The 144,179-nt window shown below is 34.7% G+C and overlaps 2 protein-coding genes across 2 annotated transcripts; both read left to right on the top strand.

Moving 5' to 3' along the window:
- Positions 1-45,718: 45,718 nt before the first annotated feature.
- On the top strand, positions 45,719-114,522 carry heca (hdc homolog, cell cycle regulator). The gene is made up of 5 exons (XM_073082599.1): positions 45,719-46,447; positions 75,579-75,675; positions 112,660-112,848; positions 113,921-114,109; positions 114,233-114,522. The coding sequence occupies exons 1-5, from the start codon at positions 45,858-45,860 to the stop codon at positions 114,401-114,403; spliced, it is 1,236 nt and encodes a 411-aa protein (XP_072938700.1). The 5' UTR covers positions 45,719-45,857; the 3' UTR covers positions 114,404-114,522.
- LOC140749520 (uncharacterized) lies at positions 114,382-114,832 on the top strand. The gene has a single exon (XM_073082600.1). The coding sequence runs from the start codon at positions 114,518-114,520 to the stop codon at positions 114,785-114,787; it is 270 nt and encodes an 89-aa protein (XP_072938701.1). The 5' UTR covers positions 114,382-114,517; the 3' UTR covers positions 114,788-114,832.
- Positions 114,833-144,179: the final 29,347 nt, after the last annotated feature.

Raw genomic sequence — 144,179 nt, 5'->3', positions numbered from 1 at the left:
AGGTAATTTGTGTCAATTAATTTAACGTGTTAACTGTTCACATCACTTATTTTATACTCGTATAAATATGGTCTTCCAATTATTTAAATTTAAATCACTATTTCAATATTATTGAATAAAGAGGATCATACAGTTACATTTTTGTCTGAACTTAAATTTAATTTCAATTTCACATCAATAAAATGAAAACATATACATAAACATACGTATTTTATTATGCTCTGAAATTATATATCGTTACCACTATTCCCTGTGGCTTTGTAATATCTACTTTTAATTACTCAGTTAAGAAATAACTAAATTTGTCACATAACACTCATGCATGGAACACTCTCTCTCATGGACCAAGCTCATGTGCTATGTAGACAGTATAGATATCCTTACACTGTTACTTCTCATTATTCAATATCATACATTTCATTAAAATAATTGCATGAATATATACGTATGTTAAATACACGTAAATATCATTATAATAATTATTTGTACTCATCTTATAAAAGTAAAATGTAATTATATGCTCCATTCAAATAAAACATTACTACCTCATCATTCATGTAACATTTAGTACAATATGTTATTTGAAATAATAAATAGATATAAATTATCTATTGTCTTTAAATGTTAATCATCACTTAAAAGAGTAAACAGGATCAGCAAAGGTTTAATTACACATACTATAATTCTGTATGTTCTACCATTTCGAGCAAGTGAAGTAATAAGTATGGGGTATTCTTTGTTATAAAGTACACTTTGAATTCAGTATCAACTCTAAACTTAGGTTATATTTTGATTTTCCTGATTTACTGTTGGGATCACGTTGACAAAATTCTAACTGAAAATGTTTTCACTACTTACATATTTTATATCATATGAATCTACATATTTCATATTTCATATATCTAATCTATTATATTTTACTTCGTTAGTCTAATTGTCCTTTAGTCTATTTTTGATAACGTGCTGCTGTGTTTATCTCTTCTCTATACTCTCTTATCCATATCTTCTTATTTTCACATTCATAAAACTCTTCAGAAACATTATTTTGTGCGGAATAGGAAACCATAATCTCTTAAGGACTTTTGCAAAATCTTCCAAAATTAATCAGTAGAAAAAGAGTAGGTACTTTGATTTATAAAGCACTGTACTTTTAGTATCACTTCTGTAAGGAACGAATACTTTTCGTTTAAGGTGATTATTGAAGTGCAGTAACGTAGACACGAGTTATTCATTTTGCTTTAACAGTTTTTCTTTAACAAAAGCAATCTTGATTAAGATTTTCATTATTATTCGACCTTAAATTATAATAATGAATAGTCTGTCAATTTCCCTCTTCTTTCATTATCACGTAGAAACGTTGGGACTTAACACATTTCCCGTAATGAATGGCTTGCGATCTTTTCTGAAGAAACTTCGGCCGCGATGCTGATCATAACAAGTTCTCAGACTATGTGTGGAAATACTTCGGCTGCAGTGCTGATCATAACAAGCTCTCGGACTATATCTGGCACTTCGGCTGCAGTGCTGATCATAACAAGCTCTCGGACTATATCTCAGCTGCGGTGTTGGTCATAACAAGCTCTCGGACTACATCTGGAAATACTTCGGCTTCGTTGCTCATCATCACTGGCTTTTTAACTTCTGCAGTTGGCTACGAAGACCATCTAAAGTGCATTTATGGATGGATAACTTCACTTTGTTTATCTTCCTTTATCTGAAACTTACACATGAATCCTATGTAATTGTTCGTTTAATTAATTTTACATTATCTATCGTTTATGGGGTTTATTTCAAAGAAGTTAAATATATAAGGCTGTAGATAGGGTCTTATCAGTATTTTCATAAAAACGATCATCCTGGTTCATACTGACACCATTTCGAATTGGTGGTAATAATTGGAATTGGTATTGGTAGTATGGAATTGGTAGTCAAGGATGATATTTTATTTTGCCATGACCACTAATTCTAAACCTCATTACATACGACGCACTTTTACAACATTGATATTATTGCGCTCAGACAAAGACAAAAAAAACATCCAAATAAGTTTAGTAGTAATAACCCTAAGAATAAGCCATGCCATAGGAATGTCAGGTTGTTAGAACATTTGGTCTGATTTTGTTATGGTGTTTTAAATACAATTTCAATTAATTTATGAAACTATTCAATAATGCACACCGCACCAGCTGGTTTGTATAACGATGTGAGTATCTTCAATTTATAAGTATTTTAAGTACAAGACGTACGAATTAAAAATTAAAATTTGTAAGATTAATCGCGAGAACTAAAAGTAAAGTCAAGTTCAAACATCTATTCACAATATTTAATTCAAAACAGACATAATGTGCCGAATAGAAGAAGCAATATTGATATAAAACAAATAAAATTTTACAATATTATTTCTAAATACATTGGACCGACGAAAAAAAGGCTTTTGTTATATTCCCCTGATCAGTTGCTAAGCAACGATTGTTGGTAAACATTCTTCCAATTTCGCTGGGGTATAGATAGTTCCATGTCTTTAAATGTTTATTTACATGTGAAATGTGAAATTTGCGAAATTATGACGCCTCGATTTTTATGAAAAATGCAAAAATACATCACGTAATTCAAAACAAAATAAAAATCAGTAGAAGCGAAAAAAAGATTAAACTTGTATCGAACATTTTAAAACAGAATATTTCTTCTCATAACATATTCACATATTTCAACATTCTTTCAGTATTAATTTACTTCATAAATTCATTCGACTATAATTTCAATTATCGTGTATTCTACATTACTTCTTTAAATCGTTTACAAAAATAGCAAAAATAACATGACCTTTGAGGATCCATCATCCGTGGGCGTTGCAAAAACAGTATATTTTTGCAGTAATCCCACTTCTGAGCTATTAAAACGCTCAGAAGGAATTCCAGAAATACAATATATTCTTCCATAATCATCAACATTTACATTAATACATCTTTATCCACTATTATTTTATCATATCTCCATTATAAAAGACATTGCAAACATCAGCTGACATTTCATAACTCTAAGCAAGACTCCACATTCTAAAATATATAATAGAAAAGTATTTAATAAGTGACGTAAAGTATTAACAACCAGCAATATAAATGGATCAATGCGATGTGCCTGTAACACTAGTCAAACTAATTGTCAGATATTTTCTGCTCCAGAGACAATTGACGGATTGATGTATAGTCATTGAGCATAGGTCTAGTTTCTAAGTGGCGTAGACCTTGTACATACCACCATTCCCCGAGCGGGTATATTATAGAGTAAGAGGAATGATTACAGTGCTGGCACATATACGAATGAAATATGCATATGTTTAGGAGCAAATAATAATATTTTTTCACCACTTTATAGAGGTACGTGAATGAAGAAAATATCTAATATTAATATTATAACAGCCATATTTTATAAATGAAGATAGTTATAAGTGCGCTAAATCTAAGTATCAAGATGACAGTTAATAACGTCAGACCTCATCACAAATTAAGATATGACCCAATTTTCTAGTTATTCGAAAAAAATAAATTTATTGAAATAAAATTATAATCTGTATAGGATTAACTTAAAATTGAAATGAACAAAAACTCGTGAATGATCCCGAAATAGAAAGAATAGAAGAAAATAATTTCATTTCTTGTTTTTTTGGTTTTTAATTAACCTTTCATAAATTAAAACTTCAAAAATAATTTTAGATACGAGTATCATTATCGCTCGCGAAGGTAAAATATAATATTATTTTCAAAACATCCAATATATATTTTGGTTTCTTAAAAATTCGTTCATTTAATATTAATTAACATTTCACGGAGCCGATTTCATTATATATGTTGCAATGTATAGTTATTTATCGTCTTCGTGGCCGCATACGTTATCCATTGAATATCGCACCGTGCACAGAACCGGGACATAGCCTTCGTTGCGATTTACACCAACAAAGAGCAATTAATTACTCGCAGTCAGATCACCTTAACGAACCTTGATATATTTAAGTTAACCATATACAAATAATAACAACAATGATTTACACGTATGAGAGATTTTTTGGTTTTCGATTTTTTTGCATTTAATCCTGTAGGTACTGCGGCCGTCATGGCGTCGCAGTCGCAGGATCTGTTTTTGTATTTAAATGCCCGCAGGTTTTTTTTTATTTTTATAACATGTTCTGTGATGTTTCCTATTTCATCATAAAGTTCTTTGCATGAATTTATTGCAAAAATAATTAGGGGCATGAACATTGTAATAACTATCTATTTCACCAATCAAAATAACTATTGTACACCAAAATCGCGTAGAAAAAACAATGTAGATCTATCATCAAACAATTTTGACAATTATGTCCTATAAAGTTGTAAGCACTTTTCACTGGACAATACAACCAATCACTTACAAATGTACGAACAATTCATTACGCATATACGTATATTAAATATATCCTTCACTCCGTAAAGCATACAAGTAACTTACATGTTCGTAGCTCCCACCTACGAGTACATGTCGGACTTTAAAATGAGTTATGCATTAACGATTTCGTGACTATATTTTGCATGTATTACTGTACTTGGTAAGTTATCTTGCATCCTGTGTAATATTTAAGCGACCATTCGTTGCATTAAACGTAATTTATGGATTTGGGCTCGCAGCTACGAAGGTCCACATAAGTTGCTGAGCCCTGTGAGCCAAATTTATTTACACCCCGCTAACCTAACCAAATCAGAGTGATTAATAGACGGAAATCTCTATAAAAGTATTACATTTTTACGATGTTCTTAGTTTATGAAGGTATTAACACAATTTAGTTTTAAAATATAAGGAAATTCATAAGATAACTAGACGTTCATTCTAAATTAATCGAATACTAATAATATAATAGCAAAATAGCAATAGCCTGGTGGTTGAAACTCGGCCTCTCAATTGAGAGGTCTGGAGTTCGAGTCCCAGGCACGCTTTAATAAATGATCACTTGTTTTAATGGCGAAGAAAAACATTGCAAGGGCATCTACATACCTAAAAGAGATCTTTAAAAAATGTTTTAGAAGGCAATCTAAAGTCTATGAAAAATAAAAATGTATATACTCAGATGAAAAATAAACAATATATTAGTATCTATTAACTAGCTCGAAAAGTATCTTGTAGACTATAAGACTGAATTTGTTCACGTTCCCGTAATACCCGTACTGTATGGCCGTTGGCAGGCAATTTTCTCAAATAGGCTTCTCGTTTAGGAGTCCCTTGCTTCACTTGCTTGATTTGGGTTTCGTTTTTTGAAATTTTTCTTTTTAGAATCGTGCATACAGATGTGACCTACCAGTTTATTGCCGAATACAACCAAAGTTAAAAAATAATTATTAAAAAACAACTAAATATAATTATGAGCGTACAAAGAAAATAGTAAACGAAATTACTAAAATTATATAACATTAAATTGTCATATGATGTCATCCCATTGCTAATTAAAATTCGCAGACATCTATTGTACTAGAAAACTGTCCTAGAAAATTTAATATATAGAATTCTCGTGTCTCAATATTAATTATCGTACTACTCCAAAATGGGTTTACCAATTTTCACCAAATTTTATATGCATATTCAGTAGGTCTGAGAATCGGCTATTATCTATTTTTCATACCCCTAAGTGATAAGGGTTGTTCACCCTTAACATTTTTATTTTAATGGCAACACAACGTTTGCCGGGTCAGCTAGTTGTGCTATAAAATATTCTTCAAATTCCTGTTGGACTTTTCATTTCATTTTGATCGGCACTGCACTTCAAAAATTCATTTAGCAATCCAATAAACTATCGGTTCGCCGACGACCTCAGATATACCACATACATATTGCGACTCGCATGCATTGGCTTGCAAATATTTGCACTTATCATTCGTTATGAAACTCATATTTGATGAGGACACGAAAATTACTGTGTTCAAATGTGTTACTTCAATTAGCGACCAGCTCTCACATATTATTAAAATACTGTATTTAGGTATACCGAAGAAAAAGAAAGTGTATCTTATCTAGATATCTAGAATTTGATTTTTTTAGAAGGAAGCATTAGTAAAATTATACATTTCTACTTCTCCTGTTAACCGCATCCATAACCAACAGCCAAAGCAATGTTATTTTTAACTGTAATACCTATTATTCTATGTTCTTTATAAAGTCGACCCGAAACAGACGTCCTAATCGATAAGCGATCGGATTGTAGACCGATAACTTAAAAAATAAGTTCTAATTTTATAATTTCAGAATATATTCATGTTTGTTGTTCTTACATAATCCAAACAAATGTCAACGACCTACGAGTCCTGTCCAATTTGTAGGTATTATATAAAAGAACGGTATACATCTGTACATATAAATCTAAGCACACACGAGAAACTCAGAAACTCTTCAGCACATTGTGAACACGTATCCAAGTTTGCAAGTAACTAGAGATTTGAGCGTCCACTCTTAAGTGACAAACGCTTGAGACTTCGGCAACTTGTTGGAAAAGTAAAAAGAACTCGTTGGGAACATGTTAAGAGTCCCCCGTCACAGCATCCAGCCACTCGATTTAATTTACATCTTCGCCCCGATTGTTCTAAAGTTTGAGTTCGACGAACTAGCGGACATCGTCTGATTTATTTAGTTCTAACGACCCTAAATGGATTTTGGTTCCTAGGGCATTGCCATTTCGGGGAATTTGTGTAAACGTCGCAGAGTTGTGATCTATTGTTACTGAAGTTGATACTAATTTTATAAGGTTACTTAGTCAGGTAGAAAACGATTGTTGTTTAAAGTAAAATAAGGACTGTGTGTTTAGGCGGGGTGTTTGAAAATCCAAAGTATATAAAGAGGAAAACTTTGTTTGTTTGTTTGGATGTAATGAATAGGCTCAAGGACTACTGGACCGATTTTAAAAATTCTTTCTCCATTCGAAAGCTACATACATATCCACGAGTAACATAGGCTATATTTTATATGAAATATATATTTGATAAATAGATTTTGAGGCGGTACAAAGTTTGCCGGGTCAGCTAGTTTTAAATAAATTGTTTGGAACTTTGTATTAGAAATGAACACTGATATATTTGCAACGATTGGAATTATTTCTGTTCAGTAAACAGCTTTTCAATTAGTATGGTCTCAAGAAGTTTTGATTTGTTATTCACATACTTAAAAAAATTACTCGTAAATAAATACACTATCTACTCAACATAATGTTTCACAAGGGGAGAACATTGTTTATAACAAAAGATCTCAACATTGTACAAATACAGCATCTAATGTAATACGAACAGAAGCCTCGTACTTCACTGAAAGCGTGACAAATCTCTATAACACAACTGGTCGTTGGTCTTGAAGTCTGATGCATATTGCATTACTTAGAAAATCAAAATCTGAACTATTGATATTTTAAATGAATGATACGTATTTATTTTCATCAAAACTAGTTAGTTCATAACTAAAATAAATTCATCTATCCATATTGTCGAACAATGTGCAATAGTATTATATTCTAAGTCTCGTTTTGTTGCGAAGTTATAACATTCTCCAAGAGCGAGCCAATAACATCTAAGCATTTTAAATTTTTAACACATTTTTTAATCTCTCAATCATATTTATTGCTCCAACTTTTTGTCACGTTTCATTTACAAGTGTCTGTGGACTTTGAAAACGTCGCATCTAAATTAAATCTGAAACAGTATCTCGCTACAATGTAATATTTAAATGTAGAATCATATCTCAGCGTATTCTAGGAGGTATCGCGGTATAATCTGACTTTTATCCCATTGTGAATTGAAATTCAAATTTAGTACACTGTAACATTATACTAGACACCTATATACGGTTGGTTTTTAATACGCGTGACACGATTTCGTTGAGTTACAATCTGATATGTTGGAATACGGCACAACGATAGATTTTCCTGCACGATCTCGCTGCGAGATTTAGGAGATAAAACTCAGTAGCTTAAACAAGCAACGACCAGTTGTGTTATAGAGATTTGTCACGCTTTCAGTGAAGTACGAGGCTTCTGTTCGTATTACATTAGATGCTGTGTTTGTACAATGTTGAGATCTTTTGTTATAAACAATGTTCTCCCCTTGTGAAACATTATGTTGAGTAGATAGTGTATTTATTTACGAGTAATTTTTTTTAAGTATGTGAATAACAAATCAAAACTTCTTGAGACCATACTAATTGAAAAGCTGTTTACTGAACAGAAATAATTCCAATCGTTGCAAATATATCAGTGTTCATTTCTAATACAAAGTTCCAAACAATTTATTTAAAACTAGCTGACCCGGCAAACTTTGTACCGCCTCAAAATCTATTTATCAAATATATATTTCATATAAAATATAGCCTATGTTACTCGTGGTATGTATGTACGTATGTAGCTTTCGAATGGTGAAAGAATTTTTAAAATCGGTCCAGTAGCCCTTGAGCCTATTAATTACATCCAAACAAACAAACAAAGTTTTCCTCTTTATAATATTAGTGTAGACAAAAATTTCACAACTTTTTACGGGCAAACCGCGACTCAGCGACTAGTGTCACATAATATTAAAAATACCCTGCAAAAGGCCCTGCAAAGGCCTCGTGCTTAAATCGAGAGTTCACGAATAACTGTTATTTTGAGCCATATACCTATACGTTCCATGGAATACAAAGAATTCGTTCTTGGTAATATACTCTTCGGTTTCGTCGTTCACAATAAACAACGGACCATAAACTTCGTTGACTGACGCGCATATTTCTTATTTTTCTTTGAAACTGATCCGAAAAAGATTACCCTAGCGAACCATAAAAGCTGGTCTATTAATTAGGAGCGTTGTAGTCGAGACTGTTGTTCCTGAACGCATGACATCATGTTCACGCGATTTTCGACAAGGCCCCTTTGTCTTCTAGGCTGACAGATACGGTGTAAATCTCATCTCCTGACAAGCGTAGCATATAAATCAAAACTGAGAAAATATTATTTTTCGTCAGATTCTTTGTGCCTCAGGAGCTCGTTGCGTCACTGCTCGGGTCGAATGTTGCCGACGACGATGTGTCGAATGATGAAATGGATTCACGGCTGCATTTGTTTGTACAGACTCAAGATAAATATCCATCGGAGAGTGCCCCTCGAGTGTCGGGTCGGTTAAAAGCAAAATGAATGCTGATCGTTCGCTATATCGATACAGTTATAAGAGAATAGTCGTCAATCAGGCCTCGGTACGGAACGCTAGCCTAATTCACTATTGTTGAGCTGTTTATTCTAGTTTTATTACACGAACTCATTATAGCTTGATCTTGGCACTTAAGGTCGTGAACCGAATTAATCATAAGTCATCGTAAGATAAATCATGGTCATTAGGTACTGTCTAATTTGTTGGTAAAGTTAAGAATAGTCCATTTGGAAGAATGATATTGATTGACTTCATATTATACCTGATTGCTAATATTGCTTGCCTGAGATAACATACATTTCTTAAACCATTAGTAATTACTTATTATGTAGTTTTACTGTGTAAGATCTGTTTTAGTTGTGTAAGATTTGTAGTATCTGCTTTATACGCAGATGCCCGTTTCTAAACCTAAGCCAAAAAATCCATTAATTTTATTAAATAAACACGTTGTGCTCCTATAGAACATATTTTTAGACCGCTTTGCAGTTGTCATACTTTATGTCATGTGGCGTTGTGATTTATAGCGTGGTACATGATTTAGCGTGTCCCGACTAGGACCCGTCTTAGTGTAACACGATACACTCTTTACGCTTGTAAGACAATAACAATCTGTTAAATTTCAGTCAAGCGTGTTTCGTTTCTGTTTCAAATTATCGCCCCAATTTCTGTGACAAGTTGTAACGTCAAATTAGGTATGAGATGGAAATAATTACAACGGGCTGTCCGGGACAAAGACGTTTCGTCCTGGCGCGATGGTGTCAGGAACAGGAATAGAACGCTCCCCCGAATGTAGCCGAGGTGTTTCCAATTTACCAGCGACGTGTACCGCGCCACGAGATTTACAATCGGCATTAATTTAAAAAGAACACTGATGACATAAGGCGCTATTTGTAAATCTCGCTTCACTGTTTATCTGTATGCGGTTATCTCAATTTTTGTTTACATTCCTCGATCTATATAAAATATATATGTGCGTTGATTAACCCTAAAATAAAATCTGACGTGATTATTTTAATTGATAGTGTTGTGCAACATTGTACATAGGCACTTAATGCATCATTAATGATAATTTATATTCATAATAAACTTTGGTGTTAATATAAACATTATTATTATCTGGTAAATAACAATTTATATTCTGATATTAGTATAAAAATATAACATACGTAAGCTCATTTCTTTCTGTGGATTGAGAAATGCCTATAACTTCAATAGATGTGCCAGTGAAAAACAGATGTTAGTAAATTTAATTAGTTCTTGACCTTCAAATGTTTCTTTCAACCTTTTAATGATATCGATATTAAAAATTAACGATAAAAAGTCACCAAAAAAATATTTTTTTTCTATAAAAACTCATGGGCTAGTACCAGGGCAACACGAACTATGCAGAGTAGACCCTACGACCTGGCGCTATAAAACGCGGTAAGAGATACATTATTCACCGCGCAGACGAATCACGTAACCATGAAGACGTTTAATTAGTATCAAACACGCGATCTTCGACTCTCAGAATACTGTTAGCCGAGTATAAAAGAAGAGTGCCGCCCATCAGAGCTGGTCGTAAAGCGGCTGCAATGAAAAAACCGTAAAACAAGGGAGAGAGCTCAGGCGAATATGATTTCTGCGGTGATCCTTCACAAAATAATGGCGGCTTTAAAAAATCAACCGCACATTTCGACTGAAACTTTCAAACAAGGTTTAAAACAGTAATAAAAAGTACAGAGTGAAAGGTCAAATAATAAATAACTCACGCCATCTTCCAGTTACTGATCCACATTTAATTTAGCGTTTATCCTTTTTAAGACTTTATGAAGACATTTAATAACCAACTGGACAATACTGAGGTTATAATTATGTTTATACAATTATGTTAATTGTGTTTTTAAATGACGAGATAATATCAATAAAAAGACGATAAAATCACAGTTAGGTAAAACTGAATACAATATGAATATGACTCGTGATTGCACAAACAGCAGCATTCTTTTGAAGAGTTACCAATCATTTATAATAAAATACAAATTGCTTAATGCAATTTCTAAATGCAATACTAATAACTTAATTTAGTTATTTATATTGTGTTTGATTCATAATTATGTAAATCGTATTCTCTCTACACTTTATTCGTTGTTTTTGGGACTTATCTCACTTGCAAAGAATGGTTTTAGGATTAACATCGTATTTGTTTATTTAGAATTGTTTAGGATTATTAAAGTTAGGATAAATAAATTAAGTCACACAGCATTAACAAATATAGTGGTATATTGAAATATAATTAACGGGAATTACTCTTGCACCTAATAGTTTAGTCCATAAATATGTTTATTTATAGGTTTTTGGAATTACCTAAGCTATATATTACCGCATAGTCTGAAATATGACCTATGGAAGAGCTGACACCTCTAATAACAGCTAGAATGCGGAACTAATTTCGAAAATAACACTTTCTACATACTAAGTTTCTTACTCAGATACCCTGCGATGTTGTAGACAAACAATTAGATTTTTCCTGGCCGGAGATTGAACCCGGAATCTTCTGCGCCACAATTCGCTATGGTGACCGCTGCGCCATGCGAGTAATTTATTTCTATTTATAACATTGTAACTAATGAACACGCGTGATCGCTTTATCTAATTTAAGACCTATACTTTGTTGAGAGGAAAGGATTATACTCTGATTGAGTGAGACAGGCAGCTTGTTTGTTAGAGTAAGACACATAGGTCTTTAGATTGAATCCAATTGATATAATACCGGAAAATGTATGTCTTGCTAATTCAATTAGTGAACGCGAAAGTAACCTTGTAATTGAGAGGTCATACTGTCTTACTAAGAGAGGTAACACATGAAGATGGTAGTACCTTTTGCGATTCGACTCCCCAGGCACCATGGCCACACCTATTTCTGTATAACAACAGCAGTGTTAAGGGCTGCTATGTATTGTTTTAAGGAGTGTGGCAGAGTGTGGTAGAGGGAGACATACTGTTCACTTAATCTTGAGGAATAACAGCATATACTTATGTGGCTGATTTCAGGTAAGAATGTAATCTAAACGTAGTAATGTAAGGTAGAGGTTGAGGTTGAGATATATGTATGACAGCATATATGTAAGTCTAAAAGTATTTAATACAATTTATCTAAAACAATTCGTGTTTATTTGCACAAAGCCTTAGCTCGCTTGAAAATAGCGTAAGCATCCAAAGTGTTAGAAATACCATCAAGTAAACATGATCTCTTAATTTGCACTCAGACTAACAAAATATCTTTTTGAAATTATAATCTCTACGTAAGCTTTGAATTAACTAAGACTTGGTCTTAGTTTAAGTATTCGAAAACATTTTCTTGCGAGCTAAATGCAGCTTTCAACGCGAGAAAACATTTTCTTGATACTAAACACCGCTGCATTCTTAAAAAGGTCAATTCAAATTCTCTATTTACTTACCAAATTGTTCCTAAACAAAATTAAGAATGTAAAGTTCATAATAGTTTAAATTTTAATATAAACAGTCATTATACAGTTATACTCTTTATGCTCTTTTATTCTAGGATTAAAAAATAATGAATGAAAACAAAAATCAATATTACGAGTTACCACTGAACAACTATATTTGAATATATTTGGATATTAGCATAAAAAATTTTAAAGTAGTAGAAAACTTTGTAGTTCTACTCCAGGGGCACCACCACTATTACCCATTTACTCCAATCCTTTGTGAAGATTACAGATATGTCTATATTTTTCTTTTCAACATCGGATTATTTCGTGCACAAATAAATACAGTCACTGTGATTAAAATATTTCTAATTTTGCTTATGTTCTTGCATATCACGAGACATACCAAAGTTTAAGCAAAATTCCGATATTCCTCGATCCACTTGAAAACAATCAAGAAAGCCTATGTTATCTCTTATAGGATAGCTATATGATTGGGAATGATCACATGCGTTAGATTGCATGCTCGTTTTCTACTTCATTTCATAAAAAAACACATCCAAGTATGTCTGTGGTTTCTTAGCAACAACTTATCCGTTTTGGAAAACTTTCCCCGACATCCAAAGTTCCGGGAAAGGTTTTAAAAGGCAACTCGTGTCTTAAAGTTTGCTGGAAAAATAAAACAGTTGGTTTTGAACGTCTGTGTTAATCTTAAAACAAAATACATTTGTTTCACTTTTCCTCTCTTTCAAAGTTTTTTTGGTTTTCGTAGGAACCTATTGTCGTCTTAAGCGGCAATAACTAGCTAGTTTCTTCAATTTGTTACATAACATTACTTCCCAGAATTTGATCCTTATAAGAGAAACTATAAGATAGTGGAATAATATAGAGGATGTATTTTTTTTTCAAAATGAACTCTTTCGATTCACGGCTAAGGAAAAAGATATTTAAAAAAACGAATGATGCAGTTTTAGCTTTATCAAAATCAGCCTCGTAACTCCTTTCAGCATTTTTCGCTAAACCTTATAGTTTCGGATTTCGCCCTGAAAGCCTATTTGAAAAACTCATATTTTATACTTATTTACAGGGTGTACTCGAGCTTTTTGTGTTACCGTTTAATCCTTTTTTAACAGACTGTGAAGGGAAATGATTTTAGAGCAAACGAGTATGTGTTTCCGATTTCCGTCCTGCAGCCTAAACGGCTTACCTGATTTTAACTTAGATGTCGCATAGACTACATTTTTACGCAGTGGGATGTCTTGATTTTATAATAATTCTTTAGATTATTTTTAAAACAAAATAATAACTGTCTTTAGGAAATTTTAGGGCTTTCCTAACCTTCATGCAAATTTACTATTTTTTACCTTCTTTTAAACACTTTTTTTATGAGTAGCTGAACTTAAAAGGTACTTAAATTAAACACATCTTATTATTTAATATAAATATTTATATTAATTTTATGATGATTAATAAAACAATAAGAAACACATAGAAGAAACGTATAAAGTTAACTAAGGAGTTTTCGCCTGAAACATTTTCCTGTTCGTCGGATCACGACCTAATTCTCTAATATTATTCAACCTTCGTGTCGGGATATACTCTTTGATGTGAAATCAAAAGGAAAACTGATCCTTTTTCAGTCGAATACCTGCCGTCATTGTCATCGACGAATAGTCTTCGACTTCTTATTGTGTCGCTCCCTAACTTTGTCAATAGATTTTTTATTACACGAATACTTTTCTATCTCAATCCGCTGATCCTCTTCATTTATTTATTCGTTTCAAAGTAATTCGCTGAAGAAAGGCAATGAAAAAATCGTATTTTTCTTATTAAAATAGTCCAAAGGCGTACTCGCGAGGGAGGGCCTTATTGTTACTCAACCTGTATTCTTTGGCGAAGTTCAACATAAGTAAATCTTATTATATTCGTCAATAGGCATCGAGTTACTGAGGGACGGAGCTCATTCTATATTAATAACTCTTGAGGAGAATTAAATTTTCACTCAGACATAAGTTATAACTACGGTGATATATGACTTGTGACAGCGTACCTACGGAGATTTTAATAACGTCGAAGGTTGAGTGGCTAAATTATTCTTAGTGCTTACTCGAGAACCTATTTCAGTAATCTTATAGGTTTTGTTAGCACCAGAGAGGATAGGTTATAGACCTCAGGGACGGCAACGTTCTTTCAAGTTGAATAGCTGTAAAGATTTCGATTAGTTTGAAGTTTGAATAAGTTAGTTTATTTGTAGTTGTTTAGCGGGATAATTTTCTTTTTACAGCCAAAGTCTTCGCTAAAACGTTATAAATGTTATGAATATATCCACAAACAAGGGATGATAGAGTCTAAATATAAATATAATGTATCTTGTAGAAATTCACCAGTAATCGAACTAGGATCCTCGTGCGTGAAACCGATAACCACGGTGTCATTACACTTAGGGATACCATATTATGTTTTTTTTATTCGCAATATAATTAATTTTATTGTTGTTTGCGTGCAAGTCCGTATAAAATTATTAACATATAACTTTTAATTGAAACTGAAATTTAATTTTAATTATAAATCTAATTAAGTGAAAAGCTTCGCTGTGGTATTTCGACATGTGAGGGATTTACGCCTTGTTAAGATATGAAATTTAATACGATTTCAGTGTGTAAATAGAAAACCTTAGAGCATTAGAAAATTTACTAAAAAGAAATTTAAGCTAAAAGAGATTTTAATAAAATGAGATTTGATTTTCATTACGACGCAACACTATGTTTAACAATTTTTACGCTTAAGATAAGTAGCTAATATTTATCATTTGTAACTCAGTTCAGATTGAAAATATACGCACGTAATTAATAATCAATCTATCTATGGTTTTTTCTACCTAAGATCGATGTTTGACTACTTCTTAACATTACACAATGTATAATTAGACTACGTAAAATTCATCTTTGATAGGTAAAAACTAAATAATTTGGAGTCATATTTTCATTAAACCACTATTTGACAAAGACGCAAAAAAGATATTGCCAATGAAAACAGTGTAAAATAAATGTAAACGCTAGTATTTAGTTACAGTTTTTTCTAAAAAAAAGCTAGAAGTGCGTACATATAACTTACCTATTTTATTAAAATAAAACCTACCCAATTCTGTCAATTTTGTGCATGTAATTTGGTGTATGAATGTGATATAATTACCTCATTTTGTTCAAATTATGTATTCTGCCGTGTAATTAATAATTCACTTAGGTAAGGAGCGTTCGTGCGTGGTTTTAATCAATGGAGCGTGAATTAAATCAGTGTTAATGTGTAACTTGAATATTAGCATAGCTTATTAGTTCAGTATGCAGATAGCTAATAATGAGTTTTCTTTCGCGCTTTCACAATTAACATGACATGATCAGGATAAGTGAAGAAGAAAATTGGTCAAGTGTAAGTCGGGCTTGAACACTAAGAGTACGGTACCGTAACATTATTATAAAATATGTACTTAGTACTTTGTGATAGTTGTTGACTAGAATTATGTTTTAGTTAGGAATCATCAGCGCAACTCACTCTTGCTCATTTTTTTGTATTTTTGTATTTTTGTGTGTTTTTCTTTTACGATAGAATCAACAAAACCACTAAAATGTTACTTTTTTCCTTTAATTTCCTTTTGTGTGGATGTTTTAGTATTTTTTCTTTTCGCTATTATTGTTTTAGAATTTTTATTGTGAACGGAAGAATGGATAAACGGTCGGACGGAGTAGGTTTAGTAATAGAGTTCGATACAAAACTTTAAAAACCTATAAGTATAAAGAAAAGCATCCATGTCATTCATTATAGTCCCACTGTTAGAGATGGGTGTGGTCTAGGATTTAGTTCGTCTTCGAAAACATGTTTTAAAGAACTCTCAGACATATAGTTTTCTTCTTGACGTTTTTCTTCACCGAAACAAGCATTAATTAATTTCTAGTACATATTTTTATTACATAACTTTGAAAAAATCAGAGGTGCTTGGGATTGGAAATTTGGAACCTCGGAAGAACCAAATGAGAAGCGGCGATTCAACCATTAAGTTATCACAATAGATACGAGAGTACCTATTATGGACAATATTTTAATAATATCATGTATTATAATATCATCTATGAATAATATAATCTGGAGGCATGGCAGTGCCTCCGCCAAGTCGAGCCAAAACACCAGAAAACCAAAAAAAGCGGCACGGCCGTACCATACTTTTCTCGAAGCAATTCGGGTCATTTTTGACCCTCCTGTAACTTCCTTTTATGTAATCTGCTAATTATATTTCCGCAGCGAATTACATTTGAAATGGTAGTAATAATAATTAGTTCCCAATGACAGTACAGTCGAAGTCTTACGTCATTATTTTAAGTAAATAATGTTTCCTTCCTTCAAAAGAATAAAATAACCATAACGGAAATGTAAAAGCGTCAAGTTCCAGTGCAACATTAGATATGCAGTAGATTTTCCACCTCGTCGCCCCCCTGACAAACACGCCAACTTTATCAGGCTTTGGCTTTCGGGATAAAGGTAAAGTCACCTAATGCCGAGGGGTTCTGAAATTGGCACCAAATTCCGTGGTATTTACAAAAACGGCTTTTATAAACTATTTACGAACTCATTTTTACTGAAAGGTATGTTATTTAATATATAATTTATCTCTCTATTGTCATATGGCTATCGTAATAGTATTATGTGTATGATTTTTTAAATAATCGCATAGTTTTGTATTCGTGCCTCCATCAATCGCATGCTTCATACATTTTGGGCCTCTTGCACGTGAATGTCACGATTTCTCAAATAGTGTTTTTTTCAATAAATATACATGTGTGGGATAGTGTTTCGAAGAAAACATTATATTGATTATATATGGAATCGATAACATTTAAATATTTTGCTTATTTCTTAACAGATAATAGTAAAAATAAGTTTAAAAATACAGCGGCATTAGGTGCCAAATATTTTGGGCTGTACCTTAAACCGAGGTATACCACGGAATAGCAATTTCACAGACTAGTTTTTAATTTCAATTTTTGTAGTTGTTTTTATGAATAAGCACGTCTTGCTTCGAATTTGATAAATTTAATACTCAATTAATATCAAAATCATTTTCCGAGGTACTACATTGTACTGCATTACCTAATTATATAATATCAAAGATGACCTATTTATGTACTTTCCTAATTTCTTCTATGGGACAACTAAGGAGAGATAATGAAGTTCATCCAGATATCAATGTAATATTGAACAAGTATTGTATATTATCATGTACATATTTCAATTAAGCATCTTTCTGCCTCTAAATTGTGTAAAAGTCTGTTATTATTTAATAATCGGAATTTGGAAACGTGATTTTTAGTTATGAAACGCTATTCCGATGTATATAAATCGGAATTAGGTTATATGGGCACATTAATCCGCGGCATAACCGCAAAATACTATACAGGGTGTTTAAAGTTTTCATCGGTTTTTAAGAACACATCTATCGTTTGTATCAGTAATTCACTTAATCCTAATTAATGAAGAATTAACATTGTCATAGGATTTTAATAGATATTTAAATAAGAACTAGAACATTTTACGACGTTTTCATTTGATTAAATTACTCAAAACGAAATAATTCTATAAACCTGATGACGATTCATATTATTATTATTTCTGGTGTACGATAATACACCCTAGTATAAAGTACTCGAAGATGAATGTCCAAAATTGTATTGCAGATACACGAATCGACTTCAGTTTAAAAAATACATGATATACATTAGTAAACTTAACCAGTCAAGAAACTATACTGTAACAAAAGTTGTATTTCGGCCGCTTCCCTTTAATCATAGTTAAGAACACTTTTGATAAAGCCACTCTTTAAATAACAAAAAAAAAATTAAATCAATATTGAAACTAAATTCAATAAATAACATTTATTTTTATACACCATGTAGCAGTCGTTCTATCTCTTTCACTCCCTTATTTTGTATATGTGGGAGAATGCTTCATTTCATATATATAAATATTCCGTTTTTAAAATCACATGATATTAATTTCGAACTACCGCTCCGTATTAACAATTGGCTACCTGTATCATGGTATAAAAAAGGGGCGCGCAACTGTCAACAGATCAGAAGTTGTCCAATAGTGGGCACGGCACGGTGGTGCTCTGAACTGTTTGGTGTTTTGCTTAGGTGTTATTGTTACTATGGTGGCATTAACGCTTATTCATTTAATTATTTTAACTATATTTTTATAAATATTGGTTAAATTAGTAGAATCGAAATACCATTGTAGATCTACCTACCGGCGCGCCCACATCAGAATCGGGATAGGATACGCCCTTTTATTACGTAATAGTTTTAAAGTAACGGTAACAGAAGATAATCAACCGCGTGTATAGGAAGTGTTCTACTGAAGAATTTATCGTGGCTGTACTCCTGACGACAGTTTGGGACGCGCAATGGAGGCGATATTGACAAGGCCTTCGACATTGGAGGAGCTGTGTGTGAAACACATGATGAAACCGGTTGCGTGAGTAACGTGTACGGTTTGTCTAAATATTGTAATAATTTTATGTGCATTATTTTAGCAAGCGTGTGAAAGCAACCGCAAGCTTGGGTACCGCAAGCTTGGGTATGAAAATTGAGGAGGTGGAAGGTGGTTAGCATTGTCCATGTTAACCGTCTTCGTAATTAAGACTCATTGGCGCCGAGACTCATTGGCGAACGATTGGCGCTCCGGTATGATCAAACCAATGGTTTTTATATTTTCAATTTTGCTATTTGAAAGTTGTTAAAGATTATAAGAATCACTAATATGAAAATATTTGGTTATGCGCGAAAAATTTAACAATCACACTCGTAGGTACCGACATTTTTTTAGAAATGTTTTGGGTTTTTAAAATCTTCGAGTAATTTCTACTATGCTTTTCACAGTTTCGTTGCTTATATCAACTCTTTAAGAGTCGATGCTTGCTTATGCTAAATAAGTAAATGAATAACGATCATATTGTTTTAAATGATTGCGCTGCAAAAAATATTTTACGATTGTGAATACAAGTTCTGATATCTACCCTTTTGTATGTACCTATTCGTTGTAATGCATTTAACATTCTTAATAAACTCCCAGTCTTAAAACTAGTCACAATGAAGATTATTATTGAAGTAAAAGGTTTGATAAATCAGGTAGCATACTTTTTGCTATCGCAATTCCATGGCCCGTGAATTTCGTAAGTTTTATTTCTAGTTTCACCTGGAACACCGTGATAGTGAGATATGTATTGTGCTCATTGAAAGGTGTACTCTCAACCAGCGCTTGTCATTTTTAGTAGGGTGCTATCTAATAATATTTACCTAGCGCTTGTTCCCAGAATCTGTAACTAAAATGAAAGCTGCTTATTGGGGGTTTTGTAACAACACTTGACTTGTGATGGCCGTAGACGTGGACCAAAATTGAATGAAAATGTAACAATTAGATTCTGGTGGTGAGTCAGTAAGTTGTTTATCGGTAAGCGACTTTGTGCTCTTACAAATTTGTGTATTTAAAGTTATTGATAAAGGTTACAATTTGCGAAGGATACATTAAGGTAAAGCTGAAGAAAAGGAGTTTGGTAACGTTCGCATCACCCCAAATGGTGTATTGGACTAAGCAAAAAAAAAAAAGGTGAATAAAGTTATAACTTATTAATAAACATTTAGTCTTCTGTGTTTTTTAACATTGTTTTGTGACATAATATGTAACTATTACTTGCTATTCACTTTAAAAATTGCAGAAGTAAAGAGAATCGAAGCTTAGCTGACTGTAGAAAAAAAAAAAACAGTTACTATAATGGTGCAAAGCTGTAAGCATTTTGATCGGTCAAATGTGTTTAAAGGTTTAATTTAATAAAGACAATTCATCAGCCTCGCTCGGAGTCGATCAAGTATTTTTAATAATAACTTAAAGTTGAACTTGTTTTACAGTAGTTTAAATTGTTATTGGATCTTCTTTCTTATTTTGTGTCATAGTAAATAATACCTTTCGAGATGACGTACATCACGATCCTAGACTTTACGTGTGATATTATATTATGTTGGTACCTTTAGTGAATACTTTAACAGTGGTAAGTCAACTATACCATCATGTAATCTAGCTAACAATCTAAACGTTTTAATTATTCATTGGCATAAGGAGTTTATTGTTATTTTATTTAGTTTTGTAACTGTGCAGATGACGACATTACGTCTAGATATACGACTGTGGATATAACAAATTCAAAATATTCACGCACGCAATGTTTATATTATACGAAACAATTCGGCATGTTTTTCTCCTTTTCATAACTTTATCGTCGTTACACTCAAGCAGGTAAAGTTTGTAAAGGTGGTAGAAACCTTTATGGTCCGGCAATACCAATACCATACAGCAGTGTTAGGCTCTGCTGTGTTGAAGGTGTTGATGGGCCTCAGTAGCCACTTACCATCAGGTGGACTGCATGCTTGTCTGCTACTTCTAAAATTTGGTTTAAAGTTTTTGTGTGTGAGCGAATATTATGTATAAATCAATCCGGGACGAAATAACGGTATTTGTAGGTATACTTATTATTCTTGCAAATGGTTAATTACAATAACTTTTGGAAGTTATTCACAATTTCTGGTGATAACAGATACTGTAACGTATGTGTTATATTAAATTGAAATAGGTAATTCTATTATTATCAGATATTGTATTGGACCTCGCGGTTCATACCAGAAAATATTCGTTATTATTTTGTGTTCATACTGTTTCGACCGTTGTTTGTTATTCTACGAATTAAAATGTATATTTTTGCAGATTTATAAGTCAAAGTCAGGTTCGGACGAGCAATTATATACCTACTGCAAGTTCTGATAAAATTCGAAAAAATCGAATACTGCAAAAAGAAAAAGAGACAAGAGTACATACACTACTGTCAAATTGGACTCTGCAATGTGTGATCATTATTGTGTGGTAAAGACTTTGTTTGCAGCAATGCCTATCGCACAAACGAAGGTAATTGTAATAATCAAGGTAAAAGTAAAATGATATAAGGTAAATAATATAATGAAGGTAGGATGACTCCAATAACTTCTTACGTTTAATGACCTGGTTTTCGTTGTAATGTAACTGTGGACTTCAGAGTGTTATTTCGTTGGCATTTGACGTCATCACATGAACGGTACGAACTATACCTCATGTTATGGTAAGGCAATAGTATTTTAATTATTTTATTAAGAATAACGACCACGGAGTACTTGCTGCTCTGATATTTTCTTTACTGTATGTAAAGTTGACATTAAAACTGTTTTGAACGTGACAATTCACTTTATTATTATTTTCACACATTTGTGTTGTAGACATCAGGTTTTTCGGTTTGAAATTAACTTTTACTTTTTTATTTTTATGCTTGTTACAGCTTATTTGTTTACAGTTCTAAATAAGAAAAGCACTCGTGCATGGTTTTGAGCAGGTCTCGAATAGTTTCTTATAAAATTCTGTCATAGTCAAATGAGCTAACTTAAAAGGCATTAATGATTTTCAAGAAATCCTGTCTGAGATAGTCAGACACATTATAACAAATTCGGTAAAGGAAGACATCGTGAAGAACTACACATCGGGAAATATATTCTCAAGGGTATCTGGAGTCTACCCAGTGTACGTTTGGCGATGCAGAAGACTATGCCATAGATTTAAGCGAGCCAAACGAAAAGATCTGTAGATTTTACTCTCAAACCATGAACGAAACGCGGAGCTCTCTCGTTATATCGTATATAATTATTGACTATACATATAATGTAATGTGTTTTCAGACTACGAGAACATGTGCTATGGAAAGTAAACTATTTGAACATGTCAGATGACTGTGAACCCTGTGAAGCAATGACAGTATCGACAGTCAAAAATCTGGTAAAAACTTTGTGTTTCTCTTGAGTACCTGCGAACTTTGGAACAGTATGTGGATTGTAAGTTCTGTGTTATCGGGATTGTCTTGCATATCGATGATTGTCTGGCCAACAGTCACGTTTATGTTTGATAATAACCCGAGTGCCATGTGATTTGGCAATTCTTTTCAGATAATAATCAATTACGTACGTAAGCTATGTGACTTAGCGAATTTATGATGTCATGGGACTTGACATCAGCCATGTGATTTGGCAATTCTTTTCAGATAATAATCAATTACGTACGTAAGCTATGTGACTTAGCGAATTTATGATGTCATGGGACTTGACATCAGCCATGTGATTTGGCAATTCTTTTCAGATAATAATCAATTACGTACGTAAGCTATGTGACTTAGCGAATTTATGATGTCATGGGACTTGACATCAGCCATGTGATTTGGCAATTCTTTTCAGATAATAATCAATTACGTACGTAAGCTATGTGACTTAGCGAATTTATGATGTCATGGGACTTGACATCAGCCATGTGATTTGGCAATTCTTTTCAGATAATAATCAATTACGTACGTAAGCTATGTGACTTAGCGAATTTATGATGTCATGGGACTTGACATCAGCCATGTGATTTGGCAATTCTTTTCAGATAATAATCAATTACGTACGTAAGCTATGTGACTTAGCGAATTTATGATGTCATGTGACTTGACATTAGCCATGTGATTTGGCAATTCTTTTCAGGAAATAATCAATTATGTACGTACGCTATGTGACTTAAGCGAATTTATGATGTCATGTGACTTGACATCAGCCATGTGATTTGGCAATTCTTTTCAGATAATAATCAATTATGTACGTAAGCTATGTGACTTAGCGAATTTATGATGTCATGTGACTTGACATCAGCCATGTGATTTGGCAGTTCTTTTCATGTGACACGACCATTTATTTACACTATTAGACACCGGTTATGGGGTTAACCAATTAAAGTTACGTGTTTTGTGTACCATGAGATTTGGCTTCTGTGGTTAAAATTGAGACTATATTATCCGCGAATCTAAAGTAGTTTATCCACTTCTTTAATATTATTGAATTTGATTTTTTTTAAACTTTTGTTCGCGAGCCGTAACGGCTGCTCGTCAGAATGGCCGTGTGGGAGAATGCTTCATTTCATATATATAAATATTCCGTTTTTAAAATCACATGATATTAATTTCGAACTACCGCTCCGTATTAACAATTGGCTACCTGTATCATGGTATAAAAAAGGGGCGCGCAACTGTCAACAGATCAGAAGTTGTCCAATAGTGGGCACGGCACGGTGGTGCTCTGAACTGTTTGGTGTTTTGCTTAGGTGTTATTGTTACTATGGTGGCATTAACGCTTATTCATTTAATTATTTTAACTATATTTTTATAAATATTGGTTAAATTAGTAGAATCGAAATACCATTGTAGATCTACCTACCGGCGCGCCCACATATACTCGGAATTAGGAACCAAATACATCGGAATAAGGATTTTTACATCGGAATTAGGGTTTTCTAACTTGGTTCATATTTATTTTAAATTCACATTTAAATCAATATTTAATCGTAAAATGTCGAGTATATTTCAAGAGTAAATATAATAAAGCTTCTGATAAAATTATCTAATTCCTTATTAAGCCGTAGTAAATGCTTAATATCTGACACTCTTTCTAGTTTTGGTGAAAATACCGCGGAAATAGGTGACTTTACCTTATTCTTTGTTAAAGATACGAAAAAGTTAGTTCTTATTCCAAATCATTTTGTGTTTAAAACTTTCCAGTGAACGTTAGAGTTAAGTAGGAATTTGGTTTAAATATGAACACATCGTACGCTTCATTGTCTATGAGGTAAGCGTTGATTTTATACCAAATAGAAATAGAGGTGGTAGAAACCTTTGTTGTTGTTGAAAGCACCACCGCCACACTTATCTCTACCTAATAACAGCAGTGTTAGGCGCTGCTGTGTTCCGGTTTGAAGGGTGTGGTAAGGAGCACTTTCCTTGTCTGTACTTTTCCGAGGCGTTCCAGCTCAGTCCTCAGGGGTAGCGGCGCATCTATGGCCGACCTCAGGTAGGAATATCTAATCCTATCTGGGGTTTACAAATGTCCATGGGCGGCAGTAGCCACTTACCATCAGATGGACTGCATGCTCGTCTGCTATAAAAAAAATAGAACATAATTATTTTTTTGGTAACATATTTTGTTCAATATATCTCAATACCAAAGCATAAAATAAAATACGTACCTATTATTTAAATAATTTAATAAGATTGAATTTGGTACTAAACATTTTGTATCGTTTTTATCACGATGCGAATAAACATGTTAAAAATTCTCATAAAGTGTTTTAAAAATAAAATGTATCACTGTACCTAAGATTTACGACGCTATCAATTCGTATAAATCTATTGCGATTCATATGGTGCGTCGCTGCAAACTGATTACAACTCCCCTCACATGATCACATAGATTTTTAAACAGAGAGGAAGTTAGGGGCCCTTTTATTTTCACTGTTAAGTACACGTTTACGACAAACTCGTAAAACACGGATCACTGAAAATTTTTGATATGTAACGTTTCTATTCAAATGCGGAGTTTACGATGCCGCCCATTATAATTTTACTGGAGTCATATTTCTCTCCGACGTACTGATTATGAAAGGTGCTTCAAAAGATTTTTGAATAAAAATCTTATTACTTTTTAATCACTTCCCTCTTTATTGCGTTCCCGCCTTCTTTTCAATCCGGTGCCATTAAAAGCTTGGGTATATATTTGTAAAAGTTTAAATTAGCAATAATATCGGTCCGCTATGTAGTGTACTATTTGCAGGAACATTTTATTATGTAACGGGTACTCACGATATGCGTTTTTTATTGCCGATATTTCGACCCAGTTGCATGGATCGTGGTCACGGCGAAACTGAGGTGGAGGGGAGAAACTGTTGACAAGTACTAGTGGTAGATTAATCTATCTACCCTACGTCTAGTTCGTTTTTCTTTTCTAGGTTTCATATCACGACACACAACACTGACAATATCCTTACGCACCGTACTTTGCACTATTTGTGACTTGCATAAACTAACCACTGGATTCCACGTTTGGGCTAACTTAAAACCATCTTCTCTATTGAAGTTCCTAGGATGTTTCTTGATCTCTATTGCTTCTCTTACTAAACGAGGAAAGTAATGACGCTCAGTGGAGATCACCTGAGGTTTATGTAATTCAATCCAGTGGTTACAACCTGAACTGAGGATGTGTTCGGCTACCGCAGATTTCTTAGGGTCATTATTTTTGACTGCGCTGATATGTTCCTTAATGCGTTGTGATATGGCTCGTTTTGTCTGCCCAATATACGAGCTACCACAACTACAGTCAACCTTATAGACCCCTGGGCACTGGTATGGAATAGTATCCTTGGGGGAACGAAGATAGGCCGCGAGCTTTTTAAAAGGCGTAAATATACTTTTTATGTTATATTTTCGATCTAAAATCCTCCCTATCTTATCCGTGACACCTTTCACATACGGGAAATATGCGGAATGCCTTTCTACTACGCTGGTGGTGTTATGATTCCGTTCAGTTCGTTTGGCTATAGTTGCGTGGCCATTGAGACGCAGGACCTTTTCCAGGTGTTCCAACTCCTGCGCCAAATGATCATTGTCACATAATTCATAGGCCCGGTTCGTGAGGGACTTTGCAACCGAAGCTAAGTGTCTGGGGTGGTGGTGTGAAGTGCCGTGTAAGTCGGTTAGCTTCGGTTGCAAAGTCCCTCACGAACCGGGCCTATGAATTATGTGACAATGATCATTTGGCGCAGGAGTTGGAACACCTGGAAAAGGTCCTGCGTCTCAATGGCCACGCAACTATAGCCAAACGAACTGAACGGAATCATAACACCACCAGCGTAGTAGAAAGGCATTCCGCATATTTCCCGTATGTGAAAGGTGTCACGGATAAGATAGGGAGGATTTTAGATCGAAAATATAACATAAAAAGTATATTTACGCCTTTTAAAAAGCTCGCGGCCTATCTTCGTTCCCCCAAGGATACTATTCCATACCAGTGCCCAGGGGTCTATAAGGTTGACTGTAGTTGTGGTAGCTCGTATATTGGGCAGACAAAACGAGCCATATCACAACGCATTAAGGAACATATCAGCGCAGTCAAAAATAATGACCCTAAGAAATCTGCGGTAGCCGAACACATCCTCAGTTCAGGTTGTAACCACTGGATTGAATTACATAAACCTCAGGTGATCTCCACTGAGCGTCATTACTTTCCTCGTTTAGTAAGAGAAGCAATAGAGATCAAGAAACATCCTAGGAACTTCAATAGAGAAGATGGTTTTAAGTTAGCCCAAACGTGGAATCCAGTGGTTAGTTTATGCAAGTCACAAATAGTGCAAAGTACGGTGCGTAAGGATATTGTCAGTGTTGTGTGTCGTGATATGAAACCTAGAAAAGAAAAACGAACTAGACGTAGGGTAGATAGATTAATCTACCACTAGTACTTGTCAACAGTTTCTCCCCTCCACCTCAGTTTCGCCGTGACCACGATCCATGCAACTGGGTCGAAATATCGGCAATAAAAAACGCATATCGTGAGTACCCGTTACATAATAAAATGTCTCAATGCCGCGATAATTTTAGTCTAAAATCATATATTTGCAGGAATGCAATTAAACTTAATATTTAAAATAATCTTACGTGCCACTGAGTAGTTACATAATGCTTTATTAATTATATGTAAAAATGATGGCATTAAAAAAGAGAATAATTATTATTAAAAAAAAAAGACAAACCCGCTGAGTTTCTTACCGGATCTTCTCAGTAGAGGTCGCGTTCCGATCCGGTAGTAGTTTAAGAAAAATGTTGTACCTGACAATTTGTTAGTGCCGTCTTGGCCTATACTAAAAATAAATATATTTCATTTAATTTCATGAAATATTATGTTAGTATGTATGTCCGCTTGGAGTTTTAAAGACTGGGACATTAATACTTCATGACAAATATTTTAGGGACCATGTTGTAATTTTGCTGGTATTTTTTTTTCAAAATATGAATATTAACATATAAATATCATCATAAGCAAAAGACCTTCATACAACATTTCAACCCCTATTAAACCCTCCTAGTGACTCTTGAAATAATTTCCTTCCTCTACTTTTTGAAAAAAGGTTGCAACCAAAATATATAACCATGGACCATGAACATGTTATGATCACATACTTCACAATACGCGTATACATTATAGATGTGTCATGTGCAAAAAATATATAACATAAGTATTATATTATTTTAACGTCTATTGTTTAGTTTGGAACCAGTCTCCTGTTATGTCTAGGTGCGGACCGTGTAGGAAATACAATGGATGGAGCTTTATCAAAATTCTTATCGCATTGTGCGCCTCCGGTTATAGCAGATGAACTAGTCGGAGGATTTCATACACGAGCCATCCATTTTTGTTTCGTAAGAAAAATATCAAAAAATATTTCGAAAACGAAGGAAAAGGTGCTGTCATTTAATACAAAGCTTTGGGTAGCCCTGGACTACCATATGTCCAAAGACGACAGTAATCTTCAAATGGTGTATTTACCTACTTCATCGCTATTTTCAAGGTGGTAAAACCCTTTGTGGTGCGACTCCGGTGGCACCACCGCCACACCTCTTTTTTGCCTAGTACCAGTAATGTTAAGTGCTGCTGTGTTTTGTTTTGAAGGGCGTGGTGAGTTTGACATAGTTTTCCGAGGCGTTCCAGCTTAGGCGGCGCACCTATGGCCATCCTCAGGTAGGAATATCTAATCCTATCTGAAGTTGATTACAGATGTCAATGGGTGGCAGTAGCCACTTACCATCAGGTGGACTGCATGCTCTTATGCTACCCCTATATTATAAAAACAAAAAAAATGTTCAAGTGTTAAAAGATACTTCCACGTAAAATGACTTTTAAATAATAACATAGTTCATAATTAACCTTCTTAGCATGGACATAGCTTATTACGTCTTAGTGGGGTCTTATCTGATATCTGTTGTAGATACAGAATAAAGGTGCTACTTTGCTGTTGGACTGTGTACCTACATGCTACCACCCTTTGATAATTTCATTATTTTTAATTAATTTGAAAAGTGTACGAAGCCCGAAATTCAGAGAGCACATAAAAATATACACATGGCTAGCAAAGACGTCAGCACTAGTCTGTAATAAATAATACGAAGCTGATATTGCTACAAAAAACAACACAAAAACAATGTTTAGATTACTTCCAAACTAATCAACCTTACCTACCTATTTTCATGTACTCGTACCTAACTGTAATACGATCGCAAAAACAGATCATAAAAACTATAAAACTATATCACTCAGAACTTCAAAGAACGAACGCAACTAAAAACCGTATGACACAAAAAGTAAAAGATCTATTAGTAATAATGAATAATAAAGTTAAATAAACAAATCCTGTTTTATTGCCAACACGAGTTGCTTCAAAACTGTTCTAATTTACGACCCGGGTTACGCTATACTGAGCTCGTGGGTTTGTTCAAACTTCTTTATAATTTTCACTTTTTTATTTCGATTTTATATTTTTCGCATATTTCTTCAGTTTTCGTAAATTATTACGTCATAAGCTTCTATCCACTATTCGACTCACGTAGAGGATGAAAATATCTTTTAGTTCTCAATCACTTCTCATCTACGACAAAAGTATACTTATAACGATTTGTCTGTATAATATCTGAATATCGAACCCCTGTAAAATATCGTGTACTCTTCACGCACCGGCTTAAACGTCATCTGAGTTTATCTTAGCCAAACTGTTATTGGGTAAATAAATTTGTAAGAGGTCAAAGAAGAAAATAAAAACAATATCATCTCTACAAAACAGACGCAAGAAGCTGTAAAAAATGTTAAGCTGAAATTTTATTTTTTAATTATATATATTATATATGCTGAGGTTAGTAATTCTGAAGTTCTTATAGATCTACTAAGAAATTTTAACCCTACTACTACTAAGTAGTCGTAGAAAATTAATAAATAATAAATTTAAAATCCAAAAACATAAGAACATACACACAAGATACGTATTCGTACGCAGATCGATGATGTCATTAGATCACAAAACTGGAACCCAATAAGAATAAAAGATGCGCAATGAAGACCATGTGGCTCGGCAGCGTGAGAACATAAAAACCAATCCTATAAAAAGAGAGAAACATCTATACAAATAAATTACATTGATGTGTTTGTCTATAATTTCATTATAACTACTATTTGAAAAGCATGAGAATCTTGCTTACTACCAAAGATAAGTGTATGGTTTTTTTTTTTTTTGTCGTGTACTGTAAACGTTTGTACTGGAGTTTTAACTTAAGGTAGAGAACAAGGAAAAGACATACTGTTTTTAATTTATGTAACTAAACCGTTTAACGTTAACCCTTACCCTATATAGGACAATTAGTTAAAGTAATAAAATCCATGAGTGACAAAGTACGCAGCCAAATCCCCGAACAAAACCTACCTTCATTGCTTATAAGCAGCGAAAAAAGTTGCAAGTATTCATAAACAGTAAATATTATGTTCGGCATAATAACATAATTGATATGCAACGCAAAATATAATCTGATACACGTAGATTGTGGGAATAAACAAGAATGTACAAGGTGGCTCGAATTCAGGAAATGATTAAATTTTTTATAGCCGCAGTCCATTGTTGTGTGGAATTCGTTTATTTTGTACTTGCAAATTTATGAATTACCACTTTTTCTCCATTACACTCGCTACCTACATCCGAGACGAACCACGCTGAAGGTTCCGGGTTCGATTCTCGGCCAGGTAGATTATCTAAAGGAAGAAATGAGATTTATTTCTGTTTTAGATGATTGTGCATTTTACTTTGGGTGTTAATTACAAGAAAATCTTAATATGCTGCAGTGAATGTTCATGACATTCAAGTTCATGTGTACCATAGCATTCGTTCGGATCTCATCGGATCGGCCCAAGGATATAAACTCCTGATATTTATTTAATTGAAATACAGGTGTGCTATATATATTTAAGATATTTAAATAATTATATGGTTTAATTTATTCGTTTCATTATTTAAATGGGTCTCTCTTATGGAATTAATTTTTTAAATAAAAAATATATTACCAATCCTGAGCTTATATGCTTTACTAACTTACTTAGAAATTTCTTTACTTTCCAAAAAATATAGTTTTTTATATAATATAGGAGTAGCAGACGAGCATGCCCATGAACTGCCGCCCATGGACATCTGTAATCAACCCCAGATAGGATTAGATATTCCTAACTGAGGTCGACCACAGATGCGCCGCTACCCTTGGGGACTAAGCTGGAACGCCTCGGAAAAGTATGTATCCCTTACCACACCCTTCAAAACGGAATACAGCGCCAGACACTGCTGTTATTAGGCAGAAATTGGAGCGGCGGTGGTGCCGCCGGAGTCGAACCAAAGGGTTCTACCACCTTCAAAGCCATTTAGACACATTTCCGTTGTAAGGTTCAATAATTTGAACAACAAAGAGAATTTGCAGTTCGACTACAAAGAACTTCGTATACGGAAGATTTTGAAGTCGTCTTAAATGACACTTATCGAATTATCGCCTTTATTTATTACTTTGTCGATCGACTATATGATTATTCGGCCATTTAAAAGGATTTATTAACTCAGTTACCCATAAATTCTAGGAATTAATAGCTCTGATCTATCATCTAAATTATGTTAACTTCAAAATTATATCGACCTAAAATTAAAGTAACATTATTTCGTAAAACCTTTGTAGATATGTATCAATTATTATTCAATGTATCTATGCGTACATCTATTCTAATAGGGTGAACTTGTTTCTTTGTTAAATACTAAATATTATTTTAAAAATCTGAAAATTCAATTATATAATAGCTTGTAACTTATGCGGATTAAATACGGCCGAAAGGACTATAATTTTCAGTGTTAAATAAATCAATGAACGACTAATCAACCAGCGGATAAAGAATAAAATTAGACTTATGATATTTAATAATTTCTGTAGTTAGTTTAATGAATGAAAGTTTGTAAATGTATGAATGATTCGTTTACAAGTAACAAATTTAATAAAAAAATCAAAACAATAAAAAGGAACATGAACAGAATACGTAAATTATTCAACTATAATTATCACACGCTATTTAGATATTAATATAACTCTCCCTGGACAATATTACTAAACAAAGAAGTAGTCAAATGAAGTAACTAAGCTGCGTAATACAAGCAAGTGTTAATTGTGGGGTACATTTTTGCAACATCTGCGTCGCCCATTCAAGTTTTTGTTTAAATAAAAAACAAACATTTGTTACGTTTGTTTTTACGTATCGCACGTGCTTATCAACTCTGTAATAGTTAGACAGGTTGCGCCATGTAAATCGATTAGACGCGGATTATACAATTCTACTTGTAAAGGTGTTTCTACATTGGACGGGAATGACGCCGTTACTGCGACTATTCTTCAAATTTCGCCAGTATCGCAGCCAGCGACGGTCGATGTAAAAAGCTCGTAAGCTTCGTATTCGGCGTTTTCAGACGCTACTGTTTTTAACTGCACTTATTTTTAAAAATCGTAACTTAGAATAACGTTATTGTTGATGGATTTACAATAACTTATTGCTTACTTATTTCAAGTGTGTGATAAAAAAAATAAAAAAAAACACCCAATAAAAAAAGCATTTTTCGCAATTCTCTATAATATACTAAACTACAGAGTAGGCACTTACAGTACCGTAATATTGTTACAATAAATCTCCAAATAATGTAGTTATTGTCTTAAACTCATAACAAATTAAACTCCAAAGTTTGAGAATCACCTTTGATATTTATTGCGTATTGCAAAACTTCTTTAAGATTTAGTGCAAAGAGTTTTCGTCGGTTTTATTCCGTCTTGTAGATGGCAGCATGGACAAAGTTGTAGGTATTACAGAAGCGGCAGGCAATCACTTTTTACTATGATGACACTAGTCTGGCTACATGCGGCGATGACGCGAGATTGAGGAGGAACTAATATCGTCTTCAGGTGCCAGAAACACTGAGTTATCCCACTGTTGGGCTATTTCATCTGCTTCATAGCTAGGAGGTGAAAGTGCTATGGGAGTAGGTGGTAGAATCCTTTGCGATTCAACTCCGGCGGCAGCACCGCCACATCTTTTTCTACTTAATAACAGCACTTGGTTGGCAACGAAGTCACTATGATATATCTACACGAATATTATAAAGAGGAAAACTTTGTTTGTTTGTTTGGTTGTAAAGAATAGGTTCAAAAAACTACTAGATCGATTTTAAAAATTCTTTCACCATTCTAAAGTTACATTATCCACGAGTAACATATGCTATATTTTATGTTAAATATATTTGATAGATAGGTTTTGAGGCGGTACAAAGTTTGCCGGGTCAGCTAGTACCACATATTTGTAAATTCAAGGTTCTTTGATATCTTTGGTTCAATTTCGCCATACTTATTTCGGCCTACAAAAACAGTAGTTACACTATTTTAAAAGCTGTAATAGTGTCTTCCAGTTAAATCTAAATCATCAAAATTTGTTAACAGTATGTTCTAATTAAAACTTAACTGCATGTTATGGTATAACAATAACATCAAAAAACTCTTACTATGATTGCACAAAAATATCATTTGTTTATTCCTTGCTACCTACTATTAATAGGCCCCTTGTGAGTTATTGTGAACCTTTTCTATTACGCACTTTAACACCTGTCAAATTTAAAAGGGTTACTATTTGCGCAGATAAAAACTACAACAGCGTTATTTGTATTGAATGTTTGCTGCGTTTAAATTTAAATAGTCCTGTCATTGTATTTTATTTGCTGTTTTTTATCTTTTCAAACACAACAATTAAATGTATTGTACACGAAACAACTGAGGTGCACTTGATATTAAATAAATAATCGTTCCATAGGTAGTTTTATAGTGCTTGCTTTTTGATGCCGCGCCTTGAATAAGATAGAAATTTAAATAAAGCTCATAGCATGCGTTCATGGATTTTTATTCAAAGTCGATTTTTCATTAATAAAGGCTGCTTTTGTTTCCATTGTTCATGTGTGGTGTAGATGACGGTTATTCATGTTTAACGAACTATGTGATAGGAACATATTTTCCAAACAGATCAGCTCTTTAATTTGGGCTCATAGAAAAAATTAAAAGCCAGATAAAATGTGGTGATAGATTTACTATTTTACTAGCTTACATAGTATCTGTATAACTAACTAGCTGACCCGGCAAACTTTGTACCGCCTCAAAACCTATTTATTAAATATGTTTCATATAAAATATAGCCTGTGTTGCTCGTGGATAATGTAGCTTTCCAATGGTGAAAGAATTTTTAAAATCGGTCCATTAGTTTCTGAGCCTATTCATTACAACCAAACCAACAAACAAAGTTTTCCTCTTTATAATATAAGTGTAGATAAAACATTTAAATTTTATAATAATTAAAAATATTTCAATCTTCGGAACCAACTGCCTCTTTAATTATTTTTTGTCGTTTTACTTATCATTGACTTTGGCCTTTCAATCTTTGCGAAACACCTTTTCGGGACAACTAAATCAAAACATGTGTTTTGCATGCACCTGCCACTTTCATTAAAGTATAGAACCTTTTTCCATCACGCTAACATAATTTTGCCAATTTTGGATCGTATGCTGCCTGAAATAGAGTCTTAACATCACGACTCGGTGTATACACTATAGATATACGCGAATAGGTACATATACATAAAACTTTCTTACTGTTATCGTATGATCGTGATTGCAGTGCTGTTGTAAGGTATCAAGCCTATAATTTTGACAACTTTATTGCCATATCTATTGCAGTAATCAATCTCTTGGACAAATTGCTTCTGCTACATAGTTAAACAAAATTGAGTTTAAACTTTGAATATCTTATAGATTGAATCAGATATGTAAAGCTTTGATCGGCCTTATTTTGTAATAAAATCGCCAATTAATTATACCAATTAGGTACTGCTTCAAAACTTAGTTATGGTTGTGTTATATAAGGTTCTGATAGCAGTGATAGCCTAGTGATTAAGAAACGCGGTCTCTCGATCAAGGAGTCCGAGGTTCAAATCCACGCACCTCTGTTTGTCAAATTTATGTGCGTATTAGAAATTAATTATCACGTGCATAAACGATGAAGAAAACCATAGCCCATTACTGCAGTTATAACTTTAACGAGCCACAAGTATCCAAAATTATTGTAAAAAGTCACAGGGAACGAATTATTAGTTTATTTTAAAAAATAATGATTACGTCGAATAAAATAACTTTCAGGAAGTCGATGTAAAATCATATAAAGAGAGGTAAAATGTTCTAAATAAATATAGACCACAAGTTACCTATATCTAAAATTTAATATAATATTAAGTTGAAAACTATAATCAAACGGAAAAGTAATGACAATCAAATAAATTTACTTTATTTAACCTAATTGGTATTTGATTGTAAAATTCAGAATTATTTTGCTTCCTATTTTTTGGGGGTCTCTATGCCTAGATGTATAAGAGAACTCCTGGTAATAACATGTAATTAAGCTGTCAAATTTACTTCGTGAAAGAAAATAAGGCCAGGCTACTTCCAGAACAATATATGTTTTGTTTAGTTTTACAGTTATGCAAGAGGGCGTTGAAATTTGAGTAACAAAACGAATGTTCCCAGAAACGTGCCTCTTAGAAAAACATTCCACGTTTTATCGATTCAAACTCGATATGGGAACATAGCTGGGATACAAAGCATAGCCACGGTTTGATGAAATGGGCCAGTATTAATTATAGTGGCAACAATTTGGCCGAACTTTTGTTTTCTTTGTTCTCGTCGTGTTTTGATGTGTGTGATAGGTTTTGTCTTTTTATAAAAGTTTACGTAATAAGCTTATTCCCATAATAGCCTTTAATAGGTATGCAGGAACACATACCATATACGGGATAAAAGTAAGGTATCTGTAGTACTCTACATTGATGTGTCATGTCTAAATTTGAAGGTGGTAGAACCCTTTGTGGTTCGACTCCAGCGGCACCACTGCCACACCTATTTCTACCTTATAACAGCAGTGTTAGGGGCTGCTGTGTTCCGTTTTGAAGGATGTGGTAAGGTAGACAGACTTTTCAGAGGCGTTCCAGCTTAGTCCTCAGGGGTAGCAGCGCATCTGTGCCGACCTCAGGTAGGAATATCTATCTGGGGTTGATTACAGATGTCCATGGGCGGCAATAACCACTTACCATCAGGTGGACTGCATGCTCTGCTCCTCCTATATTATAAAAAAAATATCAATTAGCATAAATTGTACCTTTCAAATACACAGATAGACAAACATTTACATAGTTACTGATACGCTGTATTCTGCAATAGTTGTAAAGTAAAATTTGATACAATTTATAAATAAAAGTCGCAAAACGACACTGCATCTCATGGGCACCTTTAACAGGTTTCCTTGGTAAAAATAAAGTTCTTTCCTTATTCTTCATTCCATAGATTTCTATTATCATACTAAGTAAAACACAACCTTTGCTATGATTCACATGTATTCGCGTACAAAATCAATAAATTATATACCTAAATTTAGAATGTAGTGAAGGTTTGGCGTCTCTCCAGGTAATTTAAATAGCAATTTCTACCAAGTTAAAATGCACTATCAACCAAAATTTACATGTTATCAATGAATCAAACAGGATAAATCGCCATACATATCATTTCTTTTTTACAAAAACCATGCGAGAAGATAGAGGAGACAATTGGAGATATAAGAAATAAGTAGCAGATATAACCTAGTTTCACTTTGTCTAATCCAAATGGGATTCGCATTCTATTGAAGTGAATATATTAAATATGATTAGATAACGTTAATGGTATAAGCTTTTTAGCAGGTTACAGTAAAAGGTAAATAAAGACTACGGTTGTTTAGTTTTCTTATTAATTTTTAATCTGATAGCTTATCGCAACCTCTAAACTGTGGAATGTATCGCCCCATTTGGATATAAATAAAACAAAAATATTCTCGTATCACCAGTTTTCGCACAAAATAGTAAACAAGCGACTACCTCTGGCCCAAACAAGTTAAACGGGTTTCAGGTATTTTCAAAGTGTCTTTTTATAAGGTTTCCAATTTCTTTCAATGCACAAACAACACAATAAAAGGGGGATGTATGCAAGCTACCGTGATAATAGCATCGAGTTAACGTGGTACAAGCGCACAAAGGAATAATGCGGTCGGGAAGAAAAGCTTGTTATGTTGTGAATCGAGCGGTGACGGACACGTGTGAAAATAGTTTGAAGAAAAAATATACAGAATCAAATCGAGAATTTGGAAAATTCGCAGCTGTCCCCAATACGACAGGCCTGAGCGGCCATTATTCCGCACCATAAATAATCCACTACTATACAAAAACGACTAACCCTTCATTGCCTCTTCCTTTTACGATTCGGCAAAAAGAAATAAAATATGTGCGAGCCAAAACAAAGGCCATAAAACCGAAATGACAGGGCCACACGCTTTTCACGGAGATGAGGAGCAAAAAAATGCAAACTATAATTTCGCATTATGTAACAGTCGGAAGGAGTCGCCTGACGGGATTCGAATGCAGCCAGCGTGGTTTAAAAATAACCCAAGGTTAGCCCGCCGGCAGATCGACGAGGGTCCCTTTGTGAGATCAAGGTCTACCGGTTTCACAGGATGCCTATAGCCACCATAATTATATATTCGTGTATTTCTATATTCGTGTTGTTACTCGAAGCTTAAACGGGTACCGGCCAGAGAAATTATATTGGAATGGAAAGTAGCCGCTTGTCGCCTGTGTAATTATATGAATTTTGTAACGATCGCGATACCTCGTTCATTTGTCGGCTATTAATTTTTGCATGCTAATGAATTAGGTAGTTTGCGTAGCGGCGTATAAATATCTATAAACAACTAACCGAAAGAGAATATACATTTTAATGGGACACAAATATCGCTGCGGAATAAATTGAGATTATTGTCGATTTTCCTGCTTAAAAACCGAAACCTACATACAGGTAGATACACAGATGTTTAACAATGTTAAAGACATGTGAAAGAATATGTTGTAAAAACCCTTTGGTTGTAATTTGGTACCTGTCTATTAAACTATATTAAACCTATAATCGAATAAATCGAATATGTTTACATTTCAATGTACATATTTTTAAGAAGGTATTAAAATAATCGGGCAGTAGGAACAGCAAAAGCAAAAAGATAAGTAAAACATTTGTCTCTTTGTCAATTAGCATAGGTACATATCAATTATTTATTTTAATACTCACACTGATTTTTTTTGTTTTTTGTTTCATTGTCTTGTATATCAAATGCGACCTTGTAATCAACTTAAACCTAAACTATGCGTTAAGCTCTTTGTTTAAATTTAAAACATCGCCTGAAGATTTGTTATATTTAGCCGTGGGCGAACTTTAGTAAATGTTGTATCTACCTATCATTAAAAATATAAATAAAATTGGATTATTAGTATGTTAAGTCTCCATATTAATTTCTAAGCAAAAATGTGACAATTACTTATACTACTTATCGTATTCTATCAAGGAAACAGGAAATACAAATAATAAAAAAAAGGATATCGAACACGAACAACATTCCCGCTTATTGCGCATTTAAAACTAGTCTACGGCGCTTGCGTGCAGTTCAAAAATAAGCGAAAAAACACAACCATGCAACCTTGAACAGCCCCAAGCAGGTGTACGGTTGGATGCACCTGCTAACATTATGCAGTGACCTATAAAAGTAATAATTAAACAATTTATTCCTCAATTATTCCTTAGATGTGGGTCAAGCGAGCTTTTAAGGGTCCGTAATGCAACTTCGTGGGAAGCTTTTGTTTTAAGTTTTCGCCCGCCTTTTATAAACGTAATGTAATTTTGTGTAAGTCGTATTAGTCAAGATGTAATAGTGTTTGTGACATCAAAAAAGTTAAAGTACATAAGACTTATAAGTATATATACTTTTTCTTTGTCCAAAAACTCTAATCTGATGATCGTAGGTACTTGATATAGGTATTTATATGCAATCATGTTCAGTTGTATTTATACCGATAGAAAGTAAATAAATATGCGTACCTATAAATAAATGGCGATATCGATGTTCTCAGACACAACATAGCGATATGAACAAAGAATATTTCAAAAGAAATGCTCAATTCCCTTTATTGAATATAGAGAGATTATATTACAAATGTGCCTGTTACAAATAATGTTATATGGACAGTGATGTGCATGTATTTTATCCCAACGAATAAACAATACGAATCTTCCCAAACAAGTACGTACATGTCACTGATATATTTACTAAAACACGGACTATATGAATACACAAGATATTTTTTGTATTTTGTGTTTGTGTGTTTTCACAGCGACGTATATTATCTATCAGATACCGCGTACCGTAGCAGGGAACGTGTTGTGGAAAACAAACCACCTCTTTGTTTTTTATGGAAATGCTCTATTACGAGAGCAATGAGATTAATCTTACAGATGAATAACGTTATTGTAAACATCATATTTACTACGTAAGGTATCAAGTATCGTATCGTTTGTATGTAATAGGTATATGTGTATTTTATACATTGCCTATATACCTACTACTTTTAAACAGATACTTGGTTAGTTAGATACACTGAAGAGACTTAAAACAAGTTGAAAGCCTTAGAAAGTATACTTTAATTTTACTTGTCAGATAGGTATGCGAATTTGATGTCTTTGAAAGTGTGATTTAGTATACATTTAGTAAACATAAAACTTGCTGTACTGTATTACATGTAATATAAAAGCACAGTGCATTGAAATACATATAATTCTAGTACGATGGCTGGCAATGCCTTCAACAACCACAATGTTGCGCCAAATTCCATCATTTTAAGGCATCTTATTGGCACAATAGCAACGAATGTTATATCCGACAAACTTTTCTGTGCATGTGGCGGTTTTCGGAAACAGCTATCTTCATTGTCTATGTTTTGTTGTCAATTCATGGGCGAGCTTTCAATTTCCCCAGGTTTTTAGTTTTTACGTTTGTTTAATAAAATTACGACTTTAATAACTAAAACTATAATAATTTGTATATACTTTATGTTAAATATTGATAAATATGATTGTTAAATATTTCCACTATTTATTTTGTTTTTGATAACATAGCAATATTATGGTCGCTAGTGGCGCCCCCGCCACACGCTTACAGTGTGGCGGACTACAAAAATATTCCTGGCACTTATAAAGCCTGTAGAAATATTATTGTAGTTAGAGTACAGAACCACTCATTATGTGCAAACGACGTTAAGTACTGACCACTAACTATGCAATATTTATTCGTCAGCCGCATCCGCTAAAGAGGCCTTATGTTACGAGTCGTGGCGTTTTTGCGTCCATAGCATAAAGGGTTTATGTCGTAATTACTGGTAAGATGTTGTATTAATGATACAGAATTTACTCACACTAATTATGTCAAAATTTTACGCGTGTGCTATGAGTTTTAATTATTGATATCAGTAGCATTATATAGGCGTAATTTTCTAAAGGTAAAATACGAATATTTTTTTGTTATTTTTTTAAGTAAATTACTAGAATTATTTTTCTGCATTGGCTGTTACATCTTATCACTGGAAAATACATTATTCTTCACGAATAGGTTCAATTCCTTGTTTCGTAACTATCCACTTACAGATAGAAGGATATGTAGGTAATTTTTATTTCATACAACACAATAAAATAAACAATAAAAAATTAATATATAGGTACTTCAAGCTAGTGATAGCTTAGTGGTAAAGACACTCGGCATCTCGATCGAGGGGTCCGAGGTTCAAAATTTCAAATCTCAGGTACGCGGTACCTCTAATTTTTCAAAATTATGTGCGTATTAGAAATTAATTACCACTTGCTTAAACGGTGAAGGAAAATATCGTGAGGAAACCTGCATACCTGAGAGATTTATAAAAAAAATCTTCAACGTATGTGAAGTCTACCAATACGCACTTGGCCAGCGCGGTGGACTGTGGCCTAATCCTTCTCATTCTGCGAGAAGACCCGTGCCCAGCAGTGTGACAATAATGGGTTGATAAAGATGATGATGATGGGGTACTTCAAGGAATCCTATTACTTATGTAAACAACCATCTAACCTAATAAATAATAAGCAAAAATGTTTAAGCAATGTATACAATTTCATTTTTAACATGCGAAATGTTCATATTACATAATTTAATAATAGCTGTTTAATGTGCCCGATGAAATATTCATACGGTGGGTTCAGATCATGTTCACATCAAATAATAGGAACCGGACAATTCAAGATGGAGTACGCGAACAAAGAGGAGTCTTTTTAAATTTTATCACAACTCCGTATTCTCGAAAACTACACGCTTTAATTTATTAGTATTCAATGGCTATTCAGAGGTCACACAGATGTGCGGACTACAAACAAAAGCCTCACAACAATACTGAGTCTTGAAAGAGTTGAGACGCAGTTCCTCCACAAACTTATCGATTCCGGTCGCGTCCCTCCGATTACGCCTTAGCGCTCGGTAATACAGTTTTGGGGGATCCAAATTGATGCTTTCGGGATGTAACGTCGGATTTGCCGGGATATAATTCCGCTGGTTTTCGATACACGTGTTGAGCTCCCCTCGTAATGAAATGCAACTATCACCTGGCAGTGAGGCACGCAAGGAACAAAATTGGGTCACACGTTGCGCTATTATAGTTTCTTTATGTCGTATTCACTAGTCTCACGGAGGGACGGCACTCGGGCCCTCCAGCCTTGAACCGGTTCTAGAGGTGTAGTCGTGTAGGCCATTTTGTCGTGGCCCTTTCATACACACCCTATAGAACACACGTGCGCGTTTTGAACAACGCATTCGATTCACGTGAATGGCGAGCGTGTGAGTACGTATTTGTTCTCTCAAAAAAGAGAACCACTCAAAAGATGCTTGCACTTTGTTTTTAATTTTTTACGAATATTTGAAGCCCCGCCGGATTATTTCATCGCGTTGTTAGGATTCCAGCGAGGCTGAATTGAAATGTTATGAATTTTTGTACAGAAATAATACCGGTCGCGAAACGACTCGTATCTTCCTACATATTTATACGTATGGTATGATGGAAATGTTTGGTATTTTAAAACTTTTGAACTGTAAAAATTCATTATCTTCCACTTAATTAAGTATGTTAAAACCACGGAAGAGGAAAGAATCAACTTTCTTCTTCGTGGCTTAAACTTAAATTATTAGGTATACGTCGCCTTTGCCTCGCCTCGTCCTTAATGTGCTATAAAATACACTATGTGGCCTATGATTGCAGTAAATAATTATGGTGTTCCATACCATCCCTCTCTAGAATAGGTGAGCAGCTCAGGAAACCTATATAAGTATTAATAGGTACCTATATGTTACCAAAACCACAAAATGATAGCCTAGTGGTTGAAATTCGGATAGGTATTCCACCAACGGGCCGAGGTTCAACTCCTAAGCACCTCTAATTTTTTTGAATTTTTACGCGTATTAGAAATTAATTAGGTAGGTATAACTTTCTTACACAGTGAAGGAAGGCATTGTAAGAATTTAACTTTATTAATTTAACACGCCTGGAGGTTTAAAAGGATAGTTCTCAAAGCTTCAAGCTCATATAAAATCTGGTAAAACTATAAACTCTAGAGTCAAAAGCAACTAGACACGCAATGAAGCAACAAACTGACAGGATTTTAAAACTTATCAGGTATGAAGCGCTAGGAGAGAAAAGATTTCCCTGTCAGGTATATAGAACCAAGATCTCACCTTTCCCTCACTTGAACTTAGAACTTAGCTTGTCATTCTGTTGAGAAGACGCGAAATTATAAACAAAAAGAAATTACGGTAGTAAGTACCATATTTACCAACCACTCACTTAAGACAGAGGTTCTGCATTCATATACAATTGTACACGTTATGTACAATTTCAGGTTCCTAGTTACACATGACGAATTAAATATATAATTTGTATAATATTGTCAACCATAAAAAGTATTTTCTGTTGGTAGGTACCTAGGTATTTTCAGTATTGTAGCTAAATAAACAATTATGAAGTATCTGTATATTTGCACAATAGGTACTATTTAATTTTATCGCAAAGTCAGAACATAGATTAATAATCTAGTTATCTTAGTAGTACTACTAATCTATGGAGTCAGCACACACAGTAATGGTCGAAGTTAGTAGTTTTTTCGTTTCGAAAATATGTTGTTTTCCACTTATTTTAATCACTGTTTACGTCTTGAATTCAAGGCCACGACAGTATCATCATATTAAAGTGTATTTATCAGTAAAAGTTCTAGGGTTATCGCACATTCATCATTATTATACTGTAAAATGACATTTCATAAGTTACCTACTTACAATGAAATGGTAAGCAGATAACGTGAATGTAAATAGAGATAACGCTTATCAAAAGGTTTAAACGTTCATATGATATAAATAGATAATTCAATTTCATTTAGTAAATAGGTTTCAAGGAGCTACCTCCTTACATAGATTAGTAAATATTACTCACTCCTAACAAGAAAATGTACCCAGTTTTGAGAATTGAAATAGGTGCGTAAAAAAGTTTTGCCACGTCTCCGTGCTAAAATGTCCCTAAAATATTTGAAATAATTCTTTATTTATTACATAAATTACGCAGTATTGGTTATTTATTCGGAAATGTTCTCTAAAAATGTTTTTATTTGTCAAGAATTCAAAAAAAGAACTTACTAAAATAAGCCGTTTGTGGCTTCATTTAATTTCAAGACGGCGAAGTATCTTTACTAATCTATGGTGGTAGACCACTTTGTGATTCGCACCACTGCCACATGTATCTGGTGGTAGTCACCACTTGATAGACCACCAGGTGGACTGCAGAATTATTTACTAATTCAGCCTCTCTTCCAAAAATAGATTAGTAGGTACCTACATTCTGAACATAGTAGGTAACTCCTCCTTTTTCGGCATCGGTTAAGAAAAGAGATGCCTCTCATCTTATTTAAGCGAATTGCATGTTATAGGTAGGTAAATCCGACTCCATGAGTGACTTCTTTCTCCAAGCAGTCACTCACGGAGTCGGATTGACCACCATTTTTAAGGCTTCGAATGCAGATCAAAGATACGATTTATCACAAAAGTTTGTATATCTATCCGCCCAAATATCTTAAACTCTGATGTGAACGTTGGTATAAGTGTGATTACGGTGACGATGCCGACCTTAAAATAACAGAAGTAAATAATTAGGTACCGTAGAGTACACTTATGTATCCACTATACATAGAGCAAATCATAATAATGATAACAATATTGAGTAAACAATTCGATTAAGTGTTTATAATTTCTTATTGTTTTCTTAAGATAGCCCCAATTTAAAATTAATACACATGTTCCTGGGATATGTATCAAATAGTTGAATTTAGTAGCAGGTGTGAATGGGCGGCAGTGGCCACGTATCTTCAGGTCGGCTGTATACCTACTATGTGGTTTGTTACTCTCATTACTTATAATGTTCTGTAAGAAGCAGTCTTTTAATGAACCATAGACAATTTGATACCATTTTATGGTACCAACATACAGCTACATTATTATAGAAATATTACCTACCTACCTACCTATAATTACAGAAAATAAATTGTGTGTGTGTAATCAAACATATTATTATCATCATCATCATCGACCCATTACTGTCCCACTGCTGGGCACGGGTCTCCTCTCGTAATGAGAAGGATTTGGCCATAGTCCACCGCGCTGGCCAAGTGCGTACCTATTGGTAGACTTCACATACCTTTGAGATTTTTTTAATAAATCTCTCAGGTTTGCAGGTTTCCTCACGATGTTTTCCTTCACCGTTTAGCAAGTGATAATTAATTTATAATACGCACATAACTTTGAAAAATCAGAGGTGCGTGCCTGGGATTTGAACCTCGGACCCCTCGATCGAGAGCCCGAGTTTCTTAACCACTGAGCTATCACTGCACATATTATTATACACCTAAAGTATAGAAAGGGGATATAAGCTAGCAAATTGACACTAAAAATATCTACTTATGTAATACTATGATCCTAATTACGTAAATAGGGAACTAAATTAGTGAACTACTGACTTGTAGATAAAACTACAATGTAAAATGTTTATCCTGTACTAAAAGTCACCTAAAAGGTTATTTCAAAATATACTATCTTTAGGGTAAACCAATTAATGAGCAGTTATAACTGTAAACAAAGAAAAACTCAAAGTTGAACTCGATACGGACAGGTTAACATTATTTACCTAATAGATTTGATAGATACTTGCTATCTAGTGTAATAAACATACAGGTGCTATACACCTTTATCTAGTAGTAATAGATTATCAAATAGCGATTGCAATGTGAGTAAAATAATAAACAGTGTGCTATCATCAAGTGTTACAACCCTACTCCACGCGGACGCCGGCTCGTCTGTCCGTCTGGATACTCAGACATCAACACACTACACCTGCCGGCGTTTCATTTTAATTCAAAATAAGTAGGTAGGTTGTTAAGTACTTACTTAGGTACTCGACGTAGCGGATATAATAAGCCGATTAAGGTACTTAAATACAAATGTTATTTTAGTGAGTAAATACTGTAAATAGTTCATAACATGATGGTCGCTAACAATGTTAAGTACCTACTTTAATTTTGAATTTAGTACAATAATTAACATAAGAATGCTAACTTACGAATAAATTTATATGTACTACATTTAAATTTACAACGACTAAAGCTTTAGTGAAAACCAATTTTATGGGAAGCCGCACGGATATACGCAATGGCAGAGGAACAAAATTCCTTGCGTAACAATTACTGAGGGGTAGTGCATAATCCTGAAACGGGTGTGGGTATGGGCGAGACGGCGACAGGCGCGGACACCACCCCGGGCGGATGCGGCCCGACCACCCTGGGTAGCAGCAACCACCGTCGCTGCCGCGTCCGCCACCATGCGAAAGTGAAAATTTCCTAGGCACTTTCTCCCCACCCGTCGCGGCGGCCGCATCGCCCCGCCCCTCACTGCACCCCCGCACCCCCGCGCCCCCGCGCCGCTCGCCGCAAGGTCAGCCCCGCGTGCAGGCGGGTGGCGCGGCGGCGGCGCGGCGACGCGCTGCGCTCTTGAAATTTCGCTTTCGTTCACTCGCGGTTATTAGTCGGCCGCGCGCGCTCCGGCAAGCATGTGTTTCGCGTGACGCGCTTCGGTACTTAGCGGCGGCACGTTCGATTTCGTTTGCGAGTCGATCGTGGTGCGGCATGGCTCCGCGAAGACAGGGCGCCACCGGTGAGCGCGAGGCGGAGGACGTCCACGGGTGCTGCGTGCCCGGCGAGTGCCTTCGCCCCCGGGAACCCGTGCGCGTCGAGGACGCGGTCCGCGTGCTATGCAACAATGACACGTGCGCCGCCGGCCGGTACATGCACCGAGAGTGCTTCGAGCAATGGGAGGCCGGGGTTCTCGCATATCTCAAATCCTGCGGCCGAGCGCGCTCGTGGTCCGAGCGGCAGCGACATCAGAATCTTTGGACGAAGAAAGGCTATGATTTGGCATTTAAGGCCTGCGGCTGCCGTTGCGGACGGGGGCACCTGAAGAAAGACTTAGACTGGGCACCGCCGGGAGCGGCGATCCGAGCCGATGAGGAGAAGAAGCGCCGCAGGCGAACACGATCAGGCAGAACCCCGGCGGCAGTCGATGTCCGCACCAGAGCTTTTAGTCTCTCCAGCTGCGGCTCCTGCTCGCCGCCTTCTGCACCTTCAGAGCCATCGACCAGCCCCACACATGCTCCACCCCAGACCATAACACCGGCGAAGAGAAACTCCAAACCAGAAATCGTTTCCGACAGGATCAGGTAAATATTAACAATTAAAAAACTGTTATTTCAGGGTGAAAATTTATATAAACGTACTTATGGCTTAATAGAATACTTTTCTATTTTGAATATTATTATTGCAAATGTAACTAAACCCTTCGGCACCAACAAGTACTAGTATTCCTATGTATTTGTCACCGATTTCATGAATAATTGAAAAGGTGTAAGCAGACAAGTTGGAATTACATTGGACACATATCGTTAAAAGTCGCGAAGTGTTTGCTGAATGTTAGCATAGCTTTTTGCTTTTAAATCATTTGTTGATGCTTACTTCGTCGAATTGATGCTTACTTCGTTTCCTGGGAGTAGCGGTGGCGCTGGTCGAATTGCTTAACGTTGAAAACACCTACGTTGACATTTAGCGAGATCAGCAAAAGGAGTACGGCTACAATGTACTTATGTATTGGATGCATTTCTCGCCGGTTGTTTATATCGTATCAAATAGCGAGTCCACATAATTGGCGCGAAACTGGTTGTGGGCTTGGAGCCGGCTAGTTTCGTTCGAGAACCGGCTCCCCCGCCACTCGCGTGCATTCAATTCAGAGATAGTTAGATACTTACGTTGCTAACTGCCTCAAGTAAGTAACACCTAATTTGATGCAAGTAGGTAGGTAGCCGTCGCCAATTGCAACACGAATAAAAAAGTTTATATCTGTATGTCACTAACTAGGTAAGTAATAAATATAAGGTTTAAATCTAAGCTCTTAAACCAAATATTGATCTAGATATTTTTTGCCAATTACAGTGTTTTGTAAGGTATAATGATAAGATGATAGATAACTAAAATCAAGCCAATCGAGCCAAGTAAGTTTCCGAAATCGAAACTAAAGTTGTAACTGTTCTACTTATAATATGTTTTGTGGTTTAATATTAAATCTACATTTTCATCGTCACAGTATAACAATTAAAAAGTTTATAACGATTTAATAATCTTATTAGAATGCAAGAACATAAGCATTAGAGGAGTAAAGTTTGTAAATAATATTCCATACCCATTCAAGACTTTTCCTGGCTAGAATCAAATAACAATTTATCCAAAATTCTAAAGAGAAGGCACTCTGCTATGCGGAATATTTTTATATCCACCTCCATTCACTTTGCCATACAGTGGAATAAAATAAAAAGGCAAAGCTGCGTTGTCTATGGTTGCATGCATGCGCTGGCGGAATAATAGGCTTGGTTATAACAATCTAATTCTAAAAACCAGCGAAATTACTTGGATATTTTGACATAAAGTTCATGTATTGTTAACAGAGAAATTATTATACTAATGTTCAATAGTATTATTTATTTTTCAGAAATAATAATAAGTTAAGAAATCGAAATATAACATTCGAAAATTAAAAATCTTACACACGGGCACTTATTGACTGGCGTCGCAAATATGTGGTTTTAGTTAGACTTTAGTCAGATATTTAAATGCTGCACAAACAACCGAAATACAATAACAGACACAATTTACAATTCTAACTTTTCACGTTGCGAATAACATTCACGAAATTAATGAATTTAACTAAATACCTGTTTACACTTATAAAGTTATAACATATAAAAATCAAGTGGTCAGTTTCAAATGTGCCTATATTAAGTTCTTCATAGAGGCCTGATGACCACGGCCAGGGCAGAAGCCGGGGACCGAAACTATATTTGTAACTAAGTTTGTTTAAGTTGTTAGAGTCTCTAAGATAACTTCAGATTTCGAAAAAAAAGACTAAAACCTTTATTATTGTATGATGAATGACTTAAATTTTAATATTCTCGTAGATTGCATACCTTTTCTTTGTTTTTTTACCTGATAATATGGCAGGCATTCCCGTAAATGATAATATGTATATCTTTTATTATTATAAAATATCCTTGGTCTACCGCTACGAATATTTTCTTTTGTATTTACTGTAACGTTTCGAACAGCAGACACTAACCCTTTTGTGTTTTTTGCACACGAAATGTAAGTGTTATAATTCCCGTACGGTTGGCGCGGCACAAATTGGCGGAGCCCTAAAAATGCAATTTCGCCGGCCCCATACATTAACTGCGCTTCGGTGCACAGCTGGTTTCCGTTTCCCGTTCGTAGCAAAAATGCGTTTTCCCGAAATTGACCTGCCCCCGGCCCTTCCCTTGTCCAAATTGTTGCGGTGTCTTCGCCAAGACTCATTACGTATCCGCGTATTTTTTGCCAATCGATAATTCGTTTCCGGCTTAAATTTTACTTACCTACCGTTGACAAAGAGAAAAAAATATGAACGGCGAAAAACATCTGGATAGCTGTTGTAATTTTGTCGGACATAGTTTTGGTAAAAGTTACGTTGGAATTGGTTTTTTTTTTAATTAGTAAAGTGTAAAATCCAATTTTTAGGTTTAAGTTCATCGCTATTTGGAAACATATATATACGGATGGTGGCATGTAATCCAAGATGATGCTTAAATAAATAAATATGGGCACGAATGACGCAACACAGTAATCAAAACTAATAGAGGAAATGTTATCTTTTGATTTGCATAATTACTTTATGTTTAAGCACTTAGCCTGATGAATGTGGAGACATAAATGAGATTGAGCTGTAATTGAGAGATATTGTACATTATTTTATGAATCATATTTGAAAAGCTATGTATTTATTGATGACTTGTATCCGACAGACTAAATAATGTGCATTTTTTTGTTGTGTATTATGATATAGGTATTTTCCGTAGCAAGTCTCCTTCATAACCATAAGTCAAAGGTGTTAGAACATTTCATGATTTAGCTATACAACCCATTCCTGGTTAGTAGGTGTATCGCTATTGTAGCTACGACCACATAGCTATCCAATCCATGGGGCTCGCTGTATTTTGGTTCAAATTGAGGTAAGGCATAGTTAACGTAGGCCTCAGAAGTAATTACGCATTCGTGGTTGACTAAGGCTCTATTTAGATATTTCACTATATTTAAAGACAGTGAGAGATGTCAATATAGTAAAAACAATAATAACACAAAAAAGGCTGGCAGCTAAAGCAAATCAAAGCAAGTTTAACAGTTTCTCACTTGTCACTGATAAGTTGACATTTTGTTTTGATACAAATAAAACTACCTTATCTGTTGGAAAAATTGCTGAAGTTTTTATAACTTAATGGAGCAAAAAGAAAAAAAGTTGAAGCAGCTGTATTTGAACCGGTTATAAATGGTATATAAATAAACGATTTAGTTGTTACATAATACATTGGATACAGGTTTAAATAAACCTCATTAAAACCATACCGTGCAAAAAATCTTATTAAATATCCTGTATCTCGTATTCTTTGGTGATAAAAACTTTGTGGAAACAGCAGTACGGATGTAATAAAATTGTATCTCGTACATTGGTACATAAACACCGCAATAATTGGCCAAGTGCGATTCAAACTTGCACACGGTGGGTTCTGTACTATAGAATTTTCATTATTTTTTGTATTTAAATATTTAAAGTAAATTTATTATGAACATTTTCACACTCTATTTTGATTCAATAGAAAAAGCAAAGAATAGCGGTATGGCGACCCCCATTCATTTACAAAATTATTTTAATATTTAGTATTTGTTGCTGTAGCGCCCACCGTTATACATATAATAAAAATTCAAGTGTCTATCTATTACGGTTCAAGAGACAGAGCCGTGTTACAGGTTACAGACGGACAAACAACAGAGGCTTAGTAATAGGGTTCCGTTTTTACTCTTTGGCTACGGATCCCTAAAAACCAGTTCAAATAACGCAACGACTGCGCAGCGAATACGAGTGCGTAACTGCGTACTAAAATATAGAGGATTGTCTTACAGCTGTCAATTTATATATCCTGTTACATGGTCTATTTATAAACCGTCCTAAAATTTCACGCTCGGCCTAACAAGAACTTGGAAAATACACTTGGACGCAAAAAAACATATCAATTGTGTAAATCTATTTGTAAAAAAAATGGTATTTTGTTTATTAAGCTCATAGTATAGTGCGTAGTAGTAAAATACTAAAACGTCACATTCATAAACTTCATTTTAAAGTTACTTTATAGGCATTTTGGTGAAAAAGCTAAATTTTAACATGTAGGTATAAATATGTGCAAACTAACACACGAAAATGGACAGATTCAATGACCGTATAATATTATACCGTAAATATTACAATATCATATTATTAATTTATAATGTATTGTTATTAATCCCTTACGGCATAAATTATGTGCATAAACATCAATATATATTTTTGTTAATAAACTAATTAAGTTCTTACTAACGAACAAAGCCACTTTAACTAAAGTAATGAATGAAAAGTTAAACAATGAATACAAACCGTACTAGGTAATAGAAAATTGTACTGAAACGTTAAAATTGATTCATTTAATGATCAGACAGAATAATAATATCCAAAGGTGGAATATTAATATAAATAAGCTGAACGAGAATATTTCAAAAGAATTAAGTTATATTGAAATCATAAAAAGATGCAGTTTCATTTATGTTTATCTTATTCGATTCATTAGGTAAGTAAGAAGGTTTAACAAAACTCCTTTTGCATATCTATGTATTATACTTTGTTTACAATTACATTGCTATTATCTCTGCTCACACTTAAATAAAACCAGATCCCAGTCTGTAAAATTGCAGAGCTATAAATTCCTCATTGAAGATTTACAATCTGTGACAGAATCTCACTTGAGGCGTATCAAACTAATAAGTGTAGGTGCGGTAGGTATGTACCGTGGGTGGTGCATGACGCCGATGTTATTCGTTAACTTGACCTATAAAGATGACATGAAAATAACCTCGAAAATTATACTCACTTAACTATTGATTATCACTTCGGATTACTGTATCATTTGCATGTGTTATAAAATCTATTTGTAATATTCATACGTACTTCGCATCATTTGCGTGTGTTATAAAAACTATTTTTAATATTCATACGTCCGTACGTAAAGAATAAAATAATTTCTTCTTCGTCAATTAGAAATACATATCTTAAATAAGATTTATTAATTAGAAATACATTACTTAAATAAGATTTTAAGATATGTATTTCTAATTGACTGCGTTCAAGTTGGTTAATCTTAGAAAATATTATTATGTGTAAATTACAGACAGCGGAGGTGGGAAAAGGGCGGGTCAAAAATCGACATCTCGGACACGACTCAATTAGGACTTCAATATTTTTATTGCTTACGTAAAAAAACTAAAAACAGGAATAACATGTATTATGACACCTAAATACATCGTGGTAACCTTTTTTGTATAGTTTGAATTTAATATTAAAATCAAGTTTATGATTTTTATAAAACACGGGATTTTTGAGCCAAAGGTTTTTATTTGCCTGCCTTGGCAGCTCCTAATAAACTTAACGAGATAATTTGTATGCGACTGACTTGTCTTTTTTTTAGCTTATCGCGGCTTTTTATTCTTACAAACATATGACTTGACAATTATTAAATCATATATCGTTTTGGAAATACATTCAAACATTTTAAACTTCATAAATAGGTTTAATTCAACCAGTTATTTATGTTTAGAACACTCTTTTAAATAATTAGCTTATTGTATACTTAATACTATAACTTTTTCAAAAATATAAATCTTGAATGACATTCAAGTAATTGCTCTTACCTCTTATTTAATAATTTTAGTTAATAGTAATTTATAATGTAGTCCCAACGATCCGAGGATCAGAACTAATGCCTTGGCGGATCCAAATAAAATTAATGAAGCAGTTTGTATGCGACATCGCATCTGCTTTTTATGTTTATTTGTAAATTACTACATTTGGAAATTTAAATATCTTGATAGATATTAATCCATTTTTAGTACGGACCAAGAAAGATAAAGTAATTTAAATTTAAGTGGAATGTAGTGTGCAGCCACTAAAATTCTTTCAAAAACAAGTTTGTAGGTAAATTCTCTGTACACGGAATTGGAAAAGAGTACTTATTTTTTATTGTTGTTCGTTAAAAATATTTTAAATAGAAAAAAGTAAATACAATATCTCAATATCTACATTTATTGATATACAAATATCACAAAAATATTACAAAAGGGTAGTGTTATTACATTTTAAATAATTTTATTCACTAGAGTCTTCACCCAAAGGTCACAAATACCTTGGCAGTACCCAATACACTTAATGAGACAGTTTCTATGCTATCCTGCATCTGTTTTCAGCTTATAGTATGTATTACAAGCCCATTGAACGGCTTCGCATGTTTAATTAATTTTATTGGTTCATTATCGAATAGTTTCCACCTATTCAATGATTACATGTTCGTTATTTTCTTAATTTACCGTTTCTGAAGATAATTGTAGGTGATTACGATAAAGAATCAAAGTTTAACACATTTATAAACTTATAATTATCTTAAATGTATAATTTATTAAAAAAAATGTATAATTGCTTACTTAAAGTTTGTATCAAAAATTGTTCATATATAATGCAAAGGAAAAAAATATATTGGTATAAAATTGTTTTTATGGTTATAAATAATATAATTATTGCTTTAATATGAGCTCTACGTTCTACTAATTAATTTGTTGATAAATATACAATACACGGTTTAATTAAAATGATAAACAACTTATAGGTATTCATAATACGAATATTAAACTTGTTTGTCGTTGAATGACCACAAGATGAAAATTATTAGGTAATAATTTCAAAAATAAAATCCAAACTTCGTAAGCTTCTACCCGTCGAATCAAAAATACCAGTGGATGTAATAAATAATTCCTAATCGCATTCTCCTTTTACTATCCCACATTAATTAGTAACAGGTTTTCGATTTAATTTTAAAATATTATATAGGTATAAGCTAAAATAACTAGTTCCTTTCGTAAAAACACATTTCACAGTTTTATCAAAATGTTACCTATGCATTTATTTTAAAATAAAATTTATGAAAAGCTCTTATTTTTTATGTCATACATTTTTTTATTGATTCTGTTGACTTACATATTTAAAATGTTAATGATCATTACAGCTGTCCAACATTTTACTTTACCGGTAATTGTATTTGACATTTCCCTATCGTAATTTTTAAATGTCCATAGCAAACACACGGAATGTTTAAATAATGAAGTTGTAATAAAATATCGCATGAATGTATCAAAAATACAAATTAATTTATGATTAACATGAAAAAAATCTACTACTATATTATTATAACCACGTGATGATTGAATCTGTTTAGTTAAAATCAATTGACACATACGAATATTTCAACATCTATGAAATCGCGTTACCTACGTGCCGCTTTAAAAAGAATTACTGCTCTTATAATTACCTATGTAAATGAACATTAAACATTATCTGCCGTTTCCGAGAAAGTAATTAAATTCAGTACTAATGAAATAAAATATTATTATTTCATTAAAATATGATCTGAATAAATAAGTCATTATTCAAGTTTTAATATTTATTTAGCTTATACACAAATACAAGAAACTATTCTTCGATAAGACTGAAATCAGCATATGTGTGTATGAGTCATATGAACTTGTGAAATAATGCGCATAATAAACAAACGATTACCAGCTAACTATAAGTAACTACACCATATTGCTCCATTTGGTACGAAATACAATAAAATTGCATCTCTTGTTACACTGATTGGAAAGATAAAAGAATACAATATGTGAACACATTGTTTGGTATAATATTGTTATTATTAAATTTATAGTAAGTACTTAATTATGAAAACGGTTGATTCTGTAGCTAAATATATGTCTATTCGTAATGGTTAAGTTTTATAATCAGATTTTTTAATATGTTGAGATTACAATTTTTAATGCCTACCATTGTCTACGTTCAAATACGTCCCCATGCAATTCTATGATATCATGGATGAATATATCATAAGGTAATTAATTACTTATGAGACATTACTCGTAGACTTTATCCCTCCAATTCTTGGAAGCATTGGAGGGACTTCATTCCCTACCGATGCTACAATTAAGTTGCTGCCCCTAATAACTATGTTAGACCGACATGTTATAGTATGCTTTCCGGGAATAAGTAGAAACCTATTTAGACTCACACGAAAGGCCCTGACCTATGTAAGAAACATAAAATATAATGTCAGAAATGTTTATAACCGACGGAATGTAACTTGTAGGTATACTTCATACTATTAATATAAGTTACGCTATTTATCTAGTTACTCCGGTATTAAAACGTCACTATTGTTATGATTTATTTTGCAGGAAGATGTTTATTTGGCCCGCGAAATTACGACACAAAAAATAGTCTGATCACGTTGGTCGAGACCTTGAGACGGGCCCGACGAGCCAACACTAGCTTATTATGTCGGCTTAAGGCACTGCACTCAGCACGTGTAAATAATATGCTGTTATAACTTTAAAATGGACGACATTTTTCACTTTATTTAAATGTTTGGAAATGGAATGGTGATACTGGTTCTTAGATTTTTAGTGCTTTTTTAGTGTTATATTATGTTCATCATTAGTATTCCCTGTATGTTGTTGTTCGATTATAGTGACAACATGTAAGGATACAAATGTTCACACTAAGAGACTACATTTAAATGTGTGAGTTTAGATTCAAACCTGAGTCGTTTCATGTATTAGGTCGAAAGTAAGTAGGTATATCAGTTTTTTTACAATAATTAATTATTACACGCGGATTGCTCATTAAAAAAAATTGTTGTTTATTTATTTGATAAGCTAAATTAGACATTGTGAGAAATTAGTTTTTCGTGATTTACGAAAATACTGTACGCTTATCGATTCGTAATATTGACACACGCTCCAAATTCTATGTAAATTTTACTTATTAAATATATTTCATATTGAAGAACAAAAACTGAATGAATAACTAACCTCAACACAATAGACTAAAGGTTAAGGTTAAAGAGTAGCACTAAGCATTCGTTATTTATTATTGTTTGAATCTAGTGAGAAATAAATAAGGAATTGACCAAACCCTTAACAGTGCGAGGCGCGGTCGCAGTGAGTCAGCCGTCACTGGCGCGTGGAGATATGAGGGGAGGCCGCAAAGGGTATCGGAGAAACTGAACTACCTTCTTACTTACTCTTATTGTTAACTGTAAAATTAACGAGGAGCTTAGTAGAGATACGTCTCGCAAACAATGTATTAATAATATCCTAACCGGTAGCGTAGGAAATGGACTCCGTATTAAAATTTGGTAGCCCCAACAAATTATTCCTCTTTAGATTTATTATGGGCCCTGTATCGACATTAGTTTGGGGCCCCAAATAAATGATTCCTCTTTTGACTTACTTTTGCAGTGAAAACTTATTATGATAATTTTACAGGACTGTTATAATATTTTTTTCCGCGAAATACTTACTGCCCGACTTTAAAATTGTAAATAACATTATACGCATTTTTGCTTACGTTCGGGCCCCTGTCATTCAAGGGCCTGGTATCACAGATGCAATTCATAATTGTTTACTAATAAGAAAGTAAAATACGTTCTCAAGTGTCCACCAGTAAACATAACGTCTTGAGAACATCAGGCGTTCCAACTTACTCATCAAATAGTTATAGATGTAATGTTTACCAAAACAATTATATAAAGGTATCCGGTACATTAAAAATCCAATTCAGATTAACTATTTTGTACAGGAAGTCGTGAGGAAAAAAATGACTGCATAATTCAATGTTAAATGGAGATACAAAAAACAATCACATCTGTGTACTTCTTTTTTGCAAAAGCTAATGAAAAAGCAGTCCATCTGCGTATATACTATATAAACTGTGCAGTTAATGTTTGTTTATGTTCTCTTAACGAGTCATTCTTGAAACGGCCAAGGCCGGCGCGGACCCTCACAAATACTACTTCGTGACAGTTTATTTATTAAATTTACATTGCTATTGCAGCTTTATAGACGTCAATCACCGTTTTATATTAATTGCGTGCTCGTTATTCGGCCTTATATCTCGGCATTCTCACGACTACCGTGCTATAAAGTGCAGAGGACATATTTGTACATTCCCGATTTCATGTTATGATTAACGATCTTGCTGCGTTTGGAGAACCCGCTCTAACCTTTGCCTCTACGTTCGTTCAACATGATACGCGATTATTGAAAACAATCGCTACTGTTTGCTATTCAAATATGGAATATCACAATAACGTAATAAATTATGCGACTTAAGTGGCCAGTGGTCTGTCTGGCAGCGGTCCCGTCAGACAAGACAGTGATTTCCGTTCCCATGTCGACGGCAGAGGGCGTTGGGGCTCGTTAACGCCGTTTTTAGGGCGTGATCGCCGCAACGGCGCATGCCTGCATAATTTGCAGCCCAATTCAATATTACCCCGATTCACTCCTTGCATCTATCTCGGAACGAAACGCGCCATTTATCCGTCTTGTCACGTCCCGTCGCGGTCGACCTTGTATTGAGTTTTCGGACGATAATAGCTAAGGATGCGTCCGTCGATCGGAACCTCGTTTCGTCCAAACAATGCTGTGTTTTTACATTTGCGAGGCTTAAAAAGTGCCGTGTCTCGTCATTTTACTTGCAAATTTGTGTGATTATGCATAGTGGAGCCCAGCAAAGATGTATTTACGCTTGCATTGTATGCATTGTGTGCCGAGTACGCGTGTGGGCACGCACCAATGTTCCCCGTATAATGCAACTCCAACAAAGCATACGCTTCCCCTTCGTTTCGTACAGGTTCACTCGACGATGACTGATTCAAATTTTACTGACGTACCTCTTAAGTGTATCACCGACTGCATTTCGATTTACTCACCCCAAAAGTAATCTCTACAATGGCAAAAGTTAACGCTAGATACTTGATTAAAATGTCGAGTATGAAACGCGAAAAAATGTTAAAACATATTTTTGCTTGTTTTCTCTTTAATATATCCACTTATGTTTAAAACGTACTTGTACGCTATCTAATGAACTGATGAGTATACCTACGTGCCTAATAATACTTATAAAATATTGTAGACCAAAACCCCACGCTGTGTTGTCGTTACAACTCCTACATGGCCTGCGCTGGTCTGCACCTAACTTCATCGTGCAGTCGGCCGGTGGAACGGTGACAATTTAGAGCGGACTATGCATAATTTAACCATTAATTCTCAGAATGACTCTTGGAACTTCTATGTTCGCTAGACGGCGCTGACCAACTCTGTATTATGTATGCGACGGGATTGGATAAAACTTACAAGACTACGAAATTGTACTTTGTAATGTTAAAGTATCCAGACTCAGCAAATAACTCCCGCTAAGTTTAACAATGCCGCATAGCAGAGAGCAATTTGAAATGAAATACTGAGTTGTGGAAATATTCCTATTCCATGCGTTCGTACTGGTCATGGTCAAGTTTTATACGATTGCGCTCGTTAAATAAAAACAAATGTTCATATCTCCATGGATGCAGCGTGCGGGAGAAAGTTCGGCTAGGTTCAGGGACGCGCCGGGCTATTTGCGTCGCGCGGCGGGCGATCGACGATGCAATTAAATTTGTAAACGAAGCTTTATGTTCCGAGCTAAATATAAGACGATCCCGCGATGTTGCCGTCCCGTTCGCTGTCAAAGGCCACGACTTTCGTTCGTTGCATTTCTCATGCTACGAGCACTCTCAAAGATGATTGCATGCAATTGTTCTTTGATGCACGTGCAACCACAATGCAGTTGTTTCGTGTTTCGAAATTCCTGTTTAACAGTCTGGCGAAATTGTATAAGACACTTTCACTCTTACACAAAACTGATCGGCCATTACGATTTTACATGAAATTTATTTGCGAGTGCATCACGACTTACGGCTTTAATTATTGAATCTTATATTTTATCCTCGACTGCCTGTGATTCCTAACTGGTTTTATTGCTTCGGTTTAACGAATACACACAAATTACGTTAAAGATTGAACCTCTTCAATTCATGTAATTTAGTACCTATTAGTGGGCCATTCGAAACCAATTCGATACAAATCAATTTTGATATACGAGGAGTTATAAAAATACATCGTCTGTATAAATAACGTTTATACTGACAATAGGATCGTAATAAATGTCTTGCGGGCATGATTAAAGTGCATCTCGGTTTTATCACTCGAGATTGGAGCGAAGGACACGAAAAGAGATTCAACAAATTGAAGCTTCGTTAAAAAGTGTTTGAACAAATGCTTAGTAATAATCATTTCAATTTGCTCTCGCTTTAAAAGTAATTCTCGTGAGCTTAGTTCAAGTTTCTACGCGCACATGATTTAAATTGGTGAACTTAACATTTTCTCGTTGCAAAGTTTAACGTGTTATTTATATTTAACGGTGTACGCTGCATTAAATCTTGGATTTCAAGTAAATTTACAACTTTAGTGACATAAACGCTGAAATTCAGAGCTTAATTTAGTGCAAGCAGTAAACCACTTCGACGATAAAATTAACGCGTTCGAATTAATATTGCATTTAAATAATGGAGTAAATTACCGGCGATTGTCAGAATAGTGAGCAGAAAACGCCATTACGAAGGGAATGTACGAGATGTTGCAATTGGAACCGTTATAGGTAAAGTTCAGTAGTTCGTTGCGCCCGAACACCTCTGCGTTCATTATTTAAAGGTCAGATACGACAATAGGCAGCCCTTCGCCGTTTTGACTTCATATAAATCCACCCATTCTTCACAAAGATTCAAAGTTTTTAAAGAATTATGTTTTTCGAGCTTAATAAAGGGTTCCTTCGCATCTGTTTTATCAACTAAATAAAGTTAAATACTTACTCAATTTCTAATAAAAGCTACCCATAAGTTTCAGCTTAGGGACGCTATAATGAATCATGTAGAACTTGAACTCTGTTCGATATCCCATTTGATATATTGTATGTTACATAATAATAATACAATCAATCAAGTTTAATTAATGTTATTGCTATGTATGCGAATGGTAACAGAGATGCAAGGGTCCCATTTCAAATGCATATTGCAGATGGTCCGGGGTATAAATCTTGTAATAACGCATCCACCGCAATAGCCTGGGAATGACGGCTAGATTAGATAGCAGATTTATGGAGGCGTTGACTCGTCAACTTGATACCGTTTGTCGACAACGAAATAACCACATAGCAACAGGAATTGTCGTTGTCATGTTGATGTTATTGGGAATGACCACATTCGGAAAAGTTGTAATATATCAATCGCTTGTTGTGACATATCAATAGCTTGTTGATATGTCACTAGGATAATAAATGTGTATTTTTTTTTTTTTTTTTAAAATACGTAACCCAGGGTGGGTTATGTATTTTTTTTTGTCGGGTTACTGTCTGTTAGTATCCCCTGAGGCGAGTGCGACTCGGTCGGACAGCACTAGTGGAGTCGCGGAAGTGTGTGCAAGTGTTCCCGCGGCTCCACCCCCGTAGTAATGCGGAGGGACACCGTCAGGTTTTTAGTCGGTTGGAGCCCGACATCACCTTCCGTCGGCCCATATGGCGGAAGGCACTCGTGCCGAGATTTTCTGACGTAAAAAAAAGTGTCTGTTAGTATGTACTTCACTTCGCAACAGGGTTGCTCTAATCCACCAGTCTACCGACCACAACTTCTAGTCATTCAATATCACAGGTGAATGATTTTTATGAGATGGCGAATAATCTAGGCTCTAAGGGGTTTCTTGTCGGGTATTGGAAATTCCACTGTCGCTCATAAGAAGCGCGCTATCATGGCAGTTAAAATTGTAGAGGTTTGTAGACTATTTATTCGAAGGCAGACAATGCAATACAACTGTAATATAATAAAAACATTAGAAAATTATTTCTTTCTAATAGGCTATTAATTTCATTATAATCTATCAAATTATTTAATAATATTTTAACCTACATCTATTACAAAGCAATTTCGATAAGATACCTCAGTAATCTGGGAATAGAAACACTTGACTGTAATTGTAAATAGTGGGTGCAGATAATGAACTAATCGAAGTAATCAACAAATCTTCATTAGCTAAAGAAAGGTATTATATATTATGACTAGCCTTCATGGACAAAGCTAGTTTTATAGTTTTTTCTCGATATGATATGGGATGCATGATCACGTCCTGTCACGTTAATTAAAACGTGAAGAACGTTGAATCATTTCATTTCATATTGCATTTATCATTTCTTCGTTATTTTATTCCAAGTGCTCATTGAATGCTTATCAACAGAAACTTCTGTTATTTTTTCAATTGTATTAATTTTGTAACGGAAATGCACATTGCTATATTTATAAATAATAGCGTAGGTACAAGTAGCGGTGACGCAACTGGCTATGCAGTTGTTATATAGCTGAAACATAGTTGGCTTGGCACTGACCATCCCTAACACGTGAGTAGTTGTATCGCGTAGTATTCTACGCAGTTACGCTCGCAATTGTTGTTTCCACACAATCATAAACAACACACCATAAAAGTATTCAACAAAGTCATAGTTTATTTTTATCACATGTACACGAACGAAGTACTTTTCAGGCAGTAAATATGTAATTAAAAATAATATATGTACCTGAGTTATGAGTAACTGTTTACAAAGTTCCAATGTTTGTACGTGATTCCAACCTTCCTCAATGCATACACTATATAACTAGTATTCGTACCTATAAATCGTGAGGCAGTGAGTAAAAAGACTGTAAATACTGCCGTTATCTTAATTGCATTCGTTATCTCGACTGCATTTTATTAGCCCGCGTATATAACTATTGGTATACCTTTTCTCTATGCAATCTGACGCGGCTATAATCGATCTATTATTGTGGTTGGTCAGAAGGTACGACGTAAGTGTATTATTAAATTAACGATCACTAACTTAACTTCCTATGTACATACAATACAATGACAACATGGGTTAGTATGCCTTATATAATGAGTGGTATTCTGGTGAATTGTGACTGAACGTGAATTAGCTCGTCTAAGGTATAATTTTAAGAAATGTTTCGAAGCGCCGCCTACAGTCATACTTTCATATAACTTTTTCAACATGTGTATTCAAGGCAAAGAGAATTCCTGTAAGAGTAAAGGTAGCGTTATATAACTTAAAGTACCTATAAGTACCTATGGTAATTATGCAGTTTGGCTACTTTTTCGAAAATCAATGCAATATTTTTTTTTTAGCATGGGTGGCTTCAATAAGTCACCCTTGATGATATTCCGTCGGGGGAGGAAAAGTAGTCAAACTGCATAATTACCGTACCTATATTTCCCGCTATTGGCCCTTGATAAAAATATATACGTATCTATACTAATTTTGAAATTAATTCACAAAAGTTGCACTGGCAACAATCTGCCCTACATTAAAATAATTTTCTCAACTATGCAACATTTGCGCCATAATTCTAGCCGGTGCATATTTCTAAAATAATGCTAGTAATTTAGCATATTTGCGAAGTTCGCGCAACAAAACGGTCATTTAACGATTTTGTATTTACCACGCTTGCGACAGAGCTACTGGCACTCAATTCTTGTCATGTATCCAATTAGATTTCATTCAACTTCCATTTGTTAAATGAATATATTTCCATCTATTACTCTGCTTGCCTAATTTTATGAAAGGAATATTTATTCAAGAATTTCCTTTCCCATTATACATTGTTATAAGTTGTATTACTCGAAAAAAATTAAACAGTAGATATATTTTCTTCATAAAAATATTAAACGATACCAAATTATCATAATTTGTATCTAAAGCTCTTATGTAAAGGTAAAAATGCAATTAAAAAATGACGTTTAGTAAATCAAAGATGGCTCTAGTCTTACACAGGTACAACTTCTATGCAAAAGTTTCGGACATGTCTTACTTTTTTGTCTGAGGGAGTTATTCATAGTGCGCGAGAATTAATATAGGTATGGCAGTTAATACCTATTTTAAGCATTTTATCACTAGCAGTTATAAGTGGTGCACAATTGCATGTACCATAAATAAATACATATAATTTTCCATTTGTTTACGTATTTATTACTATTAATAGATCGATGCAGTTTTCCTTGTTTATTTCTTCGCTGACCAACATTTGACATTTGCATTTAAATCCATTAAGCTATTTATGTACTTAACCGTAATGTATAGGCTGTGTTAGTAAAGAGCTAATTTAAAATGTGTATATACGATATGATATATATGTCGGAGAAGGACGGCTCTCATCGACATCATTGATAGAATCTATGGGTTTTGTGGGCGTTGTCATAGGGTAGATGCAGGCACAAATACAGTAATCACAGTATTTATTGTTCTCTTAACATGATAACTTCGGATTTACAAAATAACTATACTATACTACTACTATTACTTTACAAACAAAGGATTTGAGCAGCAGGTTCAAGGTAGTGACTACACGCTCCAAAGCACAACGAAATAATGATCCACCTTGATCACTCACATCAGTTCTTATCAAAGTTTCCCCACCGCGCCGCCACATACCTCGACTCCACTAGAGACTTCTTAAAGTCTCTGCTCTGATTCTAATACGAAAGCTATACAATGACTGTTAATTATAATTTAAATCAATTAACCCTTCGATTGATCAAGTACCAATAACATTACTAAAATACTAAAGTAACAGTATAGCTAAAGCTATATTAAATAACTCTGACTCTTCCTCCGACATATATTTATTTATTTACGAAACGTTGTAAAGTCAACAATGGGGGTTATTGTTAGGTTGTGTTATTACTGATTACTTCGTACTGTTCCTATCAAAACTAACATAACATAACATAAACTACGTAGTTATATTGTAATTTTGAGAAAAATGAAAGGCATAAAAAGTTATACAATTTCAACGATCTTGTTAGAAGCAGTTTTTGAATTCCAGTCCACTCTACATTGTCACGAGTAATGTTGATATTTTGACATTTCGGCACAGAATTAAGTTATCATTATCGTTCGTGAATTCGCAATCATTAAAAAAACGAGCCACGTGTATTTTTTTATTGATGTGACATTTTGTTGACTGATAACCTACATATGATTTTAATATTAAATTTTACATATGGTTTGTTATTCAATATTATGCGCAAATGTTCAAATACTGATCTGGTAACTTCATTTGTACTGAAATTATAAGAAGAAAATTTGCATAGGTACACCCTTAAATTCGCTTTTCGAACTAAAAATATTCGAACATAATGTTTTTTATAAAAATAGCTATGTAGGTATTTTTATAACTTAACAAAAATACCTACGTATCAATGTAACTGAAGAAAATAGGGCAAAAAAACACTAAACGTGGAATGGCCTCATTTTTCAAAGTCGGTTCACAAACATACTAAACATTACATAAATAACTAGCTTTTATCTAACGTCTCCACAAATATAGGAGACAGTAGCAAAAACATTAATTAGATTACATAATGCATTTAAAAATCTCATTTAAAATATGGTTTTATTTCAACGGAAATGTATATTCCTTATCTGACGCACGACTACACAATATTTGGCAAAGTATTCTTATTAGCAAAAAACTAATAGGACAATAAATCTTATAGCATAGAATTCGCAGCCATTAGCGAGCCAACGATAAGTTTTTTTCAACCATAAATCCTTTGGAACTCCATAGCGAACTACATAGTTATGAGGCTCAAATGGGTTCATATAGAACTTTACGACTTTACAAATACGATTATAATTTAAGTAAGTTCTAAATAACGGACATTTTCTGAATTTTCTTTGATACAAAATAAAACACCTTTTATGTTAAATCTCTGTACAATATAATCTTAAGAATAAGTAAACCAGTACCTTTAGCATGAGTTTTTACGTTTTTACAAAAATGACTGTTTTTTGTATTTGTTTGCGTATTTCCCATACATTTCCAATCAGTTCTGATACAGTCCGATAGGGGCGCTGATTGGAAATGTATGGGCAAATACGTAAACAATTACAAAAACAGTCATTTTTGTAAAAACGTAAAAATTCATACTAAGGGAACTGTTTGAATGGAGTTTTCACGCAAAAATAACTTTTTAAGGAAATGACATAAGACCATATTAATTCCAAAAATATTTTCTCTAAAAATAAACAATCCTCAGATATATTAAATATTCTCCTGTATACATTTACAAACTGAGTGGGCGTAACGCGTGTCGAGTGGAGAAGCTCGTAATAATATAAAAAATCTCATTTAATCTCGGCTAATAATATCGTAGTCAATTTACTTCTAACAATATAGCTATTTACAGCCGAGCCGGTTTAACGTTTGTATACCTATTAAGTAATAAACGTTGGTATTTGAATTAGTCAACATTGGCTTTTATATTTCCCACAACTGATTTAAGTTGCTGTGCGAAAAGAAGTTTTATTCAATAAATTCAGTCGCTTGAGACAAGTTTTATGATTGGAGCTTAATTGTATCTAGAATGATTTTATATCTTTTTCATGAATAGAAATTTACTAGCCTCCTAATACGACTTCGTTCCGTTAAATTTTATTGTACGAGTATGTTATTCTGACTTTTAGTTTATTTCTATAAAGGGAGTCTTAGGTGTAAAGTTATTTTAGTTATATGATGCAAAAGTTCTTTATGTTCAAGGGTTTTCTGGTCATCGAAAAATATTTTTGTAAATAGAAAAGAACTGTTAACTAAATGTTATCACCATTAATTTGTGTTGATTAATATATTGAATTTTTTGTTGTGATTGTAATTTTGTATAAAGATGTGTAAAAGATGAGACAGATAAATATGAATGCAATCTCTACTTTGTAGAAAGATTTAGATAATTATTATAATTTGCAGAAAGATAAAAGTGATAACAGCACCTGTATTTATTTATATCTGTGTGCTCATTTATTTCCGATGCCTCGGTTTAACTCCCTTTAACTCATCGTATAGTCATAAAAATAAAGTGATTGTTCCTTTCTTAAAATAACTGCTTTATTAATGTGTCAATATTATCATTTTTCCATATACATATCTGTACGTACGGGTTAACGTTAGACGAAACGAATTAGAAAGAGTCACTAGTATAGAAATAGGTGACAGGTGTTTACAAAATACCTAAAAAAATCAAAACTGTTTTGTTTGAAAACACCTAGGATTTGGTTATAATTTCGAAAAAAATGCGCAAAGATATTCGCGGGTGGAGCGGTGCGGGAAGTTTGTTCGAAAATAAATTATTGTTCATCGTTTGGATACGCATGACTGCCTGTTCTTTTTACATACAATGAAGATAGTCGTGGATCGATCGCCACGCCCCCGCTCAATTCATGTAATTGCCTAATTATTTTTATTACCCGTTAGTTCCGTGCTCGTCTCTCGACCCATTTTCCAATTAATACCATGTGAAAAATGCGTAGCTTTCCTACTGGACATGACACTCGTTAGTGACCTTAGTTAATCACACGCTTTTGAGCGCTTAATTATAGTAACACAATGAATGTCTCAATTCCATCCTTGTCAATAAAGTACATTCTTCATTTGAGTTACCTACCAATATCATACTTCAAAGAAATATTCGAAATGGACCGGACCGTTAATGAGGGACCTACCTTAGAACAATCCGATGTTGAGGCTCGGCAATCTCGGCATCTTTGTTCTCGATACTAAATACTTCCTGGAATTCTAATGAGGGTCACTCTGGCCCTTGTTTTGATGTGTAGACCTTGAACGAGGGCCCGACATTGTTTTCAAAATTTTACCCGCCGCCAATTCATTTACATTAACAAAATAACAACTCTATATCAATTGTTGTATAGCTTCCGGGCATTGTGCGCAGTAAGAATGTATTATGTAAATCTTGTAGATGTTGACTTGAAACTGTAGGTTTCCGTGAATTTTGCATTTGGGCTTGCCTAGTGCATGATTGTATAACGCAGAAAAAACATTGGGCTAGAGATCCAGATCATTTATAACGTTGTGAAAGCACGAGTTGTTTTATTCTTGGTAATTTATAAATTTATTTCATCATATCTCACAGAATGGTAGTTTATTAGAGTCGAGTACAATCATATAGGTATATACTTAATATTTATCGCGCATGCGTCATTTCTGCTAAAAATAAACAATGCAAGTAGGTTCATATTAACATAAAACAGGCACTTGGTGTGGTATTCGCGTTACTGCGTTCTAGGGAGCCTGTGGCGAGGCTTTTATGGTAAAAATCGTGAACAAAGCAACCGTGCCGGTGTTACGTAATCGAATTTAGTGGGGCCCATTGTGCGGCCGAGGCCAAGGTCTACAATGTTTACAACGCGCTTCTACGCTGCATTCTAAAGCTCTGCGCTTATTTCGTGCCTGATAAGATCACTCAAATTGTTCATAATACACTTTTCATAATCAAATTGCAAATTATATTAAACGATACACATGACGTTTAAGAATTAAAATTAAGTACTGTGTAACTAATGGTAGATGTCAAAAACAGAAGGTCTAACCAGAAATCAAGTCAGTTTCGAAACTGATTTAAAATCGAGCAAAATACTACCTAATCGTAATTCAAAACTGCATGCGCGATTGCCCAACAGCCTCCACTCGCGATATCTGTCTATCACTGCAAAAAGTGTGATATGGAAAAGCTGACAAAGATTAATGATTCGATTTAGGTATCGCTGTTGACCTTGCTTGCGAATTCATGCTATCAATTGTTTTCAAACAATGTAAACGCATTACGTTTCTGTGTATGGTGGTAAACTGCGATACTATCTCGCGTTAACATTTACATTTTAGTGCTATGTTTTTGATATTTAATATGGCTGCCGATACTATAAATTTTAATCAACGTGTTGTTGTTTAATTTTATCGCGGTGTTCGGATAATTATGCAACGTTTACGGCGGACAAATAACGCCTACACGCTTCGTTCTTAGATTAATGGATGCGTTATTTTAAGTAAGCAATCGATGTTTGTGCGGAGTACCCACTCGTTACTATGAGCTCGCAGACGGCACACGATTCAATGCGTGTATTGACACTTTAGATGACGAGGCCTCGCCAACATCCGTAGCTACTAATTATGTAGGCGGGGGTCATCGTAGGAAATTTCGAGGCACGTTCTCTTCGTATGTGTATGTATTTAAACGGCGCCGTAAAGGCACCTTGACGCCCGTTTTATACATTTTGTTTTATGCACGAGTCGCCTTTGTGTCACACTTTATACGTTAATTTGATCTCTATTATGTCAGTGCAAGGTCTTTGTTTTGGTAAAAAAAGAACACGTGGAACTTGTGGAATGTTTGCCTCGCGAAACGTGTAGGTACTTACATACAAAATTCGTACGCGTTATGAAGAAATATTCCGTAACAAATAATATGACGTGACATTTTGTAATTTAAATTATGAACCCAAGATTAAGTTTCTTAAAATTTTTGTGTAACTAGAATAATGAATAACTAAAGATGTGAGTATAGCTACTATAACAATTCAGGTGGAAGATTGTAGAGATAAAATTACTTATTACCTAATATAGCCTAAGTTGAGAGCATCATATAGTATCACGATTTAATCTCGTTGGTATTCGAGGCTAGCCCGTACGGGTCGGCCGACGTAGGTCGGTCTGAATGAGAAAGTCGGGAACCGGTTCCCATGCAACTCCCACTAACGTCTACTTTCAAATCACAATAGAGTCGGCTTATCTCCACTAAACTGAACGGACGGCTTCTGTTCGATTTTAAATCTAATAAATGTTTTGAGAAATACCTTAGAACATCGCATCATAAATTGCTTCCAGTGAAATGTACAGCGATATGTAAATTTACATCGATGTTGTGTTGCGTAATATGATAAATTGACCATTAAAGAACCATTTGAAACATTCATTGAGAGTTATTGTTGTTTTTCAATTTCAGTTTAGACATTTGAATTTATTGGATTCCCAAATTATTGCATAAACACTATTTTCCACCCACATCGCCTCAACCAATATTGCATTAAGACAATGCATATACTGGTAATTACTTCCTTAATATGTAGATAACCTTCAAAATATTTGAAGGTAACATCGGACGTCTTCCGGCGGTAAGCCAAATAACTTAGTCAAATTTAAATATGTAGGTTCATTAATCAAACATTTAAACAAACAGATGGACCGAAAGATTAAGAGACCGACTCTGATAGCCGAGTAAACAAAATAAAAGATAAATTGTCATCGTGCCCACAAGCAAGTACAGATTAGGAGATATCAATATTTGCCCGATTAGATACGAAATATCTACTGAAATAACAATTACGAAGGTATTATTCATTTTTGCATTACCAATTTTGTTTTCACAGCTTGGCAAGCGAAAATACCAAATGTCTTTATTGACTGGGTGACCTTGCAGACGGCATGTGTTTGTTAAACACAAACGTTAATACGTTGTTTTGAAGAGGAACAGTGTCGTCAACGGAGAGGTGCATCGGCTGCAATAGCTTTTAGTGGTTTGGTAATAGTCGGTGCAAACCAATCGAAATGTGTGCTATCGTTTACCGCGCCCTTTGTCGACCCGAGTCCTAAGCAAACAGCGGTTGCGTACGCGCAGAGCTCGGGATCATTCGGTCAAATTAGGGATGGCGATTCCTTTCTAAAAAATTTATTCTTAAATCAATTTGAATCGAACTGGATAACATCGATTCACAAAAAAATTGAGGCCCAAAGAATCGATTCTCCAAAAATTGATCTTCGATCTTTTCAGCTAAAAAGGCCAAAGATAGCGAAAAAAAGGTCATCAGGACCAAACAAGCACTGAAACTACGTATCCGCAAAAAATGTATACACTTAACACATTCAACCAATTTCGAAAAGATCTTCTTTCGATTTTCTAGGATGATAGATCGATTCGCTGAATCGATCCATTACTGGAGATTGATTAATATAATCGTTTTTATTACCCAAAAGAACGATTCTCCGATTAAACGATCTCAGATCCCCATCCCTAGGTCGAATGCGCACTAAGACGCGCCTGCTCATTTGATATAAATGGACTGTTGTTATTTTTATGCACCAGTCAAGGCCAAGAGCGCTGCTTGCATTCACTATATATCGATCGATATACGAAATGTCTGGTAAACAAGGCTGTTATTATGTTGTTGGTGAATATGCGTCACATCTTTTTAAGTCATGTGGCCAAGAGCTTAAATGTCGCGGTGCGTTGTAAAAGTTGAAACGTTCTGTTTTTACTATTATAATAAAGTTTATAAAGTTGTAAAGTTCTATAAAATTAATTAAGTAAATATTTTAGTATCAGAAAGGATACCAACGTTTTCTATATTTTTGGTAGAATAAACACATTCTTCTTTTCTTTGATATTACATAATACTCAACAAGTTCTATAAATTGATGTATCATGTATGTGTGACAGTGCCGGACGGCTTATAATAATATGCGCCTGTATGCGTGGTTATTTTTCGACTACAGATAACATAAATGGTGGGAAAAACTATATGAATTGCATAATTATATAGCCTCTGTATATACTTTTACACAGTTTTTTTAAGTATCCGCCTATATATAACCATAAAATCATCTTGTAAAAAAACAAAGTTTGCGCCAAATTACTCGAATCTAGTTCATAGGTACTTAATGTCCAGGAAGCCATGCTATAAGAACCGGATTAGACAAACAACATGACTCCATTTGACTCACCTTGCAATTTTAGATGGCTTATCGTGTTTTGGTTTAGTATGTCGCCATAACATTATGTTCCCGGTGTTACGTTACATGCAAACGGAAGTGGGGCAAGTTTGTTGTGTATTTTCGTTGATTACATTAAAGGCATTGTACGTCCAAGGTTACCCATATTAATTTAGTTTACTTCCGTTGCCGAAAAAGTATGAGAAACAACATCGTGCATGCCCAATTATTTAAAATTGGTCAGTGCACAAATAAAGATATGTTATAGTAATCAACAACAATCTTATTTATATTAATGGTAATCCTCAAATGCCAATGATAAGTTATGTATTATGTATTATATTACAAAATCTAAATATAATAAGTTTAAATACAAAAAAGTGTTATTGGTATACCTAAATAGGAAATTCATTTTATGTCGGTTGTAGTTTTTATATGAAATTTTCCAGGAACATTTCTCGGTCTCAGGACCTCACAACTGGGAGAGGCCTGGACCTTACTCCACTACTTTGTTCTAAAGGGGTTTGTGGAGAATAATTTACAGAGTTAAATAATAAATACTACCCAATAGTACCTTCTGGGAGCTACGACATAACGTGCCCTCCAAAATATTGAAGTGGGTTAAAAATGAAAATTGAGATGGGCTTGGATTGGTTCATCAAATTCCTGATCGCCCGACTTTGCTTAACTTTGTATATCGATTACTTAAGCAGCGAAGTTACACGCGCTTCACATCTACCCAAAACCCACGTATAATTTGCGTAACACATATAATGTGGATATAATAAAAACTATATAATTGTATAGAAATAAAAATTCGCGTTGAAGATCATAAAATGTTCGCGTCAACAATATAATCGGCGGTTTTTTATCTCCACGTGAATGTAAACACAATGCTATGTTGACACACCCGGCGATACGAGACCCGGTATCTAATTTGGTTGGCCTTGGCAATGAAAAAACAAGTTTTTGCGCGCAACCTTGGGACTTTATTTTGCTTTTTGCGCGGCGCCAACTGCACCGCTCGAGATGCTATTTGATGTAAGTGGCGTAACTTTTCCAAGAATTGAGCTTTTGAATGTGAATAACTGTTACATTTCGGTGGATTAATGTTTTGTAGCGATCATTAATCGATTTTTATGCTAATATGCGTAACGGAAAGGTGTATAAAACTCTATGTAGGTATATTGATTACCTAAGAGTTGTTTGCACCTATTTTTCACTAATCAATACTAAAAACATAGAACGAAATTCGTGAGCAATAATGATTCTATAATCGCTTACGAAGTTATTTTAAAATCATGATAAATGGATAGCAAATATTATGTGTATTAGTGGGTGGGTATCGCAAATATGTCGATACGTAACAGAATTGAGTCATTTTCATTTACGCTACATATAAAATAACACGTTCATGTAATATTTTGCTTTAAAACAATTATGTAAATACACCAAATACAAGGTTAAATATGTTTGTAAAGATGTTTTGTACGAAATTTTTGTCGCAATTTTTTCGCATGAAGCGTTATTACTTTTATATTTCATTCAATTATAATAAACGAAATCTTCCTATTTATGACTTAACCAAACTAATGTTCCAAACATGTATTCCTTTTTGAAATGCATTATTAAGGTTTTGAAAATTAAACCAACTGTTAAAAGTACAGTAAAGTAAAGAATATTATGAAACCAACATCTCAGAGTTCTGCGAGAGGCGTAGTCTATTTATTTTTTGTATGAGCCGTTTATTTCACCGACAAGTCAACATGCTTTAATTTAAATAAGTTTAAATGAAATATTGTTTTGTCCACGTTATCATCTATTACCAATTCAAATGTGGTTAATATGAAAACCTGTTTTGTGTGCGCCGTTAAGCGTTACAAAAAAATAATAGTTTCAGTACTCGCAGTTAGAATGTAAATTAAAAAATTCTTGATATTAAATTGTGTACGCAAATATGAGCTATTTAGTTACGGTTGTTAAATGGTACAAATTAAATTTACATTTATTGTAATGCTGGAATTTGTTAAGTATCTAAATATTTATTTTTAAAAGCTGAAACAATGACTTTTCATTCGTAACTACAGATTAATCTACTGCGGACTTACAGACGGCGTAGGCTTAGTAGGTAGGTATTACTAGTACTAGGTTTTCTTTATATATTTTATAAGTATAAAATACTTACCTTATAAGTATATATACCTAATTCCAAAATATTTTATTTCAGAAAATTATGTTTCAATTCGACTTACGACATACTTTTTAGGTATGATTTTATTGATATTGTTACATAATTGAATAATTAATTAAGACCGAACAATTAAGATATGTATTACTAGCCGTTACCCGCCCGCTTCGCGTGGCATAAAATACATGCCAAGTAAAAGAAATATTAAATTGTGTTATCTAGCTGCCTAATTATTTATCATGAACGGATTTTACGAAATCAACACACCGTTAACTACTTAGGGTCTTATCGATTTATATGAATTAAAATAATAAATAATACAGCTTTCCACATCACCATGGAGGTACTGTGTCGTACGTAATTAAAATTTACATTTTTATTTAAAAAAAAAAGTATAAATTTCGAAGTATTTATTCTTGGTTGTTTAACAGGACGAAACAAAAAATCGTTTCAAAATTTGATCTATTCCAGCTGTTAATTAAATATTTTTACTTTTTTTTTATTTTTATTTTACACCGTGCATTTTTTCTAAGGGCATTATTCCCGAACTCTATTCCAGCCTAGTTTCAAAGTTCTAAAATAATTATTATTTACTCTATTCCATAGGAACCGTCCATGTTATATGCGGCCTTACATACAGTGGTTCTTTCCAGGGTAGCTGGCTGGGCGGTTAGAGCTCCCATTCTTGCTGCCCGCAACTCCCGAAGTCCCCCTTTAGTCTCGTACGACAGGCAGGGGATACTGTAGCCCTGTTCTAGCCCAAAAATTTTAATCCAAGGTCTATGTGTCTATCACATAACCATCACTAATCCACGCATAACCACAACCATACCCCACGGCAGGACAAAATGTTGGCACGCAGTGTGTCCAAAGTAGTTGCGATGGACCTAATCAGTATACCAAAATTACGCATTATCATATATGAAATTTGCACCCGTCCACGTTGTCGTGTATTTGTCTGAATAGACGTTATCTGAAATTTTACGTTTCTAACTTCGAACTTAAAAGATTCCCGTATATATACATATAACACTTCTTTTACCTCCTTAGTAGAATTTCAAAAACATTCCTATGTACATATGTATCAATAAATACTTTATCATCAAATTTCTGAAAGCTAATTCAACACCTGCGGTCGGCAAGCCGACACCCACGGGTGGTGTATGGCCCGCGACTTTTCCTTGTGGCCCGCGGGTCTGCGCGTTACTAATAATTTACCAAGTGCAAGTCCAACCCGCACCTTGAGCATTCCGTACAACTAAAATCTTTATTTACACATTTTGTGAAAGTTTCAACTGTCTACTTCTACCGGTTTAAAAGTTAGTTGGAAAAATATCGAATAGCAGTTTGTTGTATGGGGACCCCTTTTTGTTTTCAACTTTTTTATTTTTAGTATTTGTTGTTATAGCGGCCACCGTTATGCATCCTCTGTAAGAATTTCAAATGTCTATCTATTACGGTTCCAGAGATAGAGCCCTGTGACACACGGACAGACGGACAGACAGTGAAGTCTTAGTAATAGAGTTCCGTTTTTATCCTTTATGTACGGAACCCTAAAAAACCGTCGATGTGCACTTCAACACGCGTAATACATTCCCATGTTAAAAATATATGTTACGATGGCCCGTGGAATTTCACCCTACACTAAACCTCTCTCCACTCTGTTCTTTTTCCAGACACGCCATAGGAAGTAACTTCAACAACGGTTTTTAAAGAATCTTCCTTTACTTATAGGTTTCTAAAGGTGGTAGAACCCTTTGTGGTTCGACTCCGGCGGCACCACCGCCACACCTATTTCTACCTAATAACAGCAGTGTTAGGCGCTGCTGTGTTCCGTTTTTAAGGGTGTGGTAAGGGAGACAGACTTTTCCGAGGCGTTCCAACTTAGTCCTCAGGGGTAGCGGCGCATCTGTGGCTGACCTCAGGTAGGAATATCTAATCCTATCTGGGGTTGATTACAGATGTCCATGGGCGGCAGTAGCCACTTACCATCAGGTGGACTGCATGCTCGTCTTCTACTTCTATAGTATAAAAAAAATAGTACCCTAATGGTGGTTGATTGTTGAGTTGCTAAAATGCTGAAACAGATGTGTAAACAGAAAGGCATAATGCATACACCCTTCTATAGCAGTCTTAAGGGTTGATCTAAAAATCTAAAAAAAACCGTGACTCAGATGCTTCATTGATTGTAATGATAATTTTTCATAGTGGTCGCTCCCGAATTAACGGAGTTTGAAATAAAATTCCAACCCCCATTTAACGACCTTAAGGGATGATTTTCCAAAAATAATGGTATAGGTGTTTAATTATTTTCTATCGAAAACCCAAATACCGATTTTTATACAGTTTACATTAAAACTGGAGGACTTTCATACAAACTTACAACCCCTATTTTACCGTCTTGAGGGTAGATTTTCCATAAATGGTGTTAAAAAGTTCTATTATTTCTAACAGGAAAGCCAAATGCAAGTTTTTATAGTCCTTGCTTCCGAATTAACGGAGTTTGAAATAAAATTCCAACCCCATTTAACGAACTTAAGGGATGATTTTCCAAAAACAATGAGATAGATGATTAATTATTTTCTATCGAAACCCAGATACCGATTTTTATACAGTTTACATCAAAACTGGGGGACTCTCATACAAACTTACAACCCTTATTTAACCCAAATAAGGGTTCATTTTCTAAACGGTAGAATTATAGTTCCACTGTAGCTAACCAGTGAGCCAATGGCTAACTTACATAGTGCTGGCTTTCAAATTGGCAAATTTTAAAATAAGCTGTTAACCCTTATTTTACCAACTTAAGGGTTGATTTTCCAAAAATGGTGAAATAGGTATTTAATTATTTTTAATCGAAAACCTAAATACCGATTTTGATAGCGTTTACATCAAAACTGGGGGAATTCTATACAAACTTACAACCCTTATTTAACCCACATAGGGGTTGATTTTCCAAAAACGGTAGAACGAAAGTTATTTTATATCTAACCAGCAAAGCAATGGCTAACTTTCATAGTGCTGGCTTCCAAAATGGCAAAATTTAAAATAACCTGTCAACCCCTATTTAATCACCTTTAGGGTTGATTTTGGAAAAACCCTTAGATTAGATTTTTATTACTTTAAATCAGAAAGCTAAATACCAATTTTCATCTAGTTTGCTTTAAAACTGACGGACTTTCATATTAACTTCCAACCCCCATTTAACCCCCTTAACGGTGGAATTTCGTAAAATCCGTTCTTAGCTGACCTCTACTCGGTGAAAAGAATATTCCTACCAAATTTCAAGTCTTTAGCTCTAATGGTTCCAGAGATATCGTGATGAGTGACTATATACGTGGAAATCTCTTTTATATATATAGATTTAAATAAACATTAGTTTTTTAAATATTTCCATTATTTTTCAAGAAAAATAATGGAATTTTTTTCTTACAGAGCTGGGGCCGGCGCCAACGGCATATTTTCGAGAAGACTGGACTTTTCCACCTTCAATCTACTGCCCAAACATAAAGTCAACTCATATCAGATTAAGGTAAGTGATGCCATTTTGGTAAGACGCAGTTAGTTAGTGGTCGTTTGGCCATATAGAGACGCCTAGAAGGCAGCTAAATATTTAGATCCGATCAAGTTTCAATTAAACGTGAACCATGTTATGTGCACGCTGTTTATCAGATGTTTACTTAAAGTGCCTAATATGTCTTTAAATATCAAAGGAGCAATCATTGTATGTCTATATTTAGTAAGTCTATGTACAAAAGTTCGAATTTTATCGATTTTTATTTAGTACACAATTAGCCTTACGGTAGAAATAGGTCCAAGTTATATAGAAAATGCCTAACAGTTGACTTAACATTATAGGTATATACGTATTTGTAACCAACCAACCAAGTTTGCTAATGGAAGTCTGCCTCACCACACCTTGTAACCCAAGTACACTTAATAGCATTTTTATTCCAAAATAAGAATTTCTCTCTGAAAAATGTGAGGAACATGATTAATAGTCTTGAATGCATACATTTTAAGTATCCATTGTCAAGTTGCATACCGCGTTGACTTTTGTTCATTTATTTACACCCATCTTCCTTCTTTGTTCAGAAATAACATCTGTATGTAGATAAATACCTTTGTTTAAGCAACAAAGTAAGTAAAGTAACCAGGTGCAATTTTGTATTTTTTCTGAAAAATTATGAAAATTAAAAATTTTAATGCTGACTTGATAGAGTACGAAATATTGAACTCTATTTAGAATTATTTTGGACGGCTTTTGAAGGGAGATGTGCAAAAAGGTTTATTTTGTGGTAAAAATATGGCACCATCGCCCCTATGGTTATTTCAGTTTTATAATCATGGTATACAGTTTATAAAAGGATTATTTTAAAAGAGAAGTCCCAAACGATCAATCCTCTTGATGGTAAGAGGTCACTGCATATGAATAAAAGTTGTACCAGGAGCCGATCACAGATGATTTACCGCTCCTGAGGACTAATGTGGTCATATGTAAGTTAGACATCCACACACGACCACCCCTGCTACAGTATGAGAGGCACTGGCCACTTACCATAGATGGCATACTACTAGCCTCTATTAAGTATAAAAATATATTTTTAGCAATGTCGCCCATCGGTCTCATGATCAAGCACTTACGTTACTCGTAAAAATAGTCTTTAACGAATAAAGCAAACATGACGAACTTAGTGGAAATGTGTGAAAATAATTATTCATCTCATGTGACTTAACGTTTAGAAATAAATAAAGATTACATTTTTGGTATAATACATGTTTGTATTGTGACAAAAAAGTGTTAAGTAATTCAATAAAATAAATGTTGTGTGCCCGTTTGATTTATATATTTTAGCGAGCTTACCTTTTCGTTAAATTTTCGTTTCTGTAAATCGAATTATGTTACAAAAAAAGAACATCGATTTCTTATCTTTCATCGTTCCACTGTTTCAGTGGCTCTAGTCACTATCTACCACGTTAGTTGAGTGCTTCTTGGCAAACTTCACACAGCTCCGATTGATATTTTATATATATGATATAAATTATTACATTCTCTATATCTTTTGGACTTTGATGATTGAGGACAATATTGCTTTTCCATTTAAACGATTGATACATTTATAACAGTTACAATTACGTCGTAGTCAGTTTTGGATTTACTCTAAATTCGTCTGCCAGTTAAAGAGTTAGTTTTCGGCCTCGCATTCAACAATTCAAAGACTTGTTTTTATGAATACTTTATCAGTCTATTCGGCCCGTAGTAAATGGCGCGGCTAAAACCCGCATGATTCTAACCGCCTCTGGGCACTTCACTCAACGCCTTTTTCGCTCGTTAACGAGGGACACTTACGGAGTCTCAACTTCAGAGACTCTCAAATCTAAGCTCTGTCGTGTGAAGTGATTGCAAGTGTATGTTAGCAAAACCTGTAAGTGTTGTTTCATTTGATTATGCGCATACAAAATTTTGCAGCGATTTCGACGGATAATTCCCAACGGGAACGTCACGATTTTTTTTTCATAAAGTTTCTGCTTCAAGCGTTTATGAATACGACTAGGGAGGTACCACTGTCACACCTATTTCTGTGTTGTAAATAATAAGATAAGTATTAATCAAACGCCGTTATGTTCGAAGGATGTGATCAATTCACGACAGACTTATAGACAAGTTGTTCTTATTTAGTTCTTACAGAAAGGAATGGATCTGCAGCTACCTCTTATAGGATTTTAATCCCATATATAACACATGTCCATGAATGCAGTGACCAATATCATCCATGTTAATTGGACACTAGTTTGCGACTTCTGCATTATAAAAATACGTTTTCATTTTCCAAACCGAAACACTATTTTTACAATGCATTTAAAGGCCAGTAGGTGCAATGTTTATACAATTGCTTTCAAAAGCCGTCCTATTTGCATGAACTGAAGTGGTCAGTTAGTATGATAAAATATTTTATACTGAAAAGCGTTGACGGTGAAAGTTTACCTTTGTTGGCGTAAAAACACAGGACGGACACTTGCGATAACTGTCGGCTCTACCAAGTCGTAACTCGGGTAAGGACACGGAAAAAGTACGTAGTAGTATCCAATACTTTTCCTTTCAATGCTTTTGTACTCGATACTTTCACAAAATGAGTACTTTTTGACGGATATCGTATCAAATAATTCTTAGGAGTTACCTACTTTAAGCCTGACTAAGCTTTTAAGTTAAGGTAAAAATACAAGTAGCACCCTATCCTGATCAGTATTTCTTGACGTGTAGGCATGCGAACATGACTATTACAAGAATTTACTTTAGGCTTTAGGACTTTTTATCGTAGAATTTCCTGACGTTGGTGTCATGTCGACGAGTAGGTAGGTACACAAACACCAATGCTTAGGGCAGAAATATACATTTATTATTCATATGCCTGTTCGGACAGTTATCGGTAACGAATTCCTATACGTTGGTGCCCATTATTAATAAAGAATGTATCCAATTTTAGTTTGACAATATCTAGTAGGCAGACACGGTCCAATTTCAATCTACGATAGTCCAAACGTGGGAGATTTATTATATATAAGATCGTTGATTAACTACCTTGGGTTTCGTTAGCCACGTCTAAAAGTTTAAACAAAATAAATATGAATAAACTTAGGAATTCAAATTCTAGATGATAAAAGCATCCGTTCACATTTATTTTTATTACAGCAAATAAAATAAACCTACAATATAACTTACGTCATCATGCGTAATTGATTAAGCAATGACAAACTTGAACTATTTTTAAACCTATATTATTTATTGACGAATAAAGTTTTATGTAACTCAGGAAATATCGTGTTAGTGTCAAGCTTAAAATTTTAGCAATATTCAAGGTTACGATCTTCGCAAACCTGTTTTGTCGTTAATGCGACAGATGGCGTAATATGTAGGTGTAATTTTACTTGATTGCGCGGGACATGAGGTATACGTATATATTTATTTTCAGTCATAATGGGACATCGATTTTTTTATGTAATTAGTTATTCCGTAATCGAAAGCCACTTTTTATTAAATATGATAATATTTATCACATGTTTTTCGTAAACACATAATTTTGCATAAATTTTACGAACATCAATAAAACTCCTTTCCCTTTTAAAATATGGTTAAATACGTTGTAGGTACATTAAAAATAAGCATACATTGAATACTTACTCATTGATTGAAAATATGCGTAACGAAAACGAAAATTGGAAACGGTAGGATATTTATAAGAAACATCAATTTATTTCACATCATTAAACCACTACCTACTACTTAAATCTAATTCAATTGATGTCCTTAAAAATATTCTGTTCAAACATAATAGTGTAAAAAATATTTACACAACTATATTTGAACGTCAACTAGCTACCTGTTTAATCCAAAACTACTTTTAAAACCGATCTGTGCGTTAGATAGGCTCGTCTAGTGCTTTGCGTAACCGTATCTCTAGTTATCTGCCAGTAAATTCTGGTTTCACCTTTCTAAAACGCTTCCTTGCCAACTGCGAACCATTTTGGGGTTCGCGATCTATCATTCGATTTTATGGCTGCCTCGGTTCCGTACGCACTTGGTCGCTGCACGGTGGAATTATTTTGCAATTGTCAGTACTTATATGTTTGTTATGCACCGTCGACAGTCGGTATCTAATCGCAACAGGCCTTGAGCTCGTTGTATGTCAACCGACGGTCATTCCCCCAAGCCGGCTTCTATTTTTACCCGACGTTTGTTTGATATTTATTACTGCCCAGCGCCTGTTGCACTAAGCACTTATTTTTACTGTCACGACGATTGAATAATTGTTTTCAGACTGCGTTTGCGCGTTGCAGTTTGGGAGCTTTGCTGTTCAGATCTCGAAAACGTTAAAATTGTATTTTGTCCTTGAATTACATTGTGTGATATTTATGAAACACTTGTGTAACAATGTATTTTGAGTTGGATGGAAGTGGATAAGTACCAATAAAATTGAAATGTCCGTCTGTGATAAGTCTTCAACTTATATTAAGATTTATCCACAAAATCAAAATATCAAATGTCTGTCCTATGATCTAATTGGGTTATTCTTGGGTGCGGTTATTTTAACAGCACTTCTACTCTGTGAAAGTGGACTCCACATGGTGAGACATAAATTTTCCACTTTTTACCCTGAATTTATCCATGGTAACCACCTGTGTACAGATAGAAAAACCGTGAACTTGGTGGTCGGATTCTCGGATTAAAAAGTATAATTGTATGAAAATTATTATTAGGAGCCTGTAGTAGTGCTTCTTCTACGTACACGAAACATAATTTAAACCATTTCTTACTTATCTATCGCGTAAACAACAAGCAGCATTGTTTCGTGGCGGCTCGTTTCGCTCGGCGTCGCGTGACAGCACCCCGTTTGCAAATCCCGCAAAGGAAACTTAATAATTTTGCTCTCTCATATATCACCTCCATATTTTCTATAGAAATGTCTGCAAAACCTGTAACATGTTCCTTAGCCCCATGTTTTACTGTCAAGTTGCAATCTGCACTTCGTATGCTTTTAACATTCTCTTTAAATGAACCTGAACTAGTTTTAAAACAGATACGGGTAGGCACTAAAATCATTTAATATTTAATTTATCTCACGAGAAGAAACCCGCCGTTTTACTCGTAGCTGCTTGCTATTCCATTAATACGTCGCTCGCATTTTACTCAACTTTACAACTGGTTTCAAGCTAAAAGCATCTTTAAATGTATCGGGTGGTACTAGAGTCGTTTAATAAATAAAAGCTTTATAAGTAAGTACCTGTGCTGATACTTCAATCTAATAACCGAGGTGAAACGATACTAAGTTGTGAGCATGATTGATAACAGCGACAACCGAGGCACGTTTCGCGAGCCAGCATCATTAAATCGGCGATCACTTCTTCTATTTATGGTGGTCGATGTCTGCCAGCATATTGATCGGACCGGTTGCTTTACCTTTACGCTCGTACCTAATAGAACTTATGAATTTATCATGTGAGCAATTTTCACATCGGCCGTCATGTAGCTACTAAACCAACGTAGATAGTATCTCCTCACGATCAAACATCAGACTAACGAGCTCAACGACTTCATAAAATGTCTCGAAGGATTTATTTGCGGCACGCCGAGGATGCATGCTAAACGTTGTTGTACTATTTTTGCGTTCGTTTCAGCGACTTCTGAATCTAGTGCTCACATCTAAATTGTCTAAATGTACACCCGCTGAGCACAATGCAGTGTTTTCGATTCGGTAGGTAAGTGTTTTATATTCTTAACTATTTGAGTCAGAATGAATAATAGTTGGCAACGCTATTACAAAAAGTTAATAGGTATGTAGAGGAATTAAAACATTTGCCATTCGACGATGCAGAACCATTAAAGTAACAACGTCTGCAAACATTTCTATAAAGCCAGACAACTTATTTCCGACGTCAACAATTTGTCTAGTGACTCATCTGCTTGGCAATTTTACTTTAAACTACATTATGTGACTGATTCCAATCAGCATTCTACAAATGTCAATTTAATGCAAGATAGGTATGGCTTGAACGTACTGCGGCGAATATAAACACATCAATTGACAAAATGGCCTCTTGCATAAATAATATGACCGATGCCATGTATTATGTCATGTATATGTTAATAAGTTTTATAAGATAAATGTAAACAAGACTTAAAATCGATTAACTAAAGCCATACCTATTTAAAGTCTTACGTATTTTAACTACGTTAATTCAAATAACCGATTGTGTACCTAAAAAATGTAAAAAATAACATTCAGAAATAACGTAAGCCAATCTTTGATTTATAACATCGTATTATGTTTTCATTCGCAAGGAAATAAATATGTACATCGAATCGGGTCGTAGGAAGATGCGGCCGGCGCGGCGGTCACCGCGTAACTAAATCCGCGGAGCCGAAGCCGCCACCCGACACCGCGCTCAAGGCTTCCCATGTGGATTAGCTCGTGTTTTTCTTTGAAATCGCCTCGTCCGACCAGCGACCAGCCTACAATGAGATAATGGCTTTATCATTTCGACTGCAAACGCTTGTTAGCGCAGCTATTGAAGATTTTGTTGGCTCACGAATGAAACTAAATTTTATGTGGCCGTTTATTCTTCCATTTTATCGAACATTGCAATGCTTCGCATTTTATGGGTTTGTTTTTTGTCTTCCAAATTGAAAGGATAGAGTGATCTTTAAGCACGGGACCGAATTAATCCTTTTAGATTGTGCTGTCACTTCGGCTCCATATCGCTACAAATATCCACAAATGAATCTTGATTTTCTCAACGGACCGTAAATGGCAAGAAATGAGAAAGTAGCCGGCTAATAGATACAATAGGGCTGGATGTCTGATATGTCTCGCGGTGCAACTTTCTTACACCAGAAAAAGCTGTATAGCAATAATAGTACGGACACGCTACGTCTGATACCAGTTCAGATATCGACCGTTTCGTAAGAAACCGTTCGACGTAATTACTATGTTACATACGATAGATGTGAATAAAATTCTTACTAGGCTACCGTAGCCCTTTAAATGAGAAATTACGAACATACGGCGTGCAATGAGGCAACATTAACTACTGTATCTTGCATATTTTCTTGCGCCGTCCAGTTTTCGACACCGCTGGTAGCTATTAGGGCTATAAATGGTAAAACGTCGTGCGAACTTTGCCCAACGGCTACTTGTTCCACCATTTTGTGTGTTTGCGATCAACTTTTTATAAAGTTATCGTAAGTATCCACTTGCAGAGCAGTAATACTAAAGAAGGGAACGGCTTCGAAGCAGGTTTTTGTAGCCATCATACTGTATTGAATTCAATCTTGATAAACATGAGCCTCGTTTGCGTAAAGATCTCAGAGTCGTTTCGCTAAATATTTTGCAGAAGCAATCAAATATTTTTTCTTGTCGTCGTCTGGTTGGTTAACCAGTTAATTTATCTCTTAAAGTGGAGTGGATCATTAATCGGAGCATCGTGATTTATTGATCTTGCGTTTTGTTTCGTAGTCCAGTGTATAGTGGGTATATGGGTGTTATATTGCACTCGTGTACTGTTTTGTGAAATTTAGTAACGTAACACTATTAGTAATTTATAACATCACGGTTTGAAATCAATGAAGCTAATTATACAATTAGTAAAGATTGATTATAAATTATACAATATCGGATACCATGTCTACATAAGTAAAAGCGTACATAACACCGCGATTTGTACATTTTCACTAATCATTACTAAGCGGCGTCGGGCGAAGTAAAGAATTGACTACTAGACCATTAACCTCTTCCGAGCTTCGGCGAGCCCGATAAGCCGTTGGTCCTGGTTGTTAACACTGGACAGCCGTGGTTAAACCTTGTCAGAGGCCTTAGAAGTAGTTTGAAAACATTCGACACGGATTGGTCATTAATCATACCTTCCTACACCAATCCTCTTATTCTCATAACTAGCACGATAAAATATGCTCCCGTTCTCTAGTTGTGGAGCCCAGTAGTGAGACTGTAAAAGGATTATTATATTAAATAGTAGGAGATACATTATGACTTACATTTCCATCTGTTTATCAGCCAAACTCCCGGAAATCAAGTCAAATTTGATTAACGTCGTGAGCAATACATTGGAATGTTTTTGTACTTTTTATTAGTTGCAAACAAATGTTTAGATAAGTGTGACATTACAGACAAAAGTCGGCCTACAACATCGCCCACGCCTGCGCAGACGCAAACGAGATATGATACATGAATGAATCTCTGTGCGCCTTCCTTATCCAGTGTTTTTCAACCTATTTCAACTTAATATATAATGTTACGTCGAAAATATCGTGACGGATTTCAATGTGAATTTACTATTGAAATGTATACTACTAGATTTATAATTAGGTTTAAGTTTTTTTTTATTTTATAATTTTAAATTACAGATTCTTATAATTTTATTGGCTAACGCGATTCCAATGAACAATGTTTGTAAATCTTGTACTTAGAGTATTTATTTTACAATCTTTATGTTACCCGATTTCATTATTCTTCGATACAACTCGTGCCTGAACAATAAACTCTCGTAAGCAGCATCTCGGGTTGTTGCTACGTACTATCTCTGTTCACGTTTCAATTGGCTTAGGAAATTATTATTCTAAAAACCATCCTTTTGTTCGTGTAATTCATTTTTCTAAAAGGAAGTGACAAGATCTAGAGCAGTTTATGCAAACTGCAATGCTATGCCGTTTCAAAATTTGAACATATTCCGTTCCAACAATAATAATCGGTTTTCCACGAAACAACGAAGTTGTACTACTACTTGTCGTGGCGACTGGTTACTAGAATAGAACTAGAGCGGTCGTTGATCTCCGCAGCCACTATTATTATCTCGATAACACCGCTAATAATGTTTGGAAAACATGTGCTTGATTTCCAGCCAAAACGGCTCGTTTATTAGTCGGCTATCGTAAATAATAATTGACGACGTAGACGTAAATGGCAGTGAATAGATAAGTTACGTAATGGTGGATAGGTCGGCGACAAGTCGCGAGATCGCGTCGTGTCGTGTCGTGGGCACCGCGTTAACCCTGAAGTCGGGCGTGGGGTCGACGCACGCGCACGTCCCACTTAAAGTGCACGTCGCTGCAGCTCGACGCAACGCTTGCAAATCTCTAGCGCATAGAATCGTAAATACGACTAATGCCGCCATGTTCGCTGATTTGTTACGTATCGCATTGTATCGATTGTACCCTGTTCTTATAATAAATTTAAAAATGAATATTTTCTTGCTAATATAATAAAGATAATTATGTAATTTTAATAAATTATTTATGTACAACACGAGAATCAACTAGTAGGTACTAAAAGGTTTTAAACTGATACATTTGCCACTATTTCTACTTTTAACGGCAGAATGAATGTTTCTGTGTTGTGGTTTAAAGGGTGTGGTTAGGCAGAGACATTTACACAAGATATTTCAACTTAGTACTCAGTAATTGGTTTGCCATGTTTGTCAATCATGTATATCCAAAAGTAGTTATTCATCATTTTTTACCTGATATCCCCAGAAGGTAATGGTTTTTAAGTGTGTAATAAATAAGTATGTATTTATTGGCATGATGTGTAGTCTAAACGAGTTAGATTTGTCTTTATTTCAGAAATTCTATATGCTATATAAGAATATGTAATAGGCTAGAAATACAACAAATAACCCAAATGCAGTATGTGACAGTCGTTATTATCTTTTCAGTTCTTTTATACATTGGCGTTTTCTATTGAATTCGATAAAGGGCTCGTTCGTACCTTGCAGTACCTCCGTACGTTATTTGGCTGTGTATAGGGCCTGTTTCTTAAAATTACATACTAAAATTACATTTTACATACAATTTCTGGTATGGACCGCTTTATGCAAAAATATCGAAGGACGACAATGTATGTTTATCTCAGTTCCCTTTTACGGCGCGACTCGAGTGTTCTAATAGCACTCACTAGTAATTCAGATAATCATGTTCTAATTGCTAGGTGTGGTCTGTATACATTATTGCTTTAACAAATTATTAGAACCAGTCGAGATAGTTGCGTGATTACTCCGTGTAAGCATTCACGCACGTTTCGCTTATAAGTACACTTGCGTTCATGTTGGAATAATGCATTATTACTCATTATAGGTAATTTTCGAGGCGCCCAGCCGCTACTCTGCTCTGTAACGATTTAATACAATAATTAATAGATGAATGAGCATTTATTCATTGCACCATTTTGCGGTTACGTTTTTATCCTATAATTTTCACAGCGGTTTTCCTAAAGGAATATTGGATATTATTGTTATAACAGTATCTATATGTTTTACCTACTTTAGTCTACTGTCTTAAGAATGTACTGGCGTACTTAAATCCGGTGACTAATAGATAGCTAATGTAATGACGATGACCTAAAAAAGGATATTGTTTACTAGAGGAAAATAAAACTAAATTATCAGCGCCTACGTGACCTACCTACACGTCGCCCGAGTTATGATAGTACGCGGTTAAGTGACACTGCAACCGCGGAATATATTAAACAAACTACACTCTAGTCACCGATGAGACAATGACAATTGAACACGATTATTAACATACTTTAGAATCTGTTTAAATACCCAACTAACTGGTTATTGTGTTACTCAACGACTAATTAACTGTAGTCGATTATAACTGTGACGTAAATTCAAATTTGCATTCATTAGACGAGAGATTAAAGAGAAATATCAGTAAAATTGCACGCTTTGATTTTAGATGGCGCGGATTTGTTGCGGATTTTTAGGTAGACGCGGGAATTGAGACGATTGCGGGCGGGCCATTAGCTGTATTGTTATTGCCAGTATTCCAGTAATGAACCGCTCGTTTCGTCCTTTAATATCACCGCTTTCCTCCCTTTACTCACTCTAATAGCGCGCCGGCTTCATTTCACAACATCCCATCGCTCTTCGGTTTCCACTCTTAATTAATCCCCTCGTTCCGCAAATGTATAATACTATTCCTAAAAGGCTAGACTTCCAAATTGGGAATTCAATCTCGAATATTTCTAGTCCCCGGGCGTTAAGTATGCATACTGATAAGCAATAAGGCGCTATTGGCATTTCCAACGTCTTTAGTTTGCATGGAGAATGCACCACAATTGTTTTTCCAACGCGAACTTCTTCCCTGATATTTCTAGCTATTGCTAAGCTACGACGCCAACGTACCCTAAGAAGGGCGATTTACATGGAAACTTAGTGAAATATTCACATCAGCTGCCAATTGTCACGTTTTATTGGGATATTCAAACTTTCTCTGGCGGGATTGTGCATCATATTTGAATAATGAGTCGCCCGACTGTAGCTTCATCAGAGCTCACAATCCTTAAATAATGGTTATTCATTTCGTAAGTCAAGTGGGGCGTGACATTTGTTGTCTGCTGCAAGTTTTAAATAAACACGCACGCGATCGTGACGCAAACGAAAATATTTTCACACTTTCGCCCACGAATTGTGAAGCGCGGGTAAGGTGAAGTTCAAGACTATTAATAAAGCGAGGCGAGTCCTTACGTGACGCCTATTGATCGTCTAGCACGCACCCGGGGCGTATTACGGTAGGTTAGTATGCCCGTGGATACTGCCGTTCGTAGCTCCCGGAACGCGACGAAAGCAGCCGAAATTTTACATCCCCGGCCAGTATTGATCGGACTTGACATTGAAATCGTAATAGACGCAAACAGCTGGGACGAGGGTGCGTGCCCGGCCCTACGCACGCAATCCCTCTTCGCGCCGAGCGATCGGCCCTAAGATTTCATCCGACAAGGAACAATTCGTTCAGCCGGATCGACTTCATCGTATTTGATGAAAAGATCTCTTAAAATCGCTTCTCGAATCTAATTGATCCTCTACTTGATTTTAACCACCTATTAAACTTATTCATCGACGTTTAAATGTGGCTGAGCGCTTGTAATGTCTTGTAATTATTCGCTGGAGTCCTAAGACGGGCAGAGCGACGTCTAAAATCTCATTTATATTCAGTGTGGTCGGAGTTTGAATGTTATCTAAAATCCGTGTTTAGGTGTCGGGCGGGATTGCTCTAATCTTCAAACTAAACACATTGTTAAGTTAGCCAAAGCTTTGTTCTCTTAGCGTTCCCATATTCGTATATTCCTTTGGAACATAAATTGTTAAAATTAGATTTCGGTTCATCTATTGTTTTACGTAAAATAGTTAATTCTGGACGGGTAAATTTCTCTGAAGTTTGAACGTTTGAATTCCTCCGTTTGTAGCAGATAACTGACATTACGTTACACGAGCTGTTAATTAGGTACTGATTTCAAGAACATGAGGGAATGGGCGTTCGTTCGCTATGAAAATAGTTTTTCTTATCATTCCAGTACTTCGGTACATTTCCTGCTTCTGTGACAAGTTCCACTACTCGTACATTTCCTGTACCTACATGTTTCTTGCCTTTTACTGCAATTATACGACTGCTTTCTTTATATTGCGTTCACGATAACTTTTTGTGGTTGATAAGACGCAATAAGCTTAGATAATATTTTTATATTTCTCGAAACTGCATTTTCCGCGTATCTTATTATTTCGGACATTTTATCAGAGTAGAACGTTTATAAACGTTATCACCCAAGTATGCACTTGATGTTATCAATTTTTTGTTGATTTGGTCAACTTGCTTATATAACATGTGTTTTTATAACTCTTCATAATATTACATGACATTTCAAGGATGTAATTCTTGCAGCCACTGTAGTGCAATTATGAAATATGTTTTTATATGTCTTTAATGACTATTACACTATGCATTTAAAATACGAGTTGTATCAATGTTGCATCCAACTCATCCGACTAATTGATGATAATCAATGTTTCAATTGGACACAAATATTAACAAGCTACAAAACTACCACAGACTATTTAACGAGCTGATAATGTAATGGAAAACTAATCTCTATAAATCACCGGAACCTCATTAAACCGTCAACAACAGGAACAGACAAGCAGGTTAGCAACCTGCAAATAGAATCAGTATCACAACTAATAAGATAAACGGTGATTGAAGTGGAGGAACTTATATAGCCGTTATTTTTATAAAAGAAAATTGAAAATGCAATCCAGCTCCGATCTAAGGTGAGACCGAAGCCGATAAATGGACGGAAGGCTGCCGGCAGACCGATATATTTTTGCTGAATACTGATCGAAATTATTCCATTACCCCGTCGGAAAAATTCATAAATAAAAAATGCGAGGTACATTCTTCGATGCATTTCTATAGAATCACGATTCCAAGTTAAATAAGTGATCACCGGTCGTCGCCGACGTGAGGCGAACTCGAAATCGCTCGCCACCTGGGGCCTTGCAATCAGTACTCTGAATCTTGTACAGATAAGTCTCCTTAGCATCGACTGATATCCTATGATGGTAAAAATCAAAATTTAGGAAATCAGTAAACTAAAGTAAACCACTAAATTCACTGAGCGATTTCATTCGTTTAAAAACCTATTAGATGAAATATACGAACAATAAACAACAGTAATACAAAGACGGTAAAACTGACATTTTACGAGTTGTTCTGACAAAAGAAACATTAGCAAGACTGAATTAATAAATACATGCTCGCGGATGAGTAATGGTAATGGCCGTTGAATTATGATTGGAACAATTGGGCAGTTATTTTAAAATGCGAATCCAAAGGTCGATAGATTGGCTGAGGCGCAGCGGGCGGCGGGCAAGCTCGCTAATCGATCGCTGTCTGTGTGCACACCGTTTGCTAGCTGCTGCACTCCTGCCCTCGCCCTATCATCCGTCTCGTTTACAACCATACGATCCCCGATAAACCCATCCCTCTCCCTTCGTTATTCATCGTCCCTAACCACCCGGTAGTCTCGCCTCCCGGTGTCCTCCCGTATTTAGACACTGCACTATCTAATTTATGTTTTAAATTGTGCGCTTTTAAAGTCCTCCAGTACGGGACGGTAACGACTATATCTAGGGTTATCGTTATGAGCTTGTGGAGTACCTAAGTACCTAATGGGCTATATCATTATAAATTTGTCTGGCTTCCACCGCTAGTTTGTTATGAGTTTGGACGGCACCTGTTATGAATAAACGTTTTACCTTTAAAATTATTTTACGAGTAGTAGCTAATCATGAAATAGTGACCATTTCTGTACACGAGGTTTTCTCTTTTTGCAATTAGGTGCCTTAAATCTGCTGATGGAGATATTTGTCATATTCTCACACTGACCCGAAATTTCGGTTAAAGTATTAAACACAACAGCAACCGAGTACTTGAAGTAGTCCTTAACGTAAGAGCTCCGTTAAAACTTACCACTAGTTACCTATGAAAGAGAAACCCTCGCTTTAACTGGACATGTAATTTGCCTACGGAACGCTGGCGCCACAGATATGATAACAACCAGCAACAAAGTGAAGTCTTTATCATCTGGTCCAGGACCAATTAAAGTTTTACATGTTATACAAAATACATTTCTGTACTAATAAAATTCGTAGCACAGTATACTCGTACATTTAATATTTCTATTTCAGAACTTATGAACGTTCGTGATTGGAGTAATTATACCTCGTAGATATCACTTATTATCTCTAATTACCAAAAAAGTATTAATTACAAATCAATGAGCTCTTAAATAAATTTTGAAAGGTGTGCTAATAGACATCTACTTTCAATTGTTGCAAGGCCTTGGCACAGCGTAACCAGCTTAGGAATAGCACGGTGGCATTTGGTGTCGGTACGTGCGCCGGCGCAGCGCAAGGCTTACATAACACACCTGCCATATCGGGCCTGCACCGCACCTCGCTCACTCGCCCATTCTATGAATTACTTATAGGTCATAGACCTTATCCATTATTTAATTCAACCAGACACTCGATACGGTATCATTCGAAAGGATTTTTCTACAAACGACCACATTAAAGCGGCAATAAAAATTAAGGAACATGTTCGCATTTGTTGCGCTGTTCAAAGTTGAGAAAATATTACTTGAATGTTGACGTTCGAAATGAGCAATAATGAAAGATAATTTGTCTACTTGTTTGTGCATCGACGTCGCCTTGAACTAACATGGAATCAGAAAGGATATTTTGCCTAAAGATAGGCACATACTATGAGAGCATCTTGTAGAATTTTTATTACAAACATGCCTTATCTCGTGGCTCACGCCATAAAATAAGATACGGCTTTTAAAGACCGCGCGAGGTATGTTATGTTAGCTATGTGTAAAATTTAGAGCCCACGTGTGACATCTTTGACTTTCCTCGTCTTTTTGCGAGAAAACACCCTAAAGGAACTTGTTAAGCTTCTTACGTTTCCGCGTTTTTGTCTCCTTTAAATCCTTTAACGTCCCTGAGGAGTGTAGCCGGGAATAAAAGGAACGCTGCCTACTTAAACACCGTAAGCACTCTCTTCAGCGCCTGTGCTAACAACGCCTGATGAAATTTTAAACACGCTTTATCTTGTTATCGTGTAAATTACTTTATAGCGGAGTTTAGCACATTAAGATCCTGTTAATATTTGATTGCATAGTTTTGATTGATGGATTTTTAAAAGTTCTTACTAAATTTGGCATTTATTATCGTTGTTCGTCTGTAAAGTAACTAAACTTTGTGTATTAAAATATTCGGATTCTGTACTTTGCCAACTTGGCAACCACCACAACAATGAGTTAAGGCTGATGTTTTCTGATTTTAAGAATATTCCTACCATATCATAGTCCTCTGATAGTCTCCATCCTACCATAGTCGTCTGAAGCTACTCCTGTAATTTCTATTCTGTTTGAAGTCGATTATAAATAGCAAGAGCATGATTGTTTGTTCCTTCCATACGAATAGCCTAGTTTTAATTTAGTACATGTACACATCTCAGCTGTGGAAGGAAAAGAAGTCCGAAAACTCTGCTTATGCACGAGCAGACGTTTTCGTAATGGAACGGTTTGAGAATATCAGATTACGGGTAACAATGTAAGTTGTTTGGCTCCTAGTGCCTCGGGACGATTAATCGCGGGTCGGTTCCAGTTAAGGGATGGCGATTCTTTCCGAAAAAGATCGATTCTTGAATCGATTCGAATCGAAGTGTAATATAATAAATCGATTCATAAAAATTGAGGCCCAAAGACTAGATTCTTCAAAAATTGATCTTTGATCTTTTCAGCTACATAAGGGCGAAGACAGCGAAAAAATTCAGGTGATCAGGACCAAACAAGCACTGAAATACGTCAGAAAAAACTTTCTATAACACATTCAACCAATTTTGAAAAGATCGATCGAATTTCTAGGATGAAAGATCGAATCACTGAATCGATCCATGACTAGAGGTCGATTAAAATAAACGATTTTTTGGTCTAAAAGATCGATTCGATCTCAGATCGCCATCCCTAGGCCAGTTAATACTCGGGATTAGGAGCGTCGAGCAGTAAACGGAGGTATACATCATCCGACACATGGCCCGATCCGGCGATATTGCGCACTTAAAGTAATCCCTTTTTGTTAACTGCTTCGCTATTTTATCAGACACTAAACTGGCTTGATACGGCGAAAGATTTTATTGATGCTGTAAGATTGCTTGTGATATGTTGACGCGTGATTCCGCCTTCCGACCACCTTTTTAATGCAGTGATAAAGATCATATAAAGTAAGAAAAATAATATTATTGTGGTTAATGTTAAATCTTATTTTCATATCTATTGTATTGCAAAATATCTGGACTATTCCTGAAACGTTAGACATACATATCTCCAGAATTTGAGAACGTTTACGCAAATATCCTTTTAGAGTCTCAAGAAAGCTCATTTGCGAGTATTGTGGGTGACTATTGAAATAGACGCCTAATAAATAATAATTACCATGTATAGTATCAAGGAAGCATAAAAAAAACAGTGACAGCCTAGTAGTTAAGAAACTCGGCCTCTCGATCGAGGGGTCCGAGGTTCAAATCCCAGGCACGCACCTCTGATTTTTCAAAGTTATATGCGGATTAGAAATTAATTATCACTTGCTAAACGGTGAAGGAAAACGTTGTGAGGAAAATTGCATACCTGAGAGATTTATAAAAAAAAACTCAAAGGTATGTGAAGTCTACCAATACGCACTTGGCCAGCGCGGTGGACCATGGCCTAATCCTTCTCATTCTGAGAGGAGACCCGTGCCCAGCAGTGGGACAGTAATGGGTTGTTGATGATATAATGAAGGATAAATTATAATAACGGTAGCGACATCATTGTTGCACCCAGCTAATCTCACGGCTTTCATGACACACTATGAATCCTTAATCCAGCAAACGTGTCTACTTTACATGCAACATTTGTAATGGATTGTTAAATCCATTTGCAATCATTGTTATTGAATTTACTATAAACGGCCTGCTTAGCAATAATGTTGCAATAAAATTATAGAAGCTGAAATAACTTGTGATTTTCTAAACAAAAAACTCAATAAATCGGCTTTTTATATTTTTATTATTTATTATAAACCTATACCTATGCGTAATAGTAGAGCACCTTTAAAGGTAATAGTATCGGTAACTATTGATTATGAATATATGAGTAATCTACTTATATTTTAATGGCTTCATTAAATAAAATAAAAAATAAGTTATTCTTAATTTGGGGCAAAGGGATTTTACTTCTTTACATTTTTTGCCGTTTTAAACATTAAGACGTTGTAGATAATATAAGTAAATGAGCATTTTAATTGCAAATTTAGATATACTACATTTTAAATTAAATTAAAAGCAATGGTTAAAGGGGAAGAATATTTTCTTCCCATAACGGAGTATCCAAAAAAGGGTTCGAGGCGACAAAATGTCTAAAAATTTCGTCTCCGTTCGGCAAAGAACCTCTCCACAAGTGGTTGTGGAGTCAAAAGCCCATCGTCACCTATTGTTTGTTCGCGGCAACTTAAATGAATAGCCATTGAAGCTTATCTACATACATTGCAGTCCAGCGATAGCGATATGTTACATAACATTCTATTTTATTAAAGTACAACGACCGATAGAAATCGTATGACGTCTGGCGTTTCCCTAGATAGTTGTGTTGCCCGGTAATATAATTATGAGACACAGTAATTCGAACGAACCTAAAAGGAGTTACAAGATAAGATAAGTGCAGGGTTTCGTACTACCAAATTTTTATTTCAATTTTTGTTTAGGATTTATTATCACAGCAGCCATAGAAGTAATTGTGAAAATTTTCACCTATATTTTTTTACAGTTTCAAGACAGATACTGTAGAAACAGTAAACCATTTTTAGTATCTATATATTACGGTTCAAGACATAGAGCCCTATAACAGATCGACTGACAGCGGAAGCTTAGTAATAGGATTCCGTTTTTCCTAAAAAAAACAAACATGAACGTACAGAGAAGCGCATTTAGCTTTCTATGATGACTTCATTGAACGAAACAATATACTGTAGGTACACCTAACGCTATGATACCATATGTACACGTCACTCTACTATCGTGAATGCCTCATGCATGCTTCACCATATTGCGCCACTGCGATTGACGACAAACCGACCACAAATCTTATCCCTTACTTCAATCTTTACATCAAAGTCTAGGGAGATTAAAGTAGGATAGTCAATAATTCTTCAGTTCTGTCAACAATTCTTCAGTTCTGGATTTGTATCACACTTAGTGCATCGTTATCTTGAATTCGTTTTAGTCCTACTATTGAGCATAGTCTCCTGTCATAAACCTTATACCATAGTATATCACTCTAACCAATAGCGAATTGGTAGAGTTTAGACCTCTTTAAAATATTTTTAGTTTTTATACATGAAATTTCCATTAAGAATATAACTGCCAAATGATGCGGGATCTCTAATTCAAATTCTGGACTCCCAGCATCGGAGATTGGATGCCCAATTTCAAATCACTAATCGATCGTCGTTTATAGTAGGTACATATTCATTTGCAATGATTTTATTAGCCATAAACACATTGTGACCGTTTTTGTATTAAGGCCGCCGGATATGTCGGAGATAAGTGGAACACATTTGAATTATAAGATTAACGAGGTTTCAGTTTCTCGCGGCGGTGCGTATAAATTAATTCTGAATAACATAATGTTAATTAAATAGTAAAGTTGGTAGTTGTGTTAACTTTATCTCTAATTCTCAGAACTTCGCACAATAACAGTATCGATATATTTTTAATTAACGGACATCCGCGCACTAAAGTGCACGGTATTTTAATTTTTACGCTAGACTAATCTACCATAAAAACTTAAGGCTTTAGATTTTGAGATTGGACCTGTCCGCAAATTTTATATACCTATTGTGATAACAGTGAGCATAGCTTCAATCGTTCCCAGGATTAGTCAGTAAAACATAGAGACGGCAACATCACAAATAAATTTATATTATTATACTGTTTAAATAAATGTAAGCGTGGTTATTTTGAAATCACAGAATGACACTAAAATGATTTAATTGTAAACTTGCAAAAACTTATCAAGTTTCTTAAGTTCAGTTGTGTCTTTCTACTAATTTCTATATATTACAAAAATTGCATATAAAGGTCAATTTAAAACAACCCTAAAATACGCTATTCATACGTTTTCATCAATCGTAACGTCAATAAAACAGTAATCACAGCAATTGTTTACTATTCGATTGTGTAGCTAATCAGAAGTCAGAATACGTGTAATGTTAAGTAAGGGCCGCTGTTTATAGTGGTGCGGTCGCCTTGACGCGGCCGTTATCCTCTGACCGCGATACGAGACTTATCGCAGTACCTTTGCTGGTACAGATACACACAAAAGTATTAAATACCTTGTGTGTTTATTGTTTTGTACCTCACGTCTTAAAAACTGACTGAGAATAAAGGAGTAATGGAGTCAGCTTGTATTTATGAACTTAATAAAATATTAAAAATGAAATAAATAAGATGCTAGTTATCACAGTTCCTTGTATATATTTAGAAAAAGAAAATAAAGGACATTTTTAACTAATGTTTTAAAATAATTTACTTAGCTTACTATAATAATATAATTTTCCTATACACCTTTAAAAATCTTAAAAAAAATGTCAACTTATAGAAATTATATAGTAGAAATTACAGTGATATAACTGTAGAGGCACCGCCATGCATTTATCTTAGCATAATTGTTCCAGCTGTGTCCTGATTTGATGGGTGTGGCAAAGACCTGTCATACGAAGCGTTTTCCTAGTCCCTTAGCATCTAGTGATCACTTAATAACGGTTCGCAAAACCGTTTGCCTAGATACAGAAAAATACAAGTCACGAATGCAATTGCAATAATAATATATTTTAATTAAAACAAGTAATAGGACATGCGTCGTGCTGAAGTATCTAAATCTGTTTATAGTTGAACTACGCTCGCCTTGACGAGGCCATTATCCTCTGACCGCGATACGACGCTTATCGCTAGTACCTTTACCTATGGTACAGATACGCATATATTAAAATTTTATAACATTTATAAATTATAGTTTTAGCGGTTTAAGTTTGATTAAATTTCAAAATGTGTCCTGAGACTGCGTACTAGTGTTTCGGCAGAAAATGCTTTTATTTATGATTAGAGTGGCAAACAAGCTTGTAGTCCACTTGATAGAGTAGTAAATGCTTTCCATGGACGTCTATTACCAGCTCTATATAGAACAGGTACTACTGAAGCCGATCACAGATACCTTGGCACCCCTAAGGGCTAAAATAGTCACTTCATAGGCAGGTCTGCCGGCTTCTAATCCGAATTACAGAACCGTCTTACTTTAAAATCGGTTGTGGTGGTACTCCCCCAGTCAGTCCATTCCGACATAACCACTCTTCAAGACATATCAAAAACCTAAAAATAAACGGAGGTCTATTTAAATTTCAATACCGATTTATTTCTAATGATACAGATCCTCTTAATGTCCACTTTATATATCTCTTTATATAAATAAATTACAAACATGAACATGAAAAGTATCTGTTGCTTTTAAAAACATTGAAGTTAAAACAATCCGAAAACGATAGAAGATACAATTTGTATCAAAAACCTTTTTAGGTGTCAGTCTCATAATTTTATCGTTATAAATTGAGTTTTCATTTTTACATGTTACAAGTTTGTTTACGCTGTCTCCACCGCAATAAATCAATCAAGGTGATATGAGCTCGCTTGATGACCGCAATGTTGTTTTACTTTATAACTCGGCACTGGTAGTTTTATTTTATACAAGACTATACACACTTTTTATATAAACGGTTTTAAAAACATAATTATGAAAAAAAAACAAAAAAGTACTATTCAATAATATAGCTATATCACTCCCACAATGTAGACGAATCTAACGACTTCATAAGCATTTTTTTTTATATTTAACCTAACGATAAGGCAGACGGGCTACCTGATGGAAAGCAGTCACCGTCGCCTATGGACATATGCGTCACCAGAGGAGTCGCCAATGCATCGCCGGCTTTAAAGGAGAGCTTTTTTACACCCCTGTTGAAGAACCCCATGTCATAGACCTAAGGGAATACCTTAGGAGGAAGTTCATTCCACATTTTGCTCGTATGCGGCAAAAATGACCGTGCAAACCGACCCGTCGAGGACCGCCACGGATCAAGTTGATGTGGATGGAACTTCATCCTTCATAATAAAGTCCGTCAAGCCGTTTGGACTGAAGGGTGTGCCAAACAATGACACATATATAAATACATACGCACAAACAACATTACCCTCCGCAGTCAGGCAGAAATCGTATAATATTATTTGTATATCAAGCCAGTCACTTAATAAATACAATTGAATCGACATATTTTATGTATTATTATAATCGAAAATGACTAGAAATAAAATAAAAAACTTATCCGTTTTGTATTTGACTGTACCTATACATGTTTACTTATGTTTATGTGCATTCAATAGTCAAGAATTCAAGATAAAACTCAGTTTAAACGTTCAACACATTCCGCTTAATTTTAAAATCACTTATTTTTATTCACTTACAATCTAGTACGTTTTGTTATAAACTCGAATGTAATTACGTGTGAATTGTTATGTAAGTATGTGTTAATTGTGGTATTAAAATACCTTGACTACCAAGGTTCCATCTGTGTTCGTTTTGTCATTAGATTCATTAAATTTAATAAGCCTATCAGTACAACCACGCTTACAGTGTTAGCCGCTACTAATGATAGCCTCGTGGTTGAAACTTTGTTTCTTAATCGGGGGGGTACTTAAGCCCCCAGACATGTCCCACATTAGAAATTGTCCCGTATTGGAAATTATTATAAACATCGTTAGGAAACCTACACACTGAGAGTTATTTATAAAAAAGTTCTCAGTTGAGTGTGAAGTATACTAAATCGCACTTGCCCAGCGCGATGGCCCGATCTTAATCTGAGATGAGACCTGCGCCCAGTAATGGTACAATAATGTGTTAACAGTACCACCGTATCTTATGTAAATGTTACTTTATAACAATGCATTTTTATGCTTCATATGATTTTTGTGACAATATCTAGATAAATATCTGGAAAGTAAAATGTTGATTCCTCGTATAAAGATATAAGATTACTATAGTACATACACGTCATACACCCACTTCCACATACCTGCTTATCGGTATCAATAAGAAACGAATAAGGAAAGGCTTGCATAATTCATTGTATTGTTTATTATTAACTGTAATATTTACAATCATAAACTGCGATAGTATTTCCTACTAATCGCTTATCTTTGATTGTAACGTGACTTTATTTACTTTTTATATTTATATACTTATTAAGTAACTATTGTTACGTTATTGTTGTAGTATAAATATAACAGTAAAAGTAGTAATAAGAATTCTGGCTCGACGGACCATAAAATAACTACAAATGCACATTAATAACAAAATTATTATCTTTCAAAGGTCATAAATGTACTCATTGGATACAATTTTATTTTATCTATATAATATAGGTTTGTACATTGTACAAAAATATATGGCAATGCTTAATATCATAATCGTATAGAATGTAAATAGGTAACGTTAAATAAATATAGAAATAGGGCCATCTTATGCCCGTTACATTAGATAATAACCATTACTATAAATACATTGACTCTAATAAATAAAGCCTCAATTATGTTGTAGGCGGACGTGGGAGCCCTGCAGATTTATATGGCTCTACAAAATTATTGATTGAACCCAACTCATCTCAACATATTTATTACGTTCATTCCCGTTAATGTGGGTTAATAATAGTCACTATCGGTTTCTTAACGCCAACATATTTTGTTTGAAACAAATATTTATATGACGTTGCTCGACTATTGTTCTAAGGATAAATTCATGCGTAAGCGCCTGGCGCCTTCGATATTCAAATGCATTGTTATAAATCATAACATGTGTGTCATTACAATATTATGTATCCTCTTATCCGCGTGGGCATCTATAATAAAATAGGTGTTTGAACAAAACACGTAGGGTGTTTAAAATTCAAGGATAATTGAAAGAGATTCCAGCTATGACGTTGAAAAAACTAGCTTGTGAATTCAAAACGCGAATTTTGTACGTGCTTGCAGTATAAAGCTTGAGCCATTCACGGCACCGGTTACAACAGCGGATGAAATGCAAATATGGCGCCTTAGCGAAAAACGACGTAAGCCAGAAAGGCGAAATTTTACTCATTTGAATTTAATTTAATGCTTAAACTAAACAGTCGTGGCACACAACGTGCATTATTCATTTAATTTGCTTTCAAATCACCCGTTACTCAATTCTTTGAAGGTTTTAGTCCTTACATATAATTTAACTGTTATCTTTTAGTACTACACATGTACTCGTAATTTAACTCGTAACCATTTATCAATTGAAATTACATGTGTTATCAAAAGTAATTACATAAAAAATGTGTGTCTAACTATCGAAATACATGAATTTTATTTGTCTACAATACAACATATCAGTAACAACGACAAAATTTAAGTTAGCAGAAAACAGTAGCTGTTAGATGACCGTTTTCTGGTGTTATTTCAAATTGTATACTTACACTACTTTTTGTTTTCGTATGGTAAATAAAGCTAGGTGTCGTCACTTCAACCTCTTCATTTATGCACTCCTGTGCTGCTCCTACTTGCCGAGCGACGTCTTTTCACACTTAACCGATAATTAGGACTCTAATTAATGAGCTTTGTACCTCTAGTCGTGGTAAATAAGCTCTGCGCTTTGAATGAAGATGAAAAAAGAACAGATTCATACTTTCCCGTTATTATTTTGAACCAAGAGACTCAGATATTTAATAAATTAGCCCGGGCTTACGGATAAAAATTGATAATATCAATTCTAATTTTATATGAGGTGACTACATTCATAAGAATATGTAATGTTCTGCAAATAATACAACGTTAATAATACGTTCTACAAATAGGTGCCTCAATAACCAGACTTAAAACCAGTTCATTTATGAATACAAGAGGTTGGTATTCAAAGCTAGTATTTAAATTGACTGGTATTTTTTTATCTTTATATTACTGGGTCCATAACAATAGAATTAAACCATTTTAACAGCAACAATAGAATAACAGTAATACCGCTGATAATAGGCAAAAATCTGCGGTGATTGCATTTCGAGATAAACGGTACCGCTACAGTTATCAGTGTCATAATTAAACCGAGTTATTTATTAATTTTCACTTTATCTCAGTTATTGTCACTCTTGTTCTCGTTGCAATGATAACAGCTTACAAGGCTGTTTGTTAGCAACTTTGCAAAACATTGCTGATAACAGTGGAGGTGACACTAAGTGCAGGGTTATCGGCGTATGGCAAATGGTCGGTTCGTACTCGTATCGTTCCCGATAGTGTAATCGAAGTTTTATTTTTCATCGAGAAATTGCGAGTTATCGAATATAGGATGCTCGATCATACGCAGGCTGATGTTTACGCGACTCGTTTTATGGCCGGCCGTAACGTTATCGCGAAAATATCTTGGCACAGAATGTTTGTCTTTTATAAACTGTTGCAGTATAATTTTAAACGTATTTTATTTACTCCACGCTCACCTTGGTATCTTCAAAATAAATATTAGAGCTTCAAGCTAATCAAAATATAAGACTATTGCTTACAGTTTGCCCTGATAATAACTTTATTTATTACTTGTGCTTAACTGCAAATGTATTAACGTTTTTATAGATTGGGATATTAGCATAAATAGACAAGCGATTTGAATAGATTAGTCTATTTTATAACCAGTAAAACGTGTGGGTTTTAGTGTGTTTATATTGCAATGTAATTTGGATCTTGGTATTTATTTTACGATACCATTCCTTCGTAGACTACTTAATATGCAACTGGATTTTCTATTTTAATGTTATAATCACGGTAAATCTATAAAATGGATACAAATGTATGCTAAATGACAATTGCATGTTTCTTAATGTCTTTAAATTATGATTGCAGTTAATGTTACAACATAAATGGGAGATTTATTATATTTGATTTGATGAATTTGAAATAAGATAATTTTATGTACTTATATAATTATGTCTGGGATACTGTGTACTTATTGAAACGTTGTGGCCAGCGTATAAGTGGTAGGGTCTGATTAAAATACTTCAAGTGCGGTGGCCCTTGGATCGATGACTGGTTGTGATAAATTGTTGGAGCTTCCGTGTCTCGGCGGGCATATTAAGCAGTCAGTTATATCTTTAGGTAATATCCTTTAAATCTTGTTAGCCTTCGGACTGGTTTAATATCCTGATTGGTCATAATACTATCTGCACTAATCCTCCCAATAAGTGTAGTCAATATGCCGTAGAATATTTGCGCGAGCGAGCGGCGAGGAGTTGGATAGGTGACTGAAAATAGCTAATTCTAATGAAAGCTGCCGAGGTTTGTAAGGCTCGATAAGTCGTCAGTGCCAGTTTTATCATTACTTATTTATTTGTTTTATCATAGAGTAGAGCTTAAACTTTGACGAGGGCTTCATGGGAGATTTGAATATCAGACACGGGTGGCCACTAACTCCCCTCCAATTCGCATTGCAACAGCATGGTGGACTATATTCCATGTTTTTCCCACTGGTTTTGGGACAAGACCAGAGTCCCGCAGTTAAATATAAACAGTTGCAGTCAGGTACTACCTTATAGGTACCTATTCCAATGACTAGTGTCCAATAAGGGAACAGTATTGATTGCTATCGTGTAAAACTTTTAGTGGCACTTATTTATCGATTAAGGAGGGCGTTGCGGCTTCGTGTAACAAAGTCGAATACATTTGTGAGGTTCTCATGGGTTACAAAGCGCAACGCCTGACAATAATTGTACCGGTTATTTATAGCCTATAAGCGCTTTGGTGTAGGTATTCGAAATTGGGTTTTTGATAGATCAATATTAATTTGTGGAACCCGATAGAAGGCGACATATACAGGGAGATTTGAAACGTGGTGGAACAAATATGGTTTAACCGGGGAATTATAACCCGCACACATATTTCGAGCATAACGAAGTTCAGGGTTTCAGTCGAAGGATGTGGAGGCCGGTTGTCTTCCATATGAAGGTGGTAGAACCCTTTGTGGTTCGACTCCGGCGACACCACCGCCACACCTATTTCTACCTAATAACAGCAGCGTTAGGCGCTGCTGTGTTCCGTTTTGAAGGATGTGGTAAGGGAGACAGACTTTTCCGAGGCGTTCCAGCTTAGGCGTTCTTCAGGGGTAGCGGTGCATCTGTGGCCGACCTAAGGTAAGTATATCTAATCCTATCTGGGGTTGATTACAGATGTCCATGTGCGGCAGTAGTCATTTACCATCAGGTGGACTGCATGCTCATCTGCTAGTCCTATATTATAAAAAAATATATATGAGATGACCATCTTAGTCCTTAGGAATGGCAACACAGCTATAGTCGAATCCAAGGTGTACCTACCTGCTGTACTATAAGAAATTGTTTACCTACTGATTAGTGGAAGGCATTTACTACATAATATCAAGTGGACTATTTATTACATTTTCTTTGAATCGTTTTCTTATATTTCTTCTCAATTACAATCTCGAATGAATGAGCAATAAAAAAATTGAATTTGAATTATCGCGGTAGCAGCATGATAGATCCCCACCATCACCAGATATTACAACAATTAATTCGTAGACAATCTAATTTGTAACGTAGACCGAGATAATATTCATCGTTTCAAATTGAAGATACCAATTTATATAAAGCTCCTATCATTTTCAATTTCAAGTTTAAGTTAGTCCGATTATTGCGTGAGAGATCGGGCTGATATTGAGTCAATTAATTCAGAACGGCGCGACTTAACCATTGTTTATCTTGCCGCTCGGGAATACTAGATTAGTTATCAGTTTGTGGAAAAATCTGACTGCCTTAATACCGTTTAAATTCCACATTTTAATATGTTTATTTTTTACAGTAATTTGGCAGTTTTACTTATTACTCGTATAATACTTAAATTACTTGTTTAGTATTATAATACTTAAAACACTTTAACAAAATAATGAAAACGATCTATTGTTTTTTGGTAACGTTTCTTTATTTTTTATCAGACTTAAAAAATGAGGAGGTTCTCAATTAGACGGTTTTTTTCTATACAGAAAATATTTGCGAAAACTTACAAAAATCATGATGCATTGTTTATACTCTTAATTACCTAGTGGTAATAATTGTCCACAGATTTAGGATACCACTCATCTAAATATTTATATAAAAGTCCAAAATTGCAGAGATGTATTATCATGGAAATATGAGCAATTTTTTATCTTTTTTATCTTGTTTAAAAAATCAAATGTGACAGTGATAACTTTTGTAAAGAAGTCAAATTAATTGGTCCAATCATTGTATTTTGTCTGACACCAATGGCGAATAAATAATCTCTATGAGATCAATGAATGTAAATCACTTTATGGACCTTGTAACATAATATCTCAGCCACAACCGGAGCAGATGATTTGAATATTTTTATAAACACACACATGTAACACATAATTGTAAATGTCTGTACAAATCAATAACGGTTTTCTCTGTAACCGACTGTAGTCAAAATCTCTTCGCGGATCTTGATGTATGACGTTAGATATTTCTCGTCCCACAAGTATCATATTCTGAACGCCAAGAGCCCACTACAAGATATTATGTTATAGCAAATTGCATCTTTCCAAACAGTTAACATTCTCAATTATTTATTAATCAGGGTTTCTGCATTTTTAATTAATTCTCAATATTAAAACGATAACCTACTGTTAAATTGCCATGATTAACTATTTAATAGGTAGCAATATAATAATTAATAAACAGGTAGTAACAAATATTTAATAGATATGTTGCAACTATCAACATATAGTTGATGGTTGCAACATATCTGTAACTAAGGGTCCATTAATTTACTAAGAAATAGGCGAGGCGTCGGTACTGCGATTAAATCCAATGTTAAGATTTTATTAAGTACGTGCTATAGATGTTATCGTATTGACTCAGCTGTACCCGCACGTGGTGGCTCATGTTTGACTTACCCGCGACATACTTTCGAACAAATGTCACCACATCGAAAATTATCACTGATGTAACCCGGTGTACAAATCTTCATATATAGGTTTTGGGTATTTATAATTTTAAATGCAGTTTTCCTTAATAATTCGCTCTTTAAGCCCAACTGTTGCGTGATTTCTGGAGTAAACACATTATGTGTTGGATATGACGGTATGTGATTTTGAAGAAATCTAAGTAAATTTCAAACTTAAGGAAATGCGCTGCATATACCGATTCTAGTGTATAACTTTTTATTTAATAATTTGTAAATTTTGAATATCTCAAATTAATCTTTGTGTGGGCTTTTTCGTTTAACTACAGTTCACTACATTCCCTTAAATTTTCTATCTTAGGTCGAAAATCTGCTTACATTGTATTAAGGTATCTATTTATAAAACAGGGAGCTGACCCGTCTCGCAAATGACTTTGTATGATAGACATTCTGGGAATATGCGAATTAAACAGACGCATATATAAAACATGGAAAATGTAGTCACAGAAACATTAAACCAAATAATAAGCATCCATCAAGCCATCGTGTTAGACGGGGTTACTGACAAAGCCAGGGCGGGCGGATCGGCGTATAAATTATCATCTATATGTAAATGACGTTAGTTTAGTTTATTAAGATTGATATTGTACGCTGGATGTGAGTTAAAACTACTCAAAGCTTGAAACTCAATAAATATTCAATTTTGCATAAAATTAGCGAACAATTGGAATTCATACATTGGAATATGGTAGAAGCCGCACCTATTTCTGCCTTAGAGTAGCAGTGGCCAACACTGCTATGATTGGATTTGAAGAATATAGTTGGCAAGATATACTTGTGCTTACTTATTTCTTACAGAGTTTCGAGGACTACTTCATGAAAAATAAGTAACCACACCTATATGGCCGACCTCTGCTAGGACCCTATTGTACCTACAATTTGGAGATGATTCCAAATTTCCATGGGCGGCGCTCCGCATTTCCGCGGGATTTTTGCTCCTTCCATTTTGCTAAAAACAAAACGTTACGAATAGGTACATTGTAAAAAACGGAATTTTTGCCCAATTTTCAAATTGGCGTCCATTTAAAAAGAATTGAAACTAATATTTACTTATGCGAGTGGATTTTCATAGTTTGCCATGAATGCTATGAATAGTATGTGGACGTGCGCAAATCAAATAATTTTGACCGTTGGGGCAAACGAGAAAAGTACATAAATGTTCGCGAATGATGTTTGTTTACCTGAATGGATATTTGCTAGTCGGAATTATGTTTGTAGCTATGTAACTCCGCTTTTAGCTAAATAACTTATTTACAAATTTGTGTAATTGTTTGGCTTAGGTTACATTCATATAGGAATTTTATATCTGTGAAATCTGCTAAGCGCAGATTTTTCTGTAATTATTAGTTATTCCCGTCTTCGGCATCTTATTTATTTTCTATTTTAATATATTAATTTCATTATAAAAGACAAGTACAACACTTGTCTTTTTTTTCCCTAATTACCACATTATTATTGAGCAGTCCGATTAACTGGTTTTATAACAATTTATGTAATTAAATATGGTGTCCGGACCAAGCAGACATTACTAAAATTCTATTTTTATTTAATTTGATTAATAGGCGTGACTTATTGTTCGATATATAAGACTGAAATAAAAAAAACAACTGAAAAACTTACTTATATTACTTCGTCCAGAAGGAAATAACAAACATATTCATCTAAGGCACGTACCAATGTATGTACAACAAATATTTTTTTTTTTTTATAATATGAGAGTAGCAGACGAGCATGCAGTCCACCTGATGGTAAGTGGCTACTGCCGCCCATGGACATCTGTAATCAACCCCAGATAGGATTAGATATTCCTACCTGAGGTCGGCCACAGATGCGCCGCTACCCCTGAGGACTAAGCTGGAACGCCTCGGAAAAGTCTATCTCCCTTACCACACCCTTCAAACCGGAACACAGCAGCGCCTAACACTGCTGTTATTAGGTAGAAATATCTAAAATCTATCTGTACACTGTACAGTCATGGCTTGTAAAAACAAAATATGCAATGTCTGACCGCATACCATTAGAACGTTTTGGCAACGTAACAATGGATTTTAGTGTTTGTTAATTACGTTCTCTACTTGCTAATTAATTCCAATTCGACTTCAGATCCTTGCAGAGTTTAAATTAAATCCGGTTAGTGGATCCTTTGAAAGCAAAGGATTAGAATAAATAGACGTATTTCTTTGGCTGATTCGTACTCGTAAATCGAGATGTAATGGAAGTTTTTAATAAAATATATAGTTATAGTTGCCTACGTTAGAGAGAACTTGTAGAAAGATTATTATTGCTACTTGTAGACGTATTACACAAAGAAAATATTTTTCTAGCTTATATTATATCTCGTCCTTTATACGTAGGCGCTACTCAGGTAAAACTCCAATCCCATCTAGGGTCGATTATGCCTATGGATGGCAGCGACCTTACCTATTAGGTGGACTGAATTTTTTGTTTGCTACTTTAAAAAATATTTCATGAAATTGATTTAAATTTATTTCCACTGTAAACTAACGTTTTAAATAATTACAGGATAATATTTCAGATACCATAAAAAATGAAAAGACCAGAATTTGAAGTTTGATTATTTTGAAGTCGTTCAAAGAACATAACAGTGAGGTAGCTAGCCATTATCTGCGGCGTTAATGACGCGCTGCTTCAACGGCCAGTAACTGACATAACAATACGGCTAATGATAAAACGAAGTTCGGATAAGTAGTTTTCCATGTTCCCGGTGCTAAACGTCGCGACGCTACCTACATTGCTCAGCTGTCTTCGCTTTGTGGAATACTTTTACTATTTGATTCTAAAAACCTGTGACTCCGTACAATTGAATTTATTAATTTTGGCGATCCAGACGAATTCCAAAAACAAATTGCCTACCTACAAAATAAGCACGGTTGCCAACTTAGGGGTTTTCCCCCCAGATTTAGGGGGTAAATGAGTGGTATGGGATTTTTCTAGGGGTTTTATATGTCTAGGGGTATTTTTAGGGGTTTTGTAAAGGCGCGGCGAGCAAAAAAAAAAAAAAAAAAACGGGAAACGTGTCATAACCTTGCACGGCGTCCAAAACAAACATGTTCTGAGCCGACACGGCGGGGCTAAAAAAAAAAAAAAACGGGAATCGGGTCATAAGGTGGCACGGCATCCCAAAAAAAAAGTGTAATATATGTTTAGGGGAATTTTCAAATAATTAATGCAATTATAGGGGGTTTCGACTTCAGTTTAGGGATAAATATTTTTGAGAGTTGGCAACACTGAAAATAAGCAACACTAATCATATTTTTGTATGGAAATATATGTACAAACGAAACCGTAAATTCAAATTTAATAACATTATACCTATGTCATGAAGCTTTAAATTCTGATATTAGAATATTTCACACCTATTTGAATCTACACCTCGGTTATTCTCGCCAGAAGACGTTGTGCTCGTCGTTTTATATTTTAAAGTATCCATTCCACTCCGGTATCCACCCAGGAATAAAATTACAAGAGCGTGTTACTTTAAACAAGTATTATGTTGGAATTTTCATACAATTTCCCGCTCGCAGTGTGAATATTTGACGCCGTATGTAGTCAAATTAAAACACGGTTATAACTTTTCACAATATGCTGGTATTCGCAACGCGGATCCCGAAATATGGAATTTGGGTTGAGACTAATTCACGCGAAGAAATAGCTCACACGAGCCGTTGAACTTTTCGCAATCTTCAGTATTCAGACGAGACACATATTGGACGAATTTTGCAAAGTATGTCACGAGTCGAATTCCGTACGCGTATGAAATATACACCATCGACGGCTGTCATTCTTGCGATATCTTCAGATTAACAAATTCTGCGCTCTCTGAATTTACTGAGCCGGGAGTATCGACATTGTCAAAGTTACTACAGCAATAAATGCGAAAGATTTACATAAACCACTGGCTCCTGTGACAGTTGAATACTGATGAGATGCAGACTAGCTATAACCCACAGTTCTGATACAAACCTGTAATTTATTTTAGAAAATTGCGCTACGTTCGAGATAAACTTCGAAAAGGATTTCCAATTTCATTTAAGAACTTTGATAAACTGTTGAATATTAAAAGTCAAATTTGCACAGTAATAAAATTAAGTGGAAGGTTTACGCAAAATACTACTTAAAGGGATCATTTCAATTGCATTAAAGCGATTGCTCTATCTGGCGCAAATAGAAAAGTATTAACGGAAAGCTCTCAGACAATGGCAAATATGATGCGGAACATAACGCAACGTATGGAACTCCATACGTAACTACGTAACCGTATCCGAAGTTGTCGGATATCAGAAATGATACAGAAAATAATCCGCTGAATATTTTTTCTATAATAGAGTTTTTTGTAAAATCTTACGTTTGTAGTAACGTAACTATTGTTATCGTCAAAAGTCCGACACCTTAAAAGGAACTGATTTTTCTTACAGTTTTTGATGAGAATAACACCGACATAATCACACATTAACATTTATCCATTTGATGGTTACTGATCACTTTCCCACGGGTGTCCCACATCTGTAGCCAAGTTGAAGACGAACCCAGATCCATTGCAACTCCTAAGGACCGCGATGGTCACACAAGTAAGTCAGCCATCATCTACATCCTGCCAACGAAACACATGGCGCCTCCTGAGTCGAACCACTGCTTGTATCGTCAAGCTCCCATCATGCTCGTCACTTCAACTTCAAATAAAAAGGTGAAAATGCCCATAAAAGCAAGCTATTTAATTCAGAGCATACTTCACCAATATCAGGTCCATCGTATTAGATGTCTTGCCGCGGCTAATTGGATTTGCGGCTGGATTTCTCATTTTTACTCGGTCGGCTCTCTCCGGCGTCTCGTTCTTAGGGCTGTCACGTATTCAACTTAGTACCGTGAAATGAGATTTAAGAAAAACAAAAAAGGAATACTTTTTTTTTGATAAAACCTAGAAAACAAATATACTGCTACATTTCACAGAGAATTGTGGTGGCTGTTTAAATCAAGTTCGATTAAAATACCGAATGCGTTTACTGATTTTGCGTTCATGTGGCTTAATCTTTAAATAGATAAATGTTATTTTAATAATCATTCAACATGTAAATTAGAACAATAAAATATATTATTAGGTAAAGTCAAATCGTACAATATGAACTTATAAAGTACACATAATATTTTTTTTTTACAAACAATAATATGTAATAAATTTTAATTTGGAAATTAGAAGAACAATATTTCATTCAGTTAAAGACTGATTATTGCAGCTGCAAAAATAAAGCGAATGAAATAAATATGTATTACACAATAATGTTACTATCATATTATTAGATTAAAAGTGACAACCCTGTCTTTGTATTTAATTTTTATTTGTACGTACTTACTGTGGCGAGTGCCGGCGACGGTGGAATATAATAGAAAAAGTTTCATTTGGCTAATTAAAAATAAGCCTCCGTTGGGGATAATCTAGATTTATTATCGTTATTCAACCTTTGGTTCGCCTTTTATATTAAAAGCTCATCTTCAAATATTTTGTCTAGAAAATCTCATTCTTTTCTTTAGAGCAGATGTTCAGCACTTTCAAAACTGTAACATGAATAGTATCTTTACAATTCATTTCACAATATTCTAATTTATAAATAAAAACACAACATTTTTTTAACTTATGCACCAAACTTGTTATACGTTCTGAAATTCACGAAATTTCCCAAACTTCCCCTGTAAATATCCGAATGTGTTTGTAATTATTGCGGCGCCTCAAAATTGGAAAGTTTTAATGTGTGTACTTTCGTTTTGCTGTACTAACGACGTTTGAAGCGCCCTCTACCGCTCTCGTCTAGATGAGGCTCTTCACGCTTTTGTTGTTTGAACAACGAAACAAACGTTCAGACTCGCGATTAAATTTGAACCGATCCCATTACGTATCATTCCAATGCATCCTTGTTTCTTTGTAGTTTGATTGAAGTAATCATGAAACAAAAACGTATCGTAGTGTTTTGTTGAATGTATCCTACATTTCAATTCACCAGACTGTAGTGGTTAAAGTAAAATAGTTATTCTGGGAACCAGTACTCTTTTTGTATTTACTACCAATATCCTTCAAACTGTATCACACCGCTGATCACACTTCCTGAAATTAAACAGATACTATAATCTTAATTTTGCAGTACCTACATTACAAATTCTTATTATACGTTCCGGAACCCTACTATGTGCGTCTGATAGGCACTTATCCGTTTTTTTTCTAATTTAAATACATTATGTATCTCACAAGTCAGTCCACGTAATAAGGGCCTATTTACGTAGTACAGTTAGTAGAAGAGACGCGTTTGATAACCATTAAATACTCGTAGTTGTGCTTCCTGTTCCACTTGTCAACTGATTATACGACGACTAGAACATTTTCTATTCCATTTCTTCCTTTTCGCCTACGCTCGCTGTTAACATTGTAACAGCACTAGTCCATAAAATCCTCGGAAATTTTTTATGTCTCGGTTTACTGCCACACGGAGTCGTAGAGTTCTGTAAAAGGCGACGATTGCGAGACAAAGCGTGATCGGATTGAGTAAATAAATAGTCTGCTTAGAGTGCTCATCAATCTTGCCGTACCTACGAGCATCCACAAGTAAATTGTGCAAGTTTTCGCTCCACCGGGTTCGACGCCCGCAACCTCCAACCTCACTAAACTTTCGTCAACGCGACACTTACAATCTAATTGTCACTCATTAGACCCCAGGCGACAACTCTGACGTCTTTTTAATTGCTCGGGTAATTCATAGACATTTCATTACACGCTCCGGCGCGCCGACATATTACACGTGGGCCAGCGAAGGAATTTCCTACATTAAACTATTATCAATCACATGTATCCACAGTTCCGCACAATAATTCCGAAATGCTCATTGCGACAAATCAATCACGCCTGTCTCGCGCACATGGCAGATATTTATCATTACACAATCGATAATGTATAAGTATAGTACCTATCGTATTTTAGAAACCATGTCGATTGTGTCGGACATTTCAATTTTAGGTAGAATAACCGAAGCTAGGTGAATAAAATAGACGTCGTTCGTGCCGGAGTTAGGAAGCAAGATATCACGGTTGTGTTTGCTATGCCGGATGGCCCGCCCCCGCTTCGTCTCTTGGCAAACTGCACTGTTCTATACTGCAAATCATACTGAGTTTGTTTGCGTAGGTCAACGCTCTCTCCAAGTACGTTTTATGTGTTCCTGGTGTCACGACGTCATTCTAATAATAGAATAATAGGAATGCAAGCATCAAGCACACTGGAATGTGCAAGTTGCTAACCGACTATGTGTTCTGCATTTCGTGAACGTACGACATGTTGACGGCCGAGGGCATTGAATTTAAATCTCAAAATAAACAATAGAAGAGTATCACTGCCGACTTTAGACGTTCGTGGCGAATAGGAAATGGCACGCGCATTTAACTTCTAAAGAAACGGCACGTTTGGGTTATTCATAATATGTTTAATTAAGTTATACAATGCAGCAGTAACTCGTTAAACTTTCAGTATTATTCGCTCTCGCAAATTGCTCGTACGTGAACGAATTGTGCTCACAATCGATCTCCGCGGCGCTCGTGAGCCTTTGTTTGACTTCGACTCCGAATTCAGCGTAATTGCCTTTCAGCCTTTCATTATTCAACTTTATGCAGTCATTTACTTGCGTTATTACGAAGGGAGAGTTGCGGTAAGTGTCGTGGGTGGATGCATTAATCGTAATATGTAAATGTGGGGATATGAAATATTGAAACTGCGAACGTGGTTTTCCAACATCGGCGGGCAAAGAGTGTTCGACCTTATGTTACGTTTTGTTTCCCCGCACTTTGAAGTCGTGCGGTAATCCTCTGAGTAGTCTGGGGTGCTTTATTTACTCAGTTAGTTCTCTAGATGGCTGTAAATGTATATTTAAAAAATAGAAAAAACATCGCCACGTATATTTTTATGTCTCCGACCACATTATTCTATCATGTTTGAGTTTATATCTGAACATGACTTCATCAACTGTGTTCTAAAATTTAAATATCAGTGACGACCGGTTGAGTACTTTAAAATATTAATGTAACTTGATCTTTTCTAATCTGTAACAACATTTGCTAAAATGCGACAGATTTATTTTAGTTTCATTACGACGTCGCCACCGCTACACACTTCAATTAAGACCCGTCTAGATAGCTGTGATCAGTTTTGTCAGGTGCTTATTAGTTTGATATAATCTTTATAAATAAAAAATCAGCTTCCATATATTTCTATCCGAGAATCTCGAAACATAGTCGATCGATCAATTTGAAACTTTAATACTCAGAAGTATTAGATAGAAATAAAATGTTTTATGAATATTATTATTTCAAAGTTCTCAGACGAATATTTTCTTGGCAAATAATTAAAAATAAAAGCTGAGCCACAATAAAATGCAGCACAGTTAACTTAAAAATATTACTTTATATTTATATGGAATTTTTGTTTTGTTCTAGATTGAAGACGAGGGTAACCACGGCAACGACGACACCAGGCTGTTCATCCTGTCGACTCTGGCGGGGCAGCACAAACCGCGGGTGTCCTGCACGCTTTGCAAGGAGACGCTCCACGTCTTCGACAGATATCCGTTGGTCGACGGCACGTTCTTCCTGAGCCCGCGACAGCATACCAGCAGCGCTGTTGAGGTAGGTTTGAAATTACTTTACCTTACGCAGTTATTTTTAGAAAGAAATTCGCCCCATTGTTGAAACTGTATATCTCGACAAGACTTTAGAATTAGTTCGTAAGTTTGCTGAAAATTGTATAGCAATAACATTCGTATCGTTCTCCGCTTTAATAAAAATGTTTAACGGCCATTTTCTTGTATGTTGCCTTCATAAATTAATTGATTTAATTTAATTTATCTCAGCCGTTTCCAAGCGTAACCCATACAAACAGACAGTAAATATGTTTATAAATGCTTTGCCAAATTTCCATTAAATATCTTTCACGTAATTTAACTTTGTTTTTCACGCTCAGACAATATTCAACTACACAATTTACCTTACTCAATCAATGTCTCGCTATACTATTATAGACGAGATTTATTAGAATATGCTGGCTGAATCCACAACTAGTTTGCCGTTACTGACTTCTCTGACCTTTGACTGAGCAAATCCTAAGGAATATTCGTAGCTGTAGCGAGTCACAAATAACATTTACCTCATTACAACTTTGTTTACAAAGCGCTCAATTGTAGCGGAGCAAACTTTCTTCTAAACTTAAATAAGATCTCCAAAGTTTATTCAAGTCTACAAAATAACGTAAGCGTAACGTCTCGCTGGCAACGCGGCGAACTTTTCGACTGACTGTGTTTGTTCAGCGAATTAGGAGACGAATGCGAGCGTGCACGGATACTCGCATGTTTGTTTGACGTTAGAATTAGCGTATGTGCCCAGACAGACACCCTCTACACCTTACGGATTATCCTGTGAGATTCCAAATACATGTCATCTCAATATATTTGTAAATTGCCAGATCACACATATTCCAGCTTTAACTTTTTGATGACCCGCGTAATGTAATTTCTGGGTTGATATGTCATTCTGTACACGACACCCACAAGTGAAGACAGAAGAGTATCTAAATTTCGACTGGATGAAGAATAAATACTTTGTCTCCTTAGGTCTCGGTATACACGTGGTCTCGGTTGCATTTTATAGACTTTCCCTACACCACTCGTTTTATTTATTGTCTACAGTACATACTTTTGTGCAGGTGAAAGTGGAGGGCCGCACGCAATACCTAACGTGCGTGTGCATGGGGTGCCTGGAGCGGTGCGACCCAGAGCGCACGATCCGATGCCGCTTCTGTGGCCAAAAATGGGATGGCTCCTCGTTGGTCTTGGGTACCATGTATTCCTACGACATCTTCATGGCCACGCCCTGCTGCGGTGAGAGACTGAAGGTATGCTATACGAGTATACCTTGTAGAATGTTTTGACTTAATATATTTATTTCATGCTTTTGTCGTTTCAAAGATTTGTATAAATATTGTAAATATGCAATAAAATCAATTTTCTCTCTACAGTGTAACAACTGCTACAAGCCTCTGCTGCATCCCCACCAGCGGCTCAACTACTCGGACTACTCGCACCCGGTGACGTGCCCGCACTGCCGCGTAGTGGAAACCCACTTCGTGAAGCCGCTGTCGTACTGCTTCACCAAACGGGCGTTCCCGCTGTTCCAGCAGTGGCCATAACAAACGGCGGTGCCGGGGCACTCCCCCGGCACCCCCCCGGACCCGTGGGGCCTCGCGCCGTCGCCGCCACGGCGCGCGTCCCCGCCCGCGCTACGCCCCGTCGTCAACACGAGCATGGCTTCCCGCGCGGCAGACCCTATCGACGAGCCCGCTAAGTACCTCAATCCCACCCTCGCCAGCATCACCGAGTCGCTGTCACTGCTGGGCCTGAGCCCGGAGACTCTGGCCATGAGCCTGGGAGAGAGCCTGGCCGAGCGCTACCTGGCAGCCCTGCGCCCCAGGCCGGCAGCCGCGTGCACCCCTCGCCGCGCGCCCTTCTCCGAGCCCTCCCATCTGCAGCTCTTCTCCAACGACTTTATCGACTACTTGAATCAAATTGCATAAATCTTACGTGGGACTCTTGTGGCGGTTTATTTTGGACTTGTGAGTGCGTCCTCCGATGAGGAGCTAGGAATATTTTTTGTTAAAATTAAGTTGGTATTATTGAGAATAATTTTATGTATCGGTTTAGATCGTACTATTGATTTTATTTTAATTTTATTCTGCACTTTGTTGATTAAAATAAGTAGATGTTGATTTTTATTGAAAATAATAATTAGCGGTATAGTGACGCCAGAAACTGCATTTTTTTTTGTTTCCAATTGAACCTTAGATCGGGGTGAATACTCCTTGTGAAGGGGGAAAGAAAGTTTTTAAATTCTTGATTACCTTCGGTTTCAGTGATACTGATATGATACCCTATTTGATAGGGACGTTTGAGTGGTGTGTTGTTTAGTTCAATTTAGTTTATTAGTTATGTTTTATTTTAGCAAAATTTTAAACTTTAACTTAAGTGTTATACAATATTTTCGTAGGTTTATTGCGATCCTTTATTTCCTCCCACCAAATGGCACTTTGATTTTGGGAAGTAATTCCTGTCTAATTAGAGATGCTATGTTAGTTTATTTTTTAATATCACTTTCATTTACTTACTGTATTTACACTTTTTTGTACTCTTAATTATTAATTACGGTAGAGGTTTTATTTATAAGTTATTGCTGTGTCACCAATAATAATTATGATTAGCTTGTCATACATATATCTACAAGTAATATGTGTATAGTATTTTATTCATTTGAATTTGATTATTTAAAATATCACATCTAATAGAAAATATCGTTTTTTTCGCATAAAATTTATAGTGATTAGCGGAATGTTGAAATTGTTATTGATTGATTAATGATCTAAGTTTTTTATTTTTCAAAATTGTGCCATATCAGTTGATAAAAACTTTCTTTTCATTGGGTTCAAAAATCATGTTTATGTTTATTATTATCCGCTAATCATCGTTACTGGTTTTTATTATTGTTTTATTTTTGTTTTTTGAGCGTCGGAGTTTTTTCTTTTTTGTTGAACATCAATTATTTGGCAATCGCTGTAGTTTAGGTTAAGGGTTTTCTTATTCTTATCATGAATGTCTATTTATTTGTAAGAGTAACGCTTCAACATTTACTAAGCGTATAAGTGATGTGCACATTTACTCAGTAACTGTTTAATGTTAAAGTTCTAGGTAAGGTTTTTGATACATTTGATACTTATTACTCGCAAAGTGATCACAAGTGATAAAAAAAATCTAGTAACTAATGCGTCTTTAGTGAATAGTGATAAAGTGGTGCGGATAGGCAGGCGCTTACGTAACGGGTCGTAATGAAAATAAAAAAAATAGGGTAACATTATATCGATGGACCGACGTCCATTTGTAGTCATTAATTCTACGAAGACTTGACGATTTTTATAGTTAAATTTTTTGCATTAACCTTCTAAAATCAAACTGTCATTTTTAATGAAATTTGCTGCGACCGGTATCGGTTCTTGCGATCAAAAGAGTCGATACTCGGTCTTTGTTCATGAATTGGACTGAATCTGTTGCATAGTAAGTAGACCCATATTGTTCATCACCTGTCATCATCGTTACGTCTTCACGTCACTTCGCCATCATCCGCATCACTGCACCTCATCAATCGTCATCTTTATCATCGAGCACTGTTTGAGTGGGGGCGAACTGGTCTCACTATATACATAGACAATTTTTAAATGTACCCCTATAGATCAGAGAAAGCCGATTATATTGATAAAGTCAAATGAATAATAATATTAGTACTACATTAAAATATATCCTGAAAAATAAAATTAAGGACTCTCGAGAACTAATTACTGATCACAATACGTATTTTTTAACAAAAAAATTCTACCGATCTTCAAGCCAACCCTTAATTAATTTTTCGAAACATATTAACCTACATTACAATAATGATGTCATGTAAAGCATACAATATGGAATTAATTGTTTTTTTATTATAAGTTTTAAAACTTTATCTTTAATCCGGCGAATACCTATTTTAGCCACTTCTAAGCGTAGATAACGTATGTTTATTTATAGGGGGCAGACTAAAATTACAAAATAGGATGAGCTTTTGTAGTGTACTTTAAAAAATCATATTTACCTGCATGGACATATTGCTTACAAATTATAAGCGAACAAAATGAAGGCAAACGGTCTAACAAAGATCTATTTATCGACCGTTTTTCATCATTTTAAATATATTGAAAATAAACATAATGCATGAACTAAGCTATTTTTAGGAATATAGTGACCAGTTCGCCTAGTGTGCGTGTAATTATACTTCTCTAAATTTTTAATTAGTATTCTCTGCTTAAACTTTATTAGTGTACTGTAAGGTTGAGAATATTATATCGAAAACATTTACTATAATAGTTCGTATCGATATTGTAAATATGCAGTTAATGTACGCAAATGCTTGACAAAGTGTTTAATGAGATATATTATTGCATATTTCTAGATTAGCCATAAATCGATAGTACATAATTTCAACAATATCAAAGATCCCTATTATGTTAACAATTCTCGAATTGTAATGACGTTTCATATGTTAATCAATTTTAATTTTATCGAAGTTTGCTCGTTCGAATATAGAATTATATTTAAAATTTTAATATACATTTAAATAAATGTATACAATAAAGTATTTGAAAAGTAATTAAGGCGAGCTGTTGTTGGTATATTTAGGAAAATTTAAAAAAAAATTAACCAGATCATCTGATGGTGACCATGTACAAATGATAAGTGAAATGTCATTACAGTTCGTGTATTTAGGAAAGAGACAAAAATATAGAGTCATATTGTTTAATAGTCAATACAGAGCCATCTAACGTAGATGTATTATAGGCACGGTTGTAACGACCCTAGGTATGGGGTCGTTGGCCCCCTTTCCGGTACAAATTCGAATAATATAACGCTATATTAAAAATCTAATATCCTCTAGACGAATATATCAAAGTCCTCTGACTCACAAAGGATGTTTATTTAATATTTTAAAAACGTTTCACTATAACAAATCTTTCCATTACCTCTATATTCTACAAATAGTAAATTATAGTGATGCGTGACGACTCCTCATTTAAAATTCCTGTATATTAATGTAACTTAAATTTGTAATTATCGTGAATAATTAATAAGTTACATGTACTTTTTTCCCATAGTACAACTATCTTTTATCGTAATCTTATACTAGGACGCTGATTGCTTGACAAGCCGTCGTGTGACTTTTTACTAAAGAGTTTAATAAATTATTATGTTAGTTGAGTTTTGTAGTATGCTATTAATTTTATATGATGGACGGTTTGTCAAGAAACAGTTCTTCCATTATTTTAGCTCTAAGTTCTCCAGATACCAGCTCCGAGAAGCATTTGGGACGTAGATACGAGTAGATACGGAACACTTGAAACGGTTGTATAAAATGTTATCAGGAGGCATATTATCAATAGTTTTCCCTATACTCCTCCGCAGTTCTTATATTATCCTAGTATGTGTTTGATTATTCATATTTTAATCACTTAGTTATCTGTTCAGTTAATATAAATGTAATTACACTAACGTTGCAAACTTCTTAGTTTATTTGCACATATTTGTTAAATTTTGTAATTAATGACAATTTATTTAGACACCGACATTCAAATTTTTCATGTTGAATTAATGTGGTGTAATTTAGTGAATTGCTTAAAAGTACAAAGAAACAATTTGTTACTTTTGCAAATTTTATAAGATAAATCAAATACATATAAAAGTGACAGTGATCTAGATAAACTTTACGAAATAGTTGCTGTAATCCTAATATAACGCGCAATTGTTTCTCCTAACAAAAGTAACTAACCGTTATATTTATTTTAAATAAATTTTGTTTTCGTTGGTAAATTTAGGAGCAAAAAATTGTTACTTATATGAAAGCTATATCTTCTATCTCTATTAGGTTTTTGTATTTATTTGGATTCGTATTTTTAAATGCGACTAGAATAGTACATAGTAGTTGCACTCGGTAGGTTTTCGATATCGGCATAATAATCGCTAAACTATAGGTCTTGTGTCTCGCTTTTCGATATGGTTTTATCGAACCTTATTTCCACGGTAGGTCTCATTTAGATTTAGGTACTTTCTTTAAAATTAATTGGCGTGAAAGGGATGCATGATTGTGGTCACACGTAACCTTAAGTTTAGTCACTATCACGTTTGTTTCAGTACTAATTATTGCCATTATATAGTAACCTCGCGCCCCACGTGCGAGTTTTGTTATAATCGTGTGCATTCTGGTCATAAGGGTCATGTAGGTATGACTCGTGTAGGTTTGTCAAATTGACATAAAAAAATTCATTTGTTTCTGAGATCGAAAGTACTAAACATTGTCTATGCTCGCCAACTTGCATTTATTAAGACAACAATATCGTTTGATTTCAATCGCTTTGATTAAATCAGACGAGTCACTAACGAATTCATTGTTTTAGAACTCCATTTGTAGAATTCCTATTAAACTTTATATTTCCGTGTAGAAATATATATTTCAGATCCATTTTACAACATAGTATATGAAACTAAAACATTGCTAATTCACGACGTCTCTTTAAACTATAGGTACATTCAATAATAAGACTTCTAATATTCTGTAGTTTTTAAAATCACAATTGCGGTATAAATATTAATTCCCTCAATAATGATAAAACAAGTTGTGATATCAAAAACCAGCGATACACGGCAATATATAAAACTGAATTTTTTGAGTACATTTTTATGCAACAATAAACAATAATAATAATATAATATGTAGGGTTTTTTAAGTACATTTCGTCAAAACAGCCTAGAGACAATAAGATCAATAGTAACTGACTAATTCTGGATATTTCTGGATATTCATAAAAAAACACTTATTCTAGCCGTGATAAATATAGAAAACGTTGCGTCCTTTCACCAAATTTTGTACTTTTATACTTTTCTAAAGACTTTTATAAATATTTACTACAATCGCATCAGACGATCAGTTCCATCATGGACTGATAAGTCAGCAATTCTCTAGGCTGTTTTCGTTAGGTGTTGAGCCTTACCAAAGATATTTATATGTCTAGTTTTGATTGGGATAAACGATTTTAAAAAATGACTATTTTTTAATAATTAAATTAATCCAAAATAGCAGCAATTCTATTTGCTTCACTCCTTCTGGAAATTGTGTAAACGAGAGCCAAAGGAAAAGCGTAATTTTGGATTAAAATCATTATTGGATCACTTTTAGCTGAGAGGTTTTATGACACCAACAGCGAAAAAGCGACACCGACAGATTTGGACTATTTTTTGTTTACCCCATCTATAAAACAAATCTAGACATGAATATATATTTGGTTAAGCTACCCAATTCAAACAGACTGCTTAGGTTATTGTCAATGTGACATTCAGTATCCGAATGATACCCGGCGTCCTCAGGTGAAGCTCAAAATTCTCTAACGCATTGGCTGATTCTCGTATACGGCTGTTATTGGTTAGTGAAAGATGCAAATCAAAATGTGTTAATTATATTTTGATATTCGATGTTTTCTACACTAATGTAGTATGTATTGACCTTTTGTATTAACTTTTGTAGGAAGGGTTTAGCGTTCCGTCGCATTTGTTAGTAAACAGATTTAAATGGTTAGATGTAGCCTCGAATTGAAGTGGCTTTGTCTTTTAAACTTGATTCTTTTCTAAGAAATTTTGAATTCGATGCTATTATGAGTATCTATATAAAAATCTTTTGAGTGTGTTCACTCATAACGTTTCCAAAAATGATTGATCTCCCGAAGATGAGGTGTATCTATCGGTTTAAATCTATTGTGTAAGTGATAACAATGCGTTGATCTCGGTAACGTTATCATCATTTACATGCAAATTATTATTAGTTATTGAACTCTGCGATATTCAACTAACAAATGCAATGAGAATGTGGGAAGTGATAATTCAATCGTTAGCCACGGAAATGTTACTTGATATCGGATCGGTTTGTATGGAATACGAAAGAAAACCTTAAGGGCGATTATACACTACGTTTTAGCGTCATACACTACACTCATGCTACAAGTAGTATGAAGTAAAGGCAAATGTGATCGCTTTCGTTTTAGCGTCGCTTTTAACTTCGTGTGCAAAAGCCCTAAGCGCGAACACGTCACAATTTATCTTGTCAAGAACAACGTACGGTGATAATCTACGAATTGGTTAATGATAATAAATAAGTTATTGCGAGGCAATTAGGCTAACGTTCTGTACGTAATGCGCGGGGTGCATCAGGGTATGAGTGTCATAATTCGAAATAACTCTAAAACTTTTGTACTTTCGTATCGGTAATGAGTATTTAGCGATAATGTTTTCTATTGTATGTTATTCGTAAATTAAACATCAAGTAATGTACGTTTTTTATTGGAATCGTAGTTGTAGTATTTTTATAAGACGAGTCTTGAACTCTACGTGTATCACAGCGATAATAGGTATTGTGTAAGGCCGCTCGTTCGTGTTTTCAGAAGGAATTTTCACCAGTCGAAATAAGCCTATTCGGGACTTGGAGTAGATGTGTGTTAGTAGGGTTTCTTCTTGAATAAAACGTACTGAGCTTAAGGTCATTTTTACATACATATTTAGGGTTAGTGTTTTTCCTATCGTGCGTACGATTTGGTCAGATGCTTTGAAATATTGTTTTACAATTGGCATTCCTTGCAAGGCCAAGTATTAAAGTAATCTCCATTATTATCAAGCTTTGGATATAATTTCTTGGTCTGAACATGGCGAGACTATGGTATAATGTTTTAAAACCCAAATTTTATACAACTATGTGGATTGCTTAAAAATATCGGCGTTTAAAATCTAAAGGCATTCTTACAAGTGGTAAAGCTTTCGTACTTTGTCATTACCGGATTTAAGCGTCTCTATAAACGCACCGCATGGGTTGATTACCAAGCAGAATAATGGAGGTTGCTTCTTACAGCATATATCGATGCATTAATTTTATAAGCATCTTATAGAATAATTTCTCATTGTAAGTGATGTATGTTTGAATGATTGAGTATATTCCTCGTGTTATCGATTTTTTCCATATTTTCTCGTGTAGGTACCCTAGATCTACGCATTATACTTATTGTGTGTGGTCGTATCTAAGTGTTTCATACATGATCTCTTCTTATTTACTTACAATTTTTCTGGAATATGGCTCGGTAAATGTAAGGAAAAGATACGATGCTAGGAAGCTCAGAAAAACGCCAATTGATTATTTTAAGATAAGGTAAGCGCTTGGAATATTAATAAGGGTCGTTTAAATTTAAAAAATAACTTATACCATTGAAAATTGATATTATTTTATAAAAAAAACTTTAATACGTCTCAACGTATATTTTTGTATTTTCGCAGCGGATGCGTAAGGAATTGGCACAAAGGATGTTAGAAGAGTAAGATTATTACTGGTTATTATGTATTAAGGAGTGAAGTTCCATTCGTGACGATTATAATATTTGGAAAGCATTTATAACGATAGTAAGCGTTGTATTGTCTATTTTGTAATGTTGGTAAAGCATGACTAGTGTGTAAGGTTGTTTCAGAAAATTGTAATAAACTAAGAAGTAAAAAACATGTTATATTTTATACGAATTCTGATATTGCGCTGTCGCCCGAACGGCGGGGCCTGTGTTACTTTACGAATCTAGTGAGTAAGTTACTCTTTAAAAGAGTTTTCGCAGGTAGTAGGTTTAGTAGGCTTAGTGTTTTTTATACCGGCTTGATGTTGTGACATTTATTATTAATGTAATATCAGTGAATCGCAAATCTACCTACCGAACATGCGGCCGACGATCAATAGCAAAATGTATTGTGTAGTGGGTACGGACGCGGGGAACATTTTGTTGTTTTTCTTTACGGCGAAGGGCGCGCAGCATTCCTGCGATTGTGATCCTTACCAAAGTGTCGCTGTTCGCAATCATATCATTTTAATACGACGCTAGATACGTTTTTGGTACAAAATGTAGGGAAGTTTTATTCTATTCGATTTATTGTTAGATAATTCCGTCGGTCAGTTTTGTAGTGGACAGTGCGCTATTAACATCGGATGACACGAAGCCGGGTCTAGTCGATTGCGTCGGCTTACGAATAACGTTCGTCACTAATTTAAAGATGTCAAAGTTCAAATTGCTCCACTACAACTCTGCTCCTGCGATGAACCTGAATTACTTCAGTTATTTAGCAGAATTATATTATGTCTAGTGTTTCCGATTATGTTACGTTTTATATTGCTTATATGATATATTATGGATACAATGTTCATTAAGTATTTTATTCATTTGATGAGGACCTAGTCGATTCTCTATAATATCACATCTCCCAAAGTACAAATTCCTTGTTGTTTAGTCCAATTTTTTTTGACTGTTACTGACTTGAAATTATTTTAAAGAATGTTCGCGTGGTCTGGCGAGCCGCGTGTCGCGTCGTGCAGGCCGGCGTCCGCCGCCACTAGGGTTGCCTAACTACAACTACAAAATATAACATTTCACGAACACCTACGAAAAGATATAGTAACGACATTTGTTCTATGGCAATATCAGTAAGAAAAAAGCATACCTATTTGCTGGTTTTTTTTAAACGTATAATGTACTAATAGTTACACCTATTATTGCCTATTTTGCAATAAGAACGTAGATGCAAATGTACAATCTGAAATTGTTGTATTTTTTCTGTAATTGCTTTGTGTATTTGAATGGTCGGCAACCCTAGGGGTGACGGACGGAATTCTTGCCTGCGTCAGAACTCGCACCGATACGGCAAAATATTTTATTGGCTTCTACGCACAAAGTGTAGAGTCGGCGCCGGCAAGAACGTTGTAGTTTCGAGTAACGTATAGTTCAAATGAATGCTTAAAATATTTCCATAGATTCATATTATATAAAGTGCCGCCAAGGCGCCTACATTTACTTTATGTTTAGCAGCTTTTAACTTAAGTTTGTTAGTTTATTTTTTTATTAATATTTAGTTAATGCACCATTATTAACCCAATACTTAGTTATTTTGAATCTTTCACTATTTTTGCTGTATACCACAGTCACAGTTATGTAATAAGTTTAATTTGAATGGTGTAAACTTCTGCTAAGCAAAAATTGTAATTTTCGTTTCTTACTGTCTTTTGTTATACGTAATCGCCTACTACACATTACCTTTTTGGAAAGCTAATTTAGCATACATACTTACAATATATTTCAAATGACACTATACCTACGATAAATACAATGAAACCTTTATAAAAATAAAATAAAAATTTGAAAAATAATCGGTCTTACATTATTTCAGCTCCCTAATCCCTACTCCTTTTTGACTCTAATGACACATACATAAAAAAAGTTTCAATACATATATTTAAGCAAATAAAAAGGTAAGTATAAAATTTTGTATATAATAAATTAATAACTATGCGTTTTCATATACTTTTGAAATATATTTGAACTCTATGGACACTGCGGCACCAGCGCTACGGCTACGTAGCGCTGTTGTGTTAAGGTTGTCTTTAGGTACTTCATGACATTTAAAACGATTAAAATTAAAACGAATTAAAATTACAATTAAAACGATCTACATACATCTTTTTTTTTGATGTGAAACATCTATAGCCGCACGTAAAAAAGATTTCTGGCGTGGCGACGATTACCTTTAACTACATAGACAAATGTTCTATAAGGGACAGAGCTATTAGAACAATGTGATAAAAAAAGACAACTAGTGTTTGACCTTGCGTTTCAAGTGTACGCAAACGTAAATATTGACCATGGAATATAGTGACCAATGATTACTTCAGTCAAAACGGGACATCGATTTTTTTATGTCAAATACTTTTTACTTGAAAAAATATAGTTAGAAATAATAAAAAAACACGCTTTTATGATAAAATTAACTAAAAAGTAGGAAATAATTTTCAATCTAGGAATCATTTAAGGAAAAGTAAATAGTATAATTGTGCAAAAAATGTGCTGCGCTTTATGAAAACTGATAAATGGAGCACCCCATGTTTTTTTCACAATTATAATATTTACTGTTACTTAATTGACAATGGCAACGGTTCATTTCGGAGACAACGGCACGAAGCATCGAAAAAAGGGACTGTCCCGTTAAAAACGGGACGTATGGACGTATATTTCTCATTGATACTCATGCTTGTCAAAGACAATGAAATAATGGAACAGAAGGTAAAAAATGTCCAGAACTGTCGATAATAGTTTTAGTACATCGTTTACGTAGAAATGTTATAGTACAGTTTAACTAAATAAATTATTATTATATAAATATATAATTTGATGAAAGAATGTATCTATACAGATGTATCGACTGGTTTAAAATATACGATTTAAAAATTGTTTACATTTATTATCGTATATTAGTAACGATATTACTCACTCCTAACAAGAAAATGTACCCAGTTTTGAGAATTGAAATAGTTGCGTAAAAAAGTTTTGCCACGTCTCCGTGCTAAAATGTCCCTAAAATATTTGAAATAATTATTTATCTATTATGTAAATTACGCAGTATTAGTTATTTATTTGTAAATTTTCTCTAAAAATGTTTTTATTTGTCAAGAATTCAAAAAAAACTTACTAATAAGCCGTTTGTGGCTTCATTCAATTTCAAGGCGGCGAAGTATCTTTACTAATTTATGTTTATTATTTTCAGTTTTATTTTACACACGACCATTAATTGCAAAGTTGTGTACATTTTATAAATGTACTAGCTGACCCAGCAAACATTGTGTTGCCATATAAATAAAAAAAATGTTAAGGGTGAACAACCCTTATCACTTAAGAGATATGAAAAATAGATAGATAGTAGCCAATTCTCAGACTTACTGAATATGCATATAAATTTTGATGAAAATCAGTAAAACCGTTTCGCAGGAGTACAGTAACTAACATCGTGACATGCGAATTTTATATAATCTTACCGTGGTCTTTTTGAGGATTAATTTCTGGCTATACAAAGATTGTTTATTAAATTATGTTTAGGTTAATTTATTCAATTAAAGAAATTTTAAAATACCGTATACTATCCTATATAAATTTTATGGTAATATTTTTTATTATTTACCACAGATATCGAAGAAAATTTAGAGATTAGAATACAGAATTTCCCATATATCGATTTTATTTTATTAAAATAAACTATAAAAAGTTATATTTTGACTAAAACACACTAATATAAAAATTAAGCAGTGGGATCTTAAACTATAACATACACGTATGAACATCGTGAGCTTCAATAAAATGTCACTTCTGTTCTGTTGATCTATGGTCATACATCAATGAAAAATTTTTCATTGATCTATGACAGTTCAATTCAATCAATGAAAGTTTTTGTCAATGAAAGTGATAAAGACGCAAAATGCATGGTCATGCATTTTGCGTCTTTATCACTTTCATTGACAAAAACATACTTTGTCTCTTTCTGGTTACTCATGTAATCATGGCGGATCGAACACGAAAAATAAACAAAATTTAATAATTTCTCTTCATTTACGTGTGATAGGTGATTCCATGAATCTTGTTTCTTTTTCGAGCATAATTTTTGCATTTATGCATTGCACAAGAAGGCATTTTGAGGCTTAAAATTCAAAATAATGACGTTTAACGTGTTCAGTGACATTCGTGTGTATTACTACGCCGCGCGAGAGCGACTGGAGTCGTTTTAACTCGTTTTACACCACTTGACGTATTTTGTATGTTTTAAGTATTGCCCGCTTATTTTTCTGATAATAAAATGTCTGACCGTGATAATTTAGAGAGTGAAAGTGATCAGCCTTCTGCAAAGAAAGCAAAATCACACTATGACACACCATCAAGTCATCAGTAAGTTAATTATTTTTTTATAATTAAAGTATGCATTTATCTGTGCATTAAGCACGCGTATATTTGGTGTGTTTTGAGCGCCAGCAAATGTAAAATCTACTATCTTGGTAGATTAAAATTCACATAAAAATCATTGCATAAAATGTTTTTAAATTATTAATTAATTTTAATGTCATTCTTCTCAGAGAATAAATTTATTAAGACTGACAGAATTGTATTTCAAAATCAGCTGATGGCGTGCAGCGCACGAAAGTTTTTGATGTGAAACATCTATAGCCGCACGTAAAACCGATTTCTGGCGTGGCGACGCAAGCCGTGCGCAATCGACTGTGCGATTCATTAAACGAATTAAGTAGTCACGATTTGAAATAAATTCGTAAATTTTTGTATTTAATGAAAATAAATGTTTATTCAATAAATAGTCATTGTTATCTGGAAAAAAATCGTAATATTTTATTTTATCATTATGACATATTTAGTTCCTATCACAATATGTTCTTTTCTGCATATTACTTTTACAAAATAATGTCGATGTTTCACATCTGCCAGGCGTCCCGTGACGGCTCACATTTTTTTATAATATAGGAGTAGCAGACGAGCATGCAGTCCACCTGATGGTAAGTGGCTTCTGCCGCCCATGGACATCCCAACAACCCCAGATAGGATTAGATATTCCTACCTGAGGTCGGCCACAGATGCGCCGCTACCTCTGAGGGCTAAGCTGGAACGCTTTGAAAAAGTATGTCTCCCTTACCACACCCTTCAAAACGGAACACAGCAGCGCCTAACACTGCTGTTTTTAGGCAGAAATAGGTGTGGCGGTGGTGCCGCCGGAGTCGCACCACAAAGGGTTCTACCACCTTCAAAAAATTAATCTATTTTTTTTCAATTTGGTATTGGTTACAGTTTAATGGCCATTTTTTTTGCATAAATGTACCTACACTTATTTGTTCAGTATAAAACAAAGTAGTATAGCCAAATATTTAAGAAATATGACTCCATTTTAATTGACAATTCTATACATTTTAAAGTTGTTCAGTGATTCAATACCCTTTCGTCTACAATTCTTTCAATACCCCAAATATGAATTTAGCTACCACGGGAAATCATTTCATCAGTATGCCAAATGCGATCAATTCACACGAAGAGTTTCCAGTTAAATCTTCAGTCAGTAACTAGTGGATACGAGATATAGAGCATAACAACTATAGTACATATTTTTTAATTTAATATTGTACCTATTTAAAATATATAATGGCAGAACTCTTATTAATTTAATCGTGGCCGTACTTGAGAATTGCTACTGTTTAATGATTTGAAACAAATAGGTGTTTATTATAGGCGCCCTATTCCAATTATATTCTCAGTATTAATAACGCATCTGTAATATGACCATTAACCGACATGGTATCCACTACAAATGTTCATCGGCCGCAGTGACTATCTAACATCAATGACACCATGATAGAAGTATTAAAGCTTCTAACTACGTAGAAATGTACAACCATTTCTATATAGCGAGACGCAATAAATATCGAAGCAAAACATATTTTAAGCCACTTAAGCCGCTTAATACATATTGATACCTGGAGCACAACAAAAACGAAGTTCCAACGAGAATTACACGAAATTAAGCACCTAAGTTGTCTAAATGTTCCTTTGAGCAAAACTCCGTGCATTATCGGAAGCTCTACATCTCCTTAATGCGAGTATTTAGCTTCGGCTTACGGTCTGATGGTTAATAAATATCAACCATTCGCCAAAGTAAATAATGGCTGCCGAAAACAGACGGTTCTCACACCCCAATAAGGATTAACTAAAGTTGCATCTAGACTGAACGGTTGCGTTTATTTCAGGCGGTTTCTTAGTATTTTGGTTTTAAATATTGAATACGTCTGGGATAATATACACAAGTGTATGATGCTCTTGCACCTGCTTTGCTTTGTAGAATAATTTATTCGACCTGCTATAGGGATTTGGTATCGTCAAAAACTACCAAGTTACAAGTAGGTATAACGCAAGAAAGTATTTGTGTATGAACGTAAATGTCTCTTGAACTATAAGATAAAGTAAAGAAAAATATTATAGGTTCTAATAAAAGTATAGAATTAGCTTTAGGAAGAATATGCAATAGGTGTTTATGTATTCATTATATAGGGTGAATTTTTAAAAAGGTCCTTCAGGGCCAAATCCGAAACTAAAAGGATTAGCGAAAAATGCCGAAAGGAGTTACGAGGCCGATTTTGATAAAAACTAAAACTGCATCATTAGTTTTTTTTTTCCTTAGCTGGGAATCGAACGAGTTCATTTTAAAAAAAATGACACCTCTATATGATTCCACTATATGATAGTGTCGCTTACAAGGATCAAATTCTGGGAAGTAATGTTATGTGACAAATTAAAGGAAAAGGAAAATTTTGAAGAAAATACGAACTTTTCATACATTTTTTTCATACATACATTGGCTTACTAATCCTTAAGGATTAGTATGCCAATGTATGGGTGATATACATAACAAATGATGATGTATAATTCTTTAGAAACAGACATAAGTCATACCATTGAAGAATTTGTTGGTTAATCAACTAATTATTTGATGTTATGACTATGACATACGGTTTAGTATGAGAGAGTAATAGTTTGGCAAATAAGTTACCGCCGTTTTTAGGATTTATTTTTTTACTTATTGTTTGTTGTTTACAACTTCGTTTCAACGTTAAATATGATTTTCTATATCTCTTTTTTTAGTAATCCCTCGGATTTGACTCTAAGAAGTAATTCTCGCAAATTGTCAACTTTACATCTGTATTAAACAAAACTCCGCCCATACCAAGTAAATCTATTTTAATAGTCCTAAAAATAACCTTAACTAAGTCGGACATAAAAATATAAATTATTGGGAAACAAAACGTCCATTTCGAATGATAAGAAACATTGAGCCAAAAAAAATGTTAATACACGAAATGTTTAAATTGATGAATGGCGGGAACTTAACTGCCAAATTAAAATGAAAAAATATGTATTTTCTTAAAATTGAGGCTCTTCCTTTAGTTTGTCATTTATCATTACTCTCCAGATTTTGATCCTTATAAGCAACACTATCAGGTGGTGGAATAATATAGGGGGTGCATTTTTTTTCAAAATGAACGCGTTCGATTCCCGGCTAGGGAAAAAGTTATTTTAAAAAAGTAATGATGCAGTTTTAGTTTTTATCAAAATCGACCTCGTAACTCCTTTCAGCATTTTTCGCTAATCCTTATAGTTGCGGATTTGGCCCTGAAGGCCCGTTTTAAAAATTCACCCTGTATATTTACCTACTAAAATTTTACAGGAAGATATAGAAATATTTAAATAAATAAAACATAGTAAATTAACAATTAAATAGAAATTTTACTTTAACTCTTCATTTGCATTTACTTTGACTTGCCTATTGTTAATAGGCAAGTCAAAGTAAATGCAAATAACCAGCACATATAACATGCGTAAGCTGCTTATAACCGCTTTGTTTGTAGAGGGCCTTAAATAGTTTGTGTTCCACACCGAATGGGTATTCGAAGACAGTTGAAATTTGCATCTAATCCTGCGTTCACTAATTTACAGATAACGATAATCCTGATCGCAGATAAAGCACCGTTCTTGCAATTAACAGTAAATGCTTACAACTGAGAGCGGCGACAATCAGATTCTGTTTATATTACTGAAGACCTGGGTTCGAATGCAAGGATCAATGCTGCTGATTTTACAATCATGACTTCAATCCTTTGCTGTCTCACTGCTAGGCACGGGTCTTGTCTTGGTTTAAAAGGGTTTAAAGTTATAGTATCACGCTAGCAAAGTGTGAATTGGTAAAATCATGATTGATATTAATGCTTATGAGTCAATTACTATCAGAGGTCTACTTCTTAAAAACATCCAAGGAGCAAACGAGCGTGGAATCCTCTTGATAATAGGTGGCTTATGCCGCGCATGGAAATTTGCTATCAATCCCAGAAAAATAAAACTGACTTCTATGTCACTACAAAGTAAAAAATAATTCAAATAAATGGTGGGCAGAAGGTAAGTTATCATAAAATATGTAAAAAGCAGGGGTAGTGATGATGAGTTCCACCCCATAACTCAAAGTTTTAATCATCAGACTATACCCATGTCAAGGTACCGCAATGAAACACCTTTTCATATAAAAAAAAATTGAAATTGGTTAAGAAATACTCGAGTTATTCAAGTTTTTATGAAATCGGGTTATTCCAATTTTCCGGGAAAACTGGCGAAAATTTTCAATTTCCTCGAAATGGGACCCCATGTGAAACTAGCTACATACAAGGGTGTTTGAATCATGTCGATCGGTCGCGGCATCGCGAAAAAATCGCTGCACATACATAAAAAAAATACGCGTCGAATAGATAACCTCTCTTCGTGTAGAAAGTCGGTTTAAATTGGAAGATAGGTCGGCCGCAGATACGTTTATACGCCTGAGGAATTAGTTGAAACGCCTAGCATAACTTTGTCTCCCCAGCACATCCGTTACACCGAAACATAACAGCGCTGAACACTACTGTTATTAGGCAGAAAAAGGTTTGGCGGTATTGCGTTTGGTGTCGAACCACAAAATGATTGCACCACCTTACAATAATCGCTACATTGAAATTAATTTTATTTTACTCCTAAGACCCTTCATTCCAAGAGAATACTAAGAAAATGCTTAAAAGATAACTTAAATAACAATATACACTTTTATCTGTCGTGACCTGTGTGCATATAGCTGTCACTCACTCTAGCAAATGCCTACATCTCTTCCTACACAATAGTAATAATTAGGCAATCATTCACTATAGCAATTTATTGTTCTGAAAGAGATCGCTCTTAGCGATAAGACCGCCTATTGTTTGTATCTACGTGCTTTCTTTCTTTCTTTGTGTTTGTGTTTTCATATGTTGTACAGCAAAATGTTATTGTGTTAGTTATGAATTAGAAGCAGAAAACGGGCATTGTTCACCTGATGATAAGTGTCACTGCTCTACATAGATTTCTGTCACCAACTTCATATAGAGCAGGTTAGAGTTCTACTTGAAGCGATGATTTGCCATTCCTAAGGATTACGATGGTCCTCACGCATAATAATCAACACATTCTACCGAAACGAAAAAACTTCACGCTAAAAATAGGTATGACGGTGGTATCTTCCCGACCCAACGATATGGTCTTCAATATTAAATTTAGTGCTAGTTACACCTCTAAGTGCTTTTTGTTAGAATAGGGTGCACCCCAGTATAAGATCGTTGTATAATCACGTCGGAATTAATATAGGTATTATTTGAACGATAATATAGCTTATGCCATTAGGCACAAGTAGCCACTTAAAGATTTGCGGAAATCCCGTCAAAATCGATTCAGCCTTATCCATGTTTTTAGGCCGTACATGTTAACAAATACAGATTAAGTATATATTCTTTATAATTTTGTGTTTCAAGATTTGATTAATATTGTGAAAGTATGTTCTGAAATTTAAAAGAGTTTCGAACTAAAAACAAACCTAATTAGTTTTTAATGAAATTTTGTCAACTCTAATTAAAGGAATACCGAATAGTAAGTTTAAGTTAGGTAAGTAATCTAAATACATCAACACAATGAGTCTTTCCTTAGCCACCTTAATTGAATAGCCATCCAAAATTCACCACTAAAGTAGTAATACGTACATACACGTCAAATAATATAGATGAATGGGTTTATAGAAATTTGAGAATCATAAAGTGACCGGTAATAAAACTGGTAGGACCTCTAGGGTGTTTTATCTGGGCTTACAGAGAGTATAAAACATTTTACTGCGTGGTGCGTGTACTTACCTCCCTACCTATAATACGTTTTATGCATTCGACTACCTCCCCCTTACCAAATTGTCCTACTAGGAAACGATAATCGACAAACTATTAACTATCACCGTTGATTAGAAATCGTTTAAATTCAAATTCGAACATAGTTGACCGATTAATTGTTACTTATTGCAGCCCTATTATAACTGTAATGATTAAATTAATTCGGTATTCATACGTTTAACTAGATAAAAATCATTGAATTGTCAGGTGTTAAGTAAATAAGTACGGAGGCTTAGAGAAATTACACAGACTTATCGGAAAGCTTTTAGTCGCAATGAAGACATCCATTCACGATACTATGATGCTCTAAACAGTCCGATATTTTTAAATATATATAGAAAGCAACAGTGTATAACACTACCGTATATAGCAGAGATACATGTGCTACCGAATACGAATAGTTTCTGCCACCTTCATATTTAATTTATTATTATTTATTTTATTTTCGATACTCAAAATCAATAAATACATTGCTTATTCTTAAATAAGTCAGATGTATTAGAAATAGTAAAATATTTCGCGCTCTATTTTTATTCTCGTTCATTTTTAAACAATAAAAATAAATATTTATTACAATTCCTCGCTACAAATTCGTCAGCAATGAAACACATGCGTTACTCGCAGACTGTTTGCTAACTTGATTGGATACGTGCCTTTTTTATTTACCTAAAGAATTTATATTTTTAGTATTCCTAGACTATTGGAATCAAACAGTTGTTAGTATCTTTACACTCTAGGTATTCAATCAAACTAAAATAAATTTGGACGTCATTGGTGATTGGGTTAGCTGTTGGCGTAGAAAATTCAATGAAGATATACAATACTTGTATTATCTTCAATTGTTATTTTTTCACTAAACAAATATTATTATTATTTTATTTACGCTGTAAATTTTTATTTACACTATATTGAATTATAGAAAAACACCTTGCAGGTCTAAATTTAATACATGTTTTGATTTATAATTTATGTATTACTCGTAAGAAGTACCTTCCGGTAGCTACATTTCATAAGTGAAAAAAAGCATACGAAATAGTACATTACAATACGAGGACGAAAAATTTTTTTCTGACAAGTGTGAGTTTGCAGGCCGAGCCGCAGGCGAGGACTGCAATCACACGAGTCAGAAAAACATTTTTCGTCCGCGTGTTGTATAAAATTTTATATTACGGGGTCGGAAATGGGGGTTTTGCGCACGCGAAGCGTGCGTAAAACGTCCATTTACGCACGCCGTGATATAAAATATTTTAATTTCTTTATATTCAGATATTATTGTATAGTTGTGTCGTATATTGTGTTTTGTATTATCACAATTTGACAATGTCTTGTATGAAAAAAATGCGAAACGTCTACCTTTGGTAGACAAACCATTAGATAGCTTCATTATTAAGAATGGGCGATAATCGATTATAAATCAGAACTAAATAATTTTACATATCTAACGTCTAGTAAGTTCTTGTAAACATACATATTCAAGAATCCTCAGCCACATCCAGCGTGTAAACATATAGATACAAAAATATTTTCAATCAAAATCCAAAAGGTCATTAGGCATTACGCCCGCTCCGACGGTCTTTGTATCATCCCTTAGTGTTACCAAGCTATTAAACAACTTTATGCACACCATGAAAAAATAAATTTGGGTACCTCTATCGGTACCCAAGCGTGTTTATGATGCGTAACAAGCAATAAAAATGAGGTCCCATCGTTTCGTGATCCGGACACCATCTACTGCCTTTGATGAACCCCTAAGACTTTATATTTGTCTATAAAGTTTTTATGTTTCACACACATCTGGAACCACGATTATCCTGATACCTTGGTCAGCGATGTGGACTCGTAAAGCTACCGCGGTGTAAAATACCTATTAATGTACCGTTACCTTGTCTATCAACTTTCAGATTACATTCTTTGTTTATAAAATTACTGCGTTGATTGTATGAGATTTTTAATTTAGTTTTTACCTGTTATTCTTAGAGTTAAGAAAGTGTAAATCTTATAACACTAAATTACTTAATTTGTATCTACCTATGTAAGCGTATTAATTAGTTGGTTATCAATACGTCTTTGTATCCTTTTGGTACCTATAGTATCATTTTAGTAGCTACCTATTTATATGAATAAGCAAAACTATAAAGGATTAACCTAGAACACCTACTGATTTACAAGCTTTCGTTAACATTTTACACGATAGATAGCTAATTAAAATAAGGCACAAATCTAATTATTATTTGATTAGACAATAAAATATAAAGCAAATTTCTGTAAGTACCTATAGCGCAAACATATAATATATATTTTAAAATGTGTTTAAAAATAAATATGAAAACTCTAAAACCACTGAAATAATTTTTAAACTTCAAAGAATTTTTTAGTTCTTAAATCCACACAGACACTAAATCATTGTACAAGCAAGTAAAATTTCTAGGCTTCATAATAAATCCCTAGGTGTTTATTAAAGGCTTTCTCTGGCAGTCTTTACTCACAACATATTTTACGAGTTTGTTTTAGCGAAGGCTTCTTAATTATCATGCTTTCAGTGTCCAGATAACAGATTTCTTAGACAGAAATTCGTTAGCAAATTCCCTTGAGTCTCACTTTGATGTTAAAATAGTTTTCTCTCTTAAATAAGCTTTGAAAAGTAAAATAAAATATATTTGAAAAAATCAAAGCATAGTTGTTTTCGAAACCTAAGAAAGTTAATTTGATTCGGTAGTCTTGCTATGTGAAAAATATTGTTTTTAGATAGAGACATTAATTTCCCATATACCTTTGGTGCCACGTTACAACAATCTTTAACAAATATAAATGTTCATTATTTAATAAAGATGAAATAAATATTGCTCATGTGTTATTCATAGCACTGTCACGTTTTAAATAATACCTACTATCGACATATGCGTTGTTATAGGAACGACGCCACAATTAACGATACTTTTAAACCAGCAGAAAGCTTAATACTGTTATTCTTAAAGCATATGCAATTAAACATGTTCTAGGAACTAAGTAGATATGAATATTAGTATCAAATCAACCTGATGACTGATTTTACAAAAATAAAATTAATTAGGTCCTAACGCCATAAACCGTCAATGCAACCATGCCTTAGATAACCAAATTTTCACCCATTCAAGAAAAAATAGCTCCCCAGAAAAAGAATATCATTTACAAATTGATTTTTCCATTACAAAAGCCGAACGTTACAATAGAGGGTGTGTCAACCCCCGTAGCGCTGACGAAATTAGCCAAGTTGGCTTTAAATTAAAAAAGAAATTAGGCTCGATCCAATTTTAAAAGTTTTAATTACCTTCATTTAGTCGTTAGTAATGCATTTGATAATAAACGAAAAGGTATTGCGTAAAAAATAACCCTCGGAAGAGTTACTGCTGTGATGAAAATATTGTTTATTTTGATAGTTATAGTATATTATTGAGATGTTACATATGAAATTTGATTAATATCTTAATTCCTGTAATGTACCAGTGATGGTCACGGATCTTTAACCAAAATTGGAGATGGCCCACTGTGAACACCAATGGGGATTGATAGAGGTATGATGTTTACAAAGTCAGATTTTTTTATTGCAGACGAGCATGCAGTCCACCTGATGGTAAGTGGCTACTGCCGCCCATGGACATCTGTAATCAATTCAATCAACCCTAGATAGGATTGGATATTCCTACCTGAAGTCAGCCACAGATGCGCTGCTACCCCTGAGGACTAAGGTGGTACGCCTCGGAAAAGTATGTCTCCCTTACCACACCCTTCAAACCGGAACACAGCAGTGCTTAACACTGCTGTTATGAGGCAGAAATAGGTGTGGCGGTGGTACCGCCGGAGTCGAACCACAAAGGGTTCTACCACCTTCTACCTAAGTAAAACTCTACCGCCTTCTACCACTAGATGTACAATTGCTTCTTACTAATTTGTAGAAGTCAATAGCTTCTAAGCTTTCTAAGGTATAAAATACACATTGAAAAATGTATTCACAATTACTTTAAAATTCTATAACAAAATAGTTCGTAAGTCTTGACTTCAATTTTAAGTTTCATATCTCGTATACCGTAGCAATGTCTAAATTTACCCAAAGCGACAGTAGTCGGCAACATTTTGGTCTCAGAGCGCTAGAAAGGAGGTGTTTACATGCATTTTATACCGAGCGCCCTTATCAAGTTGCTACATTTCCACCCGCAGGCGTCGTCAACCTTCTCAAAATATTTACTTGTGCTAGCTATTCACCCGCTTTATGCCCGACTTTAACTGCAGGTGAAAATTGAAAAAGTTTATGTTACGACCTTTTTAACATCTCTAAATGGAACGTCGAAGTATAATTTGTTTGCGAATTTACTCTACTAGGCGATCATGGATATATTTTGTATATAATATATGATGATTATATATCTAACTGTTTTTTTCGTGGTTGGTTAAGTAGCTCAAGTAGGCAAAGATGATTCTTACATAAATCTCTGGGTTTTGGTGTCTTGTGCTTAATAGCACAATACATTTCTGCCTCACAGCAGTGTTAAACGGTTCTGTTTTCAAGAGACACTTTTACGAGGAATTCTAACTTAGCCTTCAGGGGCAACTTATCAATCGACTCAACTATCAACTCGACTTCAATCCTGTCTGATTCATATGCGTCAGAGACCATAAACAATAAAAAATTAACAGTATGCTGTTTACTACTTCTGTATCATAAAAAAGCGAAAAAATCTTCATAAACTGAATTAAAAGAGCTGTTTCAAGCATGTGCACTTGGTCGAAAGATGGCGTACGATAATACGCCATTAGAACAATTTCTAAGGCGGAGTCGCAGACGCATCGGCGGCGCGCGGCGCTCGTAAAAGTGAATTATTATCACCACGGCCACTGAATTTGAACAATCGCTTCTAACTTACTGAGGGCTGCTACGTTTGAAGCTGAATACTGTTACTGATGAAAGCTCTTAACTATTAATTCTTTGTAATATGGAATTTGAAGGTAGAACCCTCTGTAGTTCGACTCCGGCGGCAACATCGCCAAACTTATCTCTGCTTAATAACAGCAGTGTTAACCGTAGCTTTTTTCTGGTCTGAAGGGTGTTGTAAAGGAGATATACGTTTCCGAGGCATTTCGAAACTTGCATAGTCCTCAGAGGTACCGGTGCACTTGTGACGGATCTCGGATAAGATTTTAATTTTATATGTCATTGCATTTTATATGGCAACAAACGCTAGACTTTTGTATTTTTTTTGTATTTTCTTTATTTTTTTTGTTTTGTGTGTATGTTTTTTGGACTAACATAGGATAAGTTACTCTGTACTAACACTTTTTTATGGACATAACACGTGTGGTCTGAAATAAAAAAATATTATTATTATTATATGGGGTTGGGATGTCCGTGGGCGATAGTAGTTACATAGCATTGGATGTATTATTTGTTGGTTTCCTACTTCAATAATATAAGAAAAAATTGACCTGGTATCGACGTCTAAATTTATTTACAATAAACAAGTATTGTATTACACTTTTCATATACATCACGTGAAGTTGGGACGATCTCTCACGTATCAGTTTGCGTTCCTCATCCCCAATCATAGGTACAAGATGTGGAAAGAACTGCCGGCCGAGTTAATCCCAGAACACGATGACGTGGAGCTTTTTAAAAAAGGTGCAAAATGAGCTCTCAAAACCCCTGAAGAGGTTACGCCTCGGATATTACAAATGTCAATTGGAATACGAATCAGTATTGGAATTGCCGAAATAATAATTTGGAGAAATCCTCTAACAAGTGTTACAACCCTAACTAAACTACACAATATGTACTTTAAAGCAAAGAGAATTGAGGCGCTTTTACAGTAAAATATGGAATTTTCATTTCACTTTCAGTCTCTTCAAGCAGCTATTCACGATGTAAATTAAAGTTCAATGACAATGTTTATAGTATTTTCAAAAAACTTTTTTTAGTATTTATGAGCTCTATAAATTGTCAAATTATTTTAATTTATTAGATCATTATTAACAAAACGCATAAGAACCTAGTTATTCAAACTAACTTTACTTTTTCAAATGATAATAGAACAAATTATTCTTAATAGATATTCATATTAATGCAATAGATGTTCGTTGACCCATTACCATTTCACTGCTGGGTACAGTTTATTTATCAGAATCAGATTTATAAAGAGTTACTAGCTGACCTGGGAAACGTTGTGTTGCAATTTAAATAAAAAAAATGTTAAGGTTGAACAACCTTATCTGAAATGAAAAATAGAAATAGTGAGAACGGGGTATGAAAAATAGATAATAGCCGATTCTCAGACCTACTGAATATGCATATAAAATTTGGAGAAAATCGGTAAAGCCGTTTCGGAGGAGTAGGGTAACTAACATTGTGACACGAGAATTTTATATACAACTTAAATATCTCGGAGGATATGGTCTTCCTCCTTCATTGTTATAATTAGTTACGATTTCTTCGAAAGGCTTACGGCTGGTCGGAATAGATCTGACACAAATTGGCTAATACTTTCATTCACTTCGTGACCTTAGCCTTTCCTAGTTGTAGCGTGGAGCGTGTGCCCAGTAGTGGGTTATAAAAAGTTTGTTCTCAGATAAAATTAATATGTTATATATTTTAGTATCTTCCATAGCACACCAATTCCTATATTATGTATACTTGAGCTAAGACCAGCCACCAGCCATTCTAATAAAATATGCATTATAACTGACATAAACTTAGCAAGAAACCATTTTTGGGTAATTTATATTGAAACACAAAATTATATTGTGTAGCTAGATCATTCGTTATCTCGATAACAATGGAAACATAATTATAACCCGACATTATCTTATGAATGACTAATCTCCAAGATATCTGAACTTTACATAAGATCATTATAGAGAAACATTGTCTTCTTTAGTGGTACGTAGGAGTCGTATAAAATTCAATCCGTTAAGAGGCTCAGTCTGTTAGGCTTTTTGTGACCGAGCGACTAAATAACAGCTAAAAGTTAATCTATTTTATTTGATACTTAATTTTTGAAAATAATTGGCAAAATATATGCTATTTTTGTGTTTGGGACATTATAATTTTTCATTTTTATGTGATATTAATGACGGTAACTAGAACGAGCATGCAGCCCATATATATAATGCTTTTATTTACCGTATGTTACACAAGATCTAACACCAAATATAACGAAAATACAGATGCGGAGTTACACTAGAGAAGTCAATAGGAAGCCTTCAGATTAGTCGAGTATATTCGCCTCACCTCACTCTTTGATTTAAAACACAGCACTTTCTACCTCATTCATATAGTTAGATATAAACGAATACATAATTAAGTATGTATCATAGTAATGTTCCGATATTAAAATAATTATATAGTATTTACCTCTAAAAACAATTCATATAATATTTACCTTGTGTGAACAGGGCCTTACACTTCGGTTTAAATCAACGTATTTGCAGTGTGATGGGGCAGCAATCATTCTAATGGCTCCCCCAGATCAACTTGCAGACCGAATTAGTTCTTTTCAAACAACCTCCATCATAGAATTGAAAGCCCAGTCTGGCTCGTTTCATAGTTATCTATTAGTTGAAAGAACTACCGAATAGTTCTAATAAAATTGAGCTCGAAATAGATCCTTCTTACGTCTGCTTGAATAGGCTTTGATCAATAGATATAGGTATGGAGTTATCGGGACATCTTGAAAGGATTTAAGATAGATTTAATTAACGAGCATAGATAAACAGGTTGATTAATTTGATTCGGATTTTAATGTTTTCGTTTTTTAATTTTATACTGAAGTTTGGATAAACTGGTAAAGTGACAGTTAGTTTTGATTGAAAATAAGTTTGTTATTAAGCAATACCTCCAATAATCAATTCCAATCAACAATACTCAATGTGGTAGCAAAATATCATAATTCTATGGTGGAAATTTAGAATTCTATTACGCTATAATTAAACCATTATACTGCACTAGATTTACAATTAAATAATATAACTGTGTAGTTCAATATAGGTATTTAGTTTAGCTAAAGTAAAACGTTCTAAAACCCTTCGTTTGAAAATTTTATGGCGTTTCGTCTAAGTTGATTTACCATGAAAATTTAGTTTGCTCAAGAGTCACCTGTAAATTGGCAGAACCCCGTGAAAAAAGATCTATCTATACATCCCATTCTAGCGGCACTAAATTCCAATTTAAATTCAAGGTACGGCAGATTACAGCGGCCTTGAAGGAGAGGCAAAAAAATAACGCTTTACAAACGGTTATTGAATAATATGAAATATTTCTTTCAAAATCAAACTTTTCCAAATATTCAACATTCTTAACAGATTTTGGTAAATTATGTAAGAATTTGAAATGTGAAATAGATATCCTTAAATTGTGTAAGTACGTACTTATGGTATATAGTTATTAGTGCATAATTGCATATTTATTTATTAGACAAGTCTACAAATTATTTTGCTATTAGTGCCTATATTAAAAATCAAATCATAGATATATTATCCTACTGTATATCTATGTTCAAAATAGATGAAGTCGCTTCAAATATGTCATAATTACAATCCATGAAAGTATGTCAAAACAAGAATATCATCGTAAAATTACGTCAACATACCTGTTACATAGAATCATATTCGCTACGACTTAGTATTCAAAATATAAATGTTACCTACATAAAGTCTCCGAACAGCAAAGTTTTCCGTATCACATGGTAAGGAGCTGAGAATCGTCACGTATAACGAATGATTCATTTTAAATTGTTTGTCATTAATGACTTTAATTATGATAATCTATCTTACGAGTATAATGGTTTTGTTTGATTACAGTGGCGTTATTGCCACATGTATTTTCATGTTATTGCAGCATGTCTTTGCACTGGAATCTGACATACATGAGAAAAAAAAATTTTCATGGACAGCAATAAAGTCCTAATCAAATCAGGTAAAACTCTTGCTCTCTGGCGGTAGAGCCCTATTTAACTACTATTTGCTTGTTTCTTGTCATATAAAAATTAACATACAAAATGCGTATACTTAATGAGTAATAAAATAATGTATTTGATACACATGCTGGCTATACAGAAAACTACTTATTAAGTCTATCATAGGAAGAAAAAAATGAGTGACAGAAAAGTTAAGCTTCTATTATAATAATTGCTATGTGCTTTATGTGCTAGTTGTACTACTTTAGACAATTGTGTATCTACACTAGATATAAACCCATAAAAGAATGTAACCTACACCGACATAGAATTACATCGGAAGGTTTCCATAGGAGTGGTACCGCAAACTGTATATAAATGTTAAAATTATACTAACAGGCACTACAAACTTATTTGAAATTCTCTTGAAACTTTTAAGGAAAAAGTAAAGTTTAAAATTTTCTTGGACTTTCATTATTATATCCTCTACGAAGCATTACCGTTCGCATGTCATCTAATCAACCCTACACACGCTATATTGTTATGAATTTTTAACCTTGAATTGCGTATCGATTTGGAAAAGTTTCAATTTTCCCATCAAGAAGTACCTAATATAAGTCCACTATGCTTACCATGTTAAAAAACAAAATAAACAAAGTTTCACTTCTGAATGCCTATGCAAGAAAGGTAGAACCAGTAGTTTGAGAGGAGAGGTACCTACTACAGCCTGAGGAGAAGACTTCTTGCGTTTCGATGGAAAACTACGGAAGCAGGATGACTTACCTACTCTTCTTGCTCAAAATCAATCTAAAACTAACTTAGTGCTCGCGTACTAATGCGTCTGTAACCGTCTTTAGGTAGAAATTCTATGTCCCTGTTGTTTCGGGACCAGAATAGGGCTACGGTATCCCCCGCCTGTCGTAAGAGGCGACTAAATGGGGCCTTCCTTGGTTACGGGCGGCAAGAGTTGGAGCTCGAACCGCCCGGTAAGCGACCCCGGGAAGGGCGGCGGTACGTGTGGTCGCATACTGTCGTACGCACCAGACGGTGTGGCGAGCGTCAAGCTCACCGGATCCCGACGGGGACTAAGAGGACTCCAGTTGCGTTCCTTTGGAGATCCCGGAGCCCTCTACGCAGCGCCGAGGACGGCCACCGGGGTTTTAGTGCGGTAAGAATCCCACATAACCCTGCGTCGCTCTCACGGCACCGGGTACCTTTTGAAGGTTTCCCCCTAATAAAGTAAAAAGGACAATAAGGATAGAAAGTGGTGCCGGTAATATAATGTAGAAAATAACATTTTACTAAATAAATTAAAACCTCTTTAATAAAGAAAATGATTTTAATCTCTTAAAACTTCACGAAACGACTTAGCGATTCGTATGGACGCTTTCGAGTTTCCTTAATGGGAACATTCAGGACAATTACTTACTTTAATGGCACGACGTACTGTAACGTGAGGAATAAATAAAAACTTCGGAGCTTCCAGCTATACACGTATCGTTATCTGTTTGATAATATATTACGTATGGGTTCATTAAAATGTACTATTTGCGTAATGGTTGCCTAATATTTTAATGGAAAGTGTTTTATTAACTTGCTCTATTTAATGTGTATAGGTCAAATATTGCTATTAAAAAGTTAATTACTTGTACTTAACCGATTGAACTGAAATAAAGAAGATAAAATATCTTTGTCGTATTGAGGTTTGTTTGTTTTATTGTAATAACTATTATTTATCAGTCGCATATGATTCAAATAAAAGCTTGCTTATTTACCCGACTGTGGATGATTATGTTTTTCGGGCGTAAGTAGTATGTATGTTGAGACATTGTCCCTGTAGTTCAGGGACTAGAATAGGGCTACGGTATCCCCTGCCTGTCGTAAGAGGCGACTAAAATAGGGCTTCCGGGGTTGCGGGTGGCAAGAGTGGGAGCTCAAACCGTCCAGCAAGCGACCCCGGGAAGGACAGCGGTTTGTGTGGTCCCAAATCGCAGTAATCACCAGGGGATGTGAGAGGAGCGTAAATTGCTCACCCCAGGACAGAGCCCGATAGAAGGGCATCGCGTTAGGAGGACTCCGGTTTTGTTCCGTTGGAGATCCCGGAGTTCTCCACCAAATACCGAGGATGACCACCGGGGGGTTTTAGTGCGGTAAAAGTCCCACATAACCCGGCGTCACTCTTATGGCGTCGGGTACCTTTTGAAGGATTCCCCCTCGTTAACAAAAAAAGTATGTATGTATGTATGTATGTATGTTGAGACATACCTACTACTTACGTCCGAAAAACAATTGTCTGGCACGCCTTACAGCCTAAACTCGTCTAAATGATATCGGTCACAGGTGGTTTTTAACCTAAGGAGCACTAAAACTACTGTTATAAGAGACAACATGAGATTCGGCCGACGAATACAGATCATTCCACCTTGATGTATAGCCACGAGACCTACATTATTCGTATATGCAGCATTACACAGGAACGATATCCAGAAATGATGTCTGGCAGAGTTTGTCTTATATTTGACATTCACCTTAATTCTACGGTTTCTTTAAAAAGTAATTAATATAAAGTAGTTATCGAGTTAAGTTAATTTTCAACGCCTTTCTCATTTATCTAAAACAAATCAAATACAGCATGTTAAGTAATAATTTACAGTAACGCGATACCTTCATTCCGAAAGCGTGATTTTCGAGATCACATTACGAATGAAGATAAACGTAGCGTGCGCAGGCCTTGACAGGAGATGGAGATAGATAATTAAGTATTGATCAACTTAC

This window comes from Epargyreus clarus, unplaced genomic scaffold (assembly GCF_041222505.1).
Source record: "Epargyreus clarus isolate Ecla_fem2 unplaced genomic scaffold, WU_Ecla_fem_2.2 ptg000018l, whole genome shotgun sequence".
NCBI classification, from domain to species: Eukaryota; Metazoa; Arthropoda; class Insecta; order Lepidoptera; family Hesperiidae; genus Epargyreus; species Epargyreus clarus.
The sequence above is the reverse complement of the archived record's forward strand: the minus strand, read 5'-3'. Positions and strand labels throughout refer to the sequence as shown.

Coding starts and splice junctions, on each gene's coding strand:
- heca (XM_073082599.1), top strand. CDS start 45,858: ATGGCTCCGCGAAGACAGGGCGCCACCGGTGAGCGCGAGGCGGAGGAC. Junction 75,676..112,659: donor TCAACTCATATCAGATTAAG/GTAAGTGATGCC, acceptor GTTTTGTTCTAG/ATTGAAGACGAGGGTAACCA. Junction 114,110..114,232: donor GCTGCGGTGAGAGACTGAAG/GTATGCTATACG, acceptor TTCTCTCTACAG/TGTAACAACTGCTACAAGCC.
- LOC140749520 (XM_073082600.1), top strand. CDS start 114,518: ATGGCTTCCCGCGCGGCAGACCCTATCGACGAGCCCGCTAAGTACCTC.